A 144179-nucleotide genomic window follows, 5' to 3' on the forward strand; every position below is an offset into this window, starting at 1 on the left:
ATGGATATAGCATTAGATCCGCCCCCTTCCATCTTGATGCGGGTCAACCCAAGTAAAGTCACACGACAAAACCTCGAAATTACCCGAACTATACCACAAGTTTACAATGAGTGCGATCCAGATTGCTCAAGTTGTGTTCAAATGATCTGGCAAGGGAAAGGAAAAGATTCGTGGCCAGTCAAAACAATATATTAATTATTTCTCCATTGGATCTCATCAGATCGGTCGCCGAAACATCGACATTCATCATATTTACACTGTGCATTATTTCTCTCTTATAAAAGAAAGAACGTATAAGAATAATATAACAACTAAGAAAAGTGTAACATATATTTTCATCTATTAAAGAAAAATGAAAAAAATATGGAGGGAGCGCATATATAAGATAGCAGTCGGCAGCATGGTCACCAGGTTCCGTACTTGTAAATGTATCATGTGTGGTAATGCCACCTCGCCCTCTATATGGTGATTGTTATTTGTGTATTACAGAGAGAGAGATTTACACTCATGCTGCCCTGTTACCTTTGGCGAACATAGAGAGGCAGGGTAGGAAATGTGTGGTTCGTGCATGGAGATGCTGTCTACCCGTGGTCATATTAGGCTCGAAATATTTCTTAGCTGACCTAACTTCAAAATCCAACTCAAACAATGAGATAGAAAAATAAATGCCATTGAACAACATAAGTAAAGGAAAGAGGTCAGCGTGGAGAAGTGGAAAGGAAACCACACACGGAGAACGTGCATCAACGGCCGGTACCTCTGATGCAACATTCACAAAGTATTTCACTATGAAGATGTGCACAGTAGGATGGAGACTGGCATATCCTCGAAAGGATGTAACGTTGACCAAAATCATCTTATCTGAAATAAAGCAAATCTGGGTGATTGAGTATTGATGTCATATACGACAGTCGAGAAATTACAGGAATTGGGAACTGGAAAAAACACTAAATTTCTTTCGGTCCATTATAGAAATAAAAGGACATATAAAGGCTTCGTAATAAAATTGTTTTCCCTGTGTACACTGATGCATATAGCGACGCTGAGATTCCTATAGTGTCGCCCCACAGGGTCACCTTACTGACGGCACCTTGACTTGGTGACAGGTCACGGCGCATGACCTCACCTGACCTCGTATACCCTGTTCTCTCAGACCTGATAGCTGGAGCCAAGAAATGTGTGAGTTAAGGATGTTCATTGGTTAATGCAACACTGAGGAGCGTGGTAAATCTACAGCTCTTCTTATTTTAACACATACATTTTTTTTGTAAATTGCTTTCAATGTAAATAGCCAGTTTAGATAAAGAATAATTTCCGAAGCTAAAGAGACAGAAATTAGCTTTAAAAGCTTACAGTTATCAACGAAAATTAAAGTTGATAAAGTTTTATGATACGATGAGTGATATTTGAAGTAAATGCGGTCATGTAATGCAATTTGCCAACTGTATAGACTCGTATTGTAAATGTCAATGACTATGATCGTGTAAATATTGGTTATGGCAGTTTTCATTATTCTTTAGATAATTTCCATACGCCAGTTTACGTAATTTTTTGTAAATCATATATGCCTGGCCTTATTTTGCATGACTCAAAGAAAAAAAGTAGGCAAATTCGACATCAGGAGGTCAAAGGGCTTACATCTGGCACCAGCGCATTACATGCACCTTCAGATCAGTTTAATATTTTCATATTTTTTTCTCCACGATGCGTTTTGCATCGGTCACTATATTTTGGGAGATACAATTGAATACTGTTCTTGAAATGTTATACCCCCCTCTTGTTTCTATTTCTGGCTGACGAAATATTTGAAAATGAAGAAATGGCGGGAAATTAGAGTGGCGCGTGCCAAAGTCTGCCGACACTGCAACTTACTCCCCATTATTTCGTTTGTGGTTGTTTCTTTCACACCTTCTTACTCCACTATGATGATATTGTGTAAACCTTTCATTATGGAATTGAGAATTCTTTGAAAGATATCGGTATTGATACCCATGATGATATTCTCTCTCTCTCTCTCTCTCTCTCTCTCTCTCTCTCTCTCTCTCTCTCTCTCTCTCTCTCTCTCTCTCTCTCTCTCTCGTGTGTATTTTATGAATAGCATGTAAACTATCACATGGACTCAGATTTAGCTTGGAAAATAAACTAATGGACACTACTGGCTGTTTCATTTCCGACTTTTGTCGTATGACGCAATAAGTTTGACAGGTGTCATGAACAGGAAATGGTTACAGAGCAGGTGGATGAGCCAGTGTGAGAACAATTGTCAGATTTTCATGTCTTATCCAGCAGTAATTACGTCTAATAATCATAAAATATCTAGGAATATTTTAGGCATTTTTAGATAGATGCTAATCGATGCAATAACAGGTCGCCAGCCTCTGGCCGCAGATGCTCTCGCGGTGGTCAGTCATTGTTGTGTAGTCACCAAAGTGACTCCCTACTCCACGCATACCCACCTTCACCTGTTTATGTCCACCAATGCCAGCTAAGCTTTGTGTCCACCCAACTGCCAGATCTGAGTGAACAGGGTTTATATTCTAGTCCATGCTTGACGTTGGCAGGTTAGAAGCTGCCGTTGTAAATATTCCATCCAAAAGATGACCAGACCCTTTCCGTAAGAAGAGCCATTCTGAGGGACCTAACCTCAACCCAGCAACATGGAGGAAGGTCTGAGCTGGCGGGATTCGACTGTGACGTATCCAATTCCCATTGGTGGGATAGCTTCTCCTCCTCCCAGACCGTCTTCATGAGGGCAGTCAGGTCAGGTCACGTAGGCGGTCTGGGAGAAGGGGATTGGATACGTCTCAGTCGAATTTCGCAAGCTCTTACCCTTCTCCATGTTGTTGGGGTGAGAGTAGGTGTATGAGAGCGGCTCTTCCCGTGGAATGGGTTTGGTTTTTCATTTAATGGAACAGTTACAGTGGCAGGTCTTCACCTGCCACCGACGAACATCATGAACCTATTGTTGAACGAGGTGAACTTTGGAAAGGAAAAGTATGTGTATATGAGATTGTGGCACTTAGACAAGTACTGGAGAAAGGCTGAGAAATATATGTATGCGGCATTTTTCAACGGAAAAAAAATAATTTGTGTGAAAATTAACACTTTTAGAAGTTTTATCTCTCGGTTGTATTCTTGAAAGTCTTTTAAGTGTTATTAAGGTATTTGTAGATGGTAATATGGCATGTGTGAGAGTAAGTGGTAGTATGATTGAATGGTTGGAAATAAATGTGGGATTTTGTCTAATTGTGTGACGTTTTTATGGGTTAGGTGAGTGACTGTGCTGGGACTCTTAACGCTGGTAAAACAGTGGAAGTTGTCACACTTACTATATGCAGTTAATACTATGTTTAGCAAATACAGTCAAAATTAAATAGAATGGTTGGCCGTTTCACGATGTGTGTACGTCTGTAAGAGGAAGACGCTTCAGGGGAATGTGAATGAGGCAGTGATTTCTGTATGAGCAGTGATGTCAGGTTGTAAGATCACAATTTGTCCGTCAAATGAGCAAATTGTGGATCAGCCTTAGAATAGATTTCGGAACAAGATTTCTTAAGAAAAGCTGTGGTGGAGCTGAAGCTAAAAGCAATCATGCAGGTGAGGGAAAACTAGCGTGAGATTTAAAGTTACACTGAATGAAAAAGTAAAATGAAATACCACCAAACTGATGTTATTACAACAAAAAAAAGAAAAATGGCATAAAGTTTAAAGTCCCCACATCCATATTTGTTCTGCCGCTCCAGGTCTTTGGCAGTATGAAAGGCATCGGGTTTATATTTAGAAATAAGCTATGTATATATATATATATATATATATATATATATATATATATATATATATATATATATATATATATTTATATGTGTGTGTGTGTGTGTGTGCAATGTAAATTTTACAGATGTTCACAACTGCATGGGAAAAGATTCCCATGGGAAACCGTGGTTATTTTCCTGTATTTGAAAAAGATTTCTGAGTTATCCTACGTCCGTTCTATCTTGGCCATGCTGGTGAAGAAATGGACGAGGGGCATTTTTTTTTAAGATTATCAATGGCCTTATATCTATTTGTACTCTTGTCTTATGGCCCCACTTCAGAATCCCAGGGGCATTGGGAGTGGTACCAAACAGAAGCATGGCTTGAGGGCAGAGCTCTTGAAAATAATGACATATTGTTAAGCTTATGTTTTGACTCATGCATCATGCTGATGTACCTCGCCCTGCTGGTGATTTAGGTCTGTATAGTTAGCTTATCCTCGTCGCCCTCCTTGTCCTATCTCGAAAGATTGTCAGCCCATGCTGAAAATCTTGGTATAAGAGAAATACTTTTGTGTCATAATTGAGTGGATGCACTGGCTGTGAAGGGGATATATTAATGAGTAAAAAAGTGACACAAATATTAGTCTTCATAATGGCCAAGCTTTGTCATTTTTTTTCCAGGACTTTGCAACAACAGTATGAAACTATTAAACAGTATTACCCTATATTACAATGTATAGATCAGCTAGAATCATTTTCCCTTTGAAGCACACCTGTGTACTCATACTATTGGTAAAATAACTCATTTCAGGTGTGACATGATGCAAGTTGAGCCGAGTTGGAGGAAGGTGACAGTGTAGGCACCCTGGCCGGGGGATGACAACACACCACACTGGTGAGCCAGGCAGACCAGTGTGTAGCGGTCTATGTGAACAGTTGACGTCCCTTTTTTTTCTCCTCTCCCGAATAAGACAGCCATGACTGACAATTTGTTACTCGAATACATCCAGCGCTGCACAAAGGCTGTAAGTGTGAGATTATTTTTGTTTTGGTCTTTACATGTTTTGAAATACGCTATATGTCAGTACTCTCACATCATCGTGCGCTCAGAATATAACCTTATTGAATGGATTAAGATTCCTTCCAAGTTCTTTCAATGAATACGGATGATATATTAAGAAGGAGTAACTGTATATTTCTGTATGTGTATTGTTGTCATATAGGTGGAGGTGATAACGTGTGCTTGGATGAAGTTCCAGTTTAAGGGCACCACAGCAATAGCTTAAGGATTTGTTGGAAATGTATATAAATGGGTGATGTACACCAAGAACTTATTTAAAAAAGGGGAGCATTATTTGGAGGCATAATTTTTTAGTTCATCAGTATATGTGTTGTTTGGGATGGCTGTGATGATCAAGGAAAACGTAGATAAGAATTAAGTTAAACGCTTTTAGAAAACAATAGGGTGTATGAAAACTCCTCCTTACTTTCAAACAACCTAAATACGCCCTATTTTCAAAGTTACTTAAAAAATATATAAATGTTTTTGTGTTGATTATCCCATTGCTGAAGTTTATCCTGTGTCTGACATTGTGTATACCACCTCTAAGTACTTGCAATCTCCCAATATTCCATTGTTGTGCTTGATAGATGATACTGAAACTTAATGTAAATCTCATGCCATTGGCGAATTTAGGGAAGATTTGATAAGGTTCAGTTGATTTTTGGTATTCGTTTATTTTTCCATGGTGTCCCTAAATTCTGAACTAAATTCAAGATGATTGCTGGATGATAGGGAAGCGCTTACAGCAATGTAGGAGACCCAGTCAAATAATGAAGTATATTTCTATATGAATAGTGCATTACTTTCATATATTTTTGGATTTTCACAGTTTTTATCCCACATACTCAGGTGTTTATTGCATATGCTACCATGATTAAGCAGGAATCAATGAATAGGTATACAAATTGATAAAGATTCTACTGTTTGGGACCGCATATAATGGCCACCTTGTGCTTAGTGTTCAACTGTAGTCTATTTGTTGACATTCATCAGCAGCTGGCACTATATTCAATTTTGGGTGTGTATGGTATGTTGTGAATACGATGATGAGAAATAAGATAAAAATCGTTTAATAGTTAGATTAAGTAAGGTTTCTGTAAGTCTTATGATTTTCTGTATTTCACATGTATGTATGAAGGTTCTGTTGAGCTCCCTATGGATTTTTAAGACTAAGCTTAAACTAGCAGTGAATTACTTGTTGTGGCTTACATGTACAAAATCCAACCCTTTATATGAGTATGATTTTGTATTGAGTGGATGAAGATACTCATTCAACATCCAGAGTTCTGACCTTTTAATGGAAGAGAGAAAAATGCCATTAATGAGGGTGGTTTGGACATAAACTCTAATCAAGAAGTGGGTTTTGCCTGGTTCCCTCCCAATAAGGTTCCTGAGATCAAACTTTGTATAGATTGACTGAGAGCAGCCAAAAGCAAGATTACTTTGTAATAGCAGAAAGGATATTCCTTCAGCATGGTATACCTCATGCAGACAGAATAAATATATATGCTTGAAAGGTTAAAGTGTAATGAAGGTGTAGGTTTTGATGTAGTTACTGATGACGACTCTTTAACAGCAAATTTACCAAAAGAATCATCCATATTAACTGCAGAACTGTATGGTATTCTGGCTACATTTTACTCAATTGAGCATTTCCTGAAAAAGAGATCTTTTCAGTCTACTTCGAATCCCTGGAGCACTCCAAGCTTCAAAGCATCTCGTATTTAAAATCAATTCAAGAATGGATTCTAAGGATCCACTCAAAGCCCAAGAGTGCAGAATTTTGCAGGTGTCCTGAATGTCTTGATATTGGAAATGAAGTGGCAGATGCTGAGGTTAATTTAAGCTGCTACAGTGTCTGCAAAAAATCTTTTCTGTCCCCATATATTTTCGGGGGTGATAGATTGCTAAGGTTCATTGTAGATATAAGCATATGATGCTCAGGGTGAAATCATCTTACATCTGTTCCCTGAGACTATTCTTTATAACGGTGTGAACACTAGGAACCTGCCTTATGTGCCTCAGACTCTCTTTAGAGATGGATGTTCTTTCTTTATTCCTCCTGGCTGCTACTTCATTTTGGGAAATTTGCCTCTGGGTACTGTATTTCTTCCACATGTGCATCAAGATAGTTGGCTCTTACCTTTTTAAAGAGAAGAAATCCCAAATTCTTGCCTGGAAGCAAGAAAATATGGGTATATGTGAGATTTTTAGGTGCTCTGAGCCTTCACAGTGAGCGATCAGGCAGCTGCTTGCCACTGTTCCCAAACAGCATTATCCCACCAGCAAAACCTGTCCCTAGTCACCCAAGGAAAACTTTTAGATTTACAGATAACCTCTTAAGATGAGAATATTGAAGTAGACCCATATGTCAGCTGTTGAACTCGAGGAAAGCCACTCAGAACTTCCAGGAAATATCCTTTAAAGAACCATTCAACTTTGGCTGCAAAATTACCCTCACATTACCTCATGGAAGCTAGCTGTGAAACCCCTGCTTTCAAAGGAAATATGATGCAAGCTACTCACATTTGCAAAGAACTACAAGGACTGGACTGTGCAATTGTGGAGTAAGGTGATGTTTTCTGATGAAAGTTCCTTCAAGTGTGTGCAGTCAAGGCAGGGGAGGATGAGGAGGCTAGAGGGTGTCAGCCAGTGTGACCTTTGTTTCATAGTGAAGATGGTGAAATACCCAGATTGTATGATGATATGGGATTGCTTTAGTGGTGCAGTGGGTAGGGGAGGAGTGTACTTCTTACATATAAACTCTACAATGAATGGAGAACTGTACATTATGGTACTAGAAGACCATCTGCTTCCCTTTTATGAGGTTCATGGGTGTGATCACTTTATGCAGAGTAATGCCCCCTGCCCTAAGGTGAGAGAGGTGATGAAATAGTTATCGGAGAAAAATATTGAACTGCTAGAGTGGCCTGGGAACTCCCCAGACTTTAACCCAGTTGTGAACTGCTGGAACTAGGTGAAAGTCAAGCTTGCTTCCTGCAACATGTCATTCGTGAGATCAAGACTGTTGACCTAAAACATAGACGTAAAATACTTTTTCGGAATTGTGCCACTTCCATGCCCTAACATCTGCTGAAAGTAGTCAAGACCAAAGAAGAGGTGGCGAAGCAGTAGAATGTAAGTGTGATATTGTCAAAAAAATATATTGGAGTTGAAATATATTGGGGGACATAGGATTTTTGCAGATTCTGTTTCTGTTTATCCACAGTGATTTTATGAGCAGAATAGATGATTTTTCTTTCTTTTCATTTATACTTGTTCCCTGTTTCCTGCATTAGCAAGTTGGTGCTGCTCATAGAAGGAAAATATGGAGTTTTATATGATATGGAAGTGTCCTATTTAAAGAAGTACCATCAGTGCTAAATGACAATCCTTCATCTGCAAATGCAAAGGTGGGAGAGACAACACCTTCATGAATAATGTTTGTATGCAGATTCCAGTTGAATTTCAATGTGGATATATTTCAGCAAGAAATGTTTGTTAAGGGATGACATTATGCTTCAAAGATGTGTGGAGAATTTTCTTACCATAACTAGAGAATCACTGCAAAATACAGTATATCACTGCAAAAATGTATGTGAGTAATCCATACAAATTCCCAGGCAACAAAAACCATATGCATGAGGCAACAAAAAAAAAAAAAGCTACATGCATGTTATTACAACATACACTAGGACACAAGTACAGGTACACCACCGAATTTCCGGCAACTAATGGTTCGGCACCTCCTTTAGTCTGGACAAAATTACATAAGGGAACTTGAAATTACTGCGGCCATCAGACTAATTTACTGGGTGGCCACACATGGCTTTGTGTGTAGGGCGTGCCTATTTACATTCTTTACACTGCACTTGGTGGTGGTGATACTGCAATTCTGTGAGATTCTTAGCTTATTTTGCTTGAATTTAACCCTAGCTATGGCTTGGTGTCAAACATAAACTTTAGTCCATATCGATCCAAGATAAAGTAGAACTGTTGAAAAACTTGCCTGTGGAGTTTCGGTGCATAAGCTGTGTGACATTTACAGTACTGGTTCATTAGCTATTTGTGATGTAAAGAAGCAAAGGGAGAAAATATTGAAATTCTATGTAGACAGCAATTCTAAGAAGCAAATGACGATTAGAAAAACTATGAAAGATGGTAAGAGTACTGAGCACGATCGAATGATGATGGAATGGTTTCAACAGTGTCGGAGTGAGGGAGTGGACTTTTCAGGTAGCATGACAATGGACCAGGCTAAGTTGTTCCATAAAGAACTTAAATTACAACATGAGTGTGACTATAGTGAAGGATGGCTTCAAAGATTCAAGAAGCGTCAGGGAATTTCCATGAATAGAGTGTGCGGAGAAAAGCAGTCTGCACACTACGAAGGAACTGTTGAGTATGTGGACGAATTTGCGAAACTCATAACTGATGAACACCTCAGTCCTGAGCAGGTGTATAATGCAGACAAAACTGCATTATTCTGGCAAAGCACACCTAGGAAAACACCAACAACAGAAGATGAAGAAGACCCCACAGAATTCAAACTAATGCACTACTGTACAAGTACCATTTCATTTATTTATTTGATTTACATTTGATATTTGTTTGATTTAAATTTCCTGCAGTCCATGGTATACTTTTGACACATGGGAAATGTATAATTATTGGGTTAGAGGTTTGTTGATGAATTATTATTATGTGACCACGGTTGGTCCGGCAAAATGGTTAATTCGGCAAGGCTTTGGAACCAAAACTGCCAGAAAATTGGTGATGTATCTGTATTCATAAAAGCACCCAAAAATTATTATATACTCTTTTCCTTTGTCTTTCAGCTTGACTCATGATGATGTTTCCTATATTTTCTTTCATGTTATTTTCATTGACAACTAATTATTTAATATTACCTTCTCTGGAAGATCATCTCTGAACTTGATTGTTGTAACAAATTTAATCCATAACTCTACATTTTCCTGACAACTTCATTGAAGTATTCTCTCATAACTGGCTATTCTCATTACAAGAGATTAGACATTATATCATACTATTCTGTGTTCTTGAATTATTTTTGACATTATGAAACTATGCAGTGATACAGTTTTAACCCCAGTAATGTGTAAAAGGTAAATGATTAACATAAATGATGCTCCTCTTTGTTTGCATCTTGTTATGGTTTGTAAAGTATGCCTCCTGTCTGTAGAAAATAAGATTCTGCTGAAGATTTCGTGTCACGTTTTTTCTGCCATTATGATAGATGATCAGTAATGTTGTATGCTTGTAAAGGACTGTTGATTTGGAATACTTGGTTTAAAAGAGGGAAATACACATGTGTATGAGTAGGAAAGATGTTCAGTGGGCATTACTGGATTACGTTTTAATTGATAGGCTATTAAAAGAGAGACTTTTGGGTGTGAATGTGCTGAGAGGGGCAATTGGTATGCAAAGTGAGAGAGTCTTGGTGAGTGGTTGGGGGAAGAGATGTTTTTTTTTTTATTTATATGTTAGACCCTCCAGTCATGCCCAGAAGTCCATGTCAAGGGAGAAGGAAGTGGCAAGGCAGTTAGAGTAAATGATGTCGTACTTGAATTTTATAAGAAGGGAGATGACAGTATTATTGAGTAGTTAGTTATGATTTTCAGTGTATGTATGGATCATGATTAGATGCCTGAGGATTGGTGGAATGCATGTATATTACCACTGTATATAGAAGAGTGTTCAAACTCAAGAGGAATTTTTTTGTTTGGTGCACCTGGTAAGTTGTATGGGAGAGTAGTGATTGAAAGATTGAAGGCATGTACAGAGTGTCAGTTTTGGGAGGAACAGTGTGGTTTCAGAAGTGGTAGAGGGCGTGTGGATCAGGTATTTTGTTTCAAAGAATGTATGTGAGAAATGCTTGGAGAAACAGAAAGATTTGTATGTGGCATTCATGGATCTGGAGGTGCCTTGTGGAAGGACTTGAAAGTATATGGTATGGGAGGAAAGCTGCTCAAAGCAGTGAGAAGTGTTCATGGAGGGTGTAAGGCATGTGCACAAGCAGGAAGAGAGGAGAGTGTGTGGTTGCAAGTGAAGGTTGGCTTGTGGCAGGGGTGTTTGATGTCACCATGGCTATTTAATGTTTATGGGTGGGATGGTGAGGGGAGTAAATGCAAGAGTCTTGGAAAAAAGGGTAAGTATACAGTCTGTAGGGGATGAGAGGGCTTGGGATGTGAGTCATTTGTTTGCTAATGTTACAGCACTGATGGCAAAATTAAGAAACTGCAAAAGTTGGTGACCATGTGTAGAACAGTGTGTGGAGGCTGGAAGTTAAAAGTAAGCATGAGTGAAAGCAAAGTTATTAGGTTTAGCTGGGTTGAGGGACAGGTTGGTTTGGGTGTGAGTTTAAATGGAGAAAATTTGTCAGAAGTGAAGTGTTTTAGACATTGAAATGAATGGAAAAATGGAAGCAATATTGAGTCATAGGGTAGGTGAGGAGGCAAAGGTTGTGGGAGCACTGAAGAATGTATGGAAAGAGATTGGATTCTGGGAGGGAAAATAAGTATGTTTGAAGGTATGATAGTCTCAACAATGTTATGTGGATGCAACGCATGGGCTATAGATGAGGATTTTTGGAGGAGGGTGGATGTATTGGAAACGAAATGTTTAAGGGCAGTATGTGGTGTGAGGCGGTTTTATTGTGTAATAATAAAAGGTAAAAGTGAAGTGTGGTAATAGAAAAAGTGTGATTGAGAGAGCTGAAGGTGGTGTACAAAAATTGGTTTGGGCATATGGAGAGAATGAGTGAGGAAAGGTTAGCAAAGAGGATATGCGTCGCATGTGGAAGAAACAGGGGAAAAAGGGGTTGACCAAATTGGAGATGGAAGGATGGAGTGGAAAAGATTTTGAGTTACCAGGAGGGTGAAAGGTGTGCACTAGATGGAGTAAGTTGGAGCAATGTGGTATACTGTGGTTGACGTGGTGTCAGTGTCGTGTGAGTCCTGGTTACAGAAAGGGGGTTATGGTTTGTTGCATTATACGTTACAGCGACAGAATAGTTGTCGGTGGATGTGGCCTTTCTTCATCTTTTCCTGATTGTACCTTGCTAATGTGGGAAATGGTGATCAAAAACATTGAAGAAAAAAGCCTCCAGTCTTTAGAAATTGAAATTATGTTGAAGATTTAGTGCCACGTCTTTTTTTTTCCACTTTTATTATAAAAAATGATCAGTAACATGATAATCACATAAAGCCATTGATTTAAAAACACCTTTCGTACAAGCAAGAAATTGTTGCATACTTATGTAAAAGGCAGGTCTAAACTTGTGTCCATTCTCCAGCTGGATTACAGCAGTATACCACCAAATCTAGCAGGCAAATGCCAGATATTTAAGTCTTCTTGTTTTTGAATTAGGAATTGCCTGAACTCCAGGTATCACTGAGCTCCATTACTGGTTTTAGGGTTTTAAAGTGTAGCCAATAAGTTTTCAGGTATCCTTTTCATGCCAGAAAGCATTGAATGATTGTTAGGTTTTTGTGCTTTACAAATAACACAAAATCAGATTGAATTGTGAATAACATATTTACAAGGATTATTTCTTGCCAGAATGACATACTTAGTATTGATTTATTTATATTAATTTTGCTTTGTCGCTGTCTCCCGCGTTTACGAGGTAGCGCAAGGAAACAGACGAAAGAATGGCTCAACCCGCCCACATACACATGTATATACATACACGTCCACACACGCAAATATACATACCTATACATCTCAATGTACACGTATATATACACACACAGACATATACATATATACACATGTACATAATTCATACTGTCTGCCTTAGTAGAATGCTGAAATCAAATCCAGAAAAGAGCATAGATACAGTTGTAAACATTATGAAATTTGCCATAAATGATAGGGCCTCCATATGTTTTTTAACAGATCAGCCAGGTTGCGTTGCTTTAATAAACAAAAAACTTGAGTATCATTGAGGAATCTTGGTTACAGAAAGGAGCTGTAAGATTAAAAGTCAGCCAAAAAAACAAGCACAGAGTTTACGTAGGGTAACATTCTTAGAGTATGTGTGCATTAGTTTTCTAATTGATGGCTAAAGGGATGAAGTTAAGAGCAGGGACCTCATCAGTTGATGTAGTCATATCATGGACTTGGGTGTTGAGTTTGTTTATAAGTCTTAATGTAGCAAATATTTGTTATATGCAAATAACAGCTTAGTCCATTGGGTGATACATATTTTTCCTCCCACTTCACTTGTTCAAGATAGATTTTAGCAATGTCAGACAATTGGAAACACTAGTTACTGCCCCTCTTCCATAGAATTACTTAGTTGTTTGTTGAAGTTGATAGTTCATCATTTTTGTAAGGCAGTTACTTTTATGAATTTTATTTTGTAACTGAAATTTTCCTCTACTTGTACAGTTAATTATTTATTTATTTATTTATTTTGCTTTGTCGCTGTCTCCCGCGTTAGCGAGGTAGCGCAAGGAAACAGAAGAAAGAATGGCCCAACCCGCCCACATACACATGTATATACATACACGTCCACACACGCAAATATACATACCTATACATCTCAGTGTACACATATATATACACACACAGACATATACATATATACACATGTACATAATTCATACTGTCTGCCTTTATTTGTTCCCATCGCCACCCCGCCACACATGGAATAACAAACCCCTCCCCCTCATGTGTGCGAGGTAGCGCTAGGAAAAGACACCAAAGGCCCCATTCGTTCACACTCAGTCTCTAGCTGTCATGTAGTAATGCACCGAAACCACAGCTCCCTTTCCACATCCAGGCCCCACACAACTTTCCATGGTTTACCCCAGACGCTTCACATGCCCTGGTTCAATCCATTGACAGCACGTCGACCCCGGTATACCACATCGTTCTAATTCACTCTATTCCTTGCACGCCTTTCACCCTCCTGTATGTTCAGGCCCCGATCACTCAAAATCTTTTTCACTCCATCTTTTCCACCTCCAATTTGGTCTCCCACTTCTCCTTGTTCCCTCCACCTCTGACACATATATCCTTTTGGTCAATCTTTCCTCACTCATTCTCTCCATGTGACCAAACCATTTCAAAACACCCTCTTCTGCTCTCTCAACCACACTCTTTTTATTTCCACACATCTCTCTTACCCAGACATTACTTACTCGATCAAATCACCTCACACCACATATTGTCATCAAACATCTCATTTCCAGCACATCCACCCTCCTGTGCACAACTCTATCAATAGCCCACGCCTCGCAACCATACAACATTGTTGGAACCACTATTCCTTCAAACATACCCATTTTTGCTTTCTGAGATAATGTTCTCGACTTCCAAACATTCTTCAAGGCTCCCAGAATTTTCGCCCCCTCCCCCACCCTATGATTCACTTCCGCTTCCATGGTTCCATCCGCTGCCAGATCCACTCCCAGATATCTAAAACACTTTACTTCCTCCAGTTTTTCTCCATTCAAACTTACCCCCCAATTGACTTGACCCTCAACCCTACTGTACCTAATAACCTTGCTCTTATTCACATTTACTCTTAACTTTCTTCTTTCACACACTTTACCAAACTCAGTCACCAGCTTCTGCAGTTTCTCACATGAATCAGCCACCAGCGCTGTATCATCAGCGAACAACAACTGACTCACTTCCCAAGCTCTCTCATCCACAACAGACTGCATACTTGCCCCTCTTTCCAAAACTCTTGCATTCACCTCCCTAACAACCCCATCCATAAACAAATTAAACAACCATGGAGACATCACACACCCCTGCCCCAAACCTACATTCACTGAGAACTAATCACTTTCCTCTCTTCCTACACGTACACATGCCTTACATCCTCGATAAAAACTTTTCACTGCTTCTAACAGCTTGCCTCCCACACCATATATTCTTCAAACCTTCCACAGAGCATCTCTGTCAACTCTATCATATGCCTTCTCCAGATCCATAAATGCTACATACAAATCCATTTGTTTTTCTAAGTATTTCTCACATACATTCTTCAAAGCAAACACCTGATTCACACATCCTCTACCACTTCTGAAACTACACTGCTCTTCCCCAATCTGATGCTATATTTGTACAGTTAATATGATTTGATATTTCAGGAGAAGGAAACAGAAAAGTTAGCTGCTTGTCTACAGACACTTACAACAGACTGTTTGGATTCTTTTGAAGATGATGACATCTCAGACAAAGAGTTCCTAAACCTTTTGAATGAAAATAAGAAGTTGAAGTATCGCATTGCCATTTTAAAGAAGGTGAGATTTAGAGCTATGCTGAATTATATATATAATTTGATGCATATATATAGAACAGTAGACAAGTGCACATTTCCATCATTTGTGGCCTGTTTTGTTGAAAGTTTAAAAGGTTTTTTGTTAGAATTAATTTGTTGGGCTGTGTATGAAGAATTGTGTTATTTATTTACTAATGTAAATATGATTTTTTTTTTCAAATATAGTATTAAGGCTCACCAGGAATGAATCACCTACACACTTAACCCTTGCATGGCAGGTGTCTAGCATAAAGCTGCTCTTGATTTAAAAAAAAATATCTTCAAGTTATGTTTCCCTCAATAAAGTAAAAGAAGTACATGTAAAAAAGTATAGGATGTGTACAAGCAAGTGAGACATAAATTATATTTTATATGGCTGTGGTATAACCCTGGAGTTAAGGCTTAACATGTCCACGGGGTGGAGGAGGAAAGAGGAGAGGTACAGTGGGAAGGTGGCCCTTTTAATGCACAAACGGAAATGACATTTCACTGTTTATGAAAGATAAATGGAAAAGTAAACGATGTGTAAAGAATAGTGAGCCATCATAACTTAAATGGTATGATATAGTTCCAAAGTAAATGCATAAATACCCCATCAGGCAGGTAATGGAGGGGGTAGACTAATGAAGGAGAGGGGAAGTAAGTGGGGTGAACCTTGTTTTAAATGTGAAAGTGAGTAATGTGGCATTGAGGGTATAATTGGTGCACATGGGGTATTCAGTGTTGTGAATGGAAATGGTGAAGAGTTTGTGGAATTGTGCTCTGAAGAAAAGACCGGTGATTGGGAATACCTGGTTTAAAAAGAGAGATATACATTAGTATATGTATGTGAGAGGGAGAGATGGTCAAAGAGCATTATTAGATGATGTGTTGATTGATAGGCATACAAAAGAGAGACTTTTGGATGTTAATGTGCTGAGAGGGGCAGCTGGAGGGATGTCTGATCACTGTCTTGTGAGTATGTGTTTAGGTATTCAAAAAAGAAGAGAGAATGTTGGGGAGAAAAGAGTGGTGAAAGTAAGAGAGCCTGGAAAGGACACTTGTGTGAGGAAGTACCAGGAGAGATTGAGTGTAGAATGACAAAAGATGAGAGCAAATGATTTTAGGGACTGGGTGATGAATGGGGAGCAGTAATGGCATGTGCAAAGATGTATGTGGCATGAGAAAGGTGGGAAGCGGGCACATTAGAGAGGGTAGTGAGTAATGGGATTAAGTAAAGTTGTTAGTGAAAGAGAAAAGAGAGGCACTTGGACATTACTTATAGGTAGGAGTGCAGATGACTGGGAGATGTATAAAAGAAAGCGGCTGGTAGTCATGAGGAAGGTGTAAAGGCTGAAAAAGAGGACAAATGAGAGTTGGGGTGAGAGAGTACCATTAAGCTTTAGGGAGAATAGAAAGATGTTTTGGAAGGAGGTGAATAACGTTCATAAGACAAGAGAACAAATGGGAACATTGGTAAAGGGGGCAAGGGAGGGGGTAGTAATAACAGGTAGTGATGAAGTGAAAAGGAGGTGGAGTAAGCATTTTGAAGATTTGTTGAATATGTTTCATGATAGCATGGCAGATGTAGGGTGTTTTGGACTGTGTGGTGCACGAATTGAAATGGTCAGAGAGAATAGTTTGGTTAAGAGGGAAGAGATAGTGAAAGCTTTGCAGAAGATGAAAGGTGGTAAGGCGACTGGTTTGGATGGTATTCCTGTTGAATTTATTAAAAAAGGGGGTGACTATGTTGATTGTTTTATAAGGATATTCTTTGTATGTATAGATCATGGTAAAGTGCCTGAGGATTGGCAGAATGTGTGCTTAGTGCCATTGTACAAAGGCAAAGGGGATAAAGGTTAGTGTTCAAACTACAGAAGCATAGGTTTGTTGAGTATTCCTGGGAAATTATATGGGAGGGTATTGATTGAGAGGCTGAAGGCATATACAGAGCATCAAATTGGAGAATAGCATTGCGGTTTCAGAAGTGGTAGAGGATGTGTGGATCAGGTGTTTGCTTTGAAGAATGTGTGAGAAATGTTTAGAAGAACAGGTGGATTTGTATGTAGCACTCATAGATCTGGAGAAGGCGTATGATAGGGTTGATAGAGATGCTTTGTGGAAGGTCTAAAAAGTATATGGCATAGGAGGTAAGCAGCTAGAAGCAGTGAAAAGTTTTTACTGAGGATGTAAAGCATGTGCACATATAGTAAGAGAGGAGAGTGATTGGTTCCCAGTGAAGGTTGGTCTGTGGCAGGGGTGAGTGATGTCCCCATTGTTCTTTCATTTGTTTATGGGTGGGGTGGTTTTGGAGGTAAATGCAAAAGTTTTGGAGAGAGGGCCAAGTATGCAGTCTGTTGGGGATGAGAGGGCCTGTGAAGTGAGTCAATTGTTCACCGGTGATGCAGCACTGATGGCTGATTCTTTGAGTGAGAAATTGCGGAAGTTAGTGACTGAGTTTGAAAAGTGTGTGAAAGGAGAAAGTTGAGAGTAAATGTGAATAAGAGCAAAGTTATTAGGTTTAGTAGGATTGAGGGAGGTAAGTTTGAATGGAGAAAAATTGGAGGAAGTGAAATGTTTTAGATATCTGAGAGTGGACTTAGCAGTGGATGGAACCCTGGAAGCAGAAGTGAGTTACAGGGTGGGGGAGGGGGCGAAGGTTCTGGGAATGATGAAGAATTTGTGCAAGGAGAGAATGTTATCTCGGAGAGCAAAAATGGGTATGTTTGAAGGAACAATGGTTCCAATAATGTCATATGGTTTCGAGGCATGGGCTGTAGATAGGGTTGTATGAAGGAGGGTGGATGTGTTGGAAATGAAATGTTTGAGGACAGTGTTTGGTGTGAGGTGGTTTGATCAAGTAAGTAATGTAAGGGTAAGAAAGATGTGTGAAATAAAAAGAGTATGGTCGAGAGAGTGGAAGAGGGTGTGCCGAAATGGATTGGACATATGGAGACAATGAGTGAGGAAAGATTGAAAAAGAGGATATATGTGTCAGAGGTGGAGGGAACAAGAAGCGGGGGACCATATTGGAGGTGGAAGGATGGAGTGAAAAAGATTTTGAGTGATCGGGGCTTGACATACAGGAAGGTGTGAGACGTCCAAGGAATAGAGTGAATTGGAATGATGTGGTATACTGGGGTCGAGGTACTGTCATTGGATTGAACCAGGGCATGTGAAATGTCTGGGGTAAACCATGGAAAGATCTGAGAGGCCTGGATGTTGATAGGGAGCTGTGGTTTCTGTGCATTACACATGACAGCAAGAGACTGAGTATATATGAATGTGGCTTTTTTTGTCTTTATTCCTGGCGCTACTTCACTGAAGCAGGGGATAGCCATGATTTCCTGTGGGGCAGGGTAGCAACAGGAATGGCTGAAGGCAGAAAGTATGAATATGTACTTCTGTATGTATGTAATGTCTTCATATGTGTATGTATATGTTGATATGTATGTATATGTGCATATGTTGGTGTTTATGTATATAGATATATGCATATGAGGCGGGCAATGGAGGGGGTAGACAAATGAAGGAGAGGGGAAGTAAGTGGGGTGAACCTTAATTTGAATGTGTAAGTGAGTAATGTGGCACTGAGGGTATAATTGGTGCACATGGGGTATTCAGTGTTGTGAATGGAAATGGTGAAGAGTTTGTGCGTATACATGAACACCCACACACACACATAAACATACCTATGTATTTCAACGTATACATACATATACATACACAGACATATACATATTTACACATGTAAATATTCATACATTCTGCTTTCATCCATTCCTGCTTCCACCCCAGCACACATGAAATGGCACTCCCTCCCCCGCATGGGTGCGAGGTAGCGCTATGATAATCAACAAAGGCCACATTTGTTCACACTCAGTCTCTAACTGTCTTGTGTAATGCACCGAACCACAGCTACCATTCCACATCCAGGCCCCACAAACTTTCCATGGTTTACTCCAGACACTTCATATGCCGTGGTTCAATCCATTGACAGCACGTCGACCCCGGTATACCACATCGTTCCAATTGACGCTATTCCTTGCATGCCTTTCACCCTCCTGTATGTTCAGGTCCTGATCGCTCAAAATCTTTTTCACTCCATTCTTCCACCTCCAATTTGGTCTCCCACTTCTCGTTTCCTCCACCTCTGATACATATATCCTCTTTGTCAATCTTTTCTCACTCATTCTCTCCATGTGACCAAACCATTTCAAAACACTCTTCTTCTCTCTCAACCACATTCGTTTTATTACCACACATCTCTCTTACCCTTTCATTACTTACTCGATCAAACCACCTCACACCACATATTGTTCTCAAACATCTCATTTCCAACACATCGACTCTCCTCTGCACAATCCTACCTGTAGCCCATGCCTTGCAACCATATAACATTGTTGGAACCACTATTCCTTCAAATATACCCATTTTTGCTTTCCAAGATATAGTTCTTGACTTCCACACATTTTTCAATGCTCCCAGAACTTTTGCCCCCTCCCCCACCCTATGATTCACTTCCACTTTAATGGTTCCATCTGCTGCCATATATAAACACCCATACACACACATATACATACATATACATTTCAATGTATACCTATAGGTACATACACAGACATATATACACATGTACGTACTCATACTTGCTGCCTTCATCCATTCCTGTCATTACCTCTCCACACAGGAAACAGCATTCTGTCCCCCCAGGGAGGTAGTGCCAGGAAAAGACAAAAAGGCCACATTCATTCACACTCGGTCTCTAGCTGTCATCTGTATAGTACTGAAACCACAGCTCTCTTTCCACATCCAGGCCCCACAGATCTTTCCATGGTTTACCCCAGATGCTTCACATGCCCTGGTTCAATCCATTTACAGCTCATTGACCCTGGTATACCAAATCATTCCCATTCACTCTATTCCTTGCATGCCTTTCACCTTCCTGTATGTTCAGGCCCTGATCGCTCAAAATCTTTTTCACTCCATCCTTCCTCCTCCAGTTCGGTCTCCCACTTCTCCTTGTTCCCTCTACCTCTAACACATATATCCTCTTTGTCAGTCTTTCCTCATTCATTCTCTCCATGTGTCCAGACCATTTCAACACACCCTCGTCTGCTTTCTCAACCACACTCTTTTTATTACCACACATCCCTCTAACCTTTCATTACTTACTTGATCAAACCACCTCGCACCACATTTTGTCCTCAAACATTTCATTTCCAACACATGCACCCTCCTCGGTACAACCCTATCTATAGCCCATTCCTCACAACCATATAACAGTGTTGGAACCACTATTCCTTAAAACATACCCATTTTTTGCTCGTCGAGATGACGTTCTTGCCTTCCACACTTTCTTCAACGCTCCCAGAACCTTCGTCCCCTCCCCCACCCCGTGACTCGCTTCTGCTTCCATGGTTCCATCTGCTGCTAAGTGCACTCCCAGATATCTAAAACACTTCACTTCCTCCAGTTTTTCTCCATTCAAACCTACCTCCCAAATAACTTGTCCCTCAGCCCTACTGAACCAGATAACCTTGCTCTTATTCACATTTACTCTCAACTTTCTCCTTTCACACACTTTACCAAACTCAGTCACCAAACTCTGCAATTTCTCACCCAAATCAGCCACCAGTGCTGTATCATCAGCGAACAACAACTGACTCACTTCCCAAGCCCCCTCATCCACAAGAGACTGCATGCTTACCCCTCTCTCCAAAACTCTGGCATTCACTTCCCTAACCACCCCATCCATAAACAAATTAAACTACCATAGAGACATCATGCACCCCTGCCACACACTGACATTCACTGGGAACCATTGACTTTCCTCTCTTCCTGCTCGTACACGTGCCTTCCACAAAGCATCACTATCAACCTTATCATATTCCATCCTAGATCCCTAAATGCTACATACATGGGGTAGAATTCTTCCTCTTCTAACCCAGTTGATGATTATTATTATCTTTGGGTCAATGGGAGAAAGACTACTCCCCATATATCTTCTCCATGTCATAGAAGACAACTAAGAGGGATGTGGAAAGGATGCTGTAAGTGCTGCCCTCTTGTATCATTACTTTCCAAATGTAGGAAGAAAGGGAGGAGCCAAGCAAGGATTTTTTCCTTTAAGGCTCAGTTTTCTGCTCTTGTCTCTACTTTGTTAAGGTGGGATACATAAAAATGTCATGAATGAATGTTCAGGACACAGCTTCAGTGTGAGATCCAGCTTTTGTTGTCTTAAAATTGTCACTTATAAAACCACATTATTTATGGCTGCTATGGTAACCCTAAGTTGCTAAGGGCCATGATACATTCATCCTTTTCAAAATAATTGCTAATCATGGTTTTCAAGCTCTAGGGACCACATATCTTGTTTCATTACTCATGTTATATGATTTTTTTTTAACAATTGAAGTATACTGTATATATTTTGTTGGGAGAGTAATATAGATAATGTACGATAATGACAGTAACATTGAAACATGTTGAATGTCTTAAAGATTTATTGCAGAAATACCTCCACCACTGGCTAGGACTGCCATGCAGTAGGAAGTTGATTTTAGTTTGCTTTTTTATTTTTTGTAGTTGTCTAGGTATGCTTTGTATTGCTTTTTGTGTACATATGTAAAATGGGACATCAGACATGCTGTTGTTTGTCAGTTGGCAGAAGACATGCTGGTTTGTTTGTCAGTAGGCAGAAGGTAAACAGTTTGCCATCTTGTGATTTCCCATCTTTCATTTGGGCTGAATTTGTGACTGTTTCCACAAAGTTAAGTTGCATTGTAATTTGTCTATTTTTTCTTTTTTTATAGCTGGGAAGTTCTTTTATGTTTTCAAAATCTTCTTTTGCCAAAATTTGGACTTCAGATTTTTGTTTCCCCCCAGTCTCACTGGGGAAGGGATTGGTGTATCAGTTACTGCACTTAAAGGGTTAAAGTCTAAAGTACATGGTTGTTTCTTTATATGAAGATGATATTGTGTGTTCCCAATAATTGTGTTTAACTAAGTGGACTTCAAGACTTTCAAGATCAAGGTTACCAGATGTCAAAGAATTATTGCTTTTAAACTTTCTTATTTAGAATCTCTCAAGAATAGAATTTTCATAATTTATGGATTTTTGGGAATCATGTTTTCATTATGCAGTAAAGTGGGAACTTCAGGGATGGATACCCAATATTGATAATTCTGTTGTTCCATGATTAATGTAGGAGGAGTGCTGGAGTGTAGGAAGATGATGGGGAAAGTACTTGGGTGCTAAAAGGAAATGGATAGGGGTGTTAGTATGAAATTATTTGGATGAAAGAGAGATGATAGTTTGGATGGTGAAATGAAGTTACATGGTAACTGATGTTTTGGAGCTAATTCTGTAAGGCCTTCCCAGATTTCAGTATATACAATGCTTGTAGATAGGTAGATATACAGTAGATTTTTAAAGAAAATTTTCCTCAAATATCAAATGTTTATCCCGTGGTTATTATTATGTAGTTATTGAAAAAGCGTGATATCTTATACCTATAGCTTTGGTCATAATTGATTTCATTTGGAATTTCTTATTTGTTCCAGACTTGTGATGGTGTCTAAGTTTGCCTCCAAGTCATTATGAACTGATGTTTCCTGTAATACGTATGTAACTGCATTGCAATCTCTTGTCACTGCTAAGGAAATAACGAGAATAAGTATAACAGTTATCAAGTGTGTAATCAGAACTAAGCTCCAAAAAAACAGTTGAGAAAAGTATATTGGCTGGAACAATATTGCTGCATACTTTGCAGTATGTTGTGTGTATTTTAAAAAAGTGAACATGTAAGTGATCAACAAAAAGCAGTATTGTGGATTTTAGTGAAAGTTGGACTTAGGCCACCATCAGTGAGTATCTTCAGTGGCTGCAATGTGTGACTTCCCCCACAAGAAGTTATGTACTGGGGATTCTTGGGGCCTCCCTTCATCTGTCTGCTCATCCTTCATGGTAGGGACTTTTCTGAAACCAAACTAAATATGATTATATATATGAATACTTTTAAGTTTTTAGATTGTTTCATGTTGAAATGTGCTATATAGCCATTAAGCTCTAGCACTTTAGAAATTCCTCAGAATTTATCAAAATATGAACAGAGGTGGAGGGAATGAGAAGTGGGAGACCAAATTGGAGGTGGAAAGATGGAGTGAAAAAGATTGTGAGTGATCGGGGCCTGAACATGCAGGAGGGTGAAAGGCATGCAAGGAATAGAGTGAATTGGAACGATGTGGTATACCGGGTTCGATGTGCTGTCAATGGATTGAATCAGGGCATGTGAAGCGTCTGGGGTAAACCATAGAAAGTTCTGTGGGGCCTGGATGTGGAAAGAGAGCTGTGGTTTCGGTGCATTATACATGACGGCTAGAGACTGAGTGTGAATGAATGTGGCCTTTGTTGTCTTTTTCTAAGCGCTACCTCACGCACATGCGGGAGGGGGTTGTTATTTCATGTATGGCAGGGTGGCGACGGGACTGAATAAGGGCAGACAGTATGAATTTATGTACATGTGTATATATGTATATATGTCTGTGTGTGTATATATATGTATACGTTGAGATGTATAGGTATGTATATGTGCTGTGTGGACATGTATGTATATACATGTGTATGTGGGTTGGTTGGGCCATTCTTTTGTCTGTTTCCTTGCGCCACCTTGCTACCGCGGGAGACAGCGACAAAGTATAGTAAAAAAGAATAATAATGAACAGAAATATATATATATATATATATATATATATATATATATATATATATATATATATATATATATATATATACATATATATATATATATCTTTCTTTCTTTCTTTCAAACTATTCGCCATTTCCCGCATTAGCGAGGTAGCGTTAAGAACAGAGGACTGGGCCTTTGAGGGAATACCCTCACCTGGCCCAATTCTCTGTTCCTTCTTTTGGAAAATTGAAAAAAAAAAAAAAAAAAAAAAAAACGAGAGGGGAGGATTTCCAGCCCCCCGCTCCCTCCCCTTTTAGTCGCCTTCTACGACACGCAGGGAATACGTGGGAAGTATTCTTAATCCCCTATCCCCAGGGTATATATATATATATATATATATATTTTTTTTTTCATACTATTCGCCATTTCCCGCGATAGTGAGGTAGCGTTAAGAACAGAGGACTGGGCCTTTGAGGGAATATCCTCACCTGGCCCTCTTCTCTGTTCCTTCTTTTGGAAAATTAAAAAAAAAAAAAAAAAAAAATATATATATATTTTTTTTTTTTATTATACTTTGTCGCTGTCTCCCGCGTTTGCGAGGTAGCGCAAGGAAACAGACGAAAGAAATGGCCCAACCCCCCCCCCCCATACATATGTATATACATACGTCCACACACGCAAATATACATATCTACACAGCTTTCCATGGTTTACCCCAGATGCTTCACATGCCTTGCTTCAATCCACTGACAGCACGTCAACCCCGGTATACCACATCGCTCCAATTCACTCTATTCCTTGCCCTCCTTTCACCCTCCTGCATGTTCAGGCCCCGATCACACAAAATCTTTTTCACTCCATCTTTCCACCTCCAATTTGGTCTCCCTCTTCTCCTTGTTCCCTCCACCTCCGACACATATATCCTCTTGGTCAATCTTTCCTCACTCATCCTCTCCATGTGCCCAAACCACTTCAAAACACCCTCTTCTGCTCTCTCAACCACGCTCTTTTTATTTCCACACATCTCTCTTACCCTTACGTTACTCACTCGATAAAACCACCTCACACCACACATTGTCCTCAAACATCTCATTTCCAGCACATCCATCCTCCTGCGCACAACTCTATCCATAGCCCACGCCTCGCAACCATACAACATTGTTGGAACCACTATTCCTTCAAACATACCCATTTTTGCTTTCCGAGATAATGTTCTCGACTTCCACACATTCTTCAAGGCCCCCAGGATTTTCGCCCCCTCCCCCACCCTATGATCCACTTCCGCTTCCATGGTTCCATCCGCTGCCAGATCCACTCCCAGATATCTAAAACACTTCACTTCCTCCAGTTTTTCTCCATTCAAACTCACCTCCCAATTGACTTGACCCTCAACCCTACTGTACCTAATAACCTTGCTCTTATTCACATTTACTCTTAACTTTCTTCTTCTTCATATATATATATATATATATATATATGTATAGTGCACTCAGAACAATCACTGGCTTCTTAACAACCACAGACACTCAACATGTTCACAATCAAACATAGATCGTCCCATTACAGTCCCTCCTCATCATACTTGGCAATCATATGTACATAACTGCACTGGACTCCTCTTGCCCATAACTCTTGGTACCTAACCACCAATCCCCAAGTAGAACTGATAAGTTTACCCCAACATCAAACATCCATAACCTCTGTTGACAGATTCCCCCTGCACCCAACAAATGTAACACTAACAAAACACTTGCACACTGAAATAACCCAACTAGCATTATACAGCATACTTCCCTACTCATTCTTGTACAGCAACCCACCGGACCTACAGCCATCAGAAACCACACTCCACAGACAGACTTCAGTCACACTATACTGTTTATACTCTGGACATCATCCATTACTACATCGCTGCAAACACCATTTCAGCATATCACGAGACTGTTCATGCCCATGATTGAACTGTCATAAAGAAGATACTGATCACCTACTACTTTATTGCCCTGCAATCTCTGCACATGGATGCGCACACAACATCATAACACTTAGTGATTTGTGGTCCTGACCAGTGGACGTTGCCAGCTCCCTGAGTGTTTCAGGGGCCCCAGAAGGATGGAAAGGATTTCTAGGGTGGGAAGATAAGGTGGGAGGTGGGGAAGTAATAACAGGTAGTGATGAAGCGAGAAGATGGAGTGAGTATTTTGAATGCCTGCTGAATGTGTTTGATGATAGAGTGGCAGATATAGGGTGCTTTGATTGGGGTGGTGTGTAAAGTGAGAGGATCAGGGAAAATGGTTTGGTTGAGAAGAGGTAGTGAAAGCTTTGTGGAAGATGAAATCTGGCAAGGCGGCATGTTTGGATGGTATTGCAGTAGAATGATTTTAAGAAAAGGGGTTACTGTGTTGTTGATTGGTTGGTAAGGATATTCAATGGATGTATGGATCATGGTAAAATACCAGAGGATGGGCAGAGTACATGCATACTGCCATTGTACAAAGGCAAAGGGGTAAAAGTGAGTGTTCAAAATACAGAGGCATAAGTTTGTTGAGTATTCTTGGGAAATTATATGGGAGGGTATTGATTGCGAAGATGAAGGCATGTACATAGCATCAGACTGGGGAGGAGCAGTGTGGTTTCAGAAGTGGTAGAGGATGTGTAGATCAGGTGTTTGCTTTGAAAATGTGTGTGAGATATACTTAGAAAAACAGATGGATTTGTATGTAGCATTTATGGATCTGGAGAAGGCATATGACAGGGTTGATAGAGATGCTTTGTGGAAGTGATTGGTTCCCAGTGAATGTTGGTTTGTGGGAGGGTTGTGTAATGTCCCCATGGTTGTTTAATTTGTATATGGATGGGGTGGTTAGGGAGGTAAATGCATGAGTTTTAGAGAGATGGGCAAGTATGCAGTCCTTTTGGGGTGAGAGGGCCTGGGAAGTGAGTCAGTTGTTGTTTGTCAATGATATGGCTCTGGTGGCTGATTTGAGTGTGAAACTGCAGAAGTTGGTAATAGAGTTTGAAAAAGTTTGAGAAAGTTGAGAGTAAATTTGAATAAGAGCAAGGTTATTAGGTTCAGTAGAGTTAAGGGACAAGTTAATTGGGATTTATGTTTGAATGGATAAAAACTGGAGGAAGTGAAGTATTTTAGATATCTGGGAGTGAACGTAGCAGCAAATGGAACCATGGAATTGGAAATGAGTCACAGGGTGGGGGAAGGGGTGAAGGTTCTGGGAGCGATGAAGGATGTGTGGAAGGAGAGAACGTTATCTTGGAGAGCAAAAATGAGTATGTTTGAGTGAATAGTAGTTCCGACAATGTCATATGGTTGTGAGGCATGGGCAATAAATAGGGCTGTGTGGAGGAGGTTAGATGTGTTGGAAATGAAATGTTTAAGGGAAATATGTGGTGTGAGGTTGTTTGATTAAGTAGGTAATGAAAGGGTAAGAGAGATATTATACTTTGTCGCTGTCTCCTGCATTAGCGAGGTAGCGCGAGGAAACAGACGAAAGAATGGCCCAACCCACCCACATACACATGTACATACATACACGTCCACACACGCACATATACATACCTATACATTTCAATGTATACATATATATACATAAACAGACATAAACATATATACACATGTACATAATTCATACTTGCTGCCTTTATTCATTCCCATCGCCACCCTGCCACACATGAAATGACAACTCCCCTCCCCCCTGCATGTGCACAAAGTAGCACTAGGAAAGGACAACAAAGGCCACATTCGTTCACGCTCAGTCTCTAGCTGTCATGTATAATGCACCATAACCATTGCTCCCTTTCCACATCCAGGCCCCACAAAACTTTCCATTGTTTACCCCAGACACTTCACATTCCCTGGTTCGATCCATTGACAGCATGTCGACCCTGGTTTACCACATCGTTCCAATTCACTCCATTCCTTGCACACCTTTCACCCTCCTGCATGTTCAGGCCCTGATCTCTCAAAATCTTTTTTACTCCATCCTTCCACTTCCAATATGGTCTCCCATTTCTCGTTCCCTCCACCTCTGACACATATATCACCTTGGTCAATCTTTCCTCACTCATTCTCTTCATGTGACCAAACCATTTCAATACACCCTCTTCTGCTCTCTCAACCACACTCTTTTTATTACCACACATCTCTCTTACCCTTTCATTACTTACTCGATCAAATCACATCACACCACATATTGTCATCAAACATCTCATTTCCAACACATCCACCCTCCTCCGCACAACCTTATGTATAGCCCACTCCTCGCAACCATATAACCTTGTTGGAACCACTATTCCTTCAAACATACCCATTTTTGCTTTCCAAGATAATGTTCTCTCCTTCCACACATTTTTTAATGCTCCCAGAACTTTTGCCCCCCCTCCCCCACCCTATGACTCACTTCTGCTTCCATGGTTCCATCCTCTGCCAAATCCACTCCCAGATATCTAAAACACTTCACTTCCTCCAGTTTTTTCCATTCAAACTTACCTCCCAGTTGACTTGTCCCTCAACCCTACTGTACCTAATAACCTTGCTCTTATTCACATTTACTCTCAGCTTTCTTCTTTCACACACTTTACCAAACTCTGTTACCAGCTTCTGCAGTTTCTCACCCAAATCAGCCACCAGCACTGTATCATCAGCGAACAACAACTAACTCACTTCCCAAGCTCTCTCATCCACAACAGACTGCATACTTGCCCCTCCCTCCAAAACTCTTGCATTCACCTCCCTAACAACCTCATCCAACCCCATTTCATGTGTGGTGGGGTTGGCGACAGTAATGGATGAAGGCAACAAGTATGAATGTGTACATGGGTACATGTGTATATGTCTGTGTATGTATATGTTGAAATGTATAGGTATGTATATGTGCGTGTGTGGGCCTGTATGTATATACATGTGTTTGTGGGTGAGTTGGGCCATTCTTTCGTCCGTTTCCTTGTGCTACCTCACTAACGTGGGCGACATCGATAAAAAAGAGAAAAAAAATATATGTATATATATACATACACAGTAGGGGAAGGGAAAAGGAGAAGGGGAGAAAAATTGGAGGTGGAAGGATGGAGTGATTATTATTTTGAGTGATTAGGGCCAGAATATGTAGGAGATTGAAAGGTGTGCATATCATCGAGTGAATTGGAGGCACATGGTATATAGGGGTTGACATGCTGTCTGTGGACTAAACCAGCCCATGTGAAGTAACTGGTAGAAGCCATGGAAAGGTCTGTTGGGCCTGATTGTGGATAGGACGTTGTGGTTTTCGTGCGTTTCACAGACAGCGTGAGAATGTATTTGCCTGTCATCATTTGTTTGCAGCACTACCTTCTTAATATGGGAAACGACATGTATGTAGCACAAATCAGGTGGGCTTGATTAGGATAATGTAATATCTTTTCCATTTTAGCTAACATTAAAAGGATGAAAGAAAAGTAATGATAGTGCTGATAATGATAATTACAGTAAGAAGAGCATTGATAATGTTGATGATTATGGTAGTACTAATTAGCTCTTTCTCTCCTTACATCCATATTTTTGGGTATTTGGTTGCCTTATGAAGCTGTAATAAGTCTGAATCTTGAAAGATGGTACTTTGTTGGCTTGGGCCTGGTACCTTTGGATCTTGCTTTTAATCCAGAGGTACCTCTATTATACTTTGAGGTTGCTAACTTATCTATTTTGAATGAGTTCATAGATTTGTGTTTAATGTACAGTGTTCGTATGGCCTTTGTGTGGTGGCCTTCATTTGTTTGGCCTCAAAATGGCTTTCAAAGCCAAGGTGGCTTTCATTTTTTTGGACTCAAAATGGCTTTCAAAGCCTACGTGTGGGAGCCTAAAACTTGGCCCAGGTTCTGAAGTACCTCCATACAAAATCTGGGAACAACAGTTTGGCCCTGCAAGAGGAATTCACAAACACAGAAGTGCATAAACAATTGATATTTTATGAAACTGACTATATTAGTTGCTGTGTACATCTTGCTTCCTGCCATGATGATGAGTGATACTTGCTTTGATTATGTACGGTTGACTGTGATACATGACATCTTTTCCAGCTATATTGTTAGGTTGCTATTGACATCAGTGGAAAAGATATGTCATACATCAGCTGGGAATTCAAATGATGTTATGAAGATTTAGAGTTACAAATGTGGCATAGGGCAGTGTTCTATGTCTGGCCACAAATGTGTTTCTTTGAATTAAAAGGGCAGTTATACTTTCTTTAACAGTTTATGGGTGATGATGATATTTTTCCATCTGTATTGTTTTCTTGCTAGTGACAACTCTGAAAAAGATATAGAATCACACATCAGTTAGGTATTGAAACAATGGGATTGAAGGTTTAAAGCCACAAATGTGGCTTGGTATAGTGAAAAGGTCAAATAAACAGGACCGTGAACTAATGGGGTCTTCTTTATTGCATTTTATCTTGATAAGCTGTATATTAAGTGTTTGGTTACCTGATGTATAAACCAACTGACATTTTCATTTTTGTATAAACAGAGTATAGAAAATCAAGATGTGAAAACTGGAACCATGGTAAATAATGATGATTTTGGTAGCCATATGTGCAACATTCTGGGACATCTAGAAAGCATTTTTACGAAGGCAGTACTCGCAGCTTACCCTGATGTTGTTGACCCAGTTATACAAATTCAGCTCTCAAAGCATGCAGATTACCAGTGTAATGCAGCAATGGCTCTGGCAAAGGTTTGTACTTATTTAGTAATTTACTGTAGCTTAAGTTTTATTATCTCCTAATACTTTACTTTTTTTCTTGAGGGATAGGAAAGTTTCTTTTTATTCTGTGTAAAGAATTAATGGAGTTTATAGTATATTTATAGCATCCAAGGAAATGCATAAACTATGCAGCATTTTAGATTCTTTTAAGCAATGTTTTTGGTTCTGTATTATTTGAAATCATCCATTAGTCATGCTTCAGTACTATTTTAGAGGTTGCTCCAGGACTACACTAATCATGTGTGTGAAACTTATCTGGAAGGTACTGTGCCACTGTCAATGCCCTCCTACAAACCTCTCTCAAATTCTTCACCTCCCAAAACCTTTTCCTTCTGTCAGTACTGAAGAGAGATGTTGAAAACTTTCAGCTTGTTCTTGATTAGTAGTATGGTAAATTGTATTTTTCATATATTTTTTTCTGAACCTTTCTTTCCACGGGGTTCTTGCCTAATTCGTGAACTACTGATAATTTGCACATTCAGAAATTTATTACCAGAAATGGATGAACAAATGAAGATGTCACATAGAACTTAAACATTTGCATTCACTGGGAGTCTAGCATCTCTTTAAGTATTTTCAACTTTAGTCTGTGAATGGTATGGTAAATTGCATTTTTTTTAATATATGTTTCACAGGTTATTCCCCAGATTCTTTCTTAATGCATAGATTATTAATTGAATTTTATATTCAGATGAATATAAGGAGAAACATGTGAAGAGGAAGACCATAGTTAGCTTGCAATCATCAGTTTGAAACATTCATTTTATCATTGGTGAATAGTATGGTAAATTTTGTTTTTCAATTTTTTTTTTTTTGCAAATTTCTCTTTTGTTGGTTCTTACATAATGCATGAATCAGTAATTTCTACACACTCAGTAAAATGTAGGAGAAAATACTTGAAAGAGTTGGAGTTCTTGCTGACTTACATTGAAAACATTCAAATTATAATTGGTGAATGACATAGTAAATTGTAATTTTCACATGCTTTTTCTACACACATTCACCAGTAGGTTTTCAGTAGGTTCCTACCTAACACTTTAAGTTACAATGTCACAGATTTAGAAAAATGAAAGTGAAAATGGATTGAAATTGAAATGGAACAGAGAAGAGGAATTGTGATTCTAGAGGGGCTAGCATGGCCATTGGCTAAAAAAATGTACTTCCTACTCTACCAAGTGAATGGTATAGTAAATGTGAATTTTCATGTTTTTCTACACATTTTTCCATAGTAGTTCCTAACCATATGTAAGAGTTAATAATTGTTTACGTATTCTCAAAAAATAATGGCAAAAATGGGTGGTACAGTAAGTAGATGCGAGAGTTAACTTGACTGGGAAAGAAGCGAGAGGGAGAAGCTAGGGCCTACAGCAAAACGTAGATTACACTCAGTAATCAATATGGTATGTCTTATACTTTTATATATATTTTTCTGCTCAACGTTTATCTGTATGTTCATCCCTAACTTTTGAATGAATGATAATTCACATGATATGAAAAGTAATAGTAACATGGGCAAGAGAAATGTATGCATAATATATGAACAGATAGCTTGGGGATGTATAAGAGAGAGTGGTAGGGAGTCAAGAGGAAGGTGCAGGTGTTGAAGAAGAGGGCAAATGAGAGTTAGGTTGAGCGTGTATCGGTAAACTCTAGGGAGATTATGATGTTCTGGAAGGTGGTTGATAATGTGGAGAATACAGGAGAGAAATTAGGAACATTTGGCAAAGTGGCAAAAGGGAAAGTGGTAACAGATAGTGATAAAGTGAGGAGATGAAGTGAGTATTTTGAAGGACTGTTGAATGTTTATCAAGATAGGGTGGCAGATGTAGGGTGTTTGCATTGGGAAGGTATGCAAAGTGAGGAGTTATGAAGAGTGGTTTGGTGACTTGAAGAGGTTGTGAAAACCTTACACAAGATGAAATATGGCAAGGTGACTGGAGTGGATGGGATTGCTGTTGAATTTATTAAGAAGGGGTGACTGTGTTGTTGATTGGTTAGTTAGGATTTTCAGTTCGTGTATGGATAATGGTGAGATGCCTGAGGATTGGCAGAATGCTTGTGTAGCACTGTCGTATAAAAGCAAGGGGATAAAGATGAGTGTTCAAACTACAGAGGCACAAGTTTGCTGAGTGTACATCATGGGCTGTATGGGAAGGTTGTGATTGAGAGGATGAATGCATGCATATCCAGAGCATCAGATTAAGGTGGAGCAGTGTGGTATCAGAAGTGTTAGAGGATATGTGGATCAGGTGTTCGGTTTGATGAACCTATATGAGAAATACTTAGAGAAACAGGTAGTTTTATATGTAAGAATTACGTATCTATAGAGAGCATAAGATTGGGTTGTGGAAGGTCTTCAGAATATATGGTGTAGGAGGAAAGCTGTTAGAAGCAGAGAAGTTTTTAACAAGGGTACAAGGCATGTGTATGAGTAGGAGGAGAGGAGAATGAATAGTTTTAAGTGAAGGTTGGTCTGTGGCAGGGGTATGTGAGGTCACTGTGGTTGTTTATTTTGTTTACACATGGGATGTTGATGGAGATAGATGCAAGAGTCTTGGGGAGAGGGGCGAGTATGCAGTCTGTTGAGGATGAGAAGATGTGGGAAGAGAGTCATTTGTTTGCTGATGGCAGAGCACTGGTGGCAGATTCGAGTGAAAAACTGCTGAAGTTGGTGAATGTTTGAAAGGAGGAAGTTGATAGCAGTTGGAAATAAAAGTAAAGTTATTAGATATCAGGGTTGAGGGACAGGTTGATTGAGGTGAGTTTGACTGGAGAAAAATTTTTAGGAAGTGAAGTCTTTTAGATATATGGGAGTGGACATGATAGTGAATGGAACCATGGAAGTAGAAGTGAGTAATAGGATGGGTGAGGGGACAAAGGCTCTGGGAGGGCTGAGGACTATATGGATGGAGAAATCGTCATTTGGATGGGCAAAAATGGGTATGTTTGAAGGTATAGAAGTCCCAACAATGGTATATGGATGCGAGGCAAGGGCCATAGAGGAGGCTGTGCTGAGAAGGGTGGGTGTTTTGGAAATAAAATGTTTGAGGACTATATGTATGTGGTGTGAAGTGGTCTGATTGAAAAGTAATTAGAGGGTAAGAGAGAGGTGTGGTTGAGAGAGCTGAAGAGGCTGTGATAAAATGGTTTGGACATATGGAGAGAATGAGTGAGGAAAGGTTGACAAAGAGGATAAATGTGAAGATGGAAAATGGGGAGACCAAGTTGGAAAAGGAAGGATGGACTGTAAAAGATTGTGAGCAATCGGGGCATGAACATGCGGGAAGGTGAAAGGCATGCATGGGATTCAGTGAATTGAAACAATGTAGTATACAGGGGTTGACATGTTGTCAATGGACTGATCCCAGGCATTTGAAGCATCTCGGTAAACCATTGAAAGGCCTGTGGGGCCTGGTTGTGGATAGGGGGTTGTGGTTTTGGTGCGTTACACATAGTGCTCCATCACTAGGGTGTGAAATAGCATTCAGATATGAAGAAAAAAATATATGAACACTTTGAAGCAGGGTAATTACATTAATTTTATTCAATTTATTCAAACTTGGTGAATGATACAGTAGATTGTATTTTTCAAATATTATTTTGATACAGTTCTTTTAAGTAAGCTCATACCAAAACCATGAATAAGAAATTACAGATTTTTGCAGAAAATACCAATATAACCATAGTAACACAAGCACTGTGGCTTTTGATATACTTACCGGGTATAAGTGATGGGTGATTTAAAAGCAAAGGTAAATAATGTGGCAGTTGAGGTTATAATTGGTGTGCATGGGGTATTCAGTGTTATGACTGGAAATGGTGAAGAGATGTGTGATGTGTGCTAGGAAAAGAATGGTGATTAGGAGTACTTGGTTTAAAAAGAGAGATATATATATTAGTATACGTATGAGTGCTGGGGAGTTGGTCAACGGGCGTTATTAGATTGTATTAATTGATAGGCATGTAAAAGAGAAACTTTTGGATGTAAATGTGCTGAGGGAGGCAGCTTGAGGGATGTCTGATCATTATCTTGTGAAGGTGAAGATTTGCAAAGGGTTTTCAATAAAGAGAAAGCATTGTTGGGGAGAAGTGAGTGGTGACAGTGAGTGAGCTTGGAAAAGAGACATGTGTGAAGAAATATCAGGAGAGTTTGAGTGTAGAATGGAAAAAGATGAGAGCAAATGAAGTTAGGGAATGTATAAGGAATGGGATGTATTTAGGGAAGCATTGATGACATTTGCTAGAGATACATGTGGTATGTGAAAGGTGGTAGGTGGGCAGATTAGAAGGGTAGTGAGTGGTGGGATGAAGAAGTAAAGTTGCTAGTGAAAGAAAAAAGGCACTTGTGTGATACTTTCAGGGAAGGAGTGCAAATGATTGGGAGATGTATAGGAGAAAGCAGGAGGAGGTCAAGAGGAAGGTACAAGGGTTGAAAAAGAGGGCGAATGAGCGTTGGAGTGAGAGAGTATCATTAAACTTTGGGGAGAATACAAGATATTTTGGAAGGAGATGAATAATGTGCAAAAGAGAACAAATGGGAACATTGGTGAAGGGGGACTAAAGGGGAAGTAATGAGGAAATGGACTGAGTACATTGATGTAGGATGTTTTGGGTGGGGTGATATGTGAATTGGTGAATACAGAAGTGGTGGTGAAAGCCTTGTGGAAGATGAAGTGCAGCAAGACTGCAAGAGTGGATGGTATTGCAGTTGAATTTATTAAGAAAGGGGATTAATGTGTTGTTGGTTGGTTGGTAAGGATAATCAGTGTATGTATGGATCATGGCAAGTGCCTGAGGATTGGCAGAATGCATGTATAGTGCCATTGCACAAAGGCAAAGGGAATAAAGGTGAGTGTTCAAACCACAGAGGTATATATTTGTATGAGAGGGTTAAGGCATGTACAGAACATCAGATTGGGGAGGAGCAGTGTAGTTCCAGAAGTGGTAGAGGATGTGTGGATCAGGTATTTGCTTTGAAGAATGTGTGTAAGAAATACTTAGAAAAACGGATGGGTTTGTATGTGAAGTTTATGGATATGGTGAGGGTATATGAGAGGGTTGATAGAGATGCTTTGTGGAAGGTCTTGCGAATAAACAGTGTAGGAGGTAAGCTGCTAGAACAGTGAAAAGTTTTTATCATAGGTTTGAGGTGTGTATACGAGTAGGAATAGAGGAGAGTGAATGGTTCCCAGTGAAGGTCAGTCTGTAGCAGGGATGTTTAATGTCACCTTGGTTGTTTAATTTGTTTTTGGATGGGGTGATGAGGGAGTTAAATGCAAGTCTTGGAGTGAGGGGTGAGTATGCAGTCTGTTTGGGATGAGAGGGCCTGGAAAATGAGTCAGTTGTTGTTCTCTAATGATACAGCACTGGTGGCCGATTCGAGTGTGAAACAGCAGAAGTTGAAGACTGAGTTTGGAAGAGTGTGTGAAAGGAGAGCATTAAGAGCAAATGTGAATAAAAGCAAGGGTATTAGGTTCTGCTGGGTAGAGGGACAAGTTAGTTGAGCTGTAAATTTGAATGGAGAAAATTTGGAGAAGTAAAGTGTTTTAGATATCTGGGAGTAGACTTAGCAGTGAATGGAACCATGGAATCAGAAGTGAGTTATAGGGTAGGGGAGGGAGCGAAGGAACCATGGAATCAGAAGTGAATCATAGGGAAGGGGTGGGGGGTGAAGGAACCATGGAATCAGAAGTAAGTCATAGGGTAGGGGAGGGGGCGAAGGTTCTGATAGTGATGAAGAATGTGTGGAAAGAGGGAACGTTATCTCTAAGGGCAATAATGGGTATGTTTCAAGAAATGGTATTTCTAACAATATAATATGGTTATATGGATGTGAGGCATGGGCTATGGAGAGGGTTGTCTGGAGGACAGTGGATTTTTTGGAAATCAAATATTTGATGACAATATATGGCATGATATATTTCCTTGCGCTACCTCGCAAACGCGGGAGACAGCGACAAAGTATAAAAAAAAAAAAAAAAAATATGGCATGATGTGAACAACCTGGTGACATCCCACACCCCTGCTGCAGACCAGCCTTCACTTGGAACCATTCACTCTCCTCTCTACCTACTCGCACACAGGCCACACTTCCATGATAAAAGCTTCTCTGCTTCTAGCAGCTTTTTTCCCACACTGTATATTCTTAAGACTTTCTGCAAAGTGTCTCTGTCAACCCTATCATGTGCTCTCTCCAGATCAATAAATGCCACATACAGATCCATCTGTTTTTCTAAGTATTTCTTACACACATTCTTTAAAGCAAACAGTTGATCTGCACATCCTCTAACACTTCTGAAACCACACTGCTCCTCCCCAGTCTGATGCTCTGGACATGCCCTCACCTTCTCAGTCAATACCTTCCCATACAACTTACCAAGTATACTCAGCAAACTTATACCTCTGTAGTTTGAACACTCACCTTAATCCACCTTGCCTTTATACAATAGCACTATACTTGCATTCCGCCAATTCTCAGGTACCTCACTATGATCCATACATATATTGAATATCCTTACCAACCAATCAACAACATAGTCACTCCCTATCTTAATAAATTTGACTGCTTTACCAACCACTATTCCTTCAAACACACCCGATTTTGCTCTCCGAGATAACGTTCCCACTACAATACCATCCAAACCTGCTGCCTTGCCGGCTTTCATCTTCCACAAAGCTTTCACTACCTCTTCTCTGTTTACCAAACCAATCTCTCTGACCCTCTCACTTCCCACACCACCTCGAACAAAACACCCTATATCTGCCACTCTATCATCAAACACATTCAACAAACCTTCAAAATACTCACTCCATCTCCTTACTTCACCACTACTTGTTATTACCTCCCCATTAGGCCCCTTCACAAATTCTACTTGTATGAAGCCTTTTTTTTTATCGAAGAGACAGTTATTAATGATTTGTAGTCATCAGTCCATATGCCCGATTGGTTGTATGCATAGCAATTAGGGGTATCATATCTTGATAACCAGAGCTGATAGAGGAAAAAAAACTGATGGCATATTTAGAATCAGCGACCAAAATTTACCTAAAAAAGGCCTAATATCTCAGGCACCAAATTCTGTGTAACCCTGTGTTTTAATCAGCTACTTCTCACCATCCACTTTCAGTTTTATCTGCATCATTTGTGAATTTACTTCCTTACGTTCTAACACGCTCTCCTCCAACTCCTGCTTCAGGAGTAGTGCTACTCCTTTTGTTCTTGTCCTCTCACCAACCCCTTCTCTTTATTCTTAAGACATTTCCAAACCATTCTACCACTTACCCTTGAGCTTTGCTTCACTGAGAGCTAGAGCATTAAGGCTTCTTTCCTCAAACACACTACCAATGGGGTGTGTGTGTCACCATAGCTGTTTATTTATGGATGGGTTGGTGAGAGAGGCAAGTGCAAGATTCTTAGCGAGAGGGGTGAGTATTTGATCTGTAGGGGATTAAGGGGCCTGGGAAGTGTCATTTGTTGTTTACTGATGACAAATCACTGGTAGGAGATTTGAGTGGAAATTGCATAAGTTGGTGACTGGGTTTTGGAAGAGTGTTTGAAAGAACATTGAGAGTAAATGTGAATAAAAACGAGGTTATTAAGTTAAGCATGGTAGAGGGACAGTTTGAGTGTGAATTTGAATGGAGAAAATATGGTCGAAGTGATGTGTTTTGAGATATCAGTGAATGGATATGGCCACAGATGGAACCATGAAAGCAGAAATGGGTCATAGGATGAGTGAGGTGGTGAAGGTTCAGGGTACATTGAAGAATCTGTGGAATGAGAGGACAAAAATGGGTATGTTTGAAGGTGCAATAGTTCCATTGATGTTACTGCATGGGCTGTAGGTGAGGATGTGCAGAGGAGGATGGATGTGTTGGAAATGAAATGTTTGAGGACATTTTGTGAAGTTAAGTAGTTTGATTGAATAAGTAATGAGAGGGTGAGAGAGAGGTTTGGTAATAAAAGGAGTGTGGTTGAGAGAGCTGAAGAGGATGTGCTGAAATGGTTTGAACATATGGAGGGAATAAGTGAAGAGTGGTTGACAAAGAAGATGTGTCATAAGTGGTGGAGGTAACAAGGAGAAGGTGGAGACCAAAATGGAGATGGAAGGGTGCAGTGAAAAAGATTTTCAGCGATTGAGGCCTTATCATGCAGGATAGTGAAAGGCGTGTGGGGGATACAGTAAATTGCAACAATGTGATATGCAGGGATATATGTGCTGAATGAAGGCATATGATGCAGCCAGGGGAAACCATGAAATGGTCTGTAGGGCCAGGTTGTGGACAGGGAGCTGTGAGCAAATGCAGCCTTTCTTCTTCTGTTCCTGGTGCAACCTGCTAATGCAGGAAATGGTGATCTTGTATGGAAAAAAGATGATTATTTATGAAATAGAAATTCTGTAGATATATGGTTTATTTGACATTGGTAATGGATAACTTTACTCTCTTTTTCTAATTTACTTTGGCCTAATTGTAGTCTTGTGAACATAGTATCATGGAAAAATGTTTTAATATGTTTCTGCCTATGAAAAGTGTCATCAGCATCAGCAAGTCTTTGGATTGACTGATGTGGTGGATGGCTTTCTTTTAATCAGTCATTTCAAGGTAGATTGATTAGTTTTAGAGAAACTAAGGATGCATTATTAATTAGATTAGTGAGACCAGTTATGCTACTTTCGAGAAATAGGTTTAACTTTTAGTTTTGCAATTTATGTACAGTGTTATAACATTAGATGTGGATTCCTTTAGGATCAGACTGGTGTAAAGTAAATTGATTGAAATTATTTTTTGATGTTAGATGGCCTTCATGTAATTAGTCATGTCATGGTACATTGATTGGTTTTAGGGAAAATACAGATGCATTATTGATTAAATTAGTGACCAGTTATGGTACTCTTAGAAATAGGTTTTCATTTTAGTTTTGCAATGTAATGCAGTTCAATATTCAATATGTTGATTTAGAATATCTTTTTCTCCAGAGTTTGAAGAAAAATCCACGGGAAGTTGGACAGATGATTCTTCAGAATGTGGCCTCTAATCCTCTGATAACCAAATTAGATATCTCAGGGCCAGGCTTCATCAACATTTTCCTCAGTCAAGATTTCATAAAGCAGCAGGTTAGGATGAAAATAATGTCTGCTTCTTATGTAGGACTTGTTATTGCATAGGTTTAATTTTCCTTTATGTATGCTTTCTTTAATGTTATGTGTTAAAGGAACTTGAATTTTAATATTTTGATATTCCTTTGTTGTAAGATTGAGTTTTTAAATTTAGGCCATTTCTCTTGTACTAGTTTCTTATTAAGCAATTTTTTTGCATTATGATGGGTTCTTTCATCTCCAAGAATTAAATCCACAGTAGTTTTTTTTTAAGATTTGTTTGTGTTTATTTTATGATAACTTTTCTGATTATGAACTCTGAGAAGAGACCTGTACTCTCGTAAGATGCTTTCTCATAATCATGTGTACAGAGGTCTCTTGCTTGCCATGGTTTTGCCAGCCTTGGTATTGTTTACACAGAAACATTTTGACTAATGTTTACAATTTTACCAATCACTGCATAGAATTTTGACTATTTATGGTTTCAAGACTAATTTATACAATGTATATAATTTTAATCAATCATTGCATTAGGTTTTTAAGTATTCATAATTTTCCATGGCACCATCTAAATTGTATTCATGCATTAGGAAAGTGTGAAATGGCTATGGGTTGCTTGGGGGCCCCAGCCCAACAGGCCATTTTAAAAAGAGACAGGTGGAGGAGTGTCATAACCAGGTTGTTGCTTGGGCAAGCATTGAGATATCCCTTTGTGCAGCATAGCTGACTGGATGCTTTGAAGGAGTATGGAGGAGCAGCATCAGTGGTGACATACTATCTATCTGTCTATCTCCATATCTCTGATGCCTTTTCCCTTTGGGAGCACTCCCAAGGGAATAGCCATGGCTAAACAGTCACCATAATTGGCTGTCTCCAGTGGCATACTGCCATTATATTGTTACCTTACAGTTTTCTTCTTCATTTCATAGTACTTTATAGCATAAGTATGTTTTTGAAGTATGCCTTGCTTGTTTTAAACCATAGATTTTTCATTATGGGACTTACGGCACTGGAATTCACCAGTTATGGAGATTTTTTGCCATGGCCACCCCTTTGAGGGAGTTCCCAAGGGGATCAGGCACCAGAGATATAGATAGTAAGATAGATAGATAGATTTAAGTTGTTTAACTTGAGTCAGTGCCCCAGTCTCCCTATTTTCCATAGGCCCTGTACTGGAACAACCAAATTTTGCCAACCATGGGGTTCAGGAATATAACCCAGTGTTTGGCAAGGACATTTGTATATACCTTTACCCTCCTGCCCTGGAAGACCCTTCCATGGGACTTCTGCAGTGATCAAGAAGCCAGCCAAGTCTGCTGAGTGGAATCACAGTCCAAAAAGAGTTGTTATATTATGGATGTTACTGTGGGGTGAGCTCAAAACAGTTGAGGAGTAAGATTTCAGTGTCTTTAGTGCTGATGTTGCCTTTAGGACTAAGGGGTTTTTATGATATGTTGTACTGATGTTCTGATGGAGAGATGGTTGATGTCCTAACACAGAAGAGGTGAAACTTGTGCATGTTGGGGAGTACAATTTCAGGTGGGTATATGTCTGATATGAATGAGTTTAGGACTGGTTTGGAAGGGTGGTTATGTGGCGTTGGTGAATCTTTGCAGTGTATGTTTATATTTTTCTGCGTAGGTTTGTTGGGGAGGAGGATAGTTGGGTATAGGTTGCTGAAATGTAAGGCATGGTTAAGGGTTTTATTTCTGCTTGGGGTTTGTTGTTGGCTATGAAATGATTTGGATGGTAGGCATTTGGATTCACTGCAAACATTGCTTCTAAGCATTGTGAAATGAATCCACATTCTCTTAGTTAATATTTTTTTTGTTAAGAAGCTGTTGAATGTTTATGGTTGCTAAGCAGTTAGTGTTTCTTTTGAATGCTTTGAATTGTGTGGTTTGCAGTCTTTGTCATATTTGCTTTTGATCGCAGATGACCAGGCAGATGAGTCTTAGTTTAGAGTGCAACAGATGTCTGTGCTACTGGGGGTGACTTGCTCTCTAATCTCTTATGTAAATATGTATGTCTATGTTTATTTCACTTTAATGCCAAGTTCTTAATCTGTCCATAAAGAATGAATCTATATTATTGATTCTTGGAAATCTTTCTGTTCATTGTGAAAGTCAATGATAAACTAGTTGAATATTTCCTTTTTACCTGCACTCATAGATATTAAGGTTTTCATCTTCATAGAATGTATGATGTTCTTAATTTTTAGTAAACATTTCTAATGCAGATAACAAATGTCTTAGTTTAGTTTAGTCTTAGTCTTAGTTTAGAGTGCAACAGATGTCTGTGCTACTGGGGGTGATTTGCTCTCTAATCTCTTATGTAAATATGTATGTGTATGTTTATTTCACTTTAATGCCAAGTTCTAAATTTGTCCATAGAGAATGAATCTATATGATTGATTCTTGGAAATCTTTCTGTTCATTGTGAAAGTCAATGATAAACTAGCTGAATATTTCCTTTTTACTTGCACTCATAGATATTAAGGTTTTCATCTTCATAGAATGTATGATGTTCTTAATTTTTAGTTAACATTTCTAATGCAGGTAACAAATGTAGTGTTGAATGGTGTCACTCCTCCACCAATGGTGCCAAAGCGAGTGGTAGTTGATTTCTCCTCGCCTAATATTGCCAAAGAGATGCATGTTGGGCACCTAAGGTCAGTACAATATATTCATGTTGTACTTTTTTGTATGTGATGATGATAATGATATTGATGGTAATGATAATTATGATTGTGTTTCATACTTTTCACCATTTCCTGCATTAGCACAGAAGCACCAGGAACAGATAAAGAAAAGGCCTCGGTCACTCACTTCAATTCTGTAGCTGCCATTTATAATGAAATGAAACCACTGCCCCTGTCAACAACCAGGTTATGCAGACCTTTCTGTGTTTTCCCCCACCTGCTTCGTATTCTATGGTTCACTCTGTTGACATCGTTACCCCCCTGTACACCATATCGCTCCGGTTCACTTTAGCCGTGTGCACTTTTCACCCTTTTGCATATTCATTTCCCAAGCTATCAAAATCTTATTAATACCATCCATCCATCTCCAATTTAGTATTTGTTCTTGTCCCCTCCACCTCTGACACATATATCCTCATTGTCAACCTCTCCTTACTCATTCTTTCCATGTCCAAACATTTTATCACAACTTCAGCTATCTCAATCATATTTTTTTTTTCTTACCATACCTTTCTCTTACCCTGTCATTACTAATTCAATCACCCACCCTCAACCCATATAGTCCTCAAAAATTTCACTTCCTGCACATCCAGCCTCTTATGTACATGCTTATCTCTATCCCATGCATTGCATCCATACAACTCCATCAGGACTTCTGTACTTTCAGACATGCCCATTTTCACCCTCCCAGAAAGTGACCTCCCTTTTTGTACATTTCTCGGTGATCCCAGAACCTTTGTCCACTCACCAACCCTGTGATTCATCTCAGCTTCCATTTTCCATTAATTACCATGTTTACTCCAAGGTATTAAAGCACTTCATTTCCCCCAAGTTTTCTCCATTCACTTTCACCCCAACTAACCTGTCTTTTTACATTGCTGGACCTAATGACCTTGCTTTATACACATTTACTTTCAACATACTTCTTTCACTCTTTTTCCCAAAATCAGACACCGACCTTTGCAACTTTTTACTTGAGTCTGCCACCAGCATCATGTCATCAGCACACAGTAACTAAGTTACCTACCAGGCCCCACTCACCCCCAACAGTCTGCATTACCTACCCCTTCCTCCAAGACTTTTGCATTTAGCTCCCTCACCACCATATCCATAAACATGTTAGATAGCCATGGTGACACCACTTCCTGTCTGCAGACCCATCTTCTTGAACCACTCATCTTCCTCTTTACCTGCTCCCACAGATGCTTTCCTTTCTTGCTAAAATCTCACTGTTTCTGATGGTTTTCCTCTCACATCCTGCATTCATATCCATGGAAAAGTCTGTTGGACCTGGTTGTGTATTACAAATATGAAAAAATGTAGAATCTACCTCTCAAGTATTCCCTGCCTATCATACAAGGTGACTAAAAGGGGCAGGAGTGGGGGCTGGAAAAACCTTGTATTTCATTTTCTGAAAGTTTGGAACTGGAGGACCAAGTGATGAGTGCTCACTCTCCTTTAAGGCTCATTTGGGGGTGGTTAAACATCTGTGGATGTAATGTTGAAGAGGAAGAAGGGAAAGATAGAGAGTATGCTTAAGGAAAGGAGCCTAGATATTTCAGCTTACAGTGAATCAAGGTTAAAGGGGAAGAATTGTTTGGGAATGTCTTAGAGATAAAGTCAAGAGTTAGTGTAAGGGCAAGAGCCAAGGAAGGGGTAACACCTTTGCTGAAGTTGTGGGAATGTGTGAGAGAGTGTAAGGATATGAGTCCCAGACTGATGTTAGTAAAAATTCATTGGGATTATGAGAGGTGGATGGTGTACTTAACCATGGGAGGAGTGAGGCAGAGAGGCAGTTGTTTTGGAAGGAGCTGAGAGAATATGTCAATTGTTTTGATGTGAGAGATGATATTATTGATGGGTGATTTGAATGTGAGAGTGAGTGACACCAGAGTCTGCCTACTTGGGGTTACACCATGAGTGATAAATCACCTTTGGCAAGGCTGCATCATTGGGAAGATAGTCTTGTCAGAGAACTTCTCACTCCAAAGGAGTCAAATTTCCCTACTACTGGAAGTAATGCTGCTTTGAGCTGCTGAAGCCTGTGGAAAGAGATCACGGGTGATAAAAGGACTCTTTCTTGAAAATTGTGTTGGGAAATATTATAATCAAATGAAATGCAAAACTGAGCAGTATGGCAGCTGAGGGCATGTGTACGAATAGGAAGAGAGGAGAGTGATTGGTTCCCAGTGAAGGTCAGTCTGCTGCAGGGGTGTGTGATGTCCTCATGGTTTTTTAATTTGTTTATGGATGGGGTGGTTGAGGAGGTAAATGCAAGAATTTTCTAGAGAAGGGTGAGTATGTAGTCTGTTAGGGATGAGAGAGCCTGGGAAGTGAGTCAGCTGCTGTTGCTGATGATACAGCTCTAGTGGCTGATTCAGGTGAGTAACTGCAGAAGTTGGTGACTGAGTTTGGAAAAGTGTGTGGAAGGAGAAAGTTGAGAGTAAATGTGAATAAGAGCAAGGTTATTAGGTTCAGTAAGGTTAAGGGACAAATCAGTTGGGATGTAAGTTTGAATGGAGAAAAATTGGAGGAAGTGAAGTGTTTTAGATATCTGGGAGTGGACTTACCAGCAGATGGAACCATGGAAGCAGAAGTGTCTCAGGGTGGGGGAGGGGGCAAAGGTTCTGGGAGTGATGAAGAATGTGTGGAAGGAGAAAACGTTTTCTTGGAGAGCAAAAATGGGTATGTTTGAAGGAATAGTAGTTCCAACGGGGGAGGTGGATGTGTTGCTAATTAGATGTTTGAAAAGAATATGTGATGTGAGGTGGTTTGATCAAGCAAGTAATGAAAGGGTAAGGGAGATGTGTGAAATTAAAAAGAGTGTGGTTGAGAGAGCAGAAGAGGTTATGTTGATATGGTTTGGACTTAAGGAGAGAATGAGTGAGGAAAGATTGACAAAGAGGACATGTGTCAAAGGTGAAGGGAACAAGAAGTGGGAGCTGGAAGGATGGAGTGCAAAAGATTTTGAGCAATCTGGGCCTGAGCATACAGGAGGGTGAGAGGCACGCAAGGAATAGAGTGAGTTGGAATGATGAGATGTACCTGGGTTGATGTCCTGTTAGTGGACTGAACTAGGGCGTGTGAAGCATCTGGGGTAAACCATGGAAAGGTCTGTGGGGCCTGAATATGGATGGGGAGCTGTGGTTTCGATGCATTCCACAGACTGAGACTGAGTGTGAATGAATGTGGCCTTTTTTGTCTGTTTTCGTTGTGCTATTTCACTGAAGCGGGAGGTAGCGATGCTATTTCCTGTGGGGTAGGGTAGTGACAGGAATGAATGAAGGCCAGCAAGTATGAATATGTACATGTGTATATATGTATATGCTTGTGTATGTGTATGTATATGTGTGTGTATGGGCATTTTTGTGTATATATATGTGTATATATAGATAACTCTCATTTGCCCTCTTTTTCACCTCTTGCACCTTTCTCTTGACCTCCTGCCTCTTTCTTTTATACCTCTCCCACTCATTTGCATTTTTTCCTTGCAAAAATCGTCCAAATGCCTCTCTCTTCTCTTTCACTAATAATCTTACCTCTTTATCCCACCACTCACTACCTTTTCTAATCAACCCACCTCCCACGCTTCTCATGCCACAAGCATCTTTTGCGCAAGCCATCACTGCTTCCCTAAATACATCCCATTCCTCCCCCACTCCCCACTCCCCACTCCCCTTACCTCCTTTGTTCTCACCTTTTTCCATTCTGTACTCAGTCTCTCCTGGTACTTCCTCACACAAGTCTCAGTCCCAAGCTCACTTACTCTCACCACCCCAACATTCTCTCGTCTTTTCTGAAAACCTCCACAAATCTCCACCTTTGCCTCCACAAGATAATGATCAGATATCCCTCCAGTTGCACCTCTCAGCACAACATCCAAAAGTCTCTCTTTCGTGCATCTATCAATTAACACGTAATCCAATAACGCTCTCTGGCCATCTCTCCTACTTACATACGTATACTTATGTATATCTCGCTTTTTAAACCAGGTATTCCCAATCACCAGTCCTTTTTCAGCACATAAATCTACAAGCCCTTCACCATTTCCATTGACAACACTGAACACTCCATGTATACCAATTATTCCCTCAACTGCCACATTGCTCACCTTTGCATTCAAATCACCCATCACTATAACTCGGTCTTGTGCATCAAAACCACTAACACACTCATTCAGGTGCTCCCAAAACACTTGCCTCTCATGATCTTTCTTCTCATGCCCAGGTTCATGTGCACCAATAATCACCCATCTCTCTCCATCAACTTTCAGTTTTGCCATATCAATCTAGAATTTACTTTCTTACACTCTATCACATACTCCCACAACTCCTGATTCAGGAGTAGTGCTACTCCTTCCCTTGCTGTTGTCCTCTCACTAACCCCTGACTTTACTCCCAAGACATTCCCAAACCACTCTTCCCCTTTACCCTTGAGCTTCATTTCCCTCAGAGCCAAAACATCCAGGTTCCTTTCCTCAAACATACTACCTATCTCTCCTTTTTTCTCATCTTGGTTACATCCACACACATCTAGACACCCCAATCTGAGCCTTCGAGGAGGATGAGCACTCCTCGCGTGACTCCTTCTGTTTCCCCTTTTAGAAAGTTAAAATACAAGGAGGGGAGGGTTTCTGGCCCCCCCTCTCCTGTCCCCTTTAGTCGCCTTCTACAACACGTGAGGAATGCATGGGAAGTATTCTTTCTCCCCTGTCCCCAGGCAAATGAGAGTTGGGATGAGAGAGTATCATTAAATTTCAGGGAGAATAAAAAGATGTTTTGGAAGGAGGTAAATAAAGTGCGTAAGACAAGGGAGCAAATGGGAACTTCAGTGAAGGGGGTTAATGGGGATGTGATAAAAAGTAGTGGTGATGTGAGAAGGCGATGGAGTGAGTATTTTGATAGAGTGGCAGATATAGGGTGTTTTGGTTGAGGTGGTGTGCAAAGTGAGAGGGTTAGGGAAAATGATTTGGTAAATAGAGAAGAGGTAGTAAAAGCTTTACGGAAGATGAAAGCCGGCAAGGCAGCAGGTTTGGATGGTATTGCAGTGGAATTTATTAAAAAAGGGGGTGACTGTATCGTTGACTGGTAGGTAAGGTTATTTAATGTATGTATGATTCATGGTGAGGTGCCTGAGGATTGGCGGAATACTTTCATAGTGCCATTGTACAAAGGCCAAGGGGATAAGAGTGAGTGCTCAGATTACAGAGGCATAAGTTAGGTACAGTAGGGTTGAGGGTCAAGTCAATTGGGAGGTAAGTTTGAATGGAGAAAAACTGGAGGAAGTGAAGTGTTTTAGATATCTGGGAGTGGATCTGTCAGCGGATGGAACCATGGAAGCGGAAGTGGATCATAGGGTGGGGGAGGGGGCGAAAATTTTGGGAGCCTTGAAAAATGTGTGGAAGTCGAGAACATTATCTCGGAAAGCAAAAATGGGTATGTTTGAAGGAATAGTGGTTCCAACAATGTTGTATGGTTGCGAGGCGTGGGCTATGGATAGAGTTGTGCGCAGGAGGATGGATGTGCTGGAAATGAGATGTTTGAGGACAATGTGTGGTGTGAGGTGGTTTGATCGAGTAAGTAACGTAAGGGTAAGAGAGATGTGTGGAAATAAAAAGAGCGTGGTTGAGAGAGCAGAAGAGGGTGTTTTGAAATGGTTTGGGCACATGGAGAGAATGAGTGAGGAAAGATTGACCAAGAGGATATATGTGTCGGAGGTGGAGGGAACGAGGAGAAGAGGGAGACCAAATTGGAGGTGGAAAGATGGAGTGAAAAAGATTTTGTGTGATCGGGGCCTGAACATGCAGGAGGGTGTAAGGAGGGCAAGGAATAGAGTGAATTGGAGCGATGTGGTATACAGGGGTGGACGTGCTGTCAGTGGAGTGAATCAAGGCATGTGAGGCGTCTGGGGTGGACCATGGAAAGCTGTGTAGGTATGTATACACGTGTGTGGACATGTGTATGTACATGTGTATGGGGGGGGGGGTTGGGCCATTTCTTTCGTCTGTTTCCTTGCGCTACCTCGCAGACGCGGGAGACAGCGACAAAGTATAAAAAAAAAAAAAAAAAAAAAAAAAAAAAAAAAAAAAAAAAAAAAAAAAAAAAGTTTGTTGAGTATTCCTGGTAAATTATATGGGAGGGTATTGATTGAGAGGGTGAAGGCATGTACAGAGCATCAGATTGGGGAATAGCGGTGTGGTTTCAGAAGTGGTAGAGGATGTGTGGATCAGGTGTTTGCTTTGAAGATAGTTTGTGAGAAATACTTAGAAAAACAATTGGATTTGTATGTAGCATTTATGGATCTGGAGAAGGCATATGATAAGAGTTGATAGAGATGCTCTGTGGAAGGTTTTAAGAATATATGGTATGGGAGGCAAGTTGTTAGAAGCAGTGAAAAGTTTTTATTGAGGATGTAAGGCATGTATACGTGTAGGAAGAGAGGAAAGTGATTGGTTCTCAGTGAATGTAGGTTTGCGGCAGGGGTGTGTGATGTCTCCATGGTTGTTTAATTTGTTTATGGATGGGGTTGTTAGGGAGGTGAATGCAAGAGTTTTGGAAAGAGGGGCAAGTATGAAGTCTGTTGTGGATGAGAGAGCTTGGGAAGTGAGTCAGTTGTTGTTCGCTGATGATACAGCGCTGGTGGCTGATTCATGTGAGAAACTGCAGAAGCTGGTGACTGAGTTTGGTAAAGTGTGTGAAAGAAGAAAGTTAAGAGTAAATGTGAATAAGAGCAAGGTTATTAGGTACAGTAGGGTTGAGGGTCAAGTCAATTGGGAGGTAAGTTTGAATGGAGAAAAACTGGAGGAAGTAAAGTGTTTTAGATATCTGGGAGTGGATCTGGCAGTGGATGGAACCATGGAAGTGGAAGTGAATCATAGGGTGGGGGAGGGGGCGAAAATTCTGGGAGCCTTGAAGAATGTTTGGAAGTCGAGAACATTATCTCGGAAAGCAAAAATGGGTATGTTTGAAGGAATAGTGGTTCCAACAATGTTGTATGGTTGCGAGGCGTGGGCTATGGATAGAGTTGTGCGCAGGAGGGTGGATGTGCTGGAAATGAGATATTTAAGGACAATATGTGGTGTGAGGTGGTTTGATCGAGTAAGTAATGTAAGGGTAAGAGAGATGTGTGGAAATAAAAAGAGTGTGGTTGAGAGAGCAGAAGAGTGTGTTTTGAAATGGTTTGGTCACATGGAGAGAATGAGTGAGGAAAGATTGACCAAGAGGATATATGTGCGAGAGGTGGAGGGAAAGAGGAGAAGTGGGAGACCAAATTGGAGGTGGAAAGATGGAGTGAAAAAGATTTTGAGTGATCGGGGCCTGAACATGCAGGAGGGTGAAAGGCGTGCAAGGAATAGAGTGAATTGGAACGATGTGGTATACCGGGGTCGACGTGCTGTCAATGGATTGTACCAGAGCATGTGAAGCGTCTGGGGTAAACCATGGAAAGTTTTGTGGGGCCTGGATGTGGAAAGGGAGCTGTGGTTTCGGTGCATTATTACATGACAGCTAGAGACTGAGTGTGAACGAATGGGGCCTTTGTTGTCTTTTCCTAGCGCTACCTCGCACACATGAGGGGGAAGGGGGTTGTTATTCCATGTGTGGCGAGGTGGCGATGGGATCAAATTAAGGCAAACAGTATGAATTATGTACATGTGTATATATGTATATGTCTGTGTGTATATATATATATATATATATATATCTATATATATATATATATATGTGTGTACATTGAGATGTATAGGTATGTATATTTGCGTGTGTGGACGTGTATGTATATACATGTATATGTGGGCGGATTGGGTCATTCTTTCATCTGTTTCCTTGCGCTGCCTCGCTAACGCGGGAGACAGCGACAAAGCAAAATAAATAAATGAATGAATATATAGATAAATGAATGACCTTTGCATTCTACAATTTTTCATAAACTAATGCATTTTGTGACATGCTCCCCCTAGGTATTATTTGTTATATTTATTTTGCTTTGTCGCTGTCTCCTGCGTTAGCGAGGTAGCGCAAGGAAACAGACGAAAGAATGGCCCAACCCACCCACATATACATGTATAGACATACACGTCCACACAGGCAAACATACATACCTATATATCTCAACATATACATATATATACACACACAGACATATACATATATACACATGTACATAATTCATACTGTCTGCCTTTATTCATTCCCCTCGCCACCCTGCCACACATGAAATAAAAACCCCCTCCCCCCTTATGTGTGTGAGCTAGTGCTAGGAAAAGACAACAAAGGCCACATTCGTTCACACTCAGTCTCTAGCTGAGTCTCTAGCTGTCATGTAATAATGCACCGAAACCACAGCTCCCTTTCCACATCCAGGCCCCACAAAACTTTCCATGGTTTACCCCAGACGCTTCACATGCTCTGGTTCAATCCATTGACAGCATGTCGACCCCGGTATACCACATCGTTCCAATTCACTCTATTCCTTGCACACCTTTCACCCTCCTGCATGTTCAGGCCCCGATCACTCAAAATCTTTTTCACTCCATCTTTCCTCCTCCAATTTGGTCTCCCACTTCTCCTCGTTCCCTCCACCTCTGACACATATATCCTCTTGGTCAATCTTTCCTCACTCATTCTCTCCATGTGACCAAACCATTTCAAAACACCCTCGTCTGCTCTCTCAGCCACACTCTGTATTACCACACATCTCTCTTACTCTATTATTACTTACTCGATCAAACCACCTCACACCACATATTGTCCTCAAACATCTCATTTCCAGTACATCCACCCTCCTCCGCACAACTCTATCCATAGCCCACGCCTCGCAACCATATAATATTGTTGGAACCACTATTCCTTCAAACATACCCATTTTTGCTTTCTGAGATAATATACTCGACTTGCACACATTTTTCAATGCTCCCAGAACTTTTGCCCCCTTCCCCACCCTGTGACTCACTTCCGCTTCCATGGTTCCATCCGCTGCCAGATCCACTCCCAGATATCTGAAACACTTCACTTCCTCCAGTTTTTCTCCATTCAAACTTACCTCCCAATTGACTTGTCCCTCAACCCTACTTTACCTAATAACCTTGCTCTTATTCACATTTACTCTCAGCTTTCTTCTTTCACACACTTTATCAAACTCAGTCACCAGCTTCTGCAGTTTTGCACACGAATCAGCCACCAGCGCTGTATCATCAGCAAACAACAACTAACACTTCCCAAGCTCTCTCATCCATAACAGAATGCATCCTTGACCCTCTTCCCAAAACTCTTGCTTTCCCCTCCCTAACAATCCCATCCATAAACAAATTAAACAACCATGGAGACATCACATACCCCTGCCGCAAACCAACATTCACTGAGAACCAATCACTTTCCTCTCTTCCTACACTTACATATGCTTTGCATCCTTGATAAAAACTTTTCACTGCTTCTAACAACTTGCCTCCCACACCATATATTCTTAATACCTTCCACAGAGCATCTCTATCAAATCTATCATATTCCTACTCCAGATCCATAAATGCTACATACAAATCCATTTGCTTTTCTATGTATTTTTCACATACATTCTTCAAAGCAAACACCTGATCCACACATCATCTATCACTTCTGAAACCACACTGCTCTTCCCCAATCTGATGCTCTGTACATGCCTTTACCCTCTCATCAATACCTTCCCATATAATTTCCCTGGAATACTCAACAAACTTATACCTCTGTAATTTGAGCACTCACTTTTATCCCCTTTGCCTTTGTACAATGGCACTATGCAAGCATTCTGCCAATCCTCAGGCACCTCACCATGAGTCATACATACATTAAATAACCTTACCAACCAGTCAACAATAGTCACCCCCTTTTTTAATAAATTCCACTGCAATACCATCCAAACCTGCTGCCTTGCCAGCTTTAATCTTCCACAAAGCTTTTACTACCTCTTCTCTGTTTACCACATCATTCTCCCTAATCCTCTCACTTTGCACACCACCTCAACCAAAACACCCTATATCTGCCACTCTATCGTCAAACACATTCAACAAACCTTCAAAATACTCACTCCATCTCCTCACCTCACCACTAATTGTTATCACCTCCCCATTAGCCCCCTTCACTGAAGTTCCCATTGATTCCCTTGTCTTATGCACTTTATTTTCCTCCTTCCAAAACATCTTTTTATTCTCCCTAAAATTTAATGATACTCTCTCACCCAACTCTGATTTGCCCTCTTTTTCACCTCTTGCACCTTCTCTTGACCTCCTGCCTCTTTCTTTTATACATTTCCCACTCATTTGCATTATTTCCCTGCAAAAATCGTCCACATGCCTCTCTCTTCTCTTTCACTAACAATATTACCTCCCCATCCCACCTCTCACTACCCTTTCTAATCTGCCCACCTCCCATGCTTCTCATGCCACAAGCATCTTTTGCACAGGCCATCACTGCTTCCCTTAGTACATCCCATTCCTCCCCCACTCCCCTTATGTCCTGTGTTCTCACCTTTTTCCATTCTGTACTCAGTCTCTCCTGGTACTTCCTCACACAAGTCTCCTTCCCAAGCTCACTTACTCTCACCACTCTCTTCACCCCATCATTCTCTCTTCTTTTCTGAAAACCTCTACAAATCTTCACCTTCACCTCCACAAGATAATGATCAGACATCCTTCCAGTTGCACCTCTCAGGACATTAACATCCAAAAGTCTCTCTTTTGCACGCCTATCAATGAACAAGTAATCCAGTAGCGCTCTCTGGCCATCTCTCCTACTTACATACGTATATTTATGTATATCTCTCTTTTTAAACCAGGTATTCCAAATCACCAGTCCTTTTTCAGCACATAAATCTGCAAGCTCTTCACCATTTCCATTTACAACACTGAACACCCCATGTACACCAATTAATCCCTCAACTGCCACATTACTCACCTATGCATTCAAATCACCCATCACTATAACCCGGTCTCGTGCATCAAAACTACTAACACACTCATTCAGGTGCTCCCAAAACACTTGCCTCTCATGATCTTTCTTCTCATGCCCAGGTGCATATGCACCAATAATCACCTATCTCCTTCCATCAACTTTCAGTTTTACCCATATCAATCTAGAATTTACTTTCTTACACTCTATCACATACTCCCACCACTCCTGATTCAGGAGTAGTGCTACTCCTTCCCTTGCTGTTGTCCTCTCACTAATCCCTGACTGTACTCCTAAGACATTCCCAAACCACTCTTCCCCTTTACCCTTGAGCTTCATTTCACTCAGAGCCAAAACATCCAGGTTTCTTTCCTCAAACATATTACCTATCCCTCCTTTTTTTCTCATCTTGGTTACATCCACACACATTTTGACACCCCAATCTGAGCCTTCGAGGAGGATGAGCACTCCCCGCGTGACTCCTTCTTCTGTTTCCCCTTTTAGAAAGTTGAAATACAAGGCATAGTGCAAATTACCCCCACCTGATGGCCTCTTAGAGAAGGACAAAAAACACTAGCCTGGCATGATAAATATTTCAAAAAATATGGGAATCTCACATCTCACATTGTTGATGCTAACATGATGAGTCAAAAACTCACTGTCAGTCAGGTACTTGTGTATATCGTATAAGCAGTTAACGGGTTGATTGCTGTAAAATCTGGCCTTGTAGTTCTGACTTAGGACAAGCATCATTTGTGATAATTTCTTTGTGACATGCTCAGTCCTAGATCCATCCCCTATCTTCTAGATCCTGCATTTCCCACTTTAGTGTACTCAGTAGTTCAGACATGTATGTTAGCAAAGTAAATTGTTATGAATGTTTGAGGATAAAATGATCACAGTCTGTGAAGGAAGCTCTCCTTGTGCAAATTGTGTAATTAAGGATTATATAATGAACATAGATACAGATGATGATCGTTTTCATTTGTTATTTGGCCCTAAAATTTCAATTTTGTATTATGATATGACTGTTATCATCTGCAAAGGATTTGTTTCCATGCCATAACTTTAGTTTCAGTTGACATCTATTTTTATGATTTTAGGACAATGATAGAATCTCCATTCCTACTCCATCACTACCTTCCATCACCACCCTTCACTCTTTCGCTAACATCACTTTGTCACCACACCTTACGCCATCACCACCTGGTGACTACATCATGCTTTGTCTTAGAATTGATTTGGCTCATCACATCCTAGGCAAAGTGGGTTTGCTTAGTTCTGGCCCTTAAAATGACTGTACTTGGAAGTGCTTTGTCACAGTGATTAATACCCAGCCAGTTTTATCATCCTGCCTTTGAGGTTACAAACACTTTCAGCTAAGTATTGATTTCAGGTCTACAATCATTGGAGATTGCATATGTCGTTTGCTGGAGTTCCTTGGTCATGATGTACTAAGGTTGAACCATCTTGGTGATTGGGGCACACAGTTTGGAATGCTCATTGCTCATTTGCAGGTAAGAGCTAATTTGAACTTTGTGTAATATATCCCTCCCCACCACCCTCTCAACTTTTTAATATACTTTTTGTTTAAGCTTTGCTGGGTTTTGATCTCAGCTTAGTTTTGCCCTTTTTGTCAGTATACCCACCATTCCACCTGACTAAGCATTAAAGGTTATGGCATAGGTTTCATGCTTCCCATTTTCTCCTTACAGGTTGGATTTTTCTTTTTTCTTAGGGAAATGCCCTTCTTTATTGTAGTATGCAAGAAGAGATCAGGTTGAAGTTAGATTTCCTCAAATTCAGTATCAGAATTTTTTTTCTTTTAGATTTGGAACTGTAATAAGAATTCAGTGATATGACTGCGAAGACAGTTATGCATTTTCACTTGGGAAATATTTCACTGAACAGATAACAAACCTTGGTATAAGGATGACAAAAGTTCATCAATGTATTTGTTGTCATTATGAATAGGATTAAAGGTAAGATTCTGAAGCCAGTAAATAGTGTCATGACCAGTGATAATCATGAGTTGTAGTGCAGTGATTGCTGATGATTCCTTGACCTGTTAAACAAAGGACCCTTTTCCTTGATACATGTGCTTTTCATTTTTGGTATGTCATGTTGTTATATTAGAATCTCAAAATTCTGAAAAAATTCTCCTCTTTTTACCCTCATTTATTCTGGAGATACAGAGGTGTATACAAATGACCAACTGGTACATAGTTTATATAGTCGAACAGAGGGACACATGATGTAACATGATTATTTATGACATATGAGTTTAGAAGTGGCTTGCAACTTGATGGGATACTTTCTCTGTTTAGAAGTGGCTTGCAACTGGATGTGATAACATTTGCCTTTAATCCTTTGACTGCTAAATTAAGTTCCTGTTGCATTGTTGGAGAGTGTGAATTCTACAGTGATATGTGAAAATGGTACACCATCCTTTATTATTACTATTCTTTATCAACACAACAAAGTTCCAATACCTGGATTTATAGTTCTTAAAAACAACATATGATTGCAGGGAAGAAAAATGAAGACAGAATTTATGGTCTGATGCCTACAGGATGACACGAACTTCCTTAAGTGTAAAAGATTCTTGCTTCTTTCACTTCAAAAGATGAACAAATTATGAAGTGTGAAAAATTTAAAGGGCAGATTTTGAATGACATTAAGCTTCGCCAGTTCATGAGAACTTGTCAAAAACTTTGTATATTATCCATATGTATCTTTATGTGAGTCAGTTGTTGTTCGCTGATGATACAGCGCTGGTGGCTGATTCCGGTGAGAAACTGCAGAAGCTGGTGACTGAGTTTGGTAAAGTGTGTGAAAGAAGAAAGCTGAGAGTAAATGTGATGAGAGCAAGGTTATTAGGTACAGTAGGGTTGAGGGACAAGTCAATTGGGAGGTAAGTTTGAATGGATAAAAACTGGAGGAAGTGAAGTGTTTTAGATATCTGGAAGTGGATTTGGCAGCGGATGGAACCATGGAAGCAGAAGTGAGTCACAGGGTTGGGGAGGGGACGAAAGTTCTGGGAGCGTTGAAAAATGTGTGAAAGGCAAGAACATTATCTTGGAAAGCAAAAATGGGTATGTTTGAAGGAATAGTGGTTCCAACAATGTTATATGGTTGCAAGGCATTGGCTATAGATAGAGTTATGTGGAGGAGGGTGAATTTGTTGGAAATGAGATGTTTGAGGACAATATGTGGTGTGAGGTGGTTTGATCGAGTAAGTAATGAAAGGGTAAGAGAGATGTTTGGTAATAAAAAGAGTGTGGTTAAGAGAGCAGAAAAGGATGTTTTGAAATGGTTTGGTCATATGGAGAGGATGAGTGAGGAAAGATTGACAAAGAGGATATATGTGTCAGAGGTGGAGGGAATGAGAAGTGGGAGACCAAATTAGAGGTGGAAAGATGGAGTGAAAAAATTTTGAGTGATCGGGGCCTGATCATGGAGGAGGGTGATTGGCGTGCAAGGAATAGAGTGAATTGGAATGATGTTGTGTACTTGAGTCGATGAGCTGTCATTGAATTGAAGCAGGGCATGTGAAGCATCTGGGGTAAACCATGGAAAGTGTTGTGGGGCCTGGATGTGGAAAAGGAGCTATGGTTTCGGTGCATTATACATGACAGCTAGAGACTGAATGTGAACACATGTGGCCTTTGTTGTCTTTTCCTAGCGCTACCTTGCGTGCATGCGGGAGGAGGGGATTGTCATTTCATGTATGGCAGGGTGGCAGTGGGAATGAATGAAGGCAGCAAGTATGAATTATGTACATGTGTACATGTGTATATGTCTGTGTATGCATATATATGTATACATTGAAATGTATAGGTATGTATATATGCGTGTATGGACGTGTATGTATCTGCATGTGTATGTGGGTGGGGTGGGCCATTCTTTTGTCTGTTTCCTTGTGCTACCTTGCTGATGCGGGAGACAGCGACAAAGTGTAATAGATAAATAAATCTTTATATATTAAGCCCGGCAAGGCAGCAGGTTTGGATGGTATTGCAGTGGAATTTATTAAAAAAAGGGGGTGACTGTATTATTGACTGGTTGGTAAGGTTATTTAATGTATGTATGACTCATGGTGAGGTGCCTGAGGACTAGCGGAATGCGTGCATAGTGCCATTGTACAAAGGCAAAGGGGATAAGAGTGAGTGCTCAAATTACAGAGGTATAAGTTTGTTGAGTATTCCTGGTAAATTATATGGGAGGGTATTGATTGAGAGGGTGAAGGCATGTACAGAGCATCAGATTGGGGAAGAGCAGTGTGGTTTCAGAAGTGGTAGAGGATGTGTGGATCAGGTGTTTGCTTTGAAGAATGTATGTGAGAAATACTTAGAAAAGCAAATGGATTTGTATGTAGCATTTATGGATCTGGAGAAGGCATATGATAGAGTTGATAGAGATGCTCTGTGGAAGGTATTAAGAATATATGGTGTGGGAGGCAAGTTGTTAGAAGCAGTGAAAAGTTTTTATCGAGGATGTAAGGCATGTGTACGTGTAGGAAGAGAGGAAAGTGATTGGTTCTCAGTGAATGTAGGTTTGCAGCAGGGGTGTGTGATGTCTCCATGGTTGTTTAATTTGTTTATGGTTGGGGTTGTTAGGGAGGTGAATGCAAGAGTTTTGGAAAGAGGGGCAAGTATGAAGTCTGTTATGGATGAGAGAGCTTGGGAAGTGAGTCAGTTGTTTTTCGCTGATGATACAGCGCTGGTGGCTGATTCATGTAAGAAACTGCAGAAGCTGGTGACTGAGTTTGGTAAAGTGTGTGAAAGAAGAAAGTTGAGTAAATGTGAATAAGAGCAAGGTTATTAGGTACAGTAGGGTTGAGGGTCAAGTCAATTGGGAGGTAAATTTGAATGGAGAAAAACTGGAGGAAGTAAAGTGTTTTAGATATCTGGGAGTGGATCTGGCAGCGGATGGAACCATGGAAGCGGAAGTGGATCATAGGGTGGGGGAGGGGGCGAAAATTCTGGGAGCCTTGAAGAATGTGTGGAAATCGAGAATATTATCTCGGAAAGCAAAAATGGGCATGTTTGAAGGAATAGTGCTTCCAACAATGTTGTATGGTTGCGAGGCGTGGGCTATGGATAGAGTTGTGTGCAGGAGGATGGATGTGCTGGAAATGAGATGTTTGAGGACAATGTGTGGTGTGAGGTGGTTTGATCAGGTAAGTAACGTAAGGGTAAGAGAGATGTGTGGAAATAAAAAGAGTGTGGCTGAGAGAGCAGAAGAGGGTGTTTTGAAATGGTTTGGGCACATGGAGAGAATGAGTGAGGAAAGATTGACCAAGAGGATATATGTGTCTGAGGTGGAGGGAACGAGGAGAAGTGGGAGACCAGATTGGAGGTGGAAAGATGGAGTGAAAAAGATTTTGTGTGATCGGGGCCTGAACATGCAGGAGGGTGAAAGGAGGGCAAGGAATAGAGTGAATTGGATCGATGTGGTATACCGGGGTTGACGTGCTGTCAGTGGATTGAATCAAGGCATGTGAAGCGTCTGGGGTAAACCATGGAAAGCTGTGTAGGTATGTATATTTGCGTGTGTGGACGTATGTATACACATGTGTATGGAGGTGGGTTGGGCCATTTCTTTCGTCTGTTTCCTTGCGCTACCTTGCAAACGCGGGAGACAGCGACAAAGCAAAAAAAAGAAAAATAGATAAAATAAAACTAGTGAATAGGATATGTGCAAATGAGGCTGTTGGTTGTCTGATAAGGCCTTGTGCTACCTTGTTAATATAGATAAAAGCAATTGTATTTTATAAGGAAAAATAGATTTTATATACATGTTGTAGAAGCTTACAAAGAGGGATGGGAGCAGTGGCTTGAAAGCCTGCCTTCCTTTTTTATTATTAGTTTCTCTGAGTAGGGACTGAAAAGCCAAGTGAGGACTTTCCCTCAAAGGCTTATTTGTTTGTCATTGATGCTATCTTTTACTGTACCTTGTACATTTCTTTGCAGGATTGTTATCCAGATTTTGCTACAAATCCCCCTCCAATTGCTGACCTTCAGACTTTCTACAAGGAATCCAAAAAACGGTTTGATGAGGATGAAGCATTTAAGAAGCGGGCATATGGGGCTGTGGTGAAGCTTCAGTCACATGATCCAGTACACATTAAGGGATGGGAAGAGATATGTGAGATTTCCAAAAAAGAATTTGAAAAGGTAGGACTACAATACATACATATCTGGATACAGGATGCTGAATGTTATTTCAATTACATTACCACATGCCTGTTCATTTCACTACAGTGAATCACACTCTAAGGCTGTCATCCTACCTGCCCACACAATGCCCAGGTGGTCTGTCTATGTTTTTTCCTGAGTTTGCCTCGAAGGTGAGCACCATGAAGGCTGCTCAGTCCTAAAGTCTGTCTATCTTTCTTTCTGTCTGTCTATATATGTATATACATTAAGTCATTTTTTGTATTATACTTAGCCACTGTCTCCCGCTTTAGCGAGATAGTGCAAGGAAACAGATGAAAGAATGGCCCAACCCACCCACATACACATGTATGTACATAAATGCCCACACACACACCCACACATATATATGTGCCTATACATTTCAACGTATATATACATATACATACCCAGACATATACATATATACACATATACACATCCACACTTACTGCCTTCATCCATTTCCATCGCCACCTCGCCACACATGAAATGGCACCCCCTTTCCCGTGCACATGCGCAAGGTAACGTTAGGAAAAGACAACAAAGGCCACATTCGTTCACACTCAGTTTCTAGCTGTCATGTGTAATGCACCAGAACCACAGCTCCCTTTCCACATCCAGGCCCCACAAAACTTTCCATGGTTTACCCCAGACGCTTCACATGCCCTGGCTCAATCCATTGACAGCACGTTGACCCTGGTGTACCACATCATTCCAGTTCACTCTATTCCTTGCACACCTTTCACCCACCTGTAAGTTTAGGCCCCGATCGCTCAAAATCTTTTTCACTCTATCCTTCCACCTCCAATTTGGTCTCCCACTTCTCATTCCCTTCACCTTTGACTAATATATCCTCTTTGTCAATCTTTCCTCGCATATTTTCTCCATGTCACCAAACCATTTCAGTACACCCTCTTCTACTTTTCTCCATGTGACCAAACCACTTCAATACACCCTCTTCTGCTCTCACCATCACACTCTTTTTACTTCCAGACATCTCTCTTACCCTTTCATTACTTTCTTGATCAAACCACTTCACACCACATATTGTCCTCAAACATTTCATTTCCCACACATCCGCCCTCCTCCGCATAACCCTATCTATATCCCATGCCTCTCAACCATATAACATTGTTGGAACCACTTTTCCTTCAAACATACCCATTTTTGCTCTCTGAGATAACGTTTTCACCTTCCACTCATTCTTCAACGCTCCCAGAACCTTCACCTCTTCCCTCACCCTGTGACTCACTTCCGCTTCTATGGTTCCATCCGCTGCTGAACCCACTCCCAGACGTCTAAAACACTTCACTTCCAGTTTTTCTCCATTCAAACTTACCTCCCATTTAACCTGTCCCTCAACCCAACTGAACCTAATAACCTTGCTCTTATTCACATTTACTCTCAACTTTCTCCTTTCACACACTTTACCAAACTCAGTCACCAACTTTTGCAGTTTCTCACCCAAAAAGCCACCAGCGCTGTATCATCATCGAACAACAACTGACTCACTTCCCAAGCCCTCTCATCCATAACAGACTGCATACTTGCCCCTTTCTCCAAAACTCTTGCATTTGCTTCCCTAACAACCCCATCCATAAACAAATTAAACTGCCATGGAGATATCACAAACCCCTGCCACAAGCCGACATTCTCTGGGAACCAGTCACTTTCCTCTCTTCCTATTCATACACATGCTTTACATCCTTGATAAAAACTTTAGATATTTTTTTCATACATATTCACCATTTCCCGCATTAGCAAGGTAGTGTTAGGAACAGAGGACTGACCCTTAGAGGGAATACCCTCACTTGGCCTCCTTCTCTGTTCCATCTTTTAGAAAAGTAAATATTGGAGGGGAGGATTTGCAGTCCCCCACTCCCTCCCCTTTCAGTTGCCTTTTACTATGCGCAGGGAATATGTCGGAAGTATTCTTTCTCCCCTATCCCCAAGGATAGTATTTATGTACATACATGTGTATGTGGGTGGGTTGGGCCATTCTTTCATCAGTTTTCTTGTTCTACCTCGCTAATGCAGGAGACAGCGACTATATATATTAATAAAAGAAAAATATTTATGCTCATATCCCTGGGGATAGGGGAGAAAGAATACTTTCCATGCATCCCCATGTGTCGTAGAAGGCGACGAAAGGGGACAGGAGTGAGGGGGCTAGAAACCCTCCCCTCCTTGTATTTTAACTTTCTAAAAGGGGAAACAGAAGAGGGAGTCACGCGGGGAGTGCTCATCCTCCTTGTAGGCTCAGACTGGGGTGTCTAAATGTGTGTGGATGTAACAAAGAAGAGAAAAAAGGAGAGATGGGTAGCATGTTTGTGGAAAGGAACCTGGATATTTTGGCTTTGAGTGAAATGAAGCTCAAGGGTAAAGGGGAAGAGGGGTTTGGGAATGTCTTGGGAGTAAAGTCAGGGTTTGGTGATAGGACAAGAGCAAAGGAAGGAGTAGCACTACTTGTGAAGCAGGAGTTGTGGGAGTATGTGATAGAGTGTAAGAAAGTAAACTGTAGATTGATATGGATATAACTGAAAGTGGATGGAGAGAGATGGGTGATTATTGGTGCTTATGCACCTGGTCATTGGAAGAAAGATCATGAGAGGCAAGTGTTTTGGGAGCAGCTGAGTGAGTGTCATAGCAGCTTTGATGCAAGAGACCTGGTTATAGTGATGGGTGATTTGATTGCAAAGGTGAAATGTGGCATTTGAGGGTATAATTGGTGTACATGGGGTGTTCAGTGTTATAAATGGAAATGGTGAAGAGCTAGTAGAATTGTGTGCTGAAAAAGACTGGTGATTGGGAATAACTGTTTTAAAAACAGAGATATAGATAAGTATACATATGTAAGCATGAGAGAGGGCCAGAGAGTGTTATTGGATTATGTTAATTGAAAGGCATGTGAAAGAGAGACTTTTTAATGTTAATGTGCTGAGAAGGGCAACTGGAGGGATTTCTGATCATTATCTTGTGGAGACAAAGGTGAGGACTTGTAAAGGTTTTCAGAAAAGAAAAGAGAATGTAGGGGTGAAGAGAGTGGTGAGAGTAAGTGAGTTTGGAAAGGAGACTTATGTGAGGAAGTACCAGGAGAGATTGAGTGCAGAAGGGAAAAAGGTGAGAGCGAATGATGTAAAGGGAGTGGGGGAGGAATGGGCTGTATTTAGGGAAGTGGTGATGGCTTGCACAAAAGATGCCTGTTGCATGAGAAAGGTGGGAGGTGGGCAGATTAGAAAGGTTAGTGAGTAGTAGGATGAAGAAGGAAGAGTGTCAGTGAAAGAGGAGAGAGGCATTTGGACAGCTTTTGCAGGGAAATAGTGCAAATGACTGGGAGATGTGTAAAAGAAAGTGGCAGGAGGTCAAGAGAAAGGTGCAAGAGGAGAAAAAGAGAGTTGAAGTGAGAGATTATCGTTAAATTTTAGGGAGGATGAAAAGATGTTTTGGAAGGAGGTAAATAAATTGCGTAAGACAAGTGAACAAATGGGAAGATCGGTGAAGGGCGGTAATGGGGAGGCAAAAACAAATAGTGGTGATGAGGAGATGGAGTGTGTATTTTGAAGGTTCGTTGAATGTGTTAGATGATAGAGTGGCAGATATAGGGTGTTTTGGTCTAGGTGGTGTGCGAAGTGAGAGGGGTCAGGGAGAATGGTTTGGTAAAGAGAGAAGAGGTAGTGAAAGTTTTGCAGAAAATGAAAGCCGGCAAGGCGGTGGGTTTGGATGGTATTGCAGTGGAATTTATTTAAAACGTTGGTGACTGTTGCTATTGACTGGTTGGTGAGGATATTCAGTGTATGTATGGTTCATGGTTAAGTGTCTAAGGATTGGCAGAATGCATGCATAGTGCCATTGTACAGAAGCAAAGGGGATAAAGGTGAGTGTTCAAATTACAGAGTTATATGTTTGTTGAGTATTCCTGGGAAATTATATAGGAGGGAATTGATTGAGAGGATGAAAGCATGTACAGAGCTTCAGACTGGGGAAGAGCAGTGTGGTTTCAGAATTGGTAGAGGATGTGTGCATGGGTGTTTGCTTTGAAGAATGTATGTGAGAAATACTTAGAAAAACAGATTGATTTGCGTGTAGCATTTATGAATCTGGAGAAGGCATATGATAGAGTTGATAGAGATGCTCTATGGAAGGTATTAAGAGTATATGGCATGGGAGGTAAGTTACTAGAAGCAGTGAAAAGTTTTTATCAAGGATGTAAGGTATGTGTATGAGAAGGAAGAGAGGAAAGTGATTGGTTCCCAGTGAATGTTGGATTGCAGCAGGGGTGTGTGATGTCTCCATGGTTGTTTAATTTGTTTATGGATGGGGTTGTTAGGGAGGTGAATGCAAGAGTTTTGGAGAGAGGGGCAAGTATGCAGTCTGTTGTGGATGAGAAGGCTGGGGAAGTGAGTCAATTGTTGTTCGCTGATGATACATCGCTGGTGGCTGATTCGTGTGAGAAACTGCAGAAGTTGGTGACTGAGTTTGATAAAGAGTGTGAAAGAAGAAAGCTGAGAGTAAATGTGAATAAGAGCAAGATTTAGTAGGGTTGCAGGACAAGTTAATTGGGAGGTAAGTGTGAATGGAGAAAGACTGGAGGAAATGAAGTGTTTTAGATATCTGGGAGTGGATTTAGCAGCTTATAGAACCATGGAAGCTGAAGTGAGTCACAAGGTATGGGAAGGGGTGAAGGTTCTGGGAGTATTGAAGAATGTGTGGAAGGCAAGAATGTTATCTTGGAGAGCAAAAATGGATATGTTTGAAGGAATAGTGGCTCCATCAATGTTATATGGTTGCAAGGCATGGGCTATAGATGGGGTTGTGTGGATGAGGGATGGATGTGTTGGAAATGAGATGTTTGAGGACAATATGTGGTGTGAGGTGGTTTGATTGAGTAAGTAATGAAAGGATAAGGGAGATATGTGGTCATAAAAAGAGTGTGGTTGAGAGAGCAGAAGAGGGTGTATTGAAATGGTTTGGTTACATGGAGAGAATGAGTGAGGAAAGATTGATAAAGAGGATCTATGTGGTAGAGGTGGAGGGAATGAGGAGAAGCCGGAGACCAAATTGGATGGAGTGAAAAAGATTTTGAGCAATTGGGACCTGAACATACAGGGGGGTGAGAGGCATGCAAGGAATATAGTGAATTGGAACAACATGGTATACCAGGGTCAATGTGCTGTCAGTGGACTGATCTAGGGCATGTGAAACATCTGGGGTAAACCATGGACTGGATTGTGGTGCCTGGATGTGAATAGGGAGCTGTGGTTTCAGTGCATTACACGTGACAGCTAGAGACTAAGTGTAAATGAATGAGGCCTTTTTTGTCTGTTTTCCTGGCGCTACCTCTGAAGCATGGGGTAGCAATGCTGTTTCCTGTGGGACGGGGTAGCACCAGGAATAGATGAAGGCAAGCAAGTATGAATATATACATGTTTATATATGTATATGTGTATATGTTGATATGTATATGTATGTATATGTGCATGTATGGGTGTTTATGAATATATATTTGTATATGAGTGGATGGGCCATTCTTCATCTGTTTCCTGGTGCTACCTTACTGATGCATGAAATGGTGATCAATGTAATAGGTATAAATATTTAGATACTTGTTTGGTCAAAATAGGTACTTAAGGAAAGTAGCACACTGCAAATATTGCAATCAACTCTGACCGCAATTTCTTTTTTCAGGTTTATGAGCGCCTTGGAATAAGGATAGTGAATCGAGGTGAGTCGTTTTACCAGAGTCGTATGGAAGCTCTAGTAAAGGAACTAAACAGTGCTGGGTATCTGGAAGAGGATGATGGTCGAAAGGTTTGTGTGTAGAATTAGTTTCTTCTCTAACTGTTTGGAAAGAAATTGTAGCACTGAACATGGAAAGAATGTAGTTGTAACCAAGTTTATTTTGACTCTTAGCAAGATTTGTACTTAGTTCATCTGGGCTGACATTTTATTTTTGGAGAGACATGGAGAATAGATTAGAATGTAACTTGATATATATTTCAGGTCATGTTTGCTGAAGGAGCAGATATACCTCTGATAATTGTGAAATCTGATGGTGGCTTCACATATGACACATCAGATTTGACATGCATTAAGCATAGAATAGAAGAAGAAAAAGGAGATTGGCTTATTTATGTCACAGATGCTGGTCAGTCTCAGCATTTCAAGGTAAAGCATTAATTTTTCATAAAGAAGTAATTATGTTTATTTTATGGATAGTATTTTTGTGTGTTTAGGATTTTGTTTTATTCTTTCAGGGCCCCACCTATTTGCATCTTATTTCTGTTTCACAAGATATTTTAATGTTTCAGTGGTCATGACATTCACTTTCTTTTCTGTTGGCTTGTTGAGTATGTTCTCAACCTTTTTGTCATTGAAATGGTTACTTGCTTCTTCTTAACGTTTTTTCTTAGTGTCATGAAATGTTTAATGTTTGAAGGTTTTAACTTTATTGCATACAATTTTACAGTATCAACATTACTGAGTCAATTAAAGAATGTGAAAGTAGTTTTCATGATTGTTGTATCATGCTTTAATGTGGATATGTCCATAGAGTCACTCTACCCTCTCTATAGCCTATCTCTCTTCATTCATGTAAAGCTTTTGTCTTAGACCATTGGACTTTCTTGATCAGCTTTATATGTTCTCAGGTGATGTAACCAAATTATTTTTCTGTCTTGATCGTTTCCTGTGTTAGCAAGGTATTGCCAAGAACAGTCGAGGGAAGGCCTCATCTGTTCACATCCATTCTCTAAATGTCATGTGTACTGCGCCAAAACCACAGCTCCCTATCTGCAATCAGGCCCCACAAACCTTTACATGGTTTAACCCAGATCCTTCACATGCCCTAGATTAGTGTATTGACAGCATGTCAACCCCAGTGTACCACATTGTTCCAGTTTACTCTAACCCTTGCATGCCTTTCACCCTCCTGCATGTTCAGGCCTCGATATCTTATAATCTTTTTCACTCCATCTCTCCATCCTCCATGTGGTTTCCCTGTTCTCCTTGTTCCCTCCACTTCTTACACACATATATCATCTTTGTCATCCTTTCTTTGCTCATTCTCTCCATACATCCAAACCATTTCAGCACACCTTAACTCTTATCAACCAGACTCTTCTTATTACTGTACATCTCTCTTACTTTCATTACTTACTTGATCAAACCACCTCATGCCACTTATTGTCCTCAAATATTTCATTTCCAACACACCCATGCTCCTGCACACAGCCTTCCCTTTAGCCCATGTCTCACATCCATACAGCATCACTAGGACTACTGTACTTTCAAACATACCTATTTTTGCCCAAATAACATTCTTTCCACACACTCTTTGGGGCTCCCAGAGCATTCAACCCCTAACCCACCATATTACTCTCTTCTGTTTCCATGGCTCTTTTCACTGCCATGTCCACTCTCTGGTATCTAAAACACTTAACTTCTTCCAAGTCCTCTCCATTCAAAGTCACTCCCCAACTAACCTTTCCCTCAACCTTGCTAAACCTAATGACTTTGCTTTTATTCACATTTAATCTCAACTTTTTTTCACAGCAAACTCAATCTGCAATTTCTGCAGTTTCTCAATTGTATCTGCCACCAGTGCTATATCATCAGCAAACAGCTAACTCACTTCCCAGGCCCTCTTCCGCTACAGACTGCATACTCGCCTTTCTCTTCAAGACTATGATTACCTCCCACACCACTCCATCAATAAACAAATTAAACAGCAATGGTTACATCACACAGCTCTACCACAGACTAGCCTTTACCTGGAATCATCAACTCTCATCTCTTCGTACTTTTGCACGTGCTTAACACTGTAGATAAAAATTTCTCTGTTTTTAGCAGCTATACTCCCAGTCTATATATTCTTAATACCTTCCACAAGGCTTCTGTATGAACCCTATTAAATGCATTTTATAGATCCATTAATGCCACATACAAATCCATCTGTTTCTGTAAGTATATCTCATGTATTCATGTGTTGTAATAAGCGACTAAAGAAGGTGGGAATGGGGGCTGAAACCCCCCTTGTATTTAGATTTTTAAAAAGGGAAACAGAGGGAGTCAAGCTGGGAGTGCATATCCTCCTCGAAGGCTCAGATTAGGGTGTTTGAATGTGTGTGGATGTAACCAAGGTGAGAAGAAAGGAGACATCCAGGAAAGAAACCTGGATATTTTGGCTCTGAGTGAAACAAAGCTCAAGGGTAAAGGGGAAGAGTGGTTTGGGAATGTCTTGGGAGTAAAGTCAGGGTTTGGTGAGAGGACAATAGCAGGAGTTGTGGGAGTATGTGATAGAGTGTAAGAAAGTAAATTTTAGATTGATATGGGTAAAACTGAAAGTGGATGGAGAGAGATAGGTGATTATTGGTGCCTGTGCTCCTGGTCATGAGAATAGAGGTCATGAGAGGCAAGAGTTTTGGGAGTAGATGAGTAAGTGTATTAGCAGCTTTAATGCATGAGACCGGGTTTATAGTGATGGCTGATTTAAATGTGAAGTTGGTTAATGTGGCATTTGAGGGTATAATTGGTGTACATGGGGTGTTCAGTGTTGTGGGTGGAAGAGGTTAAGAGCTTGTGGATTTGTGTGCTGAAAAAGGATTGGTGATTTGGAATACCTGGTTTAAAAAGAGAGATATACTTAAATATAAGTTTGTGAGTAGGAGAGATGGTCACAGGGCATTATTGGGTTACATGTTAATTGATAGGCATGTAAAAGAGAGACTTTTGGATGTAAATGTGCTGAGAGGGGCAGCTGGAAGAATGTGTGATTACTATCTTATGGAGGCAAAGGTGAAGATTTGTAGAGGTTTCCAGAAAAGAATAGAGAATATTTGAGAGAAGTAAGTGGTGAGAAGTAAGTGGTGAGAGGCATTTAATGAATAGAGTGAATTGGAATGATGTGTTATATCGGGGTTGACGTGTTGTCATTGGATTGAATGAGGGCATGTGAAGTGTCTGGGGTAAACCATGGAAAGTTTTGTAGGGCCTGGATGTGAAAAGGATGCTGTGGTTTGAGTGCATTAAACATGACAGCTAGAGACTGAGTGTGAACGAATGTGGCCTTTGTTGTCTTTTCGTGGCACTACCTTGTGTGCGCATGGGGGAAGGGGGTGCCTTTTCATGTGTGGTGGGGTGGCGATGGGAATGGATGTGGCAGCATGTATGAGTGTGTACATTTGTATATATCTATGTGTCTGTGTATGTATATGTATTTATACGTTGAAATATATATAGTTATATACATGTGTGTGTGTGTGTGTGGGCGTTTATGTATATACATGTGTATATGGGTGGGTAAGGCCATTCTTGGCCCCCTTCTCTTTTCCGTTTTTTTGGATTAGTAAAGAACAGAAGGGAAGAATTTTCAACTCCCCACTCCCTCCCGTTTTTGTCACCTTCCGCGATACGCAGGAAATACATGGGAAGTATTCATTCTCTCCCATCCACAGTATGATAGATATGATAAGTAAGAGTTTTTTATGAATGTATCTCCCACTGAATGTAGAAATGCATCTGACCATGGATAGAATTACAGAAAACTAATTAAAGAAGTCTTTCGGGAATAACTGTTGTTCATATTTAACTTCTTGTGTTACAGAGCTTCTTTGCTTGTGCTAAAAGAGCCAAAATCTATGACCCAGCAAAGACACGTATCGATCATGTTACCTTCGGTGTAGTACTTGGAGAAGACAGGAAAAAATTCAAAACAAGATCAGGTGAGTTATGTTTATTTATCAGGTCATTTTTTTTTATGATTGAAGGAAGTTTATCATGTATTACATTGTTGTTAGAATCGGTGTTCTAAAATGTTCATTTTACCAGTGGTGTGTAAAAGGAGAAAAATTAATGTAAATGTAAATAAAACTAAGGTAATAAGGTGCTGAAGATGCTTGACCCTACCTGCTGATGGTAAGTACAGCTTCCCATTTCAATATTCTTTATTTTCTGATATATGTTAATCTTTAGACATATTATTCGTTGTTTTGTCTTGATTTAGTTTGCTGTTCAGCCAATAAAAAGGTATGGGAGGTCTAGGGACTCAAACCTAAATATGCACTGGAATGGTAAAAGAAATATTGACCAAAGTTGAAATTAAGTGATCAGAGAATCTGGATCCAATTATTAGAGAATCCTGATCCACTTATTGAATGGACAGGACTTTGACTCGGTTTTAGGTCACCAGAGATTATGCCCAAGTGTTTTTCTCATTTACCTCTTGCATTTTAACAGAATTCATACTATAGCTTCCCTTTTCATTTTTGCTACTGATATGTAAAACTTGGCATGTATCGATATTAAGATTCATTTGCCATCTAAGAGCCAAGTCCATCAGTTTATCTCTGTCAGCTTGAAGGTTTAGATGTTCCTGTTTATTTGTAAGATTTATTTCCCAGCTTTGTATTATCTGTGAATTTTGATACTATGCATTGTATTCCATTATCAATATCACTGATATATATATTGGAGGTGGAAAGATGGAGTGAAAAAGATTTTGAGTGATCGGGGCCTGAACATGCAGGAGGGTGAAAGGCTTGCAAGGAATAGAGTGAATTGGAATGATGTGGTATACCGGGGTCGACGTGCTGTCAATGGATTGAACCAGGGCATGTGAAGCATCTGGGGTAAACCATGGAAAGTTCTGAGGGGCCTGGATGTGGAAAGGGAGCTGTGGTTTCGGTGCATTATTACATGACAGCTAGAGACTGAGTGTGAACGAATGTGGCCTTTGTTGTCTTTTCCTAGCGCTACCTCGCACACATGAGGGGGGAGGGGGATGTTATTTCATGTGTGGCAAGGTGGCGATGGGAATGAATAAAGGCAGACAGTATGAATTATGTACATGTGTATATATGTATATGTCTGTGTGTGTATATATATGTGTACATTGAGATGTATAGGTATGTATATTTGCGTGAGTGGACGTGTATGTATATACGTGTATGTGGGTGGGTTGGGCCATTCTTTCGTCTGTTTCCTTGCACTATCCCGCTAACGCGGGAGACAGTGACAAAGCAAAATAATAAATAAAGATATGTATTTGAGGAAAAGAACCAGTCTTAAAATTAATTTTTGTGGCACTCCACATGTTACAAGTAACTATTCTGAAAACTATTATGACAACCCATTATTTATGACCAGTCAACCAATTTTCCATCCTCTGAAGTTCAGCTCCATTGATGTCAAGTGTCTTAGTTTTGCTGTATACCTTCGATATGGAACCTTATTGAATGTTTTTTGAAAGTCCAGTTAGATGACAACAGCTGCTTTATTTGTGTTATATATTTTGACTATATCATTAAAGAAAGTGGATGGAGAGAGATGGGTGATTATTGGTGCCTATGCACCTGGGCATGAGAAGGAAGATCATTAAAGGCTAGTGTTTTGGGAGTCGCTGAGCGAGTGTGTTAGCAGTTTTGATGCACGAGATCGGGTTATAGTGATGGGTGATTTGAATGCAAAGGTGAGTAACGTGGCAGTTGAAGGAATAATTGATGTGCATGGGGTGTTTAGTGTTATAATTGGAAATGGTGAAGAGCTTGTAGATTTGTGTGCTGAAAAAGGACTGGTGATTGGGAATACCTGGTTTTAAAAAAGAGATATACATAAGTATACGTATGTAAGTAGGAGATGGCCAGAGAGCGTCACTGGATTACGTATTAATTGATAGGCGCGTGAAAGAGAGACTTTTTGATGTTAATGTGCTGAGAGGTGCAACTGGAGGGATGTCTGATCATTATCTTGTTAAGGCGAAGGTGAAGATTTGTAGAGGTTTTCAGAAAAGAAGAGAGAATGTTGGGGTGAAGAGAGTGGTGAGAGCAAGTGAGCTTGGGAAGGAGACTTGTGTGGGGAAGTACCAGGAGAGACTGAGTGCAGAATGAAAAAAGGTTAGAGCAAAGGACATATAGGGGGTGTTGGAGGAATGGGATGTATTTAGGGAAGCAGTGATGGCTTGCACAAAAGATGCTTGTAACATGAGAAAGGTGGGAGGTGGGAAGATTAGAAAGGGTAGTGAGTGGTGGGATGAAGAAGTAAGATTATTTGTGAAAGAGAAGAGAGAGGCATTTGGTTGATTTTGCAGGGAAATAGTGCAAATGACTGGGAGATGTATAAAGAAGGAGGCAGGAGTTCAAGAGAAAGGTGCAAGAGTGGAAAAAGAGGGCAAATGAGAGATGGGATGAGTGAGTATAATTATATTTTAGGGATGATAAAGAGATGTTTTGGAAGGAGGTAAATATAATGCGTAAGACGAGAGAACAAATGGGAACATTGGTGAAGGGGGCTAATTGTGAGGTATTAACAAGTAGTGATGATGTGAGAAGGAGATGGAGTGAGTATTTTGAAGGTTTGTTGAATGTGATGATAGAGTGGCAGATATAGGGTGTTTTGGTCGAGGATGGTGTGCGAAGTGAGAGGGTGAGGAAGAATGATTTGGTAAACGGAGAAGAGGTAGTGAAAGCTTTGTGGAAGGTTTGGATGGTATTATAGTGGAATTTATTAAGATAGGGGGTGACTGTGTTGTTGACTGGTTGATGAGGACATTCATTTGATGTATGGCTCATGATGAAGTGCCTGAGGCTCGTTAGAATGCATGCATAGTGCCATTGTACAAAGGCAAAGGGGATAAAGGTGAGCAAATTACAGAGGTATAAGTTTGTTGAGTATTCTTGGGAAATTATATGGAAGGGTATTGATTTAGAGGATGAAGGCAATTGATTGAGAGGGTGAAGGCATGAGCAGAGCATCAGATTGGGGAAGAGCAGTGTGGTTTCAGAATTGGCAGAGGATGTGTGGATCAGGTGTTTGCTTTGAAGAATGTTTGTGAGAAATACTTAGAAAAACAGATGGGTTTGTATGTGGCATTTATGGATCAGGAGAAGGCATATGATAGAGTTGATAGAGATGCTCTGTGGAAGGTATTGAGTATATGGTGTGGGAGGCAAGTTGCTAGAAGCAGTGAAAAGATTTTGTGGAGGATGTAAGGCATGTGTGCGAGTAGGAAGAGAGGAAAGTGACTGGTTCTCGGTGAATGTCAGTTTGTGGCAGGGGTGCGTGATGTCTCAATGGTTGTTTAATTTGTATGTGTATGTGGTTGTTAGGGAGGTGAAAGCAAGAGTTTTGGAGAGAGGGTCAAGTATGCAGTCTTGTGGATGAAAGGGCTTGGGAAGTGAGTCAGTTGTTTTTCGTTGATGATACAGCACTGGTGGCTGATTCAGGTGAGAAATTGCTGAAGTTGGTGGCTGAATTAAGTAAAGTGTGTGAAAGAAGAAAGCTGAGAGTGATTGTGAATAAGTGCATGGTTATTAGGCTCAGTAGGGTTGAGGAACAAGTTGATTGGGAGGTAAGTTTGAATGGGGAAAAACTGGAGGAAGTGAAGTGTTTAAGGTATCTGGGAGTGGATTTAGCAGCAGATGGAACCATGGAAGCGGAAGCAAGTCACAGGGTGGGGGAAGGGCCAAAAATTCTGGGAGCGTTGAAGAATGTGTGAAAAGCAAGAACATTATCTCGGAAAGCAAAAATGGGTATGTTTGAAGGAATAGTGTTTCCAAAAATGTTACATAGATGCGAGGCGTGGGCTATAAATAGGGTTCTGCAAAGGAGGGTGGATGTGTTGGAAATGAGATGTTTGTATGTGGTGTGAGGTGGTTTCATCTAGTAAGTAATGGAAGGGTAAGAGAGATATGTGGTAATAAAAAGAGTGTGGTTGAGAGAGCAGAAGAGGGTGCATTGAAATGGTTTGGTCACATGGAGAGAATGAGCGAGGAAAGATTGACAAAGTGGATATATGTGTCAGAGTTGGAGGGAACGAGGAGAATTGGGAGACCCTACTTGTGCTAAGCTAATTAGATGATAATTTCTGGGTTGTGGCTTTTCACCTTTTTTAATATTGGTGTTACATTGGCAAACTTCCATTTATCTGGAACCTTTCCTGTAGCGAATGACTCACTGAAAATGGTAGTCAAGGGCTTAAGTGTCTCATTTTTTACCTCTTTCATTTTATGTGGATAAAATGGAATGACTGAATGCGAATATGATACAGCAACATAGAGTATAATATACGATTGAGTGTTGTAAATTTTCACCATGATAAATGAAATTGGATGAAGATCAAATAAGAAGATTCTAAGAACAAATTGGAGTAAAGTGAGACAATAACCTAGTTTTTTATTATTATTATTTTACTTTGTTGCTGTCTCCCGCGTAAAGCGAGGTAGCAAAAGGCAACAGACAAAAGAATGGCCCAACCCACCCACATACACATGCATATACATACACGTCCACACACGCAAATATACATACTTATACAACTCAGTGTATACATATATATACACACACAGACATATACATTTATACACATATACATAATTCACACTGTCTGCCTTTATTCATTCCCATCGCCACCTTGCCACACATGGAATAACAACCCCGTCGTGAGCGAGGTAGTGCTAGGAAAAGACAACAAAGGCCCCCTTCGTTCACACTCAGTCTCTAGCTGTCATGTAATGATGCACCGAAACCACAGCTCCCTTTATAACTTAGTTATAAACACAAAAAGATGTGCTGTGAGAGACTATGTCATATAATCGTTGAGCAGATACCAGAGAAAGATGAAGATACAAAATGGTAAATATTTTTGGACAGACATCTGTGGATGAACAGAGGGAGGGCATCGAAAAAGGACAAGAAGATAGCAAAGAAAGAAGCAAGAATGACTTGGATGAGAAAATGAAGAATGCAGTTGTAGAGATAGGGAAATTCCACGGAAAAGAACCAAAATTGAATGAAGAAAAATTTATATAGAACACGGCCAGAAATCCATTGTTACTATTCACAAAAAAAGAACAGATATTGAACCCTTTAAGGTAGGAGGCAAGTACAAAAATGACTCTTAAGGAAATATAGAGGATGTTGACTTAGCAAAATGAATTGGTATTCAGTTCAAATGTTAGGAGAAATTGAAAGATCAAACATTTAACCAGTTATGAAAATGCATTCAGTGATGTTAAGATATCAGGAGATATAGTCAGAGAGATTGATCACCTCAGAGAAAATTCAGCTCTAGAACTGGATGAAATTCCAACCTTATTCCTCAAAAAGGCAAACAGCAATAAGGAAACCAGTGATGTTATTGTTCAGGCAGTGTTTGAATAAAAGCAGAATTGCAGGCATTCACAAATTGGCGTATTTACCATCTTATCAAGAACAGCCAGCTAAATGATGGAAACCCTGGATTTTTGCCAGGAAAAAGTATGGAAACCCAATTATTAGATGTGTACAGTGACATATATGAAGACATAAACCAAGAAAATGGAATGGACTCTTGACATGCAAAAGCATTTGACAAAGTAATTCAAAGAATTTTGCTCAAGAAAGTAGCTAAACAAAACATCATGGGTAAGATAGGAAGATGAATTAAAGGAAGAGTTTCTGACTGACAGAAGGTTCAGAGTGGTGGCAAACAGAATTGTGTCAGAGGAAAGATGTCCTATCTGGGGTATTAACCTCGGCACTTTTTATGATAATGATATTGGATGTTGATGGCAAATTAAAGGAAAGCATAGTGAGGATCTTTGTTGATGACTTCGGAATAGGCAAGGTGACTGGATCAGAAATTGATCGAAAGGGGAATGCAAATAAACTGGAGAGAGAATTTATGAATGGATCAGAAATTGATCGAAAGGGGAATGCAAATAAACTGGAGAGAGAATTTATGAATGGATCAGAAATTGATCAAAAGGGGAATGCAAATAAACTGGAGAGACAGTTTATGAATGGGCAGAAGTGAACCCGATGGAATCTAATGCATGCAAAGGTGAGTAATGTGGCAGTTGAGGGAATTGTGGGTGTACATGGGGTGTTCAGTGTTGTCAATGGAAATGGTGAAGAGCTTGTAGATTTATGTGCTGAAAAAAGACTGGTGATTGGGAATACCTGGTTTAAAAAGAGAGAGATATATAAGTATACATATGTAAGTAGGAGAGATGGCCAGAGAGCATTACTGGATTACTTGTTAATTGATAGGCACCTGAAAGAGAGACTTTTGTTTGTTAATGTGCTGAGAGGTGCAACTGGAGGGATGTCTAATCATTATCTTGTAGAGGTTTTCAGAAAAGAAGAGAGAATGTTGGGGTGAAGAGAGTGGTGAGAGTAAGTGAGCTATGGAAGGAGACTTGTGTAAGGAAGTACCAGGAGAGACCGAGCACTGAATGAAAAAAGGTGAGAACAAAGGAGGTAAGGGGAGTGGGGGAGGAATGGGATGTATTTAGGGAAGCAGTGATTGCTTGCGTAAAAGATGCTTGTAGCACGAGAAGCTTGGGAGGTGGGCAGATTAGAAAGGGTAGTGAGTGGTGGGATGAAGAAATAAGATTATTAGCGAAAGAGAAGAGAGAGGCATTTGGAGGATTTTTGCAGGGAAATAATGCAAATGAGTGGGAGATGTATAAAAGAAAGAGGCAAAAGGTCAAGAGAAAGGTGCAAGAGGTGAAAAAGAGTTGGGGTGAGAGAGTATCATTAAATTTTAGGGAGAATAAAAAGATGTTTTGGAAGGAAGTAAATAAAGTGTGTAAGACAAGGGAACAAATGGGAACATCAGTGAAGGGGGCAAATGGGGAGGTGGTAACAAGTAGTGTTGATGTGAGAAGGAGATGGAGTGAATATTTTGAAGGTTTGTTGAATTTGTGTGATGATAGAGTGGCAGATATAGGGTGTTTTGGTCAAGGTGGTGTGCAAAGTGAGAGGGTTAGGGAGAATGATTTGGTAAACAGAGGAGAGGTAGTAAAAGCTTTGCGGAAGATGAAAGCTGGCAAGGCAGCGGGTTTGGATGGTATTGCAGTGGAATTTATTAAAAAAGGGGGTGACTTTATTGTAGACTGGTTGGTAAGGTAATTTAATGTATGTATTATTCATGGTGAGGTGCCTGAGGATTGGCGGAATGCTTGCATAGTGCCATTGTACAAAGGCAAAGGGGATAAAAGTGAGTGCTCAAATTACAGAGGTATAAGTTTGTTGAGTATTCCTGTGAGATTATATGGGAGGGTATTGATTGAGAGGGTGAAGGCATGTACAGAGCATCAGATTAGGGAGGAGCAGTGTGGTTTCAGAAGTGGTAGAGGATGTGTATAGCATGTGTGGTTCAGGTGTTTGCTTGAAAAATGTATGTGAGAAATACTTAGAAAAGCAAATGGATTTGTATGTAGCATTCATGGATCTGGAGAAGGTATACGACAGAGTTGATAGAGATGCTCTGTGGAAGGTATTAAGAATATATGGTATGGGGGGCAAGTTGTTAGAAGCAGTGAAAAGTTTTTATCGAGGATGTAAGGCATGTGTACAAGTAGCAAGAGAGGAAAGTGATTGGTTCTCAGTGAATGTTGTTTGCGGCAGGGGTGTGTGATGTCTCCATGGTTGTTTAATTTGTTTATGGATGTGGTTGTTAGGGAGGTGAATGCAAGAGTTTTGGAAAGAGGGGCAAGTATGCTGTCTGTTGTAGATGAGAGAGCTTGGGAAGCAAGTCAGTTGACGTTCGCTGATGATACAGCGCTGGTGGCTGATTCGTGTGAGAAACTGCAGAAGCTGGTGACTGAATTTGGTAGTGTGTGAAGGAAGAAAGCTGAGAGTAAATGTGAATGAGAACAAGGTTATTAGGTATAGTAGGGTTGAGGAACAAGTTGATTGGGAGGTAAGTTTGAATGGAGAAAAACTGGAGGAAGTGAAGTGTTTTAGATATCTGGGAGTGGATCTGGCAGCGGATGGAACCATGGAAGCAAAAGTGAATCATAGGGTGGGGAGGGGACGAAAGTTCTGGGACCGTTGAGAAATGTGTGGAAGTTGAGAATGTTATCTTGGAAAGCACAAATGGATATGTTTGAAGGAATAGTATTTCCAACAATGTTATATGATTGCGAGGTGTGGGCTATAGATAGAGTTGTGCATAGGAGGGTAGATGTGCTGTAAATGAGATGTTTGAGGACAGTATGTGGTGTGAGGTGGTTTGATCGTGTAAGTAATGAAAGGGTAAGAGAGATGTGTGGTAATGGAAAGAGCGTGGTTGAGAGAGCAGAAGAGATTGTTTTGAAATGGTTTGGTCACATGGAGAGAATGAGTGAGGAAAGATTGACCAAGAGAATATATGTGTCAGAGGTAGAGGGAACGAGAAGTGGGAGACCAAATTGGGGGTGGAAAGATGGAGTGAAAAAGATTTTGAGTGATCGAGGCCTGAACATGCAGGAGGGTGAAAGGTGTGCAAGGAATAGAGTGAATTGGAACAATGTGGTATGCCAGGGTGGACGTGCTATCAGTGGATTGATCAGGGCATGTGAAGCGTCTGGGGTAAACCATGGAAAGTTTTGTGGTGCCTGGATGTGGAAAGGGAGCTGTGGTTTCGGTGCATTATATATGACAGCCAGAGACTGAGTGTGAATGAATGTGGCCTTTGTTGTCTTTTCCTAGCGCTACCTCGCGCACATGCGGGAGGAGGGGGTTATCATTTCATGTGTTGTGGGGTGGTGATGGGAATGAATAAGGCCAGACAGTATGAATTATGTACATGTGTATATATGTATATGTCTGTGTGTGTATATATATGTATACGTTGAAAGGAATAGGTATGTATATGTGTGTGTGTGGAGACATGTATGTATATACATGTGTATGTGGGTGGGTTGGGCCATTCTTTTGTCTGTTTCCTTGCGCTACCTCGCTAGCGTGGGAGACAGCGACGAAGTATAATAAATGAATATAAATTATGGAACAAGGAAGAATACATCATTGTTACCATATAAAGGCCCAACGGAAAAATTGATAGAAGATGGAACAAATCTAAAAGATTTGGGTGTCATCTTCAATGAAAAATTAAATTTCAAAGAGCGTATTGAGAAGCTAATGCTGTTAAGTGAAAAGTGGTATGATTCTTAGAATTTTCACTACAAGACAAGTCCAATTTATGCAGGATTTAGATGAAATTCTTCTTACTACTGTTTCAAATTATTACACTCAAATATTTGTATTTTATGTCTTTAAGAAAATGTATTTTGTTTACATTGCTGATAGATATTTGATTTTTCAGCATTTTAAAGTTAGTTATATTTACTTGTAGGTGATACTGTGCGATTAGCACAGTTGCTTGATGAGGGTCTTCAGCGATCAGAGGAAAAGTTGAAGGAAAAAGATAGGCACACAGCACTGACGCCAGAAGATTTCTCGAAAGCACGAGATGCTGTAGCCTATGGTTGCGTTAAATATGCAGACCTCTGCCATGACAGGTAGTTATAGTGTGGCATTTCATAGATGAGAAAATAATTTTATTGAAACAGTTTATTACCTTATTTAACCTTCCTTGCCCAGAAGCCTCTTCCTTATGAGGCTCTTGCTGCACTCGGGAAGCTGACCATAGGTCAAAAAGTTTCATGATGTGGGTGCATTTGTGCGAAGAGAGTGTTACCTAGCAATCATAACCACAACACATGTTCACAATGAAACAAATAGCCATCCAGTACACTTCCACCTCAAAATGTATGGCAATTGATTCTATGCAACAACACTAGACCACTTCTTGTCAAACAACTGTATAACGAAAAACCAACCCCATGTAGAAATAAAACCTTTATTAACAGATTCTCCCCCCTCCCCCACAACTATAACACTGACATAACACATACACAGTGAAATAACCTGTCTAGCACCAAACAAACATCCTCCCAACTCGGTCTTAAACTCCAAGCCATCAAATATACGCCCATCAGAAATCACACTCTAATGAAACATATGGTCTTGCTCTCCTGCTTACGCTTTGGACATGACTTATCATTATAGGTACATCACCAATTTTCGAGCATTCTTGGTTCCAAAGCCTTGCCAGGTTAACCATTTTACCAGACCAACCGTGGTCATGTAATAATAATTCTTCTACACACCTTGAACTCATTAATTGCACATTTCCCATGTGTCTAAAGTATACCATGGATTACTAGAAATTTGAATTAAACAAATATTGAATGTAAATTGAATAGATAAATGAAATGCATCATACACCTGCTCATGAGGTGCATTGTCAGCTACGAGTTTTGCAAATTCATCCACATACTCAGCAGCTCCGTGGTTTGCAGACCGCTTTTCTCGGCACATTCTATTCATGGAAATTCCATGACGCTTCTTGAGTCTTTGAAGCCACCCTTCACTATAGTTATGCTCATGTTGTAGTTTTAAGTTCTTTAAGAAACAATTTATCCTGGTTCATTATCATGCTTCCTGACAAGTCCACTCCATCACTCTGATGCTGTCGAAACCATACCATCATCACTCAATTGTGCTCAGTGCTCTTACCATCTTTCATAGTTTTTCTAATTGTCATTTGCTTCTTGGAATCGCTGTCTGCATAGAATTTCAATATTTTCTCCCTTTGCTTCTTTATATCATGAACAGTTGATGAACCAATACTGTAGATGTCACACAGCTTATACACCAAAACACCACGGTCCATTTTTTTCAACAGTTCTACTTGGATCAATATGGACTGGAGTTTACATTTGACACCACGACTGACACTCTCATATGTCTTAGAAGCCATAGCTAGGGTTAGATTTAAGAATCTCACAGAATTGCGATAATCACCACCAACAAGTTCAGTGTAAAGAATGTAAATAAGCGTGCCCTACACACAACGCCATCTGTAGCCACCTGGTAAACTAGTCTGGTGGCCGCGGTAATTTCAAGTTTCCTCAGGTAATTTTGTCCGGACTGAAGAAGGTACTGAACCATCAATTGCCGGAAGTTTGGTGGTGTACCTGTACAACACTACAAACACCATTTCATCATATCCCACAACCCTTCATGCTCATATTGAAACTACCATAAAGAAGCAATTTGGTGTACAGAGGATGATGTGCTGTCAGTAAAATGAACCATGACATATGAAGTGGTCAGGGGGAATCACAGGAAGGTATATAGGGCTTGGCTGTAGGCAGTGCTGTAAGTTATACATGACATCTGGAATGTAAGCAAATGAGGCTGTTCTTTTTCTGTTTCTTTTACTACATTATTAAGTAGAAACAACATGTAAGTGTGAAAAAATATATTTTTTTTTCAATAAGTGAATGAATGAGAAATTGAGTATTAACTGGTGTTTTCTAGAGAATGTCTAAAAGGAGATTGGTGGAGGAGGGAAACCACCACCTTGAATATATCATCCTTGACATTGATGTATATATAATCTCATACTTAGGCTGATTGAGTTGGTCTTGCGCTTTGCAACTAACGTTCTGCAGGATTGAGAGGAGTGGAGCATGAGAAGATTGATTGAAGACAGCAAAGAAATTAGATTAGTAGCCACTTGGAAAGGAAAATGTAAACATGTCAAGTAAAAGTGAGATAGGGCAAAAGACCAATGAAAGATGTGCTTGGAATAGAATGAATGTTACAGATTTATTCATAAGGATAGAAAATGTTATGCAAGAGGCTTAGTACTACTGATGAAGGGTGAATGATGTTAAAAGAATAGTTTATTATAGGTGTGATTTCAGGGTTTCAGGCACCTCACCATGAGTCATACATACATTAAATAACCTTACCAACCAGTCAACAATACAGTCACCCCCTCTTTTAATAAATTCCACTGCAATACCATCCAAATTCACTGCCTTGCCGGCTTTCATCTTTCGCAAAGCTTTTACTACCTCTTATCTGTTTACTAAATCATTCTCCCTAACCCTCTCACTTTGCAAAACACCCTATATCTGCCACTCCATCATCAAACACACTCAACAAACCTTCAAAATACTCACTCCATCTCCTTCTCCATCACCACTACTTGTTATCACCTCCCCATTAGACCCCTTCACTGAAGTTCCCATTTGTTCCCTTGTCTTACGCACTTTATTTACCTCCTTCCAAAACATCTTTTTATTTTGCTTTGTGCTCCCGCATTAGCGAGGTAGCGCAAGGAAACAGACGAAAGAATGGCCCAACCCACCCATGTACACATGTATATACATACGCGTCCACACACACAAATATACATACCTTTACATCTCAATGTACACATATATATACACACACAGGCATATACATATATACACATGTACGTAATTCATTCTGTCTGCCTTTATTTATTCCCATCACCACCTCGCCACACATGGAATAACAACCCCCTCCCCCCTCATGTGTGCGAGGTAGTGCTAGGTAAAGACAACAAAGGCCCCATTCGTTCACACTCAGTCTCTAGCTGTCATGTAATAAAGCACCGAAACCACAGCTCCCTTTCCACATCCAGGCCCCACAGAACTTTCCCTGGTTTACCCCAGACGCTTCACATGCCCTGGTTCAATCCATTGACAGCACATAGATCCTGGTATACCACATCGTTCCAATTCACTCTATTCCTTGCACGCCTTTCACCCTCCTGCATGTTCAGGCCCCGATCACTCAAAATCTTTTTCACTCCATCTTTCCACCTCCAATTTGGTCTCCCACTTCTCCTCGTTCCCTCCACCTCTGACACATATATCTTCTTGGTCAATCTTTCCTCAATCATTCTCTCCATGTGACCAAACCATTTCAAAACACCCTCTTCTGCTCTCTCAACCACACTCTTTTTATTACCACACATCTCTCTTACCCTTACATTACTTACTCGATCAAACCACCTCACACCACATATTGTCCTCAAACATCTCATTTCCAGGACTTCCACCCTCCTGCGCACAACTCTATCCATAGCCCACGCCTCGCAACCATACAACATTGTTGGAAGCACTATTCCTTCAAACATACCCATTTTTGCTTTCCGAGATAATGTTCTCGACTTCCAAACATTCTTCAAGGCTCCCAGAATTTTCGCCCCCTCCCCCACCCTATGATTCACTTTCGCTTCCATGGTTCCATCCGCTGTCAGATCCACTCCCAGATATCTAAAACGCTTTACTTCCTCCAGTTTTTCTCCATTCAAACTTACCTCCCAATTGACTTGACCCTCAACCCTACTGTACCTAATAACTTTGCTCTTATTCACATTTACTCTTGACTTTCTTCTTTCACACACTTTACCAAACTCAGTCACCAGCTTCTGCAGTTTCTCACATGAATCAGCCACCAGTGCTGTATCATCAGCGAACAACAACTGACTCACTTCCCAAGCTCTCTCATCCACAACAGACTGCATACTTGCCCCTCTTTCCAAAACTCTTGCATTCACCTCCCTAACAACCCCATCCATAAACAAATTAAACAACCATGGAGACATCACACACCCCTGCTGCAAACCTACATTCACTGAGAACCAATCACTTTCCTCTCTTCCTGCACGTACAAATGCCTTACATCCTCGCTAAAAACTTTTCACTGCCTCTAACAACTTGCCTCCCACACCATATATTCTTAATACCTTCCACAGAGCATCTCTATCAACTCTATCATATGCCTTCTCCAGATCCATAAATGCTTCATACAAATCCATTTGCTTTTCTAAGTATTTCTCACATACATTCTTCAAAGCAAACACCTGATCCACACATACTCTACCACTTCTGAAACCACACGGCTCTTCCCCAACCTGATGCTCTGTACATGCCTTCTCCCTCTCAATCAGTACCCTCCCATATAATTTAGCAGGAATAGTCAACAGACTTATACCTCTGTAATATGAGCACTCACTCTTATCCCTTTTGCCTTTGTACAATGGCACTATGCAAGCATTCCGCCAATCCTCAGGCACCTCATCATGAATCATACATACATTGAATAACCTTACTGACCATTCAACAATGCAATCACCCCCTTTTTTAATAAATTCCACTGCAGTACCATCCAAACCTGCTGCCTTGCTGGCTTTCATCTTCCGCAAAGCTTTTACTACCTCTTCTCTGTTTACCAAACAATTTTCCCTAACCCTCTCACTTTGCACACCACCTTGACCAAAACACCCTATATCTGCCACTCTATCATCAAATACTTTCAACAAACCTTCAAAATACTCACTCCATCTCCTTCTCACATCACCACTACTTGTTATCACCTCCCCATTATCCCCCTTCACTGAAGTTCCCATTTGCTCCTTTGTCTTACGCACTTTATTTACCTACTACCAAAACATCTTTTTATTCTCCCTAAAATTTAATGATAATCTCTCACCCCAACACTCATTTGCCCTCTTTTTCACCTCTTGCACCTTTCTCTTGACCTCTTGCCTCTTTCTTTTATACATCTCCCACTCATTTGCATTTTTTCCCTGCAGAAATCATCCAAATACCTTTCTCTTCTCTTTCTCTGATAATCTTACTTCTTCATTCCACCACTCGCTACCCTTTCTAATCAACCCACTTCCCATGCTTCTCAAGCCACAAGCATCTTTTGCGCAAGCCATCACTGCTTCCCTAAATACATCCCATTCCTCCCCCACTCCCCTTACCTCCTTTGTTCTCACCTTTTTCCATTCTGTACTCAGTCTCTCCTGGTACTTCCTCACACAAGTCTCCTTCCCAAGCTCACGTACTCTCACCACTCTCTTCACCCCAACATTCTCTCTTCTTTTCTGAAAACCCCTACAAATCTTCACCTTTGCCTCCACAAGATAATGATCAGACATCCCTCCAGTTGCACCTCTCAGCACATTAACATCCAAAAGTCTCTCTTTCGCACGCCTATCAATTAACACATAATCCAATAACGCTCTCTGGCCATCTCTCCTACTTACATACGTATACTTATGTATATCTCGCTTTTTAAACCAGGTATTCCCAATCACCAGTCCTTTCTCATCACCCAAATCCACAAGCTCTTCACCATTTCCATTTACAACACTGAACACCACATGTATACCAATTATTCCCTGAACTGCCACATTACTCACCTTTGCATTCAAATCACCCATCATTTTAACCCGGTCTTGTGCATCAAAACCACTAACACACTCATTCAGCTGCTCCCAAAACACTTGCCTCGCATGATCTTTCTTCTCATGGCCAGATGCATATGCACCAGTAATCACTCATCTCTCTCCATCAACTTTCAGTTTTACCCATATCTATCTAGAATTTACTTTCTTACACTCTATCACATACTCCCACAACTCCTGTTTCAGGAGTAGTGCTACTCCTTCCTTTGCTCTTGTCCTCTCACTAACCCCTGACTTTACTCCCAAGACATTCCCAAACCACCCTTCCCCTTTACCCTTGAGCTTCGTTTCACTCAGAGCCAAAACATCCAGCTTCCTTTCCTCAAACATACTACCTATCTCTGCTTTTTTCTCATCTTGGTTACATCCACACACATTTAGACACCCTAATCTGAGCCTTGGAGGAGGATGAGCACTCCCTGCGTGACTCCTTCTGTTTCCCCTTTTAGAAAGTCAAAATTTAAGGAGGGGAGGGTTTCTGGCCCCCTGCTCCCGTCCCCTTTAGTCGCCTTCTACGACACGTGAGGAATGTGTGGGAAGTATTCTTTCTCCCCTATTCCCAGGGATATATATATATATATATATTTTTTTTTTTTTTTTTTTGCTTTGTCGCTGCCTCCCGCGTTTGCGAGGTAGTGCAAGGAAACAGACGAAAGAAATGGCCCAACCCATACATACATACACATACATGTATATACATACGTCCACACACGCAAATATACATACCCACACAGCTTTCCATGGTTTACCCCAGACGCTTCACGTGCCCTGATTCAATCCACTGACAGCACGTCAACCCCGGTATACCACATCGATCCAATTCATTCTATTCCTTGCCCTCCTTTCACCCTCCTGCATGTTCAGGCCCTGATCACACAAAATCTTTTTCACTCCATCTTTCCACCTCCAATTTGGTCTCCCACATCTCGTTCCCTCCACCTCCGACACATATATCCTCTTGGTCAATCTTTCCTCACTCATTCTTTCCATGTGCCCAAACCACTTCAAAACACCCTCTTCTGCTCTCTCAACCACGCTCTTTTCATTTAAACACATCTCTCATACCCTTACGTTACTTACTCGATCAAACCACCTCACACCACACATTGTCCTCAAACATCTCATTTCCATCACATCCATCCTCCTGCGCACAACTCTATCCATAGCCCACGCCTCGCAACCATACAACATTGTTGGAAGCACTATTCCTTCAAACATACCCATTTTTGCTTTCCGAGATAATGTTCTCGACTTTCACACATTCTTCAAGGCTCCCAGGATTTTTGCCCCCTCCCCCACCCTATGATCCACTTCCGCATCCATGGTTCCATCCGCTGCCAGATCCATTCCCAGATATCTCAAACACTTTACTTCCTCCAGTTTTTCTCCATTCAAACTTACCTCCCAATTGACTTGACCCTCAACCCTACTGTACCTAATTACCTTGCTCTTATTCACATGTACTCTTAACTTTCTTCTTTCACACACTTTACCAAACTCAGTCACCAGCTTCTGCAGTTTCTCACATGAATCAGCCACCAGCGCTGTATCATCAGCGAACAACAACTGACTCACTTCCCAAGCTCTCTCATCCCCAACAGACTGCATACTTGCCCCTCATTCCAAAACTCTTGCATTCACCTCCCTAACAACCCCATCCATAAACAAATTAAACAACCATGGAGACATCACACACCCCTGCCGCAAACCTACATTCACTGAGAACCAATCACTTTCCTCTCTTCCTACACGTACACATGCCTTACATCCTTGATAAAAACTTTTCACTGCTTCTAACAACTTGCCTCCCACACCATATATTCTTAATACCTTCCACAGAGCATCTCTATCAACTCTATCATATGCCTTCTCCAGATCCATAAATGCTACATACAAATCCATTTGCTTTTCTAAGTATTTCTCACATACATTCTTCAAAGCAAACACCTGATCCACACATCCTCTACCACTTCTGAAACCACACTACTCTTCCCCAATCTGATGCTCTGTACATGCCTTCACCCTCTCAATCAATACCCTCCCATATAATTTACCAGGAATACTCAACAAACTTATACCTCTGTAATTTGAGCACTCACTCTTATCCCCTTTGCCTTTGTACAATGGCACTATGCACGCATTCTGCCAATCCTCAGGCACCTCACCATGAGTCATACATACATTAAATAACCTTACCAACCAGTCAATAATACAGTCACCCCCTTTTTTAATAAATTCCACTGCAATACCATCCAAACCTGCTGCCTTGCTGGCTTTCATCTCCCGCAAAGCTTTTACTACCTCTTCTCTGTTTACCAAATCATTTTCCCTAACCCTCTCACTTTGCACACCACCTCGACCAAAACACCCTATATCTGCCACTCTATCATCAAACACATTCAACAAACCTTCAAAATACTCACTCCATCTCCTTCTCACATCACCACTACTTGTTATTACCTCCCCATTTGCACCCTTCACTGAAGTTCCCAATATATATATATATATACATATATATATATATATATATATATATAGCGGGGGCTGGAAATCCTCCCCTCTCGGTTTTTTTTTAATTTTCCAAAAGAAGGAACAGAGAATTGGGCCAGGTGAGGGTATTCCCTCAAAGGCCCAGTTCTCTGTTCTTAACGCTACCTCGCTAATGCGGGAAATGGCGAATAGTTTGAAAGAAAGAAATATATATATTTTTTTTTTTTTTTTTTTTTTTTTTTTTTTTTTTTTTATACTTTGTCGCTGTCTCCCGCGTTTGCGAGGTAGCGCAAGGAAACAGACGAAAGAAATGGCCCAACCCCCCCCCCCCATACACATGTACATACACACGTCCAGACACGCAAATATACATACCTACACAGCTTTCCATGGTTTACCCCAGACGCTTCACATGCCTTGCTTCAATCCACTGACAGCACGTCAACCCCTGTATACCACATGACTCCAATTCACTCTATTTCTTGCCCTCCTTTCACCCTCCTGCATGTTCAGGCCCCGATCACACAAAATCTTTTTCACTCCATCTTTCCACCTCCAATTTGGTCTCCCTCTTCTCCTCGTTCCCTCCACCTCCGACACATATATCCTCTTGGTCAATCTCTCCTCACTCATTCTCTCCATGTGCCCAAACCATTTCAAAACACCCTCTTCTGCTCTCTCGACCACGCTCTTTTTATTTCCACACATCTCTCTTACCCTTACGTTACTTACTCGATCAAACCACCTCACACCACACATTGTCCTCAAACATCTCATTTCCAGCACATCCATCCTCCTGCGCACATCTCTATCCATAGCCCACGCCTCGCAACCATACAGCATTGTTGGAACCACTATTCCCTCAAACATACCCATTTTTGCTTTCCGAGATAATGTTCTCGACTTCCACACATTTTTCAAGGCTCCCAAAATTTTCGCCCCCTCCCCCACCCTATGATCCACTTCCGCTTCCATGGTTCCATCCGCTGACAGATCCACTCCCAGATATCTAAAACACTTCACTTCCTCCAGTTTTTCTCCATTCAAACTCACCTCCCAATTGACTTGACCCTCACCCCTACTGTACCTAATAACCTTGCTCTTATTCACATTTACTCTCAACTTTCTTCTTCCACACACTTTACCAAACTCAGTCACCAGCTTCTGCAGTTTCTCACATGAATCAGCCACCAGCGCTGTATCATCAGCGAACAACAATTGACTCACTTCCCAAGCTCTCTCATCCCCAACAGACTTCATACTTGCCCCTCTTTCCAGGACTCTTGCATTTACCTCCTTTACAACCCCATCCATAAACAAATTAAACAACCATGGAGACATCACACACCCCTGCCGCAAACCTACATTCACTGAGAACCAATCACTTTCCTCTCTTCCTACACGTACACATGCCTTACATCCTCGATAAAAACTTTTCACTGCTTCTAACAACTTGCCTCCCACACCATATATTCTTAATACCTTCCACAGAGCATCTCTATCAACTCTATCATATGCCTTCTCCAGATCCATAAATGCTACATACAAATCCATTTGCTTTTCTAAGTATTTCTCACATACATTCTTCAAAGCAAACACCTGATCCACACATCCTCTACCACTTCTGAAACCGCACTGCTCTTCCCCAATCTGATGCTCTGTACATGCCTTCACCCTCTCAATCAATACCCTCCCATATAATTTACCAGGAATACTCAACAAACTTATACCTCTGTAATTTGAGCACTCACTCTTATCCCCTTTGCCTTTGTACAATGGCACTATGCACGCATTCCGCCAATCCTCAGGCACCTCACCATGAGTCATACATACATTAAATAACCTTACCAACCAGTCAACAATACAGTCACCCCCTTTCTTAATAAATTCCACTGCAATACCATCCAAACCTGCTGCCTTGCCGGCTTTCATCTTCCGCAAAGCTTTTACTACCTCTTCTCTGTTTATCAAATCATTTTCCCTAACCCTCTCACTTTGCACACCACCTCGACCAAAACACCCTATATCTGCCACTCTGTCATCAGACACATTCAACAAACCTTCAAAATACTCATTCCATCTCCTTCTCACATCACCGCTACTTGTTATCACCTCCCCATTTACGCCCTTCACTGAAGTTCCCATTTGCTCCCTTGTCTTACGCACCCTATTTACCTCCTTCCAGAACATCTTTTTATTCTCCCTAAAATTTACTGATAGTCTCTCACCCCAACTCTCATTTGCCCTTTTTTTCACCTCTTGCACCTTTCTCTTGACCTCCTGTCTCTTTCTTTTATACTTCTCCCACTCAATTGCATTTTTTCCCTGCAAAAATCGTCCAAATGCCTCTCTCTTCTCTTTCACTAATACTCTTACTTCTTCATCCCACCACTCACTACCCTTTCTAAACAGCCCACCTCCCACTCTTCTCATGCCACAAGCATCTTTTGCGCAATCCATCACTGATTCCCTAAATACATCCCATTCCTCCCCGACTCCCCTTACTTCCATTGTTCTCACCTTTTTCCATTCTGTACACAGTCTCTCCTGGTACTTCCCCACACAGGTCTCCTTCCCAAGCTCACTTACTCTCACCACCTTCTTCACCCCAACATTCACTCCTCTTTTCTGAAAACCCATACTAATCTTCACCTTAGCCTCCACAAGATAATGATCAGACATCCCTCCAGTTGCACCTCTCAGCACATTAACATCCAAAAGTCTCTCTTTCGCACGCCTGTCAATTAACACGTAATCCAATAACGCTCTCTGGCCATCTCTCCTACTTACATAAGTATACTTATGTATATCTCGCTTTTTAAACCAGGTATTCCCAATCATCAGTCCTTTTTCAGCACATAAATCTACAAGCTCTTCACCATTTCCATTTACAACACTGAACACCCCATGCATACCAATTATTCCCTCAACTGCCACATTACTCACCTTAATGAGGTAGGAATATATATATATATATATATATATATATATATATATATATATATATATATATATATATATATATATATTGTGTTATAACTTTCTAAAAGGGGAAACAGAATAAGGAGTCATGCGGGGAGTGCTCATCCTCCTCAAAGGCTCAGATTGGGGTGTCTAATGTGTGTGGATGTAACCAAGATGAGAAAAAAGGGGAGAGAGGTAGTGTGTTACAAGGTGCGAAGCGTGGTCTATAGATGGGGTAGTGCAGAGGAGGGTGGATGTGTTGGAAATGAGATGTTTGAGGAAAATATGTGGTGTGAGGTGGTTTGATTGAGTAAGTAATGAAAGGGTAAGAGAAATGTATGGTAACAAGAAGAGTGTGGTTGAGAGAGCAGAAAAGAGTGTATTGAAATGGTTTGGTCACATGGAGAGAATGAGTGAGGAAAGATTGACAAATAGGATATATGTGTCAGAGGTGGAGGGAACGAGGAGAAGTGGGATACCAAATTGGAGGTAGAAGGATGGAGTGAAAAAGGTTTTGAGGGATTGGGGCCTGAACATACAGGAGGGTTAAAGGCGTGGAAGGAATAGAGTGAATTGGAACAATGTGGTATACTGGGGTTGATGTGCTGTCAATGGATTGAACCAGGGCATGTGGTTTCGGTGCATTACACATGACAGCTAGAGACTGAGTGTTAACAAATGTGGCCTTTGTTGTCTTTTCCTAGTGCTACCTTGCACGTGCACAGGAGGGAGGGGGTTTCATTTCATGTGTGGTGGGGTGGCAACAGAAATGGATGAAGGTAGCAAGTAAGAATATGTATATGTGCATGTATAGGTATGTATATGTGCGTGTGTGGGCGTTTATGTATATGCATGTGTATTTGGGTGGGTTGGGCCATTCTTTTGTCTGTTTCATTGCACTACCTCTAATGCGGAAGACAGCGCCAAATATAATGAATAATAGATAAATAAATGTGTGGATCAGGTGTTTGCTTTGAAGAATGTATGTGAGAAATACTTAGAAAAGCAAATGGATTTGTATGTAGCATTTTTGGATCTGGAGAAGGCATATGATAGAGTTGATAGAGATGCTCTGTGGAAGGTATTAAGAATATATGGTGTGGGAGGCAAGTTGTTAGAAGCAGTGAAAAGTTTTTATTGAGGATGTAAGGCATGTGTACGTGTAGGAAGAGAGGAAAGTGATTGGTTCTCAGTGAATGTAGGTTTGCGGCCGGGGTGTGTGATGTCTCCATGGTTGTTTAATTTGTTTATGGATGGGGTTGTTAGGGAGGTAAATGCTAGAGTTTTGGAAAGAGGGGCAAGTATGAAGTCTGTTGGGATGAGAGAGCTTGGGAAGTGAGTCAGTTGTTGTTCGCTGATGATACAGCGCTGGTGGCTGATTCATGTGAGAAACTGCAGAAACTGGTGACTGAGTTTGGTAAAGTGTGTGAAAGAAGAAAGTTAAGAGTAAATGTGAATAAGAGCAAGGTTATTAGGTACAGTAGGGTTGAGGGTCAAGTCAATTGGGAGGTAAGTTTGAATTGAGAAAAACTGGAGGAAGTAAAGTGTTTTAGATATCTGGGAGTGGATCTGGCAGCGGATGGAACCATGGAAGCGGAAGTGGATCATAGGGTGGGGGAGGGGGCGAAAATTCTTGGAGCCTTGAAGAATGTTTGGAAGTTGAGAACATTATCTCGGAAAGCAAAAATGGGTATGTTTGAAGGAATAGTGCTTCCAACAATGTTGTATGGTTGCGAGGCGTGGGCTATGGATAGAGTTGTGCGCAGGAGGGTGGAAGTCCTGGAAATGAGATGTTTGAGGACAATATGTGGTGTGAGGTGGTTTGATCGAGTAAGTAATGTAAGGGTAAGAGAGATGTGTGGTAATAAAAAGAGTGTGGTTGAGAGAGCAGAAGAGGGTGTTTTGAAATGGTTTGGTCACATGGAGAGAATGATTGAGGAAAGATTGACCAAGAAGATATATGTGTCAGAGGTGGAGGGAACGAGGAGAAGTGGGAGACCAAATTGGAGGTGGAAAGATGGAGTGAAAAAGATTTTGTGTGACCGGGGCCTGAACATGCAGGAGGGTGAAAGGCGGGCAAGGAATAGAGTGAATTGGATCGATGTGGTATACCGGGGTTGACGTGCTGTCAGTGGATTGAATCAGGGCATGTGAAGTGTCTGGGGTAAACCATGGAAAGCTGTGTAGGTATGTATATTTGCGTGTGTGGACGTATGTATATACATGTGTATGGGGGTGGGTTGGGCCATTTCTTTCGTCTGTTTCCTTGCGCTACCTCGCAAACGCGGGAGACAGCGACAAAGCAAAAAAAAAAGATAGATAAGTGAAATATATATATGTCTTGTACTTATGTATGCTTTTCTTGCCTTAATGAGGTAGGTAAACTGCAGCCTCATTGGCACATATCCCTGCTGTATCTGTCTTGCATAATGCGCTAAAATTCTTTGACAGGCACTGCAGACTGATCCAAGGTTTTCTCTGTCCTCCTTATATTCCTTGGTTTAGCCCATTGACATCATGTTATCCCCTGTATACAACTTTGCACCAATTTTTCTATTCCTGTCCATGTTTCACCCTCCTGGACTGCCAGGCCCCGATAGCTCAAAGCCTCCTTCATCTCGTCTTTTCATTTCCCTTGGTCTTCCTTTCCCTTCTATTCCCTCTACTTTTAACATGTATATTCTCTCAATCTTTCTTCTTGTATTCTCTTCATGTGCCCAAACCACATCAATACACCCTGGTTTAGACTACACTTAATACTACACTTTCATTGTATGCTGATGTTCCTTACACAATCAGCCTACCTCCAGCTACAAGTATTCCTTAGACTTTGCATTTCCAGCATGTCCACCGTCTTCCGTTTGTTGCATTCAGTCCTCTAGACTCAAATCGGTACAACTTCATTGAGACTGCTATATCTTTAAACATATCCCTATACTTTTGAGTAGTGTTTTATGAGTATTTTTATGGGTTCTTTAGGAGAAATGATATTGTTTTAAATTAGAAGTGCTTCATGTATGGGAACAGGAGTGATAATGGATGTGTGGATTTCCTTTGTTCTTTGCAGTTGGTTGCTGTTGGTTTTGTGGTCTATATTGTCAGGGGTGGTATGTAAGTTTGCTTTTTCCCCATGATTAGGCTGGTGATGATATTGCTTAGAGCTTAAAGCTGTTCCATGGTTTCTTCTGATGGCAAGTGGTTTTGTCTAAGTGTATCTTTGTTTCAGGAGGTCTTTGATCTTTGGGGAGGTGTGTTATATTGTTTTCTATGTCCTTGTGGTATGTGCTTTTTACTTGCATGATTGGCAATGTTCATAAAATATGAGATGTCATGATATGGGGATGGAAAGTTATGAAAGATGAAATTTTGAAGCTTTGATTCTTTATACTGTGTGAATTCTGAATAATCTGCTTCCTACAGTTGGTGAGGAATAGAAGGTATTTAGGTAAGCAGTGATGGCATATGCAAGAGATGCATGTGGTAGGTGGGCAGATTACAAAGTGTAGTGAGTAGTGGGATGAAGAAGTAAAGTTGCCAGTGAAAGAGAAAAGAGAGACATTTGGGCAGTACTTACCAGGAAGGAGTGCAAATGATTGGGAGATATATAGGAGATATACAGGAGAAAGCAGCAGGAGGTCAGGAGGAAGGTGCAGGGTTTGAAAAAGATGGCAGATGAGAGTTGGGGTGAGTGAGTACCTGTAAACTTTAGGGAGAATAAGATGTTTTTGGAGGAGATAAATAATGTGCAAAAGACAAGAGAAAAAGTGGAAACTTCAGTAAAGGGGATAAAAGGGGAAGTGTATCGTATGGTGCCTGAGGATTGGTGGAATGCATGTATAGTGCCATTTTATAAAGGTGATAAAGGTGAGTGTTCAAACTACAGAGGCAGAAGTTTGTTGAATATATTTATATTTATTATATTTATTTATTTATTATACTTTGTCGCTGTCTCCCGCGTTTGCGAGGTAGCGCAAGGAAACAGACGAAAAAAATGGCCCAACCCCCCCCATACACATGTATATACATACGTCCACACACGCAAATATACATACCTACACAGCTTTCCATGGCTTACCCCAGACGCTTCACATGCCTTGATTCAATCCACTGACAGCACGTCAACCCCGGTATACCACATCGCTCCAATTCACTCTATTCCTTGCCCTCCTTTCACCCTCCTGCATGTTCAGGCCCCGATCACACAAAATCTTTTTCACTCCATCTCTCCACCTCCAATTTGGTCTCCCTCTTCTCCTTGTTCCCTCCACCTCCGACACATATATCCTCTTGGTCAATCTTTCCTCACTCATCCTCTCCATGTGCCCAAACCACTTCAAAACACCCTCTTCTGCTCTCTCAACCATGCTCTTTTTATTTCCACACATCTCTCTTACCCTTACGTTACTCACTCGATCAAACCACCTCACACCACACATTGTCCTCAAACATCTCATTTCCTGCACATCCATCCTCCTGCGCACAACTCTATCCATAGCCCACGCCTCGCAACCATACAACATTGTTGGAACCACTATTCCTTCAAACATACCCATTTTTGCTTTCCGAGATAATGTTCTCGACTTCCACACATTCTTCAAGGCCCCCAGAATTTTCGCCCCCTCCCCCACCCTATGATCCACTTCCGCTTCCATGGTTCCATCCGCTGCCAGATCCACTCCCAGATATCTAAAACACTTCACTTCCTCCAGTTTTTCTCCATTCAAACTCACCTCCCAATTGACTTGACCCTCAACCCTACTGTACCTAATAACCTTGCTCTTATTCACATTTACTCTTAACTTTCTTCTTCCACACACTTTACCAAACTCAGTCACCAGCTTCTGCAGTTTCTCACATGAATCAGCCACCAGCGCTGTATCATCAGCGAACAACAACTGACTCACTTCCCAAGCTCTCTCATCCCAACAGACTTCATACTTGCCCCTCTTTCCAAAACTCTTGCATTTACCTCCCTAACAACCCCATCCATAAACAAATTAAACAACCATGGAGACATCACACACCCCTGCCGCAAACCTACATTCACTGAGAACCAATCACTTTCCTCTCTTCCTACACGTACACATGCCTTACATCCTCGATAAAAACTTTTCACTGCTTCTAACAACTTTCCTCCCACACCATATATTCTTAATACCTTCCACAGAGCATCTCTATCAACTCTATCATATGCCTTCTCCAGATCCATAAATGCTACATACAAATCCATTTGCTTTTCTAAGTATTTCTCACATACATTCTTCAAAGCAAACACCTGATCCACACATCCTCTACCACTTCTGAAACCACACTGCTCTTCCCCAATCTGATGCTCTGTACATGCCTTCACCCTCTCAATCAATACCCTCCCATATAATTTACCAGGAATACTCAACAAACTTATACCTCTGTAATTTGAGCACTCACTCTTATCCCCTTTGCCTTTGTACAATGGCACTATGCACGCATTCCGCCAATCCTCAGGCACCTCACCATGAGTCATACATACATTAAATAACCTTACCAACCAGTCAACAATACAGTCACCCCCTTTTTTAATAAATTCCACTGTAATACCATCCAAACCTGCTGCCTTGCCGGCTTTCATCTTCCGCAAAGCTTTCACTACCTCTTCTCTGTTTACCAAATCATTTTCCCTAACCCTCTCACTTTGCACACCACCTCGACCAAAACACCCTATATCTGCCACTCTATCATCAAACACATTCAACAAACCTTCAAAATACTCACTCCATCTCCTTCTCACATCACCACTACTTGTTATCACCTCCCCATTTGCGCCCTTCACTGAAGTTCCCATTTGCTCCCTTGTCTTACGCACTTTATTTACCTCCTTCCAGAACATCTTTTTATTCTCCCTAAAATTTAATGATACTCTCTCACCCCAACTCTCATTTGCCCTTTTTTTCACCTCTTGCACCTTTCTCTTGACCTCCTGTCTCTTTCTTTTATACATCTCCCACTCAATTGCATTTTTTCCCTTGCATTTTTGTTGAATATACATGGTAGATTGTTTGGGAGGGTATTGATTGAGAGGATGAAGGCATGTACAGAGCATCAGATTTGGGAGGAGCAGTGTGGTTTCAGAAGTGGTAAAGGATGTGTGGATCAGGTGTTTGCTCTGAAGAATGTATGCTAGAAAAACTTAGAAAAACAGATTTTTGTGTTGCATTTATGGATCTGTCTACATCAAAAACCCCTGCAACAGATGGAGCTTCACTAGAAAACATTCACTTTCTCTTCCTACTCCTTACACCTTTACACCCTAGATAAAAGCTTATCACTGCCTCTAGCAGCTTACCTCCCACACCATATACTCTAAGACTTTCCACAAAGCATCTCTATCAACCCTATTATATGCTTTCTCCAGATCCATAAATGCTACTTACACATCCATCTATTTTTCTAAGTATTTCACACACACACATTCTTCACAGAAAACACCTGATCCACACATTCTCTACCACTTCTGAAACCACACTACTCTTCCCCAATCTGATGCTCTGTACATGCCTTCATCCTCTCAATCAATACCCTCCCATATAATTTCCCAGGAATATTCAGCAAACTTATGCCTCTGTAGTTTGAACACACACCTTTATCCCCATTGCCTTTGTACAATGGCAATATGCTTGCCTTCCGCCAATCCTGAGGCACTTTACCATGATCCTTACATTCATTGAATATCCTTACCAATCAATCAACAACATAGTCTCCCCTTTTCTTAGTAGATCCTATTGCAGTACCATGTAATACTGCCACCTGGATGGATTTCATCATCTGCTAAGCTTTACCTCTTCTATCTTAACCAATCCATTCTCCCAGGCCCTTTCACTTTGCACACCACCACAACCAAAACACCCTACATCTGCCACTCTGTTATCAAACACATTCAACAAACCTTCAAAGTACTCGCATCATCACTACCTGTTATTACTTCCCACCTTGTCCCCTTCACCGACATTCCCTTTTGTTCTCATCTTACACACATTATTTCATCCTTACAAAACATCTTTTTATTCTCCCTAACGTTTAATGATAGTCTCTCACCCTAACTCTCATTTACCTCTTGGCCTCCTGCCGCTTTCTTTTATACATCTTCCAGTCATTTGCACTCCTTCCTTGTAGGTATCATCCAAAGGCCACTCTTTTCTCTTTCACTTTCAACTTTACTTCTTCATTCCACCACTCACTACCCTTTCAAATCTACCCACCTCCCACCTTTCTCATGCCACACACATCTTTTGCACATGCCATCACTGCTTCCCTAAATACATTCCATTTCTCACCCACTCCCCTCACATCATTTGCTTTCGCCTTTTGTCATTCTACACTCGATCTCTCCTGGTACTTACTCACACAAGTCTCCTTTTAAAGCTCACTTACTCTCACCTCTCCCTTCTCCCCAACATTCTCTATTCTTTTTTGAACACTGCTACAAATCTTCAACTTCACCTTCACAAGATAATGATCAGACATCCATCCAGTTGCCCCTCTCAGTACATTAATGTCCAAAAGTCTCTCTTTTGCATGCCTATCAATTAACACATAATCCAGTAATGCCCTTTGACCATCTTTCCTACTCATATACTCATACTTATGTATATCTCTCGTTTTAAACCAGGTATTCCCAATCACTAATTTATTTTCAGCACACAAATCCACAAGCTCTTTGCCATTTCCATTCACAACACTGAATACCTCATGTACATCAGTTATACCCTCAGGTGCCACATTACTCATCTTCACAATAAAATCACCCATCACCCATGCATCAAAACGGCTGACACACTCCCTCAGCTGCTCCCAAAACACTTGCCTCTCATGACCAAATGCATAAGCACCAAATATCACCCATCTCTCTTCATCCACTTTCAGTTTTACCACCGTCAGTCTAGAATTTACTTTCTTTAACTCTATCTCACACTTCCACAAGTCCTGCTTCTAGAGTAATTCTACTCCTTCCTTAGCCTTAGCTCTTGTCCTCTCAGCAACCCCTGTCGTTCCTCCCAAGACTTCTCCAAACCATTCTTCCCTTTTACCCTCGAGCTTTGTTTCACTCAGAGCCAGAACATCCAGGTTTCTTTCCTTAAACATACTACCTATCTCTCCTTTCTTCTCATCTTGGTTACATCCATACACATTCAGAAACCCCAATCTGAGCCTTTGAGGAGGATGAGCACTCCTCGCTTGACTCCTTCTTTTTCCCCTTTTAGTAATTGAAATACAAGAAGGGGAGGCTTTCCAGCCCCCTTTCCCCGCTTCCACCCCATTTATTTGCCTTGTACAACATGCGGGGAATATGTGGGAAGAATTTCTCATAGATTTGATTTTCACATCCTTATTTCAAAGATGAGACACAAAGTCATTTATGCAAGCTTCCTGCTCACTACACTAGAATTTTCCCCAGTCATCAAATTTTTCAATTGACCCATTTTTCCTTTTTGCATGACATCTTTCAACTTCATCATTACACTTGTCTTTACCTGTCTTCCATTATCATTCTTATTGAATTTTACCCCCATACTTCCATTTCTTCCCATACAGAGTGATCTTAGAATGTTATGTCCCATCACTTTTGTGCCAGGAATTTACAATACCAAAATAGAAGTGGTACATGAGATAGCTTAATTTGTACAGACTTTTCAATATTATAGACAGATTTTGTAAGTCTTTTTATGCCCTCTTAATTTCTTGTTTTTACTTTTAGGTCACGAGATTATGTGTTCTCATTTGATCGGATGCTGGACTTCAGGGGCAATACTGCAGCGTACCTGTTGTATGCTCTTACAAGGATACGTTCAATTGCTAGAACAGGTATTTCTTAAATACCATATGGTGTATATATATATTCTCAGTTTCCATTGGTATACCATTTAAGGTATTAATGTTGTCATTATTAAAGTCTCTTGAAAAAAGGAAAGGAAAAAACTGAAATTTCATCATTTAGAAAAAAAAAAAAAAAAAGGTTGAATTTAAAAAAAAAGAAAAAAATTGGGTAAGTACTTTAAAAGGACTTTTGACTATTTTAGATCAGTGATTCTCAAACATTTTTGACTCATGATTCACTTAAGTGGGGTGTTTGTTTTTCCCTAATCCACCATTACTTGATATTCAACAATCCTCCCCAAGCTTTTCTGTGTAACTGTAACCCATTATCAGAGAAAAGTGAATCATTCAAGCATACTCTGTATGCTTCATCATCATTTTATCAAAAAATAGCCTCTCATTAGGACAACCTCACTATGAATGAATACATTTATAAAACATTTTTATTTTGTTCTCTCAACATAGAGACTTCTTGTGCAATTTTTGAAATCATTCCAGAACCCATCTGAGCCCCTTTTGCGACATACCAATTGGTCGCAACCTGCAGTTTGAGAACCCTTGTGTTAGATGATTGGGTGGCAGATATGGTTTGTTTGGCATGCTGAGTTAGAGGGCCCTGGCAAGTGTTATAGTAAAAAGGGAAGAAGTGATGAAGGCTGAACATAAGATGGAAGTTAGCATAGCATCAGGAGTGGATGGGATTGCACTTTAGTATCTCAAGGAGAGTAGTAATAGTGATATTAATTAGTTAGTTTGACTATTCACTATTTATGTGACCCAAAGTAAGGTGCCTGAGGTGTCCCAGAATGCATGTAGAAGGCAAGGGAGAGAAAGTGAAATCTTGAAATACAGAGGCTTTAGTCTGGAAAGTGATGATTGAGGAGGAGCAGTGTGGCTTCAGGAGAGGTAAGAGAATGTTTGGACCACATATTTGCTTTGAAGAATTTATGTGAATTCATGGATAAAGAGAGTCAGTTATGTGAAACAGTTGTGGTTTTTGAGAAGTATAATGAAATTGACTATTCAATAGCAACAGACCATTGGGTTCCTTCAAGGCCGGTTTTTGTTAGAGAAAGAGATATGAAACTCACAGATCAGTGTGGTAAGGGTATTAGATAACTACATATTAGATTTTTTATTCATTTATGATACTTGATCACTGTTTCCCGCATCAGTGAGGTAGCACCAGGAAACAGACGAAGAATGGCCCATCCACTCATATACATATATACATAAAACGCCCACACACACACATATACATACATGTACATATCAGCATATACACATATACATACATGTACATATCAGCATATACACATATACATACATATACATATATACACATGTACGTGTTCATACTTGTTTGCCTTCATCCATTCATGTCACTACCCTGTCCCACAGGAAACAGCATCGCTACCCCCTGCTTCAGTGAGGTAGTGCCAGGGAAACAGACATAAAAGGCCACGTTCGTTCACATTGTCTCTAGTTGTCATGTGTAATGCACAGAAACCACAGCTCCCTATCCACATCCAGGCCCCACAGATGTTTTACATCCTCTGGTTCAGTCCACTTACAGCACATCATCCGCAGTATACCACATCGTTCCAATTCACTCTATTCCTTGCATATTCAGGCCCTGATCACTCATAATCTTTTTCATTCCATCCTTCCACCTCCAGTTTGGTCTCCCACTTCTCCTTTTTCCTTCCACCTCTGACATCATCCTCTTTGTCAGCCTTTCCTAGCTCATTCTCTCCATATGTCCAAACCATTTCAACGCTCCCTTTTCTGCTCTTTCAACCACACTCTTTTTATTTCCCTCCATCTCCCTTACTCTTTCATTACTTAATCGATCAAACACCTCACACTACACATTGTCTTCGAGCATTTCATTTCCAACATATCCACCATCCTCCATACAACCCTGTCAATAGCCCATGCCTCACATCCATAGAATGTTGTTGGAACTACTCTTCCTTCAAATGTACCCATTTTTGCTCTCCAAGATAACATTCTCTCCTTCTATATATTTGGAATAGGAAAGTACTGTAAATTTTTCATGTAGCTAAGGAGGCATAAGTAATATGATTTATGGATTTTAAGCAAAATATTTTTCAAGTTTGTTCTTAAGCATATCTATGTTATTACTTTCAGTTACCTTAATTGGTAAATCTTTCTACATGTTAACAATCCTGTTTAGGAAATTACCTCATATGAGGTAAGATGTTTGCCCATAAATTTGTAACCATTACTTTGAGTGAAATCAGATGAATCTATCCCCATATAACCTTGGAGGAAGTGAAGTTCTCTAGGTGCTTGAGAGTGAATGTGACAGTGGACAGAGCCTTGAGAGCTAAAGGGAACCATGAGGTGGGAGAATGAGCAAGGTCCTAGTTGCATTAAGGAGTGTATGGGAGGTCATTATGTCAGGGCTATGGTTGATATTTTCGTAGGTATAGTAACCCCACCAGTGTTATATAGATGTGTCTTAAGCTTGGATGCAAAAGAAAGGAATAAGGTGGAAGTGTTGAAATATTAATGTGTTTGGACACATGAAGAGGATGAGTAAAGAAACACTAAGAGGATGAGTGAAGGAACAGAATTGGAGGAATCAAAGGGAAAGGGAGACTGAGAAGGATATGGAAGGATGGAATGAAGGAGACTTCGTGGATAATGGGGTTTGAACATTCAGGAGAGTGAGCAGTATACATAGGATAATATAATTCTGCTGATGTGGTATAATGGGGACAGGGGGTGATGTGTACTTGAAGCAAGGGTAAACCATGGAATAATGTTAGGGGTTTGGCTGTAGATGGCAGGCTCTTGGATTCAGTGTAGATGAGTCATTTGTTCATTTATTCTAGGTGTTACCAGACAAAGGAGAGAGAAGTGATTAGGTATAGAAAAATGTTTATGTTCTAAGAATGACTTTGGGAAAATGAGAGAATGGCAAAGGAAAGATTAAATTCCCAGACACTAGGGAAAAGTAATTTATGTAAACTGTAAACTGTTTATTTATTTATTCATTATACTTAATCGCTGTGTCCCACATTAGCGAGGTAGCGCAAGGAGAGGCGAAAGAATGGCCCAACCCACCCACTTACACATGTAAATACATAAACGCCCACACACGCTCATAAACATACATATACATTTCAATGTATACATGCATATGCATACACAGACATATACATATATACACATGTACATGTTCATACTTGCCTTCATCCATTCTCATTGCCACCCCACCGGATATAGAAAAAAGTTTATGTTCTAAGAATGACTTTTGGGAAAATGAGAGAATGGCAAAGGAAAGATTAAATTATGAGATGCTAGGGAAGAGTAATTTATGTAAACTATATATTTTTTATTTATTATACTCAATCACTGTCTCCCAAGTTAGCGAGGTAGTGCAAGGAAACAGATGAAAGAATGGCCCAACCCACCCACATACACATGTATATATATACACGTCCACACACGCAAATATACATACCTATACATCTCAATGTACACATATATATACACACACAGACATATACATATATACACATGTACATAATTCATACTGTCTGCCTTTATTTATTCCCATCGCCGCCTCGCCACACATGGAATAACAACCCCCTCCCCCCTCATGTGTGCAAGGTAGCGCTAGGAAAAGACAACAAAGGCCTCATTCATTCACCCTCAGTCTCCAGCTGTCATGTAATAATGCACCAAAACCACAGCTCCCTTTCCACATCCAGGCCCCACAGAACTTTCCATGGTTTACCCCAGACGCTTCACATGCCCTGGTTCTATCCATTAAGAGCACGTCGACCCCGGTATACCACATCGTTCCAGTTTACTCTACTCCTTGCATGCCTTTCACCCTCCTGCATGTTCAGGCCCCAATCACTCAAAATCTTTTTCACTCCATCTTTCCACCTCCAATTTGGTCTCCTACTTCTCCTCGTTCCCTCCACCTCTGACACATATATCCTCTTTGTCAATCTTTCCTCACTCATTCTCTCCATGTGACCAAACCATTTCAAAACACTCTCTTCTGCTCTCTCAATCACACTCTCTTTATTACCACACAACTCTCTTACCGTATTATTACTTACTCGATCAAACCATCTCACACCACATATTGTCCTCAAATATCTCATTTCCAGCACACCCACCATCCTCCGCACAACCCTATCCATAGCCCACGCCTCACAACCATATGACATTGTTGGAACCACTATTCCTTCAAACATACCCATTTTTGCTTTCCAAGATAATGTTCTCGACTTCCACACATTCTTCAAAGCTCCCAGAACTTTTGCCCCCTCCCCCACCCTGATTCACTTTCGCTTCCATGGTTCCATCCGCTGCCAAATCCACTCCCAGATATCTAAAACCCTTCACTTCCTCCAGCTTTTCTCCATTCAAACTTACCTCCCAATTGACTTGTCCCTCAACCCTACTGTACCTAATAACCTTGCTCTTATTCACATTTACTCTCAACTTTCTTCTTTCACACACTTTACCAAACTCACTCACCAGCTTCTGCAGTTTCTCACATGAATCAGCCACCAGCGCTGTATCATCAGCGAACAACAACTGACTCACTTCCCAAGCTCTCTCATCCACAACAGACTGCATACTTGCCCCTCTTTCCAAAACTCTTGCATTTACCTCCCTAACAACCCCATCCATAAACAACCATGGAGACATCACACACCCCTGCCGCAAACCTACATTCACTGAGAACCAATCACTTTCCTCTCTTCCTACACACACACATGCCTTTCATCCTCGATAAAAACTTTTCACTGCTTCTAACAACTTGCCTCCCACACCATATATTCTTAATACCTTCCACAGAGCATCTCTATCAGCTGTATCATATGCCTTCTCTAGATCCGTATATGCTACTTTCTTTTCACTCAAAACTCGACTTGTATTTCATATATACTCTTATTTCATGTGCAGGCACAGTATTATTGGTGAACATATATATATTTCTTGTATATGTTAGTAATGTGTATAGGTTATTCCAAATGTAGAAGTTTTAGATCTTTTTGGTTGAATAGACTGGAAATATTCTTATTGAATGAAGACTTTCTTAAACAGCTGGTGTGAACCGAGAGGATATTGTAGCTGAAGCAAAGAAGCCAATTGACCTGGATCATGAAAAGGAGTGGAAGTTGGCTCGTACAATCCTCAAATTTCCTGATGTTGTAGTTCGAATCACAGAAGATTTGTATCTTCACCCACTTTGTGAATACCTTTATGAGGTAAGACCAAATTACTGTGCTGATTGTAATTTTGTTTTATGTGAGTAGGTGGATGATAGTTATTCACAAATTGCAATGAAGGAAGATTCATCCAATGGCATTAGTCTTTATGGTAACAGCTTGTATAAGCTAGTTCTCTCAGTGATGTTTGTGGAGTTTGTATGTACCTGTTCCACCTGACTGAATTGGAAATGGCATAATGATAATGAATAGTTAGGTAGAAATGATCGCTTGATCATCTTCATAATCAATTAACTCTCAGTGTACTATGGTAATAATGAACTCCCATTGTCATGCAAAGAACTATGTATGAAATACATTAAATGAATGAAATGAAATATACAACAAAGTGTATAGAAGAAGGTCATGAAAGGCAAGGTAAGTCAGACACGTTTTGTGCAAATGGGGTGTAAGGTTGCTCCTCTAGGTCTTGTGGTCTGCAGAGCCTGTTTCATCTACAGGTGTTGCACTGTGTTGTGTACTACATGAAGGAATTTCCCCAAATGTTATGTCTTTATCAGACCGTAATGTTTTTTCACTTCATTAGTTTTTACAATAGGCTTATTACTTTTACTGAATCATTGAGGTGTATTTAGGTCGACAGTAGCCATAGTATTTCTTTTATCCTCTCACCTCTAAGTCTGGATGACACGTCTCTGTCATCGCAAATTTAATTCTGCGAGTTATCAAACAAAACTGTTTATCAGGTTAAGTGATTGTTTATGACTATACCATTTGAGACATAATACTCGACTGATGTTTGCACTTCATGGTGAGCTTGATTATTAACTGATGGATAGCATTAGTAACCTTGAAGCACGTTCTGTGCCTGAATATTTCAGATTTTTGCCTCAAAAAAGAAAAATAGGAAAAGAATACTTATAGTTGATACAGATGTAAGTATATGTGTCACTGGCTGTAAATGGGTTAAAGCATTCTGATTACTGACCACATTCATTCCTTCATCGCTGAAATATTGAACCACTGTTGTGACATTTCACTGCCTTAGTACATTCCCACTTATATTTCAGACAAGTAACTCAATCATGTATTCACACTCTAGCGTTATTTCCACAATGCAAGTATTTATATGAACTTTCCACAATCTTTTAGGCACATCATAGAATATTGAAACTTCCCTTTCTGTTTTTACTCATCATCAGCCTTTTCAACATAGATACTCACTTTCTGTATAACCATCCAAACTACAGAACTTTGCTCTAACTATGCTGGGAAGACCCATTCCTTGATAATTCATACGATAAATTTGACCTCCCTTTCCAGTTACACTCTCTTTCTTTACCTTGTAACATTCCATGTGACCACTTTTCTTTACTGTCGTGCTCATTTTCTTTGTTCATTAATTCCTTGAGATGAGTGTTTGTGTAATAATTTCCCTGTGTCAACTCAGGTAACTTATATTCTGAAAATCATTATCCTGATGTAAATTGTGTAGGATTTCAGGTATATTGTTAATCATATCCAGTAGACAAGAGCATAGAAGGTGTTGTTTCTCCCAATATATGACACCAAATACATATATTGACCTGTGTAGACAACACCAACGTGAGGCATCTTTCTGAACAGATGCAAGCATCTGGCATCTTGTCTGTCAACTGTCTTTATTTACCTCCAGTGTCTCTCAGTCCATCTCATCCATAGTCTTCCTACCCATGTTTCCACCATTTAGTCAATATTACTCATTCATTCTCTTTATTCCTCTCCATATATCCCAACCATTTCAGCACACCCTGCTCAGCTGTCTCACATACACTTTGCTGACTGCCACTTCTTTCTCTCACAAAGTCATTCCTTACTCAGTCAACCTACTTCACACCATATAATGCCCCCATGAATTTCATATCTAGTACATTCAGCCTCTTCTGCACTTTTGCATATAGGGCTCATGACTGACATCCATACAGCACTATTGTAACTTCCATACCATCAAACATACCCTACTTTGCCCTCTCTGACAGTGACCTTTCTTTCCACAAACTCCTCAGTGCACCCATGACCTTTTCCCCACTCACTTATGGTTCACCTCATCTCCTGTGCCAGAGTATGTTAAGTTGCACGCCTCTGACCTAGGTAGCTGTCTTTTCTTTCTTCCTCACTAACATGTGGATTACTGGCATTCTGTCCACAGACATACAGTCTCTTCTTGCCATATGTAACACTTGACAACACTTTACTCATGTAGCTCATTCTTGGTAACACTAGATTTTCCTGTGGTGAGCACTATGTGCTAGTCCTGCCTTTTGGCAAATTGGTAGAAGCAGTAGATAGTAGTAGGTAGGAACATTTAGTTAGGAGCATTAGGTAGAAACCTTAGGCAGAAGAAGGTCGAAGCATTAGATAAAAGTAGTCTTTAGGAACATTAGGTTGGAGCCTCTGCAAACACTGCACTAGACTTGCCCTCTGCCAGTGGCCAGTTAAGGGTGAGGCACTGAAGACTAAGAAGTGGCTCTGAAGTTCTTTAGTTATGGAGACTGTTGCTGTGGCCACCCCTTTGAGGAAGTTCCAGTCAGAAAAGGCATCAAGAGATGTAGATAGATGTTATATGTAAAAAAAGATTAAAGCCTCGTGTTTGAATGTAGATAGATGTTATATATGTAAAAAAAATTAAAGCCTAGTGTTTGAACTTTCTTTATTTGATACTTGTTTACCTTTTCCTGCAGCAGTGAGGCACTTTCAGGAACAGCCAAAGAAAAGAGCTCTTTTGTTTACTTCCATTCTTTACCATTCATGTGTAATGCACCAAAATCACAGACCTCTGTCCAAAGCCAGGCCCCACAGACCTCTCCATTGTTACCCCTGGCTGCTTCATATGCCCCTATTTAGTTCCATGACATCATTTTGCCTCCTATATGACACATTGGTCCAATTCACTATTTTCCATACATACCTTCCACCCTCCTGCATGTTCAAGTCACAGGCACTCAAAATCTATTTTGCTCCATCCCTCCATCTCCATTTTGATTTCCCCCAATCTTCATGTCCCCTTTGCTTCTGAACATATACATCCTCTTTGTCAATCTTTTCTCACTCATTCTATCTGTATGTCCATACCATTTCAGCACATTCTTTAATTCTCTCAACCATACCCTTATTACCACACCTAAGTCTTTCCTAAGTCTTTTGGGAATACCTGGTTTAAAAAGCGAGATATACATAAGTATACTTATGTAAGTAGGAGAGATGGCCAGAGAGCGTTATTGGATTACGTGTTAATTGACAGGCGTGCGAAAGAGAGACTTTTGGATGTTAATGTGCTGAGAGGTGCAACTGGAGGGATGTCTGATCATTATCTTGTGGAGGCTAAGGTAAAGATTTGTATGGGTTTTCAGAAAAGGAGAGTGAATGTTGGGGTGAAGAGGGTGGTGAGAGTAAGTGAGCTTGGGAAGGAGACCTGTGTGAGGAAGTACCAGGAGAGACTGAGTACAGAATGGAAAAAGGTGAGAACAATGGAAGTAAGGGGAGTGGGGGAGGAATGGGATGTATTTAGGGAATCAGTGATGGATTGCGCAAAAGATGCTTGTGGCATGAGAAGAGTGGGAGGTGGGTTGATTAGAAAGGGTAGTGAGTGGTGGGATGAAGAAGTAAGAGTATTAGTGAAAGAGAAGAGAGAGGCATTTGGACGATTTTTGCAGGGAAAAAATGCAATTGAGTGGGAGATGTATAAAAGAAAGAGACAGGAGGTCAAGAGAAAGGTGCAAGAGGTGAAAAAAAGGACAAATGAGAGTTGGGGTGAGAGAGTATCATTAAATTTTAGGGAGAATAAAAAGATGTTCTGGAAGGAGGTAAATAAAGTGCGTAAGACAAGGGAGCAAATGGGAACTTCAGTGAAGGGCGCAAATGGGGAGGTGATAACAAGTAGTGGTGATGTGAGAAGGAGATGGAGTGAGTATTTTGAAGGTTTGTTGAATGTGTTTGATGATAGAGTGGCAGATATAGGGTGTTTTGGTCGAGGTGGTGTGCAAAGTGAGAGGGTTAGGGAAAATGATTTGGTAAACAGAGAAGAGGTAGTGAAAGCTTTGCGGAAGATGAAAGCCGGCAAGGCAGCAGGTTTGGATGGTATTGCAGTGGAATTTATTAAAAAAGGGGGTGACTGTATCTGTTGACTGGTTGGTAAGGTTATTTAATGTATGTATGACTCATGGTGAGGTGCCTGAGGATTGGCGGAATGCGTGCATAGTGCCATTGTACAAAGGCAAAGGGGATAAGAGTGAGTGCTCAAATTACAGAGGTATAAGTTTGTTGAGTATTCCTGGTAAATTATATGGGAGGGTATTGATTGAGAGGGTGAAGGCATGTACAGAGCATCAGATTGGGGAAGAGCAGTGTGGTTTCAGAAGTGGTAGAGGATGTGTGGATCAGGTGTTTGCTTTGAAGAATGTATGTGAGAAATACTTAGAAAAGCAAATGGATTTATATGTAGCATTTATGGATCTGGAGAAGGCATATGATAGAGTTGATAGAGATGCTCTGTGGAAGGTATTAAGAATATATGGTGTGGGAGGGAAGTTGTTAGAAGCAGTGAAAAGTTTTTATCGAGGATGTAAGGCATGTGTACGTGTAGGAAGAGAGGAAAGTGATTGGTTCTCAGTGAATGTAGGTTTGCGGCAGGGGTGTGTGATGTCTCCATGGTTGTTTAATTTGTTTATGGATGGGGTTGTTAGGGAGGTAAATGCAAGAGTTTTGGAAAGAGGGGCAAGTATGAAGTCTGTTGGGGATGAGAGAGCTTGGGAAGTGAGTCAGTTGTTGTTCGCTGATGATACAGCGCAGGTGGCTGATTCATGTGAGAAACTGCAGAAGCTGGTGACTGAGTTTGGTAAAGTGTGTGGAAGAAGAAAGTTAAGAGTAAATGTGAATAAGAGCAAGGTTATTAGGTACAGTAGGGTTGAGGGTCAAGTCAATTGGGAGGTGAGTTTGAATGGAGAAAAACTGGAGGAAGTGAAGTGTTTTAGATATCTGGGAGTGGATCTGGCAGCGGATGGAACCATGGAAGCGGAAGTGGATCATAGGGTGGGGGAGGGGGCGAAAATTCTGGGGGCCTTGAAGAATGTGTGGAAGTCGAGAACATTATCTCGGAAAGCAAAAATGGGTATGTTTGAAGGAATAGTGGTTCCAACAATGTTGTATGGTTGCGAGGCGTGGGCTATGGATAGAGTTGTGCGCAGGAGGATGGATGTGCTGGAAATGAGATGTTTGAGGACAATGTGTGGTGTGAGGTGGTTTGATCGAGTGAGTAACGTAAGGGTAAGAGAGATGTGTGGAAATAAAAAGAGCGTGGTTGAGAGAGCAGAAGAGGGTGTTTTGAAGTGGTTTGGGCACATGGAGAGAATGAGTGAGGAAAGATTGACCAAGAGGATATATGTGTCGGAGGTGGAGGGAACGAGGAGAAGAGGGAGACCAAATTGGAGGTGGAAAGATGGAGTGAAAAAGATTTTGTGTGATCGGGGCCTGAACATGCAGGAGGGTGAAAGGAGGGCAAGGAATAGAGTGAATTGGAGTGATGTGGTATACCGGGGTTGACGTGCTGTCAGTGGATTGAATCAAGGCATGTGAAGCATCTGGGGTAAACCATGGAAAGTTGTGTAGGTATGTATATTTGCGTGTGTGGACGTATGTATATACATGTGTATGGGGGGGGTTGGGCCATTTCTTTCGTCTGTTTCCTTGCGCTACCTCGCAAACGCGGGAGACAGCGACAAAGTATAAAAAAAAAAAAAAAAAAAAAGTCTTTCCCTGTCATTACTTATTCGATCATCCCCCTCACATCATATATCCTTAGTCGTTTAATTTCCTTCACAGTCATCCTCTTCTGTACATTTCCATCTATATCCCATGGAATGGATGCAAACAACATTGTTAGGACTATTATACCTTCAGTTATGCTCATTTTTGCCCTTCCAGATAGTGACCTATCTTTCTACACATCCCTCATTGCTCCTAGAACCTTTGACTCCTCACCCACTCTAAGATTCATGTACAGTTCTGAACAAATTGTTGCCATGTCTAATCCTAGGTATCTAAAACACTTCACTTCCTCCAAGTTCTCCTCTCAGACGCATGCCTAAACTAACCCTTCGCTAAGCACTGCTAAACATTATAACTTTGCTTTTATTCACATTTAATCTCAACTTTCTTTCACACGTTCTTCCAAACTCAGACACCAACTCTAATATGCCACCAGTACCCTGTCATCAGGGAACAACCACTGACTCACTTCCCAGGCCCCTTCCTCATTGCGGATGCATACCTGCCTATTTCTCCAAGGACCATGCATTTGCTTACCTCTCTACCCCATCCAAAAACAAATTGGGTAGCCATAGTGATATCACACACCCATGCCAAAGACCCACCTTCATCTGGAACCATGCCCATTTAGAAAAAGAAAAATTCTTGTAGAAGGCAGTTTTTAAAATTTTACCATATACTTTCATTCATTTGGAAAATTGTGTGAATTAGTTTGATATTTAAAATAGATTTTAGAAGGTATTTTTGTTATAGCATGCTATAGGGTTAAGGCTCGTGTACTCAATGAAAATTAATAGTTAGTTTTAGGTGATGTCCAAGATTGCACCAGATTATTGATAGATAATTAGATACATATACACTTAGTTTTAGATATTGCAGTACACACCTAGGAAGAAGCAATCATTTTTCATTTGCAAGCTTCTTGATATTGTATGCAAGGATTAAAAGTCACGTTTCCTTTCCATAGATTGCACACAAGGGTTAAAAGTCACGTTTCCTTTTCACAGATTTCATCGGTGTTTACAGAATTCTACGACAACTGCTATTGTGTCGAGAAAGATGAGACTGGGAAGATTGTCAAAATAAATATGGGTCGCCTAATGCTGTGTGAAGCAACTGCTACAGTCATGGAAAAGTGCTTTGCCATTCTTGGCATTAAAACAGTTGAAAGAATGTGAAGTAATTACCCATGGAGATATTATCTCTGTAAATGAATATAGAGAATAAAAGAAAGTTTTTATGAAAGAAATTTCTTATACCTCTGAGTAATGCATGAATTTAGTACATAGATAAATGATTGTAGTTTACTTTCAAGAAAAGTCTCACCACTAATTCTAAGTACCTTTACAGACAAGACACTTGTTCTTGATTTAGGAAGTTAACTGCTTCTTTCTGACTACTTCAACAAAAATGACTCATCTCGGACCATTCACAGAAAAATAAATGAAAGTTACCTAGGATAATTGTTAACATTAGAACATTAGGTAGAAATCACAGGTAGGAACATTAGGCAGGATGACTAGGTAAATGTAGTAGGCTGGAACATTAGGGAGGCAGATTAGGTAGAAGTAGTAGGTAGGAACATTAGATAGGAGCCTCTGGAAGCACTGACCTAGAGTTGTCCTCTGCCAGTAGCCTGTTAAGGGTGAGACATTAAAGGCTGAGAAGCAACAATGGAGTTCACCAGTTATAGAGGCTCTTTTGCTGTGTCCAACCACTAGAGGGATTTCCCAGTGGGAATGGGTGTCACAAATGTAGACAGATAGACAATTGTTAACTCTCTCATACATTTAATCATTACCATGGTGGATTAATTATGATTGCCCTCTTTACCACCTATATTGCCAAAATCATGTGTTACCTTTAGGGTATTTTCCAATAGTAAAACTAATGCAACAATGGGAAAGAAAACCTTTTTTTTTTTTTACTTTTTGCTAAGGCCAGTGTTAAAGTAAGTTACTAAACTTTGTTCCAGAATTAGCAAAATAAAACAAGAATTAAACTATGAAGATTGTTGGATCTAAGAGATTTTGACAAATAGGAAACTCAAAGAAGTGGCAAATGTCTGATGTTTAGTCAGATGTTGTACAAGGAACAGTATGAACTTCAGTGTGAACAAAGCAAACCGGAGCACTGTGAATTGCAGGGAATGGCATGCTGTCAGTGAGCTGAACCAGAGCATATGAAGCATACAGGGAAAAATCATGGAAGGGTTTGTGGGGTTTGGTTGTGAATAGTTGGCTTTATCTTCAGTGTGTATGGGGGTGGGTTGGGCCATTTCTTTCGTCTGTTTCCTTGCGCTACCTCGCAAACGCGGGAGACAGCGACAAAAAAAAAAAAAAAAATCTTCAGTGCCTTATACATGACAGTTTGATTGCAGATGTGAGCATGAGGCCATTTTTTCTTCTTTTCCTGGTGCTACCTTGCTAACCTGGGAAATGGTGAACATATATTTAAAAAAAATTATGCTTGATCATTGTTTCCTGCATTAGGGAGGTAGCACCAGGAGCAGATGAAGAAAAGCTGCATCTGCTGACATCCATTCTCTAGCTCTCATGTGTTATGCACTGAAAATAAAGCTCCATGTCAACAACCAGGCCATACAGACCTTCCCATGGTTTTCCCCAGATGCTTCACATACCCTGGTTCAGTCCACTATCAGCAAGTAGATGCCAGTATACCACATCATCCCAATTTGTCCCAGCACACCTTTCACCCAACTGCATGTTTAGGCCCCGATTGCCCAAAATCTTTTTCACTCCATCCTTCCGTCTCCAATTTGGTCTCGATCTTTTTTGTTCCCTCCACATCTGGCACTACCTTGCTGACTTGGGAAATGGCGAACAAATATGTAAAAAAAAAAAGAATCATCCTTGATCACTATTTCCAGTGTTAGGGAGGTAGTGACAGGAACAGACAAAGAAAAGCTTGATTCAGTCCATTGACAGCATGTTGACCCCAATATACCACATTGTTCCAATTTATCCTGTGCATACCTTTCATCCTCTTGCACATTCAGGCCCCAATTGCTCAAAATCTTTCTCATTCCATCCATCCAACTCTAGTTTGGTCTCCCTGTTCTTCTTTTTCACTCCATTTCTGGCACTACCTTGCTGACTTGGAAAATGGTGAACATTTATTTATTCATTTATTATACTTAGTCGCTGTCTCCTGCATTAGTGAGGTAGCGCAATGAAACAGACGAAAGAATGGCCTGACCCACCCACATATACATGTATACACATAAACGCCCACACACGCACATATACGTACATCCACACACATGTAGACACCCCAATCTGAGCCTTCGAGAAGGATGACTACTCCCCACATGACTCCTTCAGAACATTATTATTATACTTTGTTGCTGTTACCCACATTAGCGAGGTAGCACAAAGAAACAGATGAAAGAATGGCGCAACCCACCGACATACACGTATATATATATATATATATATATATATATATTTTATTATTATTATTATTATACTTTGTCGCTGTCTCCCGTGTTTGCGAGGTAGCGCAAGGAAACAGACGAAAGAAATGGCCCAACCCACCCCCATACACATGTATATACATACGTCCACACACGCAAATATACATACCTACACAGCTTTCCATGGTTTACCACAGATGCTTCACATACCCTGATTCAATCCACTGACAGCACGTCAACCTCGGTATACCACATCGATCCAATTCACTCTATTCCTTGCCCTCCTTTCACCCTCCTGCATGTTCAGGCACCGATCACACAAAATCTTTTTCACTCCATCTTTCCACCTCCAATTTGGTCTCCCACTTCTCCTCGTTCCCTCCACCTCCGACACATATATCCTCTTGGTCAATCTTTCCTCACTCATTCTCTCCATGTGCCCAAACCATTTCAAAACACCCTCTTCTGCTCTCTCAACCACGCTCTTTTTATTTCCACACATCTCTCTTACCCTTATGTTACTTACTCGATCAAACCACCTCACACCACAAATTGTCCTCAAACATCTCATTTCCAGCACATCCATCCTCCTGCGCACAACTCTATCCATAGCCCACGCCTCGCAACCATACAACATTGTTGGAACCACTATTCATTCAAACATACCCAATTTTGCTTTCCGAGATAATGTTCTCGACTTCCACACATTCTTCAAGGCTCCCAGGATTTTCGCCCCCTCCCCCACCCTATGATCCACTTCTACTTCCATGGTTCCATCCGCTGCCAGATCCACTCCCAGATATCTAAAACACTTTACTTCCTCCGGTTTTTCTCCATTCAAACTTACCTCCCAATTGACTTGACCCTCAACCCTACTGTACCTAATAACCTTGCTCTTATTCACATTTACTCTTAACTTTCTTCTTTCACACACTTTACCAAACTCAGTCACCAGCTTCTGCAGTTTCTCACATGAATCAGCCACCAGCGCTGTATCATCAGCGAACAACAACTGACTCACTTCCCAAGCTCTCTCATCCACAACAGACTTCATACTTGCCCCTCTTTCCAAAACTCTTGCATTTACCTCCCTAACAACCCCATCCATAAAGAAATTAAACAACCATGGAGACATCACACACCCCTGCCGCAAACCTACATTCACTGAGAACCAATCACTTTCCTCTCTTCCTACACATACACATGCCTTACATCCTTGATAAAAACTTTTCACTGCTTCTAACAACTTGCCTCCCACACCATATATTCTTAATACCTTCCACAGAGCATCTCTATCAACTCTATCATATGCCTTCTCCAGATCCATAAATGCTACATACAAATCCATTTGCTTTTCTAAGTATTTCTCACATACATTCTTCAAAGCAAACACCTGATCCACACGTCCTCTACCACTTCTGAAACCACACTGCTCTTCCCCAATCTGATGCTCTGTACATGCCTTCACCCTCTCAATCAATACCCTCCCATATAATTTACCAGGAATACTCAACAAACTTATACCTCTGTAATTTGAGCACTCACTCTTATCCCCTTTGCCTTTGTACAATGGCACTATGCACACATTCTGCCAATCCTCAGGCACCTCACCATGAGTCATACATACATTAAATAACCTTACCAACCAGTCAATGATACAGTCACCCCCTTTTTTAATAAATTCCACTGCAATACCATCCAAACCTGCTGCCTTGCGGGCTTTCATCTTCCGCAAAGCTTTTACTACCTCTTCTCTGTTTACGAAATCATTTTCCCTAACCCTCTCACTTTGCACACCACCTCGACCAAAACACCCTATATCTGCCACTCTATCATCAAACACATTCAACAAACCTTCAAAATACTCACTCCATCTCCTTCTCACATCACCACTACTTGTTATCACCTCCCCATTTGCGCCCTTCACTGAAGTTCCCATTTGCTCCCTTGTCTTACGCACTTTATTTACCTCCTTCCAGAACATCTTTTTATTCTCCCTAAAATTTAATGATACTCTCTCACCCCAACTCTCATTTGCCCTCTTTTTCACCTCTTGCACCTTTTTCTTGACCTCCTGTCTCTTTCTTTTATACATCTCCCACTCAATTGCATTTTTTCCCTGCAAAAATCGTCCAAATGCCTCTCTCTTCTCTTTCACTAATAATCTTACTTCTTCATCCCGCCACTCACTACCCTTTCTAATCAACCCACCTCCCACTCTTCTCATGCCTCAAGCATCTTTTGCGCAATCCATCACTGATTCCCTAAATACATCCCATTCCTCCCCCACTCCCCTTACTTCCATTGTTCTCACCTTTTTCCATTCTGTACTCAGTCTCTCCTGGTACTTCCTCACACAAGTCTCCTTCCCAAGCTCACTTACTCTCACCACCCTCTTCACCCCAACATTCACTCTTCTTTTCTGAAAACCCATACAAATCTTCACCTTATCCTCCACAAGATAATGATCAGACATCCCTCAAGTTGCACCTCTCAGCACATTAAAATCCAAAAGTCTCTCTTTCACGCGCCTGTCAATTAACACGTAATCGAATAACGCTCTCTGGCCATCTCTCCTACTTACATACGTATACTTATGTAAATCTCGCTTTTTAAACCAGGTATTCCCAATCACCAGTCCTTTTTCAGTACATAAATCTACAAGCTCTTCACCATTTCCATTTACAACACTGAACACCCCATGTATACCAATTATTCCCTCAACTGCCACATTACTCACCTTTGCATTCAAATCACCCATCACTATATATATATATATATATATATATATATATATATATATATATATATATATATATATATATATATATTTTTTTTTTTTTTTTTTTTTTAAACTTCGCAATTTCCCGCGTTAGCGAGGTAGCATTAAGAACAGAGGACTGGGCCTTTGAGGGAATACCCTCACCTGGCCCAATTCTCTGTTCCTTCTTTTGGAGAAAAAAAAAAAAAAAAAAAAAAAAAAAAGAGAGGGGAGGATTTCCAGCCCCCCCGCTCCCTCCCCTTTTAGTCGCCTTCTACGACACGCAAGGAATACGTGGGAAGTATTCTTAATCCCCTATCCCCAGGGATAATATATATATATATATATATATATATATATATATATATATATATATTATATTTTTTATTAATTTTGCTTTGTCGCTGTCTCCCGCGTTTGCAAGGTAGCGCAATGAAACAGACGAAAGAAATGGCCCAACCCACCGCCATACACATGTATATACACACACGTCCACATACGCAAATATACATACCTATACATCTCAATGTACACATATATATACACACACAGACACATACATATATACCCATGCACATATTTCACACTGTCTGCCTTTATTCATTCCCATCGCCACCTCGCCACACATGGAATACCATCCCCCTCCCCCCTCATGTGTGTGGGGTAGCGCTAGGAAAAGACAACAAAGGCCTCATTCGTTCACACTCAATCTCCAGCTGTCATGCAACAATGCCCGAAACCACAGCTCCACTTCCACATCCAGGCCCCACACAGCTTTCCATGGTTTACCCCAGACGCTTCACATGCCCTGATTCAATCCACTGGCAGCACGTCAACCCCGGTATACCACATCGATCCAATTCACTCTATTCCTTGCCCGCCTTTCACCCTCTTGCATGTTCAGGCCCCGATCACTCAAAATCTTTTTCACTCCATCTTTCCACCTCCAATTTGGTCTCCCACTTCTCCTCGTTCCCTCCACCTCCGACACATATATCCTATTGGTCAATCTTTCCTCACTCATTCTCTCCATGTGCCCAAACCATTTCAAAACACCCTCTTCTGCTCTCTCAATCACGCTCTTTTTATTTCCACACATCTCTCTTACCCTTACATTACTTACTCGATCAAACCACCTCACACCACACATTGTCCTCAAACATCTCACTTCCAGCACATCCATCCTCCTGCGCACCCCTCTATCCATAGCCCACGCCTCGCAACCAGACAACATTGTTGGAACCATTATTCCTTCAAACATAGCGATTTTTGCTTTCCAAGATAATGTTCTCGACTTCCACACATTCTTCAAGGCTCTCAGGATTTTTGCCCCTCCCCCACCCTATGATTCACTTCCGCTTCCATGGTTCCATCCGATGCCAGATCCACTCCCAGATATCTAAAACACTTTACTTCCTCCAGTTTTTCTCCATTCAAACTTACCTCCCAGATGACTTGACCCTCAACCCTACTGTACCTAATAACCTTGCTCTTATTCACATTTACTCTTAACTTTCTTCTTTCACACACTTTACCAAACTCAGTCACTAGCTTCTGCAGTTTCTCACATGAATCAGCCACCAGCGCTGTATCATCAGCGAACAACAACTGACTCACTTCCCAAGCTCTCTCATCCACAACAGACTTCATTCTTGCCCCTCTTTCCAAAACTCTTGCATTCACCTCCCTAACAACCCCATTCATAAACAAATTAAACAACCATGGAGACATCACACACCCCTGCCGCAAACCTACATTCACTGAGAACCAATCACTTTCCTCTCTTCCTACACGTACACATTCCTTACATCCTCGATAAAAACTTTTCACTGCTTCTAACAACTTGCCACCCACACCATATATTCTTAATACCTTCCACAGAGCATCTCTACCAACTCTATCATATGCCCTCTCCAGATCCATAAATGCTACATACAAATCCATTTGCTTTCTAAGTATTTCTCACATACATTCTTCAAAGCAAACACCTGATCCACACATCCTCTACCACTTCTGAAACCACACTGCTCTTCCCCAATCTGATGATCTGTACATGCCTTCACCCTCTCAATCAATACCCTCCCATATAATTTCCCAGGAATACTCAACAAACTTATACCTCTGTAATTTGGGCACTCACTCTTATCCCCTTTGCCTTTGTACAATGGCACTATGCACGCATTCTGCCAATCCTCAGGCACCTCACCATGAGTCATACATACATTAAATAACCTTACCAACCAGCAACAATACAGTCACCCCCTTTTTTAATAAATTCCATTGCAATACCATCCAAAACTGCTGCCTTGCCGGCTTTCATCTTCCGTAAAGCTTTTACTACCTCTTCTCTGTTTACCAAATCATTTTCCCCAACCCTCTCACTTTGCACACCACCTCGACCAAGACACCCTATATCTGCCACTCTATCATCAAACACATTCAACAAACCTTCAAAATACTTACTCCATCTCCTCACATCACCACTACTTGTTATCACCTCCCCATTAGCGCCCTTCACTGAAGTACCCATTTGCTCCCTTGTCTTACGCACTTTATTTACCTCCTTCCAGAACATCTTTTTATTCTCCCTAAAATTTAATGATACTCTCTCACCCCACTCTCATTTGCCCTCTTTTTCACCTCTTGCACCTTTCTCTTGACCTTTGTCTCTTTATTTTATACATCTCCCACTCAATTGCATTTTTTCCCTGCAAAAATCGTCCAAATGCCTCTCTCTCTTCTCTTTCACTAATAATCTTACTTCTTCATCCCACCACTCACTACCCTTTCTAATCAACCCACCTCCCACGCTTCTCATGCCACAAGCATCTTTGCGCAATCCATCACTGATTCCCTAAATACATCCATTCCTCCCCCACTCCCCTTACTTCCATTGTTCTCACCTTTTTCCATTCTGTACTCAGTCTCTCCTGGTACTTCCTCACACAAGTCTCCTTCCCCAAACTCACTTACTCTCACCACCCTCTTCACCCCAACATTCACCCCTTTTTTCGGGAAAACCCCTTAAAATTTCCCCTTTAAACCTCCCAAAAGGGAAATGATCGAACCCCTAATTTGGGAAACCTCCGGGCAATTAAAATCCAAAAGTTCTTTTCACCCCCTTTTAAATTTTAACACGAAACCCCAAAAAGCTTTTGGGCCCATCCCCCCCCCCCCCCCCTTTCAAAAGTTTTTAAACTTATGTAAATTTGTTTTTTAAACCGGGTTTATTCCCAATAAACCATTTCCTTTTTCAGCACATAAATTACAAGCTTTCACCTTTTTCCTTTTTACAAACACGGGAACCCACCCCATGTTTTCCCAATTTTTCCCCTCAATGCACATTACTCATTTTTTGCTTTTAAATTTCCCCAACACTATAATTTTTTAAAATTTTTTAAATTTTAAAAAAAAAAAAAAACCCAAATTTTCCCCGCTTGTTTTTCCAAAACAAATTTTGGGGTTCCTCAGGGAATTCTTTTCTTTTTTGGGTGGGAGGGAATTTCCCACCCCCCCTCCCCCCCCATCATTTTACAAGGGTTTCCCAATATTAAACCCCAAGGGAAATTTAAAATTTTTAATTTTATATTAATATATAATATATATATTTTTTTTTTTTTTTGTTTTTTCGCTTTTCCCCCGCTTTTTGGAAGGTAGGCAAAAAAACGGGACGAAAGAAATCCCCAACCCCCCCCTTTTAAAAAACAAAGTAAAAAATAAAAAACCCAACCCGTAAAAAAACACCCGGAATTTTAATTCCCCTTTTTTACCCTCCCCCCCACAGGCCTTTCCCCCCCCATGGTTTTACCCCAAAAAATACGTTTAATTATGCTAAAATAAATTTCCAACCCAGGAAAACCCCCGGGTTTTCCCAACCCCCGGGTTAATACCACACCCCCGGATCCCAATTTCCCCAACCTCTTTTCCCTTGCCCCCTTTTTCCCCCTTTTGCTTTTTTAGGCCCGATCAAAAAAATCTTTTTCATCCATTTTTTCCCCCAAAAAATTTGGTCCCCCACTTTCGTTCCCTCCCCTCCAAACACATATACCCTCTTGGTCAATTTTTCCTCATTTATTCTTCCATGGGGCCCAAAACCTTTTTCAAAACCCCCTCTTCTGCTCTCTAAACACGCTCTTTTTATTTCCACACATTTTCTTTTCCCCTTAAATAACTTATGGTTTCAAAAAAATTCACCCCCCAACATTGTCCTCAAACATCTCATTTCCCGCACATTCCCCCCCCGCGACCCCTTTCCATAGCCCCCGCCTTGCAACCAACACATTGTTGGAACCCTTTTTCCTTCAAAAATACCCCCTTTTTTCTTTTGGATAATGTCTTGACTTTCCCCACATTTTCAAGGCTCCCAGGTTTTTTGCCCCTCCCCCCCCTATGATTTCCTTTTCCCCTTCCCTGGTTCCCTGGTGCCCGATCACTCCCGATATTAAAAAATTTTTTTCCCCCGTTTTTTTTCCATTCAAAACTTACCCCCCAATTTAATTTCCCTTAACCCCACGTACCCAAAACCTTTTTCTTTTTTCAATTTATTTTTAATTTCCCTTTTTTCACACACTTTACCAAATCAGTACCAGCTTTCTGCAGTTTTAAATTTAATCACCACCTGCCTTATCTCAGCGAAAAAAAAAATGATTTACTTCCCCGCCTTCATCCAAAAAGACTTCATTCTTTTTCCCCCCTTTCCAAAACTTTGCATTTTACTTTCCCAAAAAACCCCCCTTCCCTTTAAAAAATTAAAAAAACCATGGGAGACATCAACACCCTGCCGAAACCCAAAATTCCATGAAAAAACCCTTTTACTTTCCTTCTTTAAAGTTTCACTTTCCCCTTACATCCTCCCATTTAAAAAATTTTCACTGCTTCTAACAACTTTCCCCCTCCCATATATTCTAAATTTTCCACAGAGCTTTTTTAAACTCTATCTATGCCCTTTTCCGATCCATAAATGTAAAATACAAATCCATTTGTTTTTTTAAATATTTCCAAAATACATTCTTCAAAGGGAAACACCCAAACCAAAATTTTTTTCCCCTTCTGAAACCCCCCATGTTTTTCCCAATTCTGATTTTCTGTTTCTGCCTTCATCTAATTAAAAACCCTCCCCCATAATTTCCCCGGAATACTCAAAAAACTTATTCCTTGAAAATTTTGGGGACTCATCTTTTCCCCCTTTTCCCTTTTTAAAAATGGCACTATGCAAGCAAATTTCCAAACCCCGGAAACCCCACCATGAGTCATTAAAAACATTAAATAACTTTTCCAAAAGCAATACAGTTTTTCCCCCCTTTTTTTAAAAAATTCCAATTTTCAAAAAAACCAAACCAAAATGCGCCTTTCCGGGGGTTTAAAATTTTCCTTAAAACTTTTATACCTTTTCTGTTTCCCAAAACATTTTTTCCCCCCCTCTCACTTTTCCACCCCCCTCGGGCCAAGACCCTATACCCGCCATTTTATCTTTAAAAAACATTTTTAACAACCTTCAAAATACTTACGCCATCTCATCACATCACCACTACTTGTTATCACCTCCCATATAGCCCATTCACTGTGAAGTACCCATTTGCTCCCTTGGTCTTACGCACTTTATTTACCTCCTTCCTGAACATCTTTTTATTCTCCCTAAAATTAATGGATACTCTCTCCACCCAACTCTCTTTTGCCCTCTTTTTCACCTCTTGCACTTTCTCTTGACCTTTGTCTCTTTTTTTATCCATTCCCACTCAATTGCATTTTTTCCCTGCAAAGATCGTTCCAAATGCCTCTCTCTCTTCTCTTTCACTAATAATCTTACTTCTTCATCCCACCACTCACTACCCTTTCTATTCAACCCACCTCCCAGCTTCTCATTGCCACAAGCATCGTTGCGGCGATCAATCCATGATTTCCTAATTACATCCCATTTCCTCCCACTCCCCTTACTTCCATAGTTCTCACCTGTTTCCATTCTGTACTCAGTCTCTCTGGTACTCATCACACTAGTCTCCTTCCAAGCTCACTTACTTCACCACCCTCTTCACCCCCAACATGCACTCTTTCTTTTCTGAAAACCCATACAAATCTCACCCTATCCTCCACAAGATTATGATCCAGACATCCCATCCCTTTGCACTCTCAGCACATTTACATCAAAAAGTCTCTATTTCGCGCGCATGTTAATAACACGTAAACCAGTAAGCTCTCTGGCCATCTCTCCTACTTACATACGGTATACTTATGTACATCTTACATTTAAACAGGTATTCCTATCACCAGTTCTTTTTCAGCACATAAAAATCTACAAGCTCTTCACCATTTCCATTTACAACACTGAACACCCATGTTACCAATTATTCCCTGAACTGCCACCATTTATCTCCTGTTGCATTCAAATTCACCCATCACTATAAAACCCGGCGCGTATGCATCATAACCACTAAAAATCATAATAATATATTTTATATTTATTTATTATATATATATATATTATATATATATATATATATATAAGTATCCCTGGGGTTAGGGGAGAAAGTAAAGAATACTTTCCACGTATTCCTGCGTGTGTCGTAGAAGGCGACTAAAAGGGGAGGGAGGCGTGGGGGCTGAGAAATCCTCCCCTCTCGTTTTTTTTTTTTTTTTTATTTTCCAAAAAGAAGGAACAGAGAATTGGGATGGTTGTGGTATTCCCTCAAGCCCAGTCCTCTGTTCTTAACGCTACCTGCTAATGCGGGCAATGGCGAAAATAGTTTGAAAGAAAGAAGATAATATCTATAATATAATATAGTAATAAATTTATTATATATATATATATATATATGTTATATCTATATATATATATAAATATTTATTCCCTGGGGATAGGGGAGAAAGAATACTTCCCACGTGGATTCCCTGCGTGTAGTTAGAAGGCGGACCTAAAAGGGGAAGGAGCGGGGGGCTGGAATCCTCCCCTCTCGTTTTTTTTTTAATTTTTCAAAAGAAGGAAACATAGAATTGGCCAGGTGCGGGTAATCCATCAAAGGCCAGTCCTCTGTTCTTAAACATACCTCGCTAATGCGTGAAATGGCGATAGTTTGAAAGAAGAAAAAGAATATAATATAAATATAAAATTCATAGATATATATATATTATATATATTCTATATATAAATCTATTAAACGCGCACACATGCACATATTAATACCTGTACATTTCAAATATCCATGCATTATACATACAACAGACATATACATATATACACATTCTAATATACAGACATGGCGGTGTTCAGTTGTTGTAATGGAAATGGTGAAGAGCTTGTAGATTTGTGTGCTCAAAAAGGGAGCTGGGGCTTTGGGATTACCTGGTTTTAAAAAAGAGGATATTACTATAAGTTACGATGTAAGTAGGAGAGATGGCCAGATAGCATTATTGGATTATGTGTTAATTGATAGGTGCAAAAAAGAGAGACTTTTGGAATGTAAAATGTGGATGAGAGGTGGCAACTGGAGTGGTTTCTCTGATCATTATCTTGTGGAGGCGAAGGTGATAGGATTTGTAGAGTTTTTCAGAAAAAGACGAGAGATGTTGGGTGGTGAAAGAGAGTGGTGAGAAGTAAGTGAGCTTGGAATGAGATTTCGTGAGGAAGTAACTAGAGAACTGAGTGCAGAATGGAAAAAAGGTTGAAAGCAAAGGACGTAAGGGGGAGTGGGGGTAGGAATTGGGATGTATTTGGAATGCAGTGATTGGCTTGTGCAAAAGATGCTTGCTGGCTATGAGAATGCATGGGAAGTGGACAGATTAGAAAGGGTAGTGAAGAGAAGAAGTGATAGGTATTTGGTGTTTTTTGCAGGGGAAAATAAGTGCAAATGAGTGGGAGATGTATAAAAGAATGAGGCAGAAGGTTTCAAGAGAAAGGTTGCCAAGAGGTGAAAAAGAGGGCAAATGAGAGTATCATTAAATTTTAGGGAGAATGAAAAGATGTTTTGGAAGGAGGTTAGATAAAGTGCGTAAGACAAGAGGACAAATGGGACTTCGGTGAGGGGACTAATGGGGATGGTCGGATAACAAGTAGTGGTGATGTGAGGAGATGGAGTGAGTGTTTTGAAGGTTTGCTTGAAATATGTTTGATGTAGAGTGGCAGGAAATTGGGTGTTTTGGTTGAGGTGGTGTGTGAATGTGAATAGGTCTGGAGAATGATTTGGTAAATAGAGAAGAGGTAGTGAAGCTTTGAGGAAGATGAGAGCCAAGCAAGGCGGCAGGTTTTGGATTGGTATTGCAGTAGAATTTATTAAAAAAGGGGGGGACTGATGCTGTGGACTGGTTGGTAAGTATGTTCAATGAATGTATGGCTAGGGTGAAGTGCTGAGGATTGGCGAATGCATGCATAGTGCCATTATACAAAGGCAAAGGGGATAAAAGGTGACGTGCTCAATATTACGAGGTATAAGTTATGTTGAGTACTCCTGGTAGCGCTAGGAAAAGACAACAAAGGCCTCATTCGTTCACACTCAATCTCCAGCTGTCATGCAACAATGCCCGAAACCACAGCTCCACTTCCACATCCAGGCCCCACACAGCTTTCCATGGTTTACCCCAGACGCTTCACATGCCCTGATTCAATCCACTGGCAGCACGTCAACCCCGGTATACCACATCGATCCAATTCACTCTATTCCTTGCCCGCCTTTCACCCTCTTGCATGTTCAGGCCCCGATCACTCAAAATCTTTTTCACTCCATCTTTCCACCTCCAATTTGGTCTCCCACTTCTCCTCGTTCCCTCCACCTCCGACACATATATCCTATTGGTCAATCTTTCCTCACTCATTCTCTCCATGTGCCCAAACCATTTCAAAACACCCTCTTCTGCTCTCTCAATCACGCTCTTTTTATTTCCACACATCTCTCTTACCCTTACATTACTTACTCGATCAAACCACCTCACACCACACATTGTCCTCAAACATCTCACTTCCAGCACATCCATCCTCCTGCGCACCCCTCTATCCATAGCCCACGCCTCGCAACCAGACAACATTGTTGGAACCATTATTCCTTCAAACATAGCGATTTTTGCTTTCCAAGATAATGTTCTCGACTTCCACACATTCTTCAAGGCTCTCAGGATTTTTGCCCCTCCCCCACCCTATGATTCACTTCCGCTTCCATGGTTCCATCCGATGCCAGATCCACTCCCAGATATCTAAAACACTTTACTTCCTCCAGTTTTTCTCCATTCAAACTTACCTCCCAGATGACTTGACCCTCAACCCTACTGTACCTAATAACCTTGCTCTTATTCACATTTACTCTTAACTTTCTTCTTTCACACACTTTACCAAACTCAGTCACCAGCTTCTGCAGTTTCTCACATGAATCAGCCACCAGCGCTGTATCATCAGCGAACAACAACTGACTCACTTCCCAAGCTCTCTCATCCACAACAGACTTCATTCTTGCCCCTCTTTCCAAAACTCTTGCATTCACCTCCCTAACAACCCCATTCATAAACAAATTAAACAACCATGGAGACATCACACACCCCTGCCGCAAACCTACATTCACTGAGAACCAATCACTTTCCTCTCTTCCTACACGTACACATTCCTTACATCCTCGATAAAAACTTTTCACTGCTTCTAACAACTTGCCACCCACACCATATATTCTTAATACCTTCCACAGAGCATCTCTACCAACTCTATCATATGCCCTCTCCAGATCCATAAATGCTACATACAAATCCATTTGCTTTCTAAGTATTTCTCACATACATTCTTCAAAGCAAACACCTGATCCACACATCCTCTACCACTTCTGAAACCACACTGCTCTTCCCCAATCTGATGATCTGTACATGCCTTCACCCTCTCAATCAATACCCTCCCATATAATTTCCCAGGAATACTCAACAAACTTATACCTCTGTAATTTGGGCACTCACTCTTATCCCCTTTGCCTTTGTACAATGGCACTATGCACGCATTCTGCCAATCCTCAGGCACCTCACCATGAGTCATACATACATTAAATAACCTTACCAACCAGCAACAATACAGTCACCCCCTTTTTTAATAAATTCCATTGCAATACCATCCAAAACTGCTGCCTTGCCGGCTTTCATCTTCCGTAAAGCTTTTACTACCTCTTCTCTGTTTACCAAATCATTTTCCCCAACCCTCTCACTTTGCACACCACCTCGACCAAGACACCCTATATCTGCCACTCTATCATCAAACACATTCAACAAACCTTCAAAATACTTACTCCATCTCCTCACATCACCACTACTTGTTATCACCTCCCCATTAGCGCCCTTCACTGAAGTACCCATTTGCTCCCTTGTCTTACGCACTTTATTTACCTCCTTCCAGAACATCTTTTTATTCTCCCTAAAATTTAATGATACTCTCTCACCCCAACTCTCATTTGCCCTCTTTTTCACCTCTTGCACCTTTCTCTTGACCTCTTGTCTCTTTATTTTATACATCTCCCACTCAATTGCATTTTTTCCCTGCAAAAATCGTCCAAATGCCTCTCTCTCTTCTCTTTCACTAATAATCTTACTTCTTCATCCCACCACTCACTACCCTTTCTAATCAACCCACCTCCCACGCTTCTCATGCCACAAGCATCTTTTGCGCAATCCATCACTGATTCCCTAAATACATCCCATTCCTCCCCCACTCCCCTTACTTCCATTGTTCTCACCTTTTTCCATTCTGTACTCAGTCTCTCCTGGTACTTCCTCACACAAGTCTCCTTCCCAAGCTCACTTACTCTCACCACCCTCTTCACCCCAACATTCACTCTTCTTTTCTGAAAACCCATACAAATCTTCACCCTATCCTCCACAAGATAATGATCAGACATCCCTCCAGTTGCACCTCTCAGCACATTTACATCCAAAAGTCTCTATTTCGCGCGCCTGTCAATTAACACGTAATCCAGTAACGCTCTCTGGCCATCTCTCCTACTTACATACGTATACTTATGTATATCTTACATTTTAAACCAGGTATTCCCAATCACCAGTCCTTTTTCAGCACATAAATGTACAAACTCTTCACCATTTCCATTTACAACACTGAACACCCCATGTATACCAATTATTCCCTGAACTGCCACATTACTCACCTTTGCATTCAAATCACCCATCACTATAACCCGGTCGCGTGCATCAAAACCACTAACACACTCATACATATATATATATATATATATATATATATATATATATATATATATATATATATATATATATATATATATATATATATATATATATATTATCCCTGGGGTTAGGGGAGAAAGAATACTTCCCACGTATTCCCTGCGTGTCGTAGAAGGCGACTAAAAGGGGAGGGAGCGGGGGGCTGGAAATCCTCCCCTCTCGTTTTTTTTTTTTTTTTTTATTTTCCAAAAGAAGGAACAGAGAATTGGGCCAGGTGAGGGTATTCCCTCAAGGCCCAGTCCTCTGTTCTTAACGCTACCTCGCTAATGCGGGAAATGGCGAATAGTTTGAAAGAAAGAAGAAAATATATATATATATATATATATATATATATATATATATATATATATATATATATATATATATATATATATATTTATTCCCTGGGGATAGGGGAGAAAGAATACTTCCCACGTATTCCCTGCGTGTCGTAGAAGGCGACTAAAAGGGGAGGGAGCGGGGGGCTGGAAATCCTCCCCTCTCGTTTTTTTTTAATTTTCCAAAAGAAGGAACAGAGAATTGGGCCAGGTGAGGGTATTCCCTCAAAGGCCCAGTCCTCTGTTCTTAACGCTACCTCGCTAATGCGGGAAATGGCGAATAGTTTGAAAGAAGAAAAAGAATATATATATATATATATATATATATATATATATATATATATATATATATATATATATATATAAACGCTCACACATGCACATATACATACCTGTACATTTCAACATATACATGCATATACATACACAGACATATACATATATACACATCTACATATTCAGACATGGGGTGTTCAGTGTTGTAAATGGAAATGGTGAAGAGCTTGTAGATTTGTGTGCTCAAAAAGGACTGGGGATTGGGAATACCTGGTTTAAAAAGAGTGATATACATAAGTATACGTATGTAAGTAGGAGAGATGGCCAGATAGCATTATTGGATTATGTGTTAATTGATAGGTGCAAAAAAGAGAGACTTTTGGATGTAAATGTGATGAGAGGTGCAACTGGAGTGATGTCTGATCATTATCTTGTGGAGGCGAAGGTGAAGATTTGTAGAGTTTTTCAGAAAAGAAGAGAGAATGTTGGGGTGAAGAGAGTGGTGAGAGTAAGTGAGCTTGTGAATGAGACTTGTGTGAGGAAGTACCTAGAGAGACTGAGTGCAGAATGGAAAAAGGTGAAAGCAAAGGACGTAAGGGGAGTGGGGGAGGAATGGGATGTATTTAGGGAAAGCAGTGATGGCTTGTGCAAAAGATGCTTGTGGCATGAGAAGCATGGGAAGTGGACAGATTAGAAAGGGTAGTGAAAGAGAAGAGATAGGTATTTGGATGATTTTTGCAGGGAAATAGTGCAAATGAGTGGGAGATGTATAAAAGAAAGAGGCAGAAGGTCAAGAGAAAGGTGCAAGAGGTGAAAAAGAGGGCAAATGAGAGTATCATTAAATTTTAGGGAGAATGAAAAGATGTTTTGGAAGGAGGTAGATAAAGTGCGTAAGACAAGAGGACAAATGGGAACTTCGGTGAAGGGGACTAATGGGGAGGTGATAACAAGTAGTGGTGATGTGAGGAGATGGAGTGAGTGTTTTGAAGGTTTGTTGAATATGTTTGATGATAGAGTGGCAGAAATAGGGTGTTTTGGTTGAGGTGGTGTGTGAAGTGAATAGGTCAGGGAGAATGATTTGGTAAATAGAGAAGAGGTAGTGAAAGCTTTGAGGAAGATGAGAGCCAGCAAGGCGGCAGGTTTGGATGGTATTGCAGTAGAATTTATTAAAAAAGGGGGTGACTGTGCTGTTGACTGGTTGGTAAGTATGTTCAATGTATGTATGGCTCAGGGTGAAGTGCCTGAGGATTGGCGAAATGCATGCATAGTGCCATTATACAAAGGCAAAGGGGATAAAAGTGAGTGCTCAAATTACAGAGGTATAAGTTTGTTGAGTACTCCTGGGAAATTACATAGGAGGGTATTGATTGAGAGGGTGGGTGATGGCATGTACAGAGCATCAGATTGGGGAAGAGCAGTGTGGTTTCAGAAGTGGTGGAGGATGAGGTAGCACTAGGAAAAGACAACAAAGACCACATTCATTCACACTCAGTCTCTAGCTGTCATGTGTAATGCACCGAAACCACAGCTCCCTTTCCACATCCAGGCCCCGCAGAACTTTCCATGGTTTACCCCAGACGCTTCACATGCCCTGGTTCAATCCATTAGCAAGTCGACCACGGTACACCACATCGTTTCAATTCAATCTATTCCTTACACACCTTTCACCCTCATGTATGTTCAGTCCCCGATTGCTCAAAACATTTTTCACTCCATCCTTCCACCTCCAATTTGGTCTCCCACTTCTCCTCATTCCTTTCACCTCTGACACATATATCCCCTTTGTCAATCTTTCCTCACTCATTCTCTCCATGTGACCAAACCATTTCAATAAACACTCTTTTGCTCTCTCAGCCACACTCTTTTTAGTACCACACATCTCTCTTACCCTTTTATTACCTACTCGATCAAACCACCTCACTCCACACATTGTCATCAAACATTTCATTTCCATCACATCCACCCTCCTCTGCACAACCCTATCTATAGCCCATGCCTCACAACCACATAACTATGTTGGAGCCACTTTTCATTCAAACATACCCATTTTTGTTTTCCAAGATAACGTTCTTGCCTTTCACACATTCTTCAATGCTCCCAGAACCTTTGCCCCCTCCCCCACCTTGTGACTCGCTTCCTCTTCCATTGATCCATCCGCTGCTAAATCCAGTCCCTGATATGTAAAATACTTCACTTCCTCCAGGTTTTCTCCATTCAAACTTATCTCCTAATTTACTTGTCCCCCTACCCTACTGAACTTAATAATCTTGCTCTTATTCACATTTACTCTCAGCTTTCTTCTTTCACACACTTTACCAAACTCAGTCACCAGCTTCTGCAGTTTCTCACCCGAATCAGCCACCAGCGCTGTATCATCAGCGAACAACAACTGACTCACTTCCCAAGCTCCCTCCTCCACAACAGACTGCATACTTGCCCCTCTCTCCAAAACTCTTGCATTCACCTCCCTGACAACCCCATCCATAAACAAATTAAACAACCATGTAGACATCACGCACCCCTGCCGCAAACCGACATTCACTGAGAACCAATCACTTTCTTTCTACTCTTACACATGCCTTACATCCTCGATAAAAACTTTTCACTGCTTCTAACAACTTACCTCCCACACCATATATTCTTAATACCTTCCACAGAGCATCTCTATCATGTGCCTTCTCCAGATCCATAAATGCTACATACAAATCCATTTGCTCTTCTAAGTATTTCTCATATACGTTCTTCAAAGCAAACACCTGATCCACACATCCTGCACCACTTCTGAAACCACACTGCTCTTCCCCAGTCTGATGCTCTATACATGCCTTCACCCTCTCAGTCAATACCCTCCCATATAGTTGTGCAGGAATACTCCAACATACTTATATACCTCTGTAATTTGAGCACTCACTTTTATCCCCTTTGCCTTGTACAATGGCACTATGCATGCATTGCGCCAATCCTCAGGCACCTCACCATGATTCATACATACATTAAATATCCTTACCAACCAGTCAACAACACAGTCACCCCTTTTTTAAATAAATTCCACAGCAATACCCTCCAAACCCGCTGCCTTGCCAGCTTTCATCTTCCGCAAAGCTTTCACAATCTATTCTCTGTTTACCAAATCATTCTCCCTAACCCTCTCACTTTGCACACCAACTCGACCAAAACACCCTATATCTGCCACTCTTATCATCAAACACATTCAACAAACCTTCAAATTACTCACTCCATCTCCTCATCACCACTATTTGTTATCACCTCCATTATCCCCCTTCACCGACGTTCTCATTTGTTCTTTTGTCTTATGCACTTTATTTACCTCCTTCCAAAACATCTTTTTATTCTCCCTAAAATTTGATGGTACTTTCTCACCCCAACTTTCATTTGCCCTCTTTTTCTCTTCTTGCACCTTTCTCTTGTCCTTCTGCCTCTTTCTTTTATACATCTCCCAGTCATATGCACTATTTCCCTCCAAAACTTGTCCGAATGCCTGTCTCTTCTCTTTCACTAATAATCATACTTCATCCCAACACTCACTACCCTTTCTAATCAACCCACCTCCCACGCTTCTCATGCCACAAGCATCTTTTACGCAAGCCATCACTGCTTCCTTAAATACATCCCATTCCTTCCCCACTCCCCTTACGTTCTTTGCTCTCACCTTTTTCCATTCTGCAATCAGTCTCTCCTGGTACTTCCTCGCACAAGTCTCCTTCCCAAGCTCACTTACTCTCACCACCCTCTTCACCCCAACATTCTCACTTCTTTTCTGAAAACCTCTACAAATCTTCACTTTTGCCTCCACAAGATAATGTTCAGACATCCCTCCAGTTGCACCTGCCAGCACATTAACACCCAAAAGTCTCTCTTTTGCACGCCTATCAATTAAGACGTAATTCAGTAACGCTCTCTGACCATCTCTACTACTTGCATACAAATAGTTATGTATATCTCTCTTTTTAAACCAGGTATTCCCACTCACCATTCCTTTTTCAGCACACAAATCTACAAGCTCTTCACCATTTCCATTTACAACACTGAACACCCCATGTACACCAATTATTTCCTCAACTGCCACATTACTCACCTTTGTATTTAAATCACCCATCACTATATCCCGGTCTCATGCATCAAAACTACTAACACACTCACTCAGCTGCTCCCAAAACACTTGCGTCTCATGATCTTACTTCTCATGCCCAGGTGCATATGCACCAATAAACATACATCTCTCTCCATCAACTTTCAGTTTTACCCATATCAATCTAGAGTTTACTTTCTTACACTTCATCACATACTCCCACCACTCCTGTTTCAGTAGTGTTGTTCCTTCCCCTGCTCTTGTCCTCTCACCAACCCCTGCCTTTACTCCCAAAACATTCCCAAAAAACTTTTCCCCTTTACCCTTGAGCTTCGTTTCACTCAGAGCTAAAACATCCTGGTTCCTTTCCTCAAACATACTACCTATCTCTTTTTTTTTCACATCTTGGTTACATCCACACGCATTTAAACACCCCAATCTGAGCCTTCGAGGAGGATGAGCACTCCCTGCATGACTCCTTCTTCTGTTTCCCCTTTTAATATATTTATTGATGTTATTATACTTTGTCGCTGTCTCCCGCGTTAGGGAGGTAGCGCAAAGAAACAGACGAAAGAATGGCCCAACCCTCCCACATACACATGTATATACATACTCGTCCACACACACGCACATAGACATACCTATACATCTCTACGTATACATATATATACACACACAGACATATACATATTTACTCATGTACATAATTCATGCTGTCTGCCTTTATTCATTCCCGTCGCCACCCCGCCACACATGAAATAAAAACCCCCTCCCCCCGCATGTGCGCGAGATAGCGCTAGGAAAAGAAAAGAAAGCCCACATTCGTTCACACTCAGTCTCTAGCTGTTATTATAGTGCACCAAAACCACAGCTCCCTTTCCACATCCAGGCCCCACAAAACTTTCCATGATTTACCCCAGACGCTTCACATGCCTTGCTTCAATCCATTCACAGCACGTCAACCCCGGTATACCACATCGTTCCAATTCACTCCATTCTTTGCACACCTTTCACCCTCCTGCATGTTCAGGACCCTGTCACTCAAAATCTTTTTCACTCCATCTTTCCACCTCTAATTTGGTTTCCCACTTCTCGTTCCCTCCACCTCTGACGCATGTATCCTCTTTGTCAACCTTTCCTCACTCATTCTCTCCATGTGACCAAACCATTTCAAAACACCCTCTTCTCATCTCTCAACCACACTCTTTATATTACCACACATCTCTCTTAGCCTTTCATTACTTACTCGATCAAACCACCTCACACCACATATTGTCCTCAAACATCTCAATTCCAGCATATCCACCCTCCTGCGTACAACTTTATCTATAGCCCACGCCTTGCAACCACATAACATTGTTGGAACTACTATTCCTTCAAACATACCCATTTTTGCTTTCCAAGATAACGTTCTCGACTTCCACACATTTTTCAAGGCTCCCAGAACTTTTGCCTCCTCCCCCACCCTATGATTCACTTCCGCTTCCATGGTTTTCCATTCGCTGCCAAATCCACTCCCAGATATCTAAAACATTTCACTTCCTCCAGTTTTTCTCCATTCAAACTTACCTCCCAATTGACTTGTCCTTCAACCCTACTGTACCTAATAACCTTGCTCTTATTCACATTTACTCTCAGGTTTCTTCTTTCACACACTTTACCAAACTCAGTCACCAGCTTCTGCAGCTTCTCACCCGAATCAGCCACCAGCGCTGTATCATCAGCGAACAACAACTGTCTCACTTCCCAAGCTCTCTCATCCTCAACAGATTGCATACTTGCACCTCTTTCCAAAACTCTTGCATTCACTTCCCTAACAAAACCATCCATAAACAAATTAAACAACCTTGGAGACATCACGCACCCTTGCCGCAAACCTACATTCACTGAGAACTAATCACTTTCCTTTCTTCCTACACGTACACATGCCTTACATCCTCAATAAAAACTTTTCACTGCTTCTGACAACTTACCTCCCACACCATATATTCTTAATACCTTCCATAGAGCATCTCAATCAACTCTATCATATATCTTCTCCAGATCCATAAATGCTATATACAAATCCATTTGCTTTTCCAAGTATTTCTCATACATTTTTCTAAGCAAGCACCTGATCCACACATCCTCTACTACTTTAGAAACCACACTGCTCTTCCCCAATCTGATGCTCTGTACATGCCTTCACCCTCTCAATCAATACCCTTCCATATAATTTACCAGGAATACTCAACAAACTTATATACCTCTGTAATTTGAGCCCTCACTCTTATCTCCTTTGCCTTTGTACAATGGCACTATGCACGCATTCCGCCAATCCTCAGGCACCTCACCATGAGTCATACATACATTAGATAACCTTATCAACCGGTCAACAATACAGTCACCCCCTATCTTAATAAATTCCACTGCAATACTATCCAAACCCGCTGCCTTGCCGGCTTTCATCTTTCGCAAAGCTTTTAGTGCCTCTTCTCTGTTTACCAAATCATTCTCCCTAACCCTCTCACGTTTCACACCACCTCGATCAAAACACCCTATATCTGCTACTCCATCTCCTTCTCACATCACCACTGCTTGTTAGCACCTCCGCATTAGCCCCCTTCACGGATGTTCCCATTTGTTTCGATGTCTTACGCACTTTATTTATCTCCTTCCAAAACATCCTTTTATTCTCCCTAAAATTTAATGATACTCTCTCACCCCAACTCTCAGTTGCCCTCTTTTTCACCTCTTGCACCTTTCTCTTGACCTGTCTCTTTCTTTTATGCATCTCCCAGGCATTTGCACTATTTCCCTGCAAAAATCGTCGAAATGCCTCTCTCTTCTCTTTCACTAATAATCTTACCTCTTCACCCCACCACTCACTACCCTTTCTAATCTGCCCACCTCCCACGCTTCCCATGCCACAATTATCTTTTGCACAATCCATCACTGATTCCCTAAATACATCCCATTCCTCCCCACTCCCCTTACGTCCTTTGTTCTCATCTTTTTCCATTCTGTATTAAGTCTCTCCTGGTACTTCCTCACACAAGTCTCCTTCCCAAACTCACCCCAACATTCTCTCTTCTTTTCTGAAAACCTCTACAAATCTTCACCTTCGCCTCCACAAAATAATGATCAGACATCCCTCCAGTTGCACCTCTAGGCACATTAACATCCAAAAGTCTCTCTTTCGGGCGCCTATCAATTAAACGTAATCCAATAACGCTCTCTGGCCATCTCTCCTATCTACATCCGTATACTTATGTATATCTCTCTTTTTTAACCAGGTATTCCCAATCATCAGTCCTTTTTCAGCACACAAATCTACAAGCTCTTCACCATTTCCATTTACAACACTGAACACCCCATGTACACCAATTATTCCCTCAACTGCCACATTACTCACCTTTGCATTCAAATCACCCATCACTATAACCCGGTCTCGTGCATGAAAACTACGAACACACTCACTCAGCTGCTCCCAAAACACTTGCCTCTCATGATCTTTCTTCTCATGCCCAAGTGCATATGCACCAATAATCACCCATTTCTCTCTATCCACTTTCAGTTTTACCCATATCAATCTAGAGTTTACCTTCGTACACTGTATCACATACTCCCACAACTCCTACTTCAGGAGTAGTGCTACTCCTTCCTTTGCTCTTGTCCTCTCACCAACCCCTGCCTTTACTCCGAAAACATTCCCAAACCACTCTTCCCCTTTACCCTTGAGCTTCGTTTCACTCAGAGTCAAAGCATCCTGGTTCCTTTCCTCAAACATACTACCTATCTCTCCTTTTTTCTCATCATGGTTACACCCACACACATTTAAACACCTCAATCTGAGCCTTCGAGGAGGATGAGCACTTCCTGCATGACTCCTTCTTCTGTTTCTCCTTTTAATATATTTATCTATGTTATTATACTTTGTCGCTGTCTCCCGCGTTAGGGTGGTAGCGCAAGGAAACAGACGAGTGAATGGCCCAACCCACCCATATACACATGTATATACATACACATCCACACACGCACATATACATACCTATACATCTCAACGTATACATACATATACACACACAGACATATACATATGTACACATGTACATATTTCATACAGTCTACCCTTATTCATTCCCGTCGCCACCCTGCCACACTTGAAATGAAAACCTCTCCCCTCGCATGTGCGTGAGGTAGCGCTAGGAAAAGACAACAAAGGCCACATTCGTCCACACTTAGTCTCTAGCTGTCATGTATAATGCATCGAAAGCACAGCTCCCTTTCCACATCCAGGTCCCACAAAACTTTCCATGGTTTACCCCAGACGCTTCACATGCCCTGATTCAATCCATTGACAACACGTCGACCCCGGTATAACACATCGTTCCAATTCACTCTATTCCTTGCACGCCTTTCACCCTGCTGCATGTTCAGGCCCCGATCACTCAAAATCTTTTTCACTTCATCTTTCCACCTCCAATTTGGTCTCCCACTTCTCCATTAGATATCTAAAAAACTTCATTTCCTCCCGTTTTTCTCCATTCAAACTTAACTCCAAATTGACTTGTCCCTAAACCATACTGTACCTAATAACCTTGCTCTTATTCACATTTACTCTCAGCTTTCTTCTTTCACACACTTTACCAAACTCAGTCACCAGCTTCTGCAGCTTCTCACCCGAATCAGCCACCAGCACTGTATCATCAGCGAACAACAACTAACTCACTTCCCAAGCCCTTTCATCCCCAACAGACTGCATACTTGCCCCTCTTTCCAAAACTCTTGCATTCACCTCCCTAACAACCCCATCCATAAACATATTAAACAACCATGGATACACTTTCCTCTCTTCCTACACGTACACATGCCTTACATCCTCGATAAAAACCTTTCACTGCTTCTAACAACTTACCTCCCACACCATATATTCTTAATACCTTCCATAGAGCATCTCTATCAACTTTATCATATGCCTTCTCCAGATCCATAAATGCTACATACAAATCCATTTGCTTTTCCAAGTATTTCTCCCATACATTCTTCAAAGCAAACACCTGATCCACACATCCTCTACCACTTCTGAAACCACACTGCTCTTCCCCAATCTGATGCTCTGTACATGCCATCACCCTCTCAATCAATACCCTCCCATATAATTTCCCAGGAATACTCAACAAACATATACCTCTGTAATTTGAGCACTCATCCCCTTTGCCTTTGTACAGTGTCACTATGCAAGCATTCCGCAAAGTTATTATACTTTTTCGCTTTCTCCCGCATTAGCGAGGTAGCGCAAGGAAACGGACGAAAGAATGGCCCAACCCACCCACACACACACGCACACACACACACACACACACACACACACACACACACACACACACATATATATATATATATATATATATATATATATATATATATATCCCTGGGGATAGGGGAGAAAGAATACTTCCCACGCATTTCTCACGTGTCGTAGAAGGCGACTAAAGGGGACGGGAGCGGGGGGCTAGAAACACTCCCCTCCTTATATTTTAACTTTCTAAAAGGGGAAACAGAAGAAGGAGTCACGCGGGGAGTGCTCATGCTCCTCGAGGGCTCAGATTAGGGTGTCTAAATGTGTGTGGATGTAAACAAGATGAGAAAAAAGGAGAGTTAGGTAGTATGTTTGAGGAAAGGAAGCTGGATATTATGTCTCTGAGTGAAACGAAGCTCAAGGGTAAAGGGGAAGAGTGGTTTGGGAATATCTTGGGAGTAAAGTCAGGGGTTAGTGAGAGGACAAGAGCAAGGGAAGGAGTAGCACTACTCCTGAAACAGGAGTGGTGGGAGTATGTGATAGAGTGTAAGAAAGTAAACTTTAGATTGATATGGGTAAAACTGAAAGTTGATGGAGAGAGATGGGTGATTATTGGTGCATATGCACCTGGGCATGAGAAGAAAGATCATGAGAGGCAAGTGTTTTGGGAGCAGTTGAATGAGTGTGTTAGTGGTTTTGATGCACGAGACCGGGTTATAGTGTTGGGTGATTTGAATGCAAATTTGAGTAATGTGGCAGTTGAGGGAATAATTGGTATACATGTGTTGTTCAGTGTTGTAAATGGAAATGGTGAAGAGCTTGTAGATTTACGTGCTGAAAAAGGACTGGTGATTGGGAATACCTGGTTTCAAAAGAGAGATATACATAAGTATACGTATGTAAGTAGGAGAGATGGCCAGAGAGCGTTATTGGATTATGTATTAATTGATACCCGCGCGAAAGAGAGACTTTTGGATGTTAATGTGCCTAGAGGTGCGACTGGAGGGATGTCTGATCATTATCTTGTGGAGGCGAAGGTGAAGATTTGTAGAGGTTTTCAGAAAAGAAGAATGTTGGGGTGAAGAGAGTGGTGAGAGTAAGTGAGCTTGGGAAGGAGACTTTGGTTAGGAAGTACCAGGAGAGACTGAGAACAGAATGGAAAAAGGTGAGAACAATGGAAGTAAGGGGAGTGGGGGAGGAATGGGATGTATTTAGGGAAGCAGTGATGGCTTGCGCAAAAGATGGTTGTGGCATGAGAAGCGTGGGAGGTGGGCAGATTAGAAAGGGTAGTGAGTGGTGGGATGAAGAAGTAAGGTTGTTAGTGAAAGAGAAGAGAGAGGCATTTGGGCGATTTCTGCAGGGTAATAATGCAAATGAGTGGGAGATGTATAAAAGAAAGCGGCAGGAGGTCAAGAGAAAGGTGCAAGAGGTGAAAAAGAGGGCAAATGAGAGTTGGGGTGAGAGAGTATCATTAAATTTTAGGGAGAATAAAAAGATGTTCTGGAAGGAGGTAAATAAAGTGCGTAAGACAAGGGAACAAATGGGAACGTCAGTGAAGGGGGCTAATGGGGAGGTGATAACAAGCAGTGGTGATGTGAGAAGGAGATGGAGTGACTATTTTGAAGGTTTGTTGAATGTGTTTGATGATAAGAGTGGCAGATATATGGTGTTTTGGTCGAGGTGGTGTGCAAAGTGAGAGGGTTGGGGAAAATGATTTGCTAAACAGAGAAGAGGTAGTAAAAGCTTTGCGGAAGATGAAAGCCGGCAAGGCAGCGGGTTTGGATGGTATTGCAGTGGAATTCATTAAAAAAGGGGTGACTGAATTGTTGACTGGTTGGTAAGGTTATTAATGTATGTATGATTCATGGTGAGGTGCCTGAGGATTGGCGGAATGCTTGCATAGCGCCATTGTACAAAGGCAAAGGGGATAAGAGTGAGTGCTCAAATTACAGAGGTATAAGTTTGTTGAGTATTCCTGGTAAATTATATGGAAGGGTATTGATTGAGAGGGTGAAGGCATGTACAGATCATCAGATTGGGGAAGAGCAGTGTGGTTTCAGAAGTGGTAGAGGATGTGTGGATCAGGTGTTTGCTTTGAAAAATGTATGTGAGAAATACTTAGAAAAGCAAATGGATTTGTATGTAGCATTCATGGATCTGGAGAAGGCTTATGATAGAGTTGATAGAGATGCTCTGTTTAAGGTATTAAGGATATATGGATATATGGAGGCAAGTTGTTAGAAGCAGTGAAAAGTTTTTATCGAGGATGTAAGGCATGTGTACAAGTAGGAAGAGAGGAAAGTGATTGGTTCTCAGTGAATGTTGGTTTGCGGCAGGGGTGTGTGATGTCTCCATGGTTGTTTACTTTGTTTTTGGATGGGGTTGTTAGGGAGGTGAATGCAAGAGTTTTGGAAAGAGGGGCAAGTATGCAGTCTGTTGTGGATGAGAGAGCTTGGGAATTGAGTCAGTTGTTGTTCGTTGATGATACAGCGCTGGTTGCTGAATCATGTGAGAAACTGTAGAAGCTGGTAACTGAGTTTGGTAAAGTGTGTGAAAGAAGAAAGTTGAGAGTAAATGTGAATAAGAGTAAGGTTATTAGGTACAGTAGGGTTGAGGGTCAAGTCAATTGGGAGGTAAGTTTGAATGGAGAAAAACTGGAGGAAGTAAAGTGTTTTAGATTTCTGGGAGTGGATTTGGCAGCGGATGGAACCATGGAAGCGGAAGTGAATCATAGGGTGGGGGAGGGGGCGAAAGTTCTGGGAGCCTCGAACAATGTGTGGAAGTCGAAAATATTATCTCGGAAAGCAAAAATGGGTATGTTTGAAGGAATAGTGGTTCCAACAGTGTTGTATAGTTGCGAGGCGTGGGCTATGGATAGAGCTGTGTGCAGGAGGGTGGATGTGCTGGAAATGAGATGTTTGAGGACAATATGTGGTGTGAGGTAGTTTGATCGAGTAAGTAATGTAAGGGTAAGAGAGATGTGTGGTAATAAAAAGAGTGTGGTTGAGAGAGCAGAAGAGAGTGTTTTGAAATGGTTTGGTCACATGGAGAGGATGAGTGAGGAAAGATTGACCAAGAGGATATATGTGTCAGAGTAGGAGGGAACGAGAAGTGGGAGACCAAATTGGAGGTGGAAAGATGGAGTGAAAGAGATTCTGATTGATCGGGGCCTGAACATGCAGGAGGGTGAAAGGCGTGCAAGGAATAGAGTGAATTGGAACGATGTGGTATGCTGGGGTCGATTCAAGCAGGGCATGTGAAGCGTCTGGGGTAAACCATGGAAAGTTCTGTGGGGCCTGGATGTGGAAAGGAAGCTGTGGTTTCAGAGCATTATTACATGACAGCTATAGACTGAGTGTGAACGAATGGGGCCTTCGTTGTCTTTTCCTAGCACTACCTCGCACACATGAGGGGGGAGGGTGTTGTTATTCCATGTGTGGCGGGGTGGCGATGGGAATGAATAAAGGCAGACAGTATGAATTATGTACATGGGTATATATGTATATGTCTGTGTGGGTATATATATGTATACATTGAGATATATAAGTATGCATATTTGCGTGTGTGGACGCGTATGTATATACATGTGTATGTGGGTGGGTTGGGCTATTCTTTCGTCTGTTTCCTTGCGCTACCTCGCTAACGCGGGAGACAGCGACAAAGCAAAATAAATGAATAAAATAAATATATATATATATATATATATATATATATATATATATATATATATATATATATATATATATATATGTCCACACACGCACATATACATACCTATACATTTCAACATATACATGCAAATACATACTCAGACATATACATATACACACACGTACATAATTCATACTTGTTGACTTCATTCTCGTAGCCACCCCACCACACATGAAATGACAACCCCCTCCCCCTCGCACGCGCGCGAGTTAGCGCCAGAAAAAGACCACAGAGGCCACATTGGTTCACACTCAGTCTCTAGCTGTCATGTATAATGCACCGAAACCACAGCTCCTTTTTCACATCCAGGCCTCACAAAACTCTCCATGGTTTACCCCAGACGCTTCATATTCCCTGGCTCAATCCATTGACCGCAAGTCGACCCCGGTATACGACATCGTTCCAATTCACTCTATTCCTTGCACGCCTTTCACCCTCCTGCATGCTCAGGCCCCAATCGCTCAAAAAAATTTTTCACTTCACCCTTCCACCTCCAATTTAGTCTCCCACTTCTCCTCGTTCACTCCAACTCTGACACATATATCCTCTTTGTCAATCTTTCCTCACTCATTCTCTCCATGTGACCATATATTTATATATATATATTTATTTATTTTTATCCCTGGGGTTAGGGGAGAAAGAATATGGCCCACATATTCCCTGCGTGTCGGTAGAAGGCCACTAAAAGGGGTGGAAGCTTGGGGCTGGAAATCCTCCCCTCCCATTTTACTTTTCCAAAAGAATGAATGGGGAAGGGGGCTAAGTGAGGACTTTTTTCCTCTAAGGCTCGGCCATCTGTTCTTGACGTTACCTCGCTAATGTGCGAAATGGTGGATATGTATGAAAAAGAATATTTAGTTATTGTTATCCCTGTGGATAGGAGAGAAAGAATACTTCCCTTGTATTCCCTGCATGTCATAGAAGGCGACGAAAAGGGGTGGGAGAGGCGGCTAGAAATCTTCCCCTCCTGTTGTACTTTCCAAAAGAAGGAACAGAGACACAGGCCAAGAGAGGATTTTTCCTCAAAGGCTTAGTCATCTGTTGTTGACGCTACATCATGGAGAATGGCAAATATGTATGAAAGAAAAAAATCATTCATTGAATTTATTGTATTGATTGCCATTTCTCGCATTAGCTAAGTAGCACCAGGATACAGACGAAGAAAGACCCATCCACTCATGTACACACATGTATACGTACAACATGCATAACATGAAATATATTTTTTCATACATTTCGCTATTTCTTGTGTTAATGAGGTAGCATCAAGAACAGGGTACTGAGCCTTAGAAGGAATATCCTTACTAGAACCCCTTTCCTGTCCTTGTTTCCAAATGGGAACATCTGTGAAGGGGGCAAGGGGGAAGTAATAACAGGTAGTGATGAAGTGAGACGGGGAGATGGAGTGACTGTTGAAGGTTTGTTGAATGTGTTTGATGATAGAGTGGCAAATGTAGGGTGTTTTGGTCGAGGTGGTGTGTGAAGTGAGAGGGTTAGGGAGAATGATTTGGTTGAGAGAGGTGGTGAAAGTCTTGTGGAAGATGTAATCCTGCAAGAAGGCGGGTTTGGGTGGTATTACGGTTGAATATATTAAGAAGGGGGGGGGGGTGTCTGTTGTTGATTGGTTCGAAAGGATATTCATTGTATGTATGGATTACGGTGAAGTGCCTGAGGATTGGTGGAATGCATGCATAGTGCCATTGTACAAAGACAATGGGGTTAAAGGTGAATGTTCAAACTGCAGAGGCATAAGTTTGTTGAGTATTCCTGGGAAATTGTATGGGAGATGCTTTATGGAAGCTATTAAGAGTATATGGTGTGGGAGGTAAGCTGCTAGAAGCAGTGAAAAGTGTTTACCAAGGATGTTAGGCATGTGTACGAGAGGGAAGTGAGGAGAGTGATTGGTTCCCAGTGAAGGTTGGTCTGTGGCAGAGGTGTGTAATTTCCCCATAGTTGTTTAATTTGTTTATGGATGCGATGGTTATGGAAGTAAATGCAAGGGTCTTGGAGAGAGGGGCGATTATGCTGTCTGTTGAGATGAGAGGGATTGGGAAGTGAGACAGTTGTTGTTCGCCAATGATGCAGCTCTGGTGGCTGAGTCGTGAGAATCTGCAGAAGTTGGTGACTGAGTTTGGGAGAGTGTGTGAAAGGAGAAAATTGAGAGCAAATTTGTCGAAAAGCAAGGATATTAGATTAGGTTCGGTAGGATAGCGAGGTAGCGCAAGGAAACAGACGAAATAATGGCCCAACCCACCCACATACACATGTATATACATACACGTCCACATACGCACATATATATACCTATACATCTCAACGTATACATATATATACACACAAATATATACATACATACACATGTACATAATTCATACTGTCTGCCCATATTCATTCCCGTCGCCACCCCGCCACACATGATATGACAGCCCCCTCCCCTCGCATGTGTACGAGGTACCGCTAGGAAAAGACAACAAAGGCCACATTCGTTCACACTCTGTCTCTAGCTGTCATGTATAATGCACCGAAACCACAGCTCCCTTTCCACATCCAGGTCCCACAAAACTTTCAATGGTTTACCCCAGACACTTCACATGCCCTGGTTCAATCCACTGACAGCACGTCGACCCCGGTATACCACATCGTTCCAATTCACTCTATTCCTTGCACGCCTTTCACCCTCCTGCATGTTCAGGCCCCGATCAATCAAAATCTTTTTGACTCCATCTTTCCTCCTCCAATTTGGTTTCCTACTTCTCGTTCCCTCCACCTCTGACATATATATCCTCTTGGTCAATCTTTCCTCACTCAATCTCTCCATGTGACCAAACCATTTCAAAACACCCTCCTCTGCTCTCTCAACCACACTCTTTTTATTACCACACATCTCTCTTACCCCTTCATTACTTACCCAATCAAACCACCTCACACTACATATTGTCCTCAAACATCTCATTTCGAGCACATCCACCCTCCTCCGCACAACTCTATCTATAGCCCACGCCTCGCAACCATATGATATTGTTGGAACCACTATTCCTTCAACCATACCCATTCTTGCTTTCAAAGATAACGTTCTCGACTTCCACACATTTTTCAACGCTCCCAGAACTTTCGCCCCCTCCCCCACCCTATGATTTACTTCCGCTTCCATGGTTCCATCCGCTGCCAAAATTCATTCCCAAATATTTAAAACACTTCACCTCCTTCAGTTTTTCTCCATTCAAACTTACTTCCCAATTGACTTGTCCCTCAACCCTACTGTACCTAATAACCTTGCTCTTATTCACATTTACTCTCAGCTTTCTTCTTTCACACACTCTACGAAACTCAGTCACCAGCTTTTCCAGTTTCTCACCAGCGCTGTATCTTCAGCGAACAACAACTGACTCATTTCCCAAGCTCTGTCATCCACAACAGACT

At 40.9% G+C, this 144179-nt stretch overlaps 2 protein-coding genes across 3 annotated transcripts in view; one reads left to right on the forward strand and one right to left on the reverse strand.

Annotated features, from left to right (window-relative positions):
* LOC139750331 (COMM domain-containing protein 8-like) overlaps positions 1-134 on the reverse strand; it is an 11336-nt gene extending 11202 nt beyond the window's left edge. Inside the window, exon 1 of the mRNA XM_071665008.1 lies at positions 1-134. This exon is cut by the window's left edge and continues 25 nt beyond it. Coding sequence (XP_071521109.1) covers positions 1-32 — 32 coding nt within the window. The 5' untranslated portion in view covers positions 33-134.
* Positions 135-2671: 2537 nt separating this feature from the next.
* Positions 2672-110928, forward strand: ArgRS (arginine--tRNA ligase-like protein). Of its 2 annotated transcripts, none has more exons than XM_071665009.1 (15): positions 2672-2974; positions 4567-4780; positions 14949-15101; positions 30308-30514; positions 39523-39660; positions 42201-42313; positions 54656-54776; positions 59235-59438; positions 65145-65267; positions 65460-65624; positions 69061-69178; positions 78556-78721; positions 98531-98637; positions 103753-103916; positions 110687-110928. In XM_071665009.1, exons 2-15 carry the CDS (start codon positions 4733-4735, stop codon positions 110855-110857), a joined length of 1998 nt encoding a protein of 665 aa, XP_071521110.1. In that variant the 5' UTR covers positions 2672-2974; positions 4567-4732; the 3' UTR covers positions 110858-110928. The 2 variants fall into 2 exon arrangements, with proteins under 2 accessions (XP_071521110.1, XP_071521111.1); XM_071665010.1 differs by lacking the exon at positions 2672-2974 and adding an exon at positions 22664-23066 and having other exon boundaries at positions 4640-4780.
* Positions 110929-144179: the final 33251 nt, after the last annotated feature.

This window comes from Panulirus ornatus, chromosome 9 (genome assembly GCF_036320965.1).
Source record: "Panulirus ornatus isolate Po-2019 chromosome 9, ASM3632096v1, whole genome shotgun sequence".
NCBI lineage: Eukaryota > Metazoa > Arthropoda > Malacostraca > Decapoda > Palinuridae > Panulirus > Panulirus ornatus.

Coding starts and splice junctions, on each gene's coding strand:
- ArgRS (XM_071665009.1), top strand. CDS start 4,733: ATGACTGACAATTTGTTACTCGAATACATCCAGCGCTGCACAAAGGCT. Junction 54,777..59,234: donor TGCTCATTGCTCATTTGCAG/GTAAGAGCTAAT, acceptor ATTTCTTTGCAG/GATTGTTATCCAGATTTTGC. Junction 98,638..103,752: donor ACGTTCAATTGCTAGAACAG/GTATTTCTTAAA, acceptor TTTCTTAAACAG/CTGGTGTGAACCGAGAGGAT.